Raw genomic sequence first — 144,179 nt, 5'->3', positions numbered from 1 at the left:
AAGCTGCATTCAACAGCTTTGCACCCAGCAGAGAATGTGAGGGGTGTGTGTGTGTGTGTGTGTGTGTGTGTGTGTGTGTGTGTGTGTGTGTGTGTGTGTGTGTGTGTGTGTGTGTGTTTAAATTGTCTTTCTTCCCTGAACTCCCAGCTCCTGCTTGTCAAATTCAGGCAAGTCTCCATCTTTAAGTCATAGTCTATTATTATTATTATTATTAATAATAATAATCAGTTAAGGTATCTCAGTCAGTCAAGTCAACTCAGTTTTCTTCCCCAGCATCCCCTCAAAAAAGAAAAAGTGGGGTGTGGACTGAGGCACAGGAAAGGCTGAGGTTGCTTGTCGCTAGAGTCTACATTTTGTATTTCTCTGACAGCCCAGAGCGGCTGCCTAGCCCAGCGCACAGCCAATGGGCAGCCGTGATTTATGAAGCTGACTAAGACGGCTGAAAGCGGCCTGTCAGAGCACAGTGAATGGCTTCCCTTCCCTGCACAAGCCCAGGCTTTGTGTTGCTAAGCGATTAGAGCAGATGTAATGAGATTTTTTTTTTTTTTGCCCAATCCCCGTTTTGCCCTTTCCTCGCTTCAGCAAAATTGTGTGTGTGTGTGTGTGTGTGTGTGTGTGTGTGTGTGTGTGTGAAATTTTTTCCAAGTTTGCTTTTGTGTTTTTGGCAAACAACGTCTAACTTTGCGCGGGGTTTAACCAGAGTAGTTATTTCACATTCTGAATACTGGTTTTCACAGAAAAAAAAAAGAAAATAAAAATTCCCTTTGTAGGGAGCTGAAATATTATCCTTATATTTATGGCCCTCAATGACTTGCTACACTATCTTTGGGTACCTTATCCGAAAAGTTGCAACGCAGTTAAATGGGAAAATAAATAAATAAATAAGAAGTTGTGGGGTAGGGTGGGGTGGGCTAAATAAGATTTAAAAAATAAAATAAAAACAGGCATCACAAAAGCATTACTTCCCTTGAGTAAGCTCTAAATCGGACTTTTCTGCTGGCAGAAAAGTCCGATTATTTATGGCGATGAGGAATTGACTGCTTTTCCCCCCTCTTAATGACGCTCATCTCTTTGAAAAGGACCGAAGCTTCAATGTGCATTCTATAGAAGGTCATTTAGTAAAAATGACATCAGACACTGTGGCGTGCTCTGCGCATCGCGGCTTAAAAAAAAAAAAAAAAAAAAAGATTATTCGGTGCCACTAAAAAGTATAGCTGTACCAACACAGACTAGATTTTTTTTTAACTCTGGAAAATGTGCTGGCTCCCAGCTCTTTGTTGGGTTTTGTAAGATGCATTTTGCGCTAAGCTTTCCGCTTGGCTGGAGACACGCAAACGGAATCTGCAAGTAATGCAGGCGGCAAGGAGCCCCGGGAGAGGGCCGGCCGAGTAGGATTCTAATCACGTCCTTGCTAACTGACAAGAAACAAGCCAGCCAAAAACCCACCAATTTCTTTTTGAATCTTGGTAATTGGGGACTTTTACACGCAGCTCACGCTATTCGGCTAGAGTCACAGGCTTAGATAGGCTAGTGGCTCAAAGCAACCACACATTTCTAACAAGTTTATTTATTTAAAAATTCAACTCCCTTCTACAAGGAACTCATCTCAAACGTGCCTATTACTTAAAACCGGCATTGAAAGAGTATGTTGTGTGTGTGTGGGGGGGGGGTAGATAATGTGTGCATGAAAGAGAGAGAAGAGAAACACATCCAATTTGGAGCCAGGAAAAGCTCCAACCTTGAACCCCATCATCCATCCACCCATGTAGTCCATCCAGCCCTTTCATCCTTCCACAGTGAGAAACTTGAGGATAGTTAAGTTAGGGAGATGATCTCCTTCCAGATCCTTTTTGTCTTTGAGACTTAAATGCCTAGTTTATCAGAGGATGATGTATTCACAAATTGGCATCCATTTTCTTTTTTTTTTGGGGGGGGGAAGGAGCTTGTTTACATTTGCAGAAAGAAGAATAAAATGTAATATTTTAATATTAAAGATAGAGCATCTTCCCCCCCCCCATTACCCCTTTATATCCATTACAAAGTTATCGCCAAGGAAGGACTGACTAGAGCATTTAGATGTGTCATTTCTGTCAAAATATGTATATATTTTCGACCACCTTCTTGGACCCCCCCCATCCCTTCTCTTTGGTATTTTGATAACTTGGTCTGGGTCATGAAGTCAAAAAAGGCTTAGAGGCAACTAATTATTGTCATTTATAAAAAAAAGGAAAAAAGTTTTATTACGAAACTAGTTTGTATAAAACATGGTTATACATTTTTTTTGTAAGTTTGTAATAAAACAGTAAGAAAAAAGGCAGTGGTAGAAATTTCCAAAAGGCAACCTAAGAAAACTGCCTGGCTGCCACTTTGCGTTTGGACAGTAGCTGCATAAACTTTGTTCTTCTTGAACAGTATTTAATAACATCATTAATACATTAACAACGTTTCTATAAAGTAAGACACATTGGTGCTGAAGTACATCTGGTGGCATTTAGATCTCACCTATGAGGAGAGATCTTTACATAGGGGAAATGGCAGTTGTAAGATGAACCACACATCTAAAATATGCAGAGGTAATAGCATTACATGTTAAAGTATCAAGATATACACATTTTAAACCATTTGTACAAAACTTCTATAAACTTTTTCTCTCTCTTATGTACAAAAATATCTTAATATATCCCCAAACTGGTCAGGATAGATACAAATAGATCTTTCTTATAATAAAAAAAATTCACAAAAGATTGGAAGCATTCTATGAGGAAAACAGTGGAAAGGATGATGGGAGGGAGATTATGGGGGGGGGCATGGGGGAGAGACATCCCCCGTAGAAAAGGGGCAGGGTTTCTAAGGGCTACGATTAGCATAGTTTAACTGCAGGTGTCCACTGCTTCTTGGACTGGGGGGGGGGGTTACTAAGACACCAACCCATTTCTAGAGGACTAAGAACTGCTTTGAGAGGGCAGGGAGGCAAAGGCACCTAACAAGTGCATTCAGTTCAGACTGTGGGAGGTGGATAGGAGTTGCTATTCATCCTGCTCCTTGCCCCAACCTCCCCCCCCCCCAGCCTACTGCAAAGCAGTGCTTAGATTTGGGTTTGTGTGGCTCTTCCTATCTCCGACAGTGATTGGAGTGCAAAGAAACTGTTCTGACAGCATCTCAGTGTTTTGAAGCTTTTTCTCTCAGGCATAGGTCGCTTAGTGGACCTTGGGTCTGGCTGACTTCTTCTTCTTCTTCTTCTTCTTCTTCTTCTTCTTCTTCTTCTTCTTCTTCTTCTTCTTCTTCTTCTTCTTCTTCTTCTTCTTCTTCTTCTTCTTCTTCTTCTTCTTCTTCCTCCTCCTCCTCCCCCTCCTCCTCCTCCTCCCCCTCCTCCCCTCCCCCCCAAAGTCACTGAAGAGAAATACTGAAGATGCAGGTTGTTGTGTGGTCACCCTATAAAATAAACAGAAGAACGGGAGAGTTTGTAGTTAGTGGGAATACGATGGGAGTTTCTGTGGCCAGTCAGTCTGTCAAGCCTCTGTGTCCCTCTGCGTCTCACCACGCCCCCTGCACACTTTCGGAGACCTGGGTAAAAAGCTACATTCAAGTGATCACTACAGAAACGAGCTAGGCTTTTAAATAGCCAGGCTTCCCAAATTCTTGAAATTAACAAAAAAAAAAGTCAATCTCCATGGAGACAGCCTCCACCTCCCCGCCCCCCCTGTCCCCCCACCTCCCACAGACGCTCCAAGGGAGTTTGAAAAAGGGGGTCCGGGTGGGCAGGTGGGGGGAGGGGGACAAGAAAGATGACCCATTCCCCGCGACCTACCTGCTTCCAAAGTCTCCGGGGGCACCGGGGCCAGACCACGGGCCGCTTCCATCAGAACCAGTTGGTGAAGTCCAGCAGCTCCTGCTCCTCGGGGCTGAGCGGGTCGTAAGAGCCCTCGTCGGAGGAATAGGATGACACCGGAGAGCCGGCCATGGAGTTCATGTCGTTGGAGTAGTTGGGGGAGATGGTGGGCGACAGAACCCCGGCCTGGAAGGCGGCGCTCACCGCGTCGTGCTCGTCCAGCAGCTGCTGCAGCGCGCGGATGTACTCGACGGCCGAGCGCAGCGTCTCCACCTTGCTCATCTTCTTGTTGGCCGCGCCGTTGGGGACGTGCTCGCGGAGGGTGGCGAAGCCCAGGTTCACCAGCTTGACCCGGTTGCGCTCCCGCTCGTTGCGGCGCGCCACGGCGGCCGGCTGCTGCTGCGGCAGGCTGTAGCCGAACCCACTGAAGTTGAGGCGGCGTTTGCAGCGCATCAGTTCGGGCGACGACGAGCGCTGGCGCTTGACTTGCTTGGGCGCCGCTGACTTGTGACCGCCCCCTGAGGGCTGGCCGTCGGCCGCCGCCGCCGCGGGGCTCAGCTGAGCCGCCTGCTGCTGCTGCTGCTGCTGCTGCTGCTGCTGCTGCTGCTGCGCCGCGGCGGCGGCGGCGGTGGCAAAGAAACAGGCTGCGGGGGGCAGGAAGGGCGGCTGGGGCTGCGGCTGGGGCTGCTGGGCGGCGTGACTACTCTCCATCTTGGCAGAGAGCGTTCCCTGCACCCCGCGGTGGCCAAGGATCTGGGGGTGGGGAGGGTGGGAGGTGGGAGGAGAGGGTGGGTAGGTGGGGGATCCGGAGCGGGGTGCAAGGAAGGAGGCGAGGTGTCAGGACGGACGGCACGCGCGCCCGCGCACGCGCGCGCGATGGAGAGGAGGTGTGTGGGGGGGGACAGACACCACCAGACAGAATTTGGACAAGTAAACAACAAACAAAAAAACGGGAGAGGAAATGAAGAGGGATTCCCCCCTCCTTCCCCCCCTCCCCAAAGAAGTTAAAGATTAAAAATGTAAATAAAAGCACAATCCCCCCCAACACTTCTTAGCTTGGGGAGCCAAGAGGGTGGCCAAGGGAAGGTCTGTATCTAGCTTTTTCCCCCTTCCTCCTCCTCCCTCCCCTCCTCCCTTCGCGGGTTGGCTTCGGCGAGCCTCGCGTGGCGCTCGCGTGTAAGGCTGCTGCGGGCGCCCTTCTTGTTCTCTTCAAAGAACAGCCCAAGAGGAGGGGAAGAAAGCGAAAAGCAGCCGCTCCGCAGACGCTGGCGTGTGGGCTCCGTCGAAGGCCGGCTGTCGGCGGGGTGGGCTGCTGGGCTGGGCTGGGGTGCCGCGCAGCCTCGGCGGCGGCGGCGGTGTGGGCGAAGCCGCCCTCCCTGGCTGTCCGGGGATTGCCTTCGCTCTCTCGGTTTTCCCCCCCTTCTCGCCCTCCCCGAGCGATCGATCGTCGTCGGCCGGCTCCCGGGTCGTCGTCGTCGGCGTCGCCGTGCCTTCCACGTTCCCTGGCCACCAGTGAGCGAGCGAGTGCTGGGCCGGCCCCGAGTGCGGCCGCCTTTTCAATGGGACACCCAGCCCCACGCGCAGCGCTGGCCCCGCCTCGCCCCCCGCTCCCCGCGGCTGCAGCGAGCGCCGGCGGCCCCCCACTCCGCCTCCGCTTACCTCCTCCTCCCACCCACCCACTCCCTAAACTTCCCCCCTCCCGTCCGTCCCCTTCCCCACCCCTCCCCCCTGCGCTCCCGTCCCCGGCTCTCTCCCCCGTTCCTTGCAAAACTCTCCATTCAGCCTGGGTTTGTTGTTGCAGTGCGTGCGCCTGGCGCGTGCCGGGCTCCCGGCTGAATAAACAGGCGGCGCGCGCGCTCCGGGCCCCGGTGGCCGAGCCCCGGGGTGGGGGTGGAGTGGGGTGGGGTGCGAAGGGGGGGTGCAGCGTCTCGGAAAGCATCCACGGATCTGAGCATTGGTGTGAATGAGTGGAAAGGATTGTTTTTTTTTTGGAGGGGAGGGAAGCCCTTATGAAGAGTCTTTGGAGAACTTGGAACAAGAGGATCTGGGCAGGGAAAAGTAACCGGGAGCAGTGTGGAGGTTTGGGGAAGACGGGGGGTCTGGCTCCCCCCCCCCATGTTCTTCTCCCCCTGGTGTTTTTATTTTTAAGGCGGGGGGGGGTGTTCTTGGCTGACCATCAGAGCCCAAGCAAATATGCAATTGAGATTTAGGAAGCTGGGAGGAGGCCGGCCCCGGGGAAGAAGACGCGACCCGGGGTCTCCTGCCGGCTCTCAGCAGCGCTGGGATTTTTGGTGAACCGTACTTTGGGAGCAGACGGGAGGGCGATGGAGGACTGGAGGAGCTTGCTTTCCTCCGTGCTTGTTCACAGAGCTGCCTGCTGGCGCTTCCGCAGCCTTGGCGCAACCTCCATCCCGCCCCGGGCGTGTGCCTGGCGGGCCGGTGGCAGGCGACTGGGAGCTGAGCCCGCTGGGACCTTGTGCTGGCGCCACGAGGGAGGGAGGGAGGGAGAGGGAGGGAGGAGGAGGAGGCGCCCCAGCCATCGCTTGGTCACTGGGACAGCGTCTGCCTGGGCGCCCTTAGAGGGCCCTGGGCCTGGCACAGCAGCCAATGTGTGGCGAAGCTGCGCTCCCGGCAAAGCAGACCAAGCCTGAATGAATGAATGAATGAATGTTCTGGTAAGGGAGATCGTTTGGGGCGCACCTCAGGAAGTGTATACAGGGGCAAAAAATCAAGTAGAGAGCTAGCATCCCGTAGACCCGGTTGATCTGAGAGCTGAGTGCGGGAAGGATTGTGGTGAATTATCCAGCTAATCATTTCCAATGGAACACTTCTCCTTGTGGAGAGGGATCTTTCTAGAAGGTCCTGGGGATCACCCCGGGAGCCCCGTGGGAGTGGCTGGTTATGAGCTATCTCAGAGCAGGAATCGTGGTGAGCAGTTACGAGAGGTGTCCCCTCAGGTGCCTCACCTTCTCGGGCTCAGTTTCTCTTTGTAGAATGGGTAGGTTTGAGAAGCGCAGGTCCTAACTATGCTAACCATGCCACCCCCCAAAAAAGCTAGATACCCACACAGCCCCCGGACCCCACCGGAACCCGTGCCAGCTCACCGCACCTGACTGCTGATTCCAGGAAAGAGCACGAGAGGCCTCCAAAAAAAAAAAAAAATCAGAGTTGTCTTCTTTCTCCCAAATCATGCAAAGTAGAATCATGCACCCAGCCTGGGATTCTTGCCCTTTCTGCCCACCCCCCTCCAACCCCCAACCTCAGATCATTAGGGGAGGCTGGGAAAATGAGGAACTGTTCCAACACACACACACACACACACACACACACACACACACACACACACACACACACACACACACACACACAAAACGTCCACCTGCCCCCATGTACTGCTTTTGATTTTGTTTTTGTTTATTGAAAGAGTAGAGTGGAAGAGGAGAGGGCGTGGCTAATAATGAAATGCATTTTTCCTAGATGTTAAGTGAATTCCAGATGACCCTCCTGATGGACTCCATTCTTTCATATCTGACATCAGTCCAGCATCCCAGCTCTCATTCTATTGAATGTGTGTAATCTTGAACCATCTTTCTCCTACCAGCCTCAGTTTCCTGATCTCCACTGGAGGGGTTTGCACCAGCTAATTTTGACAGCTGTATACAGGAGAGCAGAACAATTGCTGATAGCCAGCACATATTGGTGATGTAAGCTCCTCACAATGCAACACAGAAAGATTAATACTAGGGACTTACATTCCCTCCCCCCCTCCCCCCACACTGCCCCCTATAAGCATCTAATGGAAGAGTCTAGTGACACTTCCCTTTGTATGGACCCTAGCCTGGAGAAACAACAGGCATTAAGAATCCTTCCAACCAAAGCCACCAAAAAGTATGTCTCCATTTTCCAGATCCAGGGCAAAATTGCTCCCAGTTCTCTTTACCTTACTATATCTTTAAGCTAGATTGTACTTAGCTAGTCTTTATCTATCTTCAGCACAAAGGTCTAACTGGGAGTGGGGGAGGCTTTCCTAGTGATCCTGAAACCTTGGTGCTCCTCCTCCAGGAAACCTAGAGGGTTTGCTCCCAGCTACTTTTCTGTACTTTCTACAGCCCTAAGTCAGAGCAGTTTAGAATTGTCTTTAGGAAGTTTGTACCTCTGTTCTTGGAGACGGTACATTACCCAACAGTTTTCCTCTGAAATAAATTCTCTGGTTGAGTTTACTTTTATTTTCTTTAGTTATGGTAACTTCCCATAGTTTTTGGCAAGAGAATGTGATTTAAATTTGAAGCAAAGGACCAAGACTTAAGAGCCAGAATTAGAATCCTGCTTCTGACCCTGTGACCTACATAATCACACACACAGACAGACACAGACAGACACACACATACACACACACACATACACACACACACTCCTGAAAGAACAGCTATTGACATCGGCACTGTGTAGCCTTGAGCACATGGCTTTCATTCTGGGAGTCTCAGTTTTCTTCCCTCTGTGCTGTGAGATAATTATAGCACCTATCTATTGGAGTGATGGTATTTCAATGTACTGCAGGTAGATCTAAATAGGAAGAAAACCATGAGGAAATCATTGTTATCCAGCCCACCCAGGAGAGGGTTTGTATGTGGAGTGATGGTTAGGTTCCTATCACTACCATGGAATACCTGAGACAGTTTATAAAGAGGAAAAGGTTGTTTAGGCTTTCAGGCCATGATCAATTGGGTCGATTTCTTTGGGCCTGTGTATAGCAGCATATCATGGCCAGAGTTCAAATGACTCACTTTTTGGCCAGGAAGCAAAACAGCAAGAGAAAGGGGCTGAGAGATCCCACAATCCCCTTCAGAGGTACACACCCAAAGACCTAAAGACCTCTCACTATGCCATCTCCTAAAGACACCACCCTGGAGATGGAGACTTGTGGAACATTGGAGATCCAAACTACAGTAGATGGAGAGACTCAGCCATTGTCTTCTTGGAACCACACTGTGATAATCACTCCAGCCAATGGAAATACAGTGCTACCATGACTCCCTCCCTGCCCAAGCACTGAGGGATGAATACTTCTTTTTCATTTTAAAGAAAGCTTGTGATCCTGGTAAATCAGTGATAGAGATGAGAACCACATTTTGTGTATGTGTGTGTATGTGTGTGTGTGTGTGTGTGTGTGTGTGTGTGTGTGTGTGTGTGTGTGTGTGTGTGTGTGTGTGTGTGTGTGTATAAGTATTGGTTCTGGTGCTTGAACTCAGGACTTGGGCACTGTCCCTTAGCTTTTTTGTTCATGGCTGAGGCTTGAATCATAGCTCCACTTCTGGCACCAAACTTTGATCCTCTGATCTCATCTTCCTGAGTAGCTAGGATTATAGGCATGAGACACCATCACCTGGCTTTAGAACCATGTGTTTTTACATGAACAGTAGCAAAGAGATGAAATACAGACAGGCTCTGTGAACTTCCCATGGAAGTGGCTGCCAGCAGAGCTAGTGGCCTACTCTTCCACAATGCTTTCCTGGCCACCAAAGAGGCTTTTGCATTTTTCTAGCTAGAAGATGCAAGCAGTGTTCTGCCTTGTGATGGGAGAGGACAAGAGATACTGACTACCTCACGCCCTTCACCCCCATACCAGGTGACTATCATGTAACATAAAGACATTTCAGAAGAATAGGGAAGTTTAACTTTCTCTTTTAATATAATAAGGGACTTAATGGCCACAGCTTTGGGCCAGATTTCGATGGAGCTAAGCCATACTTGACCGGTCTTTATATTTAGCACAGAGGTCTTACTGTGGGAGATGGTTTTCCTTGTGATTTGTAGAGATCTGCTTGCCCAGATCCTAAGATCCTAAGGTGCCTCTGGTCACCTTAATTTCCACTCACAGCTACAGGCTAGACCAGTGCCATGTTTATTCACATGCTAGCTTCATGTGCCAGAATCTAGTGACCTCTCTGTAGAGATGAGAGATGTCTATATCTTTGAAAGTCCTTCACCTGTGTTTTTCATTTTCCTTTGGGGAAGAGGTTAATGATGTTTCTATTGGATAAGAACCTGAAAAAGTTACATTCATAGTGGATGTCTTTATGTGTGTGTGTGTGTATGTGTGTGTGTGTGTGTGTGTGTGTGTGTGTGTGTGTGTGTGTGTGCGCATGTGCACGCGCGTGCACATGCACTGGTATTAGGGCTTGGTCTCAGGACCTCACCATCTTGCTTGGCTTTTTTGATCAAGGCTAGTACTCTACTATTTGAGTTATACCTCCACATCTAGCTTTTTGGTGGTTAATTGGAGATGAGTCTCTGACACTGACTTGTCTACTCAGGATAGCTTCAAACATCAATGTTCAGGTCTCAGCTAAGAATACAGACATGAGTCACTGGCACCCAGCTAATATTGCAGATCTTGAAAGGGGTCACATAATATTTAGAGCAATTCCACAATCAAGGCTGGTGGGGGGGGGGGTGGAAATGGTGTTCTGGAATACTAGGTGCTTTGAGAACAGTGGTGTGTTTGGACTTCCTTGCCTAGTTCATGGTATCTGGCAGCCATGACTCAAGGTCTTGAGCCTGGGCTAAGTCTGTGCTAGTTGTACTCTGGGAAAGTACGAAGTCCCTGATTCTATATAGTCTTGTCTCTAAGCATACCCTTCCCAAGGTAAGCTCAGGAAAAGCCTAAGCTGAGTCTATTCCAACCTTGAAGCCTGTTGTCAGCAGAATAACACAGACGTTGCATTTGGCTTGGGCTCTGCTTCTTCACAACAGCCAGGCCTGCACCTGCACTGAGGAATTCAGACTTCTAACAAATCTATTCGCTTTTATTTTTTTTCAATGTGCCTGAAAAAAAAACAAACAAAAAGAAAGAAAAAAAAGTTGAGAAAGCAAAGGAAACAACAACAAAAGCCCAAACTATATTTTATTGTGGCTTTTTGGTTTAAGGAGAAAAAGTGGGAGGAGGGAGTAATTTTCAGCCACCTTTACAAGTCCTTTTGAAGTTCTCTAAATAAGGAGAAGTAATGCTTAAGTCTTTATTATTATTTTTTTCTAAAGCCCCATTTACATTATGATTAAATACCTTCCTTGGATAAGCATAAAGAAAGTCGTTAATCTATATAGCTCTCCAAAGAATCAATACATTCTAAACTTTTGTAGGATTTGTTACACTCTATTTTGTTACAGTAGACCAGCTCTGCTCTGTCCAGGCACAAGGCTGTCCCCCCTGCCTCCCCCCACACTCCTCCAAGAATGAAAATAAAGTAAAGGTCTTTCATGATAAACAAAGCCAGCTGATTCTTCACAGAGGATCCTTGAATAGCTGGGGAAGGAAAAAAAAAACTTACAATAAAATGGTGCATTTTTTTTTTCTCCGCTGGATATAGTATTGAAGGATCAGGGCAGTATTCAAACAGAGGTCCATTTTTTGCTCAGCAAGAGAGTTTAGAAAAGAAGCGTGGAGTCCATTCAGAACTCCCCCCTCCCTTTACAATCGCAGGGCTCTGTGAAACCTATCTTCTATGCCTTGTCAGAGTGTTTCTGGGGACCAATTAGCGCTTTGTTGAACGGCTTCTTTGCTGAATCTTTGAGCAGCAAGAAAAAGCGCTCTTGAGTCTCTCCTTATTTTGACCATTTCAGTCATTACTCAGTGTAATAATTAATATGACAACTGGACGCTCGAGTTTGTATAGAAACACCTCAGCCACAGAAGTGAGCTTGCAGTGGGTGGTAATGAGCGGCCCATTGGCCCCCAAAAGCCACACACACACACACACACACACACACACACACACACACACACACACACACACACACACACACACACACACACACACACACAAAACCCCCCAGAATGAATGGCGACAGAGAAAGAGAGGGAATAAAGATAAAACTAGTTGACACAACGCAGAAGACATAAAACAGACTGGGGGGGAGGAAGGGAAGGAGGGAAAGGGGTTCAATTAGAAGGAGGAAACACCCTACCAAGGTTAACTTATTTTGAAACTCTTTTCTCAATAGACCCATAAGTACACAGTGGGCAGATTTCAGTCCATCCCATCCCCCAAACACATCCAACTTTATGGAGCCTTTTTGGAACTTGGGCACAGGATGTTTGGGGTAGGCCAAACCACAACCTGAAGATTTTCCCCCAGAGTCCTTCCACCTAACAGGCTTGCTGTATGCTTTGGGTTTCCTCTTCCCTTGTCCTCTTCCCTCAAACTTTTGTGGTCTTCCCCTTTGTTATTTTTTTTCCCTCCAACTTGATTTCTTGGGGTTGGTCCTCCACAAGCATTTATGCAAGTGACAATAGGTCAGCTGAATACTGCACTATTGCTTGGAGATGAAGTTGGCTAAAGGACTTTTCAGATCCAGGACAACTCTGCCTTGTCCAGTGGCATGGTGCGGTCTCTGGAGGGGATTGGAATGAAGCTGTCAGACAGTATGCAGCCAGGCCGGGCATTGTACCACAGCTCAGCCTGGCATGATGGACGCCAAGCATCCATCATGGTGCCCACAAGTGCATGCCCAGCTTACCGGTCCTTGGTGATGGCATAATAAATAATTAGAAGGTTTAAGCATGTTAGCCACAGCTCATGCTAATGAGCCAGATAAAGGCTCACACTAACCCAAAGTGACAGTTTCCATATAGGAAGGGAGAAAAAGAGAAGTCTTCTTCTTTTTCCCCAATTGGATGGCTCTTTCTTAAATTCATAGGTTCCCCAAGCTCTTCTTTCATTCTGTTTTCCCACTCTGCACACACCCCACCTCCTTCAGCCACAAACTCAACACAATCTTAATTGCTACTCCTTTTTGATCTTTTTTCCCCTTTGCCCTTAGTGCCGGGCCTTACTGTAAGTCACCCCTACTCTGCTGTCTATCTCTGACCTCCATGGAAATTTCTCTCCTGGGGCATCTTGGCCAGTCCCAGCCCCTAAGTAATGGTTCTTATAAAACACACCCACCAGGGCTGCAGCTCAAAATCAGTTATTCTCAGGGCTACTGTGTGTGTGTTCTCAGGTGCTGTCCCTGGTTGGTCAGCCGGGCTAGGGGGAGCCACTGGCCTGTGGAAGGAACTCGAGCTACTGGAGCTTTGAAATTCCTGAACTGTTCCTGCCACCTCCTGAAGGCAGGGGCAGCTTACCCAAGTGATGGAGGCCAGTCGTGTGTCCCCATTGTGGGGCCACGTGGCTTGTGTCCATCATCACCTTTCCAAAGTCTGGGCTCAGCCCGACTCCTAGAGGTACGGCCTGGGAATGCTTTGGGCTATGAATTAGCTGGTGCCTCTGAGCCATTTCTACTTCCTGCAGACCTGGACACGGGCTCCCAAACTACCCGTAATAAGTTAGGGAGGAGGCCTCCCAGTCAGGCATAGCAGCTGCCCTGGAAACCTTGAGCAGGCTACTTAACTCTCTCTCTTCTCCTGCCACTCAGACCTGGTATTTGCAGAACAGGCAGAAAAGGGTAACTGATTTTTAGTTCTTGGGGGGGGGGGTGGACAGGAGAAAGGTGGAGACGGGAAAGAGAGAGATGTAGGAGGGGTGGTTAGTATCGGAGAAGGATTGAACCCCAAGCCTCCCTCAGGCTAGGCAAATGCTCTTGTACTTGCGTCATACCAGCAGAGAGAGAGAGAGAGAGAGAGAGAGAGAGAGAGAGAGAGAGAGAGAGACAGACAGACAGACAGACAGACAGACAGACAGACAGACAGACAGACAGACAGACAGACAGACAGAGACAGACAGAGACAGAGAGAAGCAGGCAGGCAGACAAAGAGACAAAGAGAAAGAGATAGAGAGACAGAGACACATAGAGAAACAAAAACATAGACACACATACACAGAGAGAAACAGACAGAGACAACACTAGCAATTGAGAATGAGACATCTCATGGATGGATGGGTACTCCTTGACATGAAATCTTAAAGGTGTAACCACAAAGGCGAGACTAAATGAGTTGACATTTGTAGCGATTCTGAAAGCAGTGCCTGGCACTGGATATATGTTAAATTCCATGGCCATCCCGAAATATGGAACAGAAAGCATATGTTAGTCACCTAATGTGATAGAAACGCTGTTTAGATCTAAAATGTGGCAAGGTTGGTGCTTACTGACCCACCAGGTAACTGTGGGACACAGATAAAGAGACACAGTCATTATCCAATGTATGCATACAGCTTAGTAGATGGAAAAGGAGGTGGGCAGGAAAAGCACTTCACCGCACACAGAGGGACAGCAAAGAAGGGTCCATTCTCCATTCATCTTTGGACTCTTTACTCTCCCATCTGTCTGACTACCCCCACATAAACACAAATTCTCCCAAAAAACAATCCCTGCAGATACATTCTAATCCATTCCCTTCCCCAGATGCTTGCCTCTAAGCTCCTATATATCAGCTCAGGAGCAGACCTGAGTGAACCAAACACACACAATGTCTTTTTAACACCTGCTAGGGTCACCTGCGGTGTGAAGGTAAACATTTGCCTTCCTGGAGACCGGCTTCAGGAAGTTCTGGAAGCTGTGTGACCCCTGGCAATCTGCTCACCCCTGATTGTTTTCCATTCATAAAATATGGAAAAGAAGCAAGGTGCTCTCCCTTTTCATTTCTGGCTCTATTAGAAAATACAGGACTGGACCTCTGGGCGAATATTCACACCCCTTTGAACCTTGTTCTCTGTTCTTTTCCAGGATTGTGGCTCCTAAAGGCCAGAAGATGGCGCTGTGAAGTCAGCATATGACTTTAGCCCTGGGGACCAGGAAAAAAAGGTGAGGTGTTGGCACATCGAGTGTCATACGCCCATCACCCTGGCAGACAGCTTGGCTTGGGAAATAGAACTATCCTCTCTGGCCTTGGCCAGTTATTTCACCTGGGGATTTGGGAGCCTGGGAATCTTCACAGCCTCCTTTGAGGGATGTGTGGGTTGTTCGCCACCTAGTGGTCGCTTTAAAAAATTCTGCATATGCTGTAGCTTCAAGTGGTAGAGCGCTCGCCTTGAGCTGAAGAGCTGAGGGGCAGCGCCCAGGCCCAGAGTTCAAGTCCCACGACCGACAAAAAAAAAAAAAAGTGAGACAAAGTCTCAGACTCAAACAAAAAATTCTGCATATGCGTACACTCCCTGAGTTCAATTTCTGTGCATCCTACTCAATACAATCCAGTTTAAATGTTGAACACCGTGGGGTCTGGGTCACGAGGCCCAGGTGAGGATGATCTGGAATGCTTTGAACGTCCAGATTCGCAAGATTTACCTCAGACTCACCCAAAGAGTCAGAAGACTGGGCAGTCCTTTTGTACACTGCGGATAGGGAGCTGTCCCTCTCTTGGAGTATGCAAGAATTCATCTTTCCTGTTTATAAACAAAAGTTGTACTTGTTTCAGGGTGGGAGGATGCCCTGGTGATCTTGAAGAGAGGGGAAGGTGTGTACATTATTACAGAGATGAGTTTTCGATAGCTACTAGAGGACCCAGTGCCATCCAAACCTTTAAGAGTGGGGTTTCCACATTCAGCACTCAGCATGGTATCTGTACAAATCAAGTACTAAGGGAATGGACTTGGTAGAACTAAAGCTTTAGACATGTTATAAAATACGTGCATCGGTAACACAAAAAGTACCAAGAAAAAAAATCTTTCAATTAACTCGATGGACTTAGAAACACTGTCCTTTGAATGTCTCTAACTCATTTTCCTCTTCCCTAACATTACAGGTTAGTGTGTGTGTGTTTGTGTGTGTGTGTGTGTGTGTGTGTGTGTGCACGCATGCTGGCTGGTGCTGGGGCTTGAACTCAAGGCCTAGGTCTCCTGGTTTTTTTGCTCAAGGATGGCATTCTGCCACTTTAGCCACAGCTTCACTTCTGGCTTTTTGGTGATTAATTGAAGGTAAGAATCTCATGGACTTTCCTGCCTGGGTTGGCTTTGAACCATGATTCTCAGATCTCAGCTTCCTGAGTGGCTAGGATGACAGATGTGAGCCATTACCACACAGTCTGGTGAGCATGTATTGAATAAAGGACTGAAAGAATGAATGGATGAGAGAATAGACTATTGGGTTCAGACTAAGAAGTCCTGTGTAGATTTGGACATACATTAGTCCATTTATATCTTCATTTTTCAAATGGGAAAGTCTATAACTCACAGAACACCTGAAAACATCCTGTAAACTCAAAAGTAAAATAGAAATAGAAAATTATTTTTAGAAATGCAATACAAAAAAACCCTACTTTCTTTGTCTATAACTTAATATCCCAATGAGTTCTTGTTCCTTGGAGATCTCAATGGTAAGCCTAGAGAACTAGACTCAAATGAATTTCTCTGGTACTTCCAAAGTAGAGATGGACCCCTCTCTGTAAGTAGTATTGTCTTCATTTACTTAGCAGCCTAGGATACATATTTTGTTTGTACCTCATGTTCACCCACTATATAAATCATCTCTAGAAACTTCCTAGTTTTTCCTCAGATCTACCCATTATTTCCGCTTTTCTGCCAAAGACTCTATTGATCCATGACAAATGATACCATGAATTGCAATTATTATAGCTGTGCTCAACCTTCTTACTCCCATGCTTTCCATTCTGTAAACAGAGTGGTCTGATCATATTATGGATAGCATCAAGGCTCCCCCCTGTTCTCTGCCTCATGGACTTCCACATTCTTTCCAGCTCTGTGCTTCGTCTTGGGAATTTGGACTGGACAAAGATTCGTTCTCTTTCCTGAGTGTTTCTATTCTAGGAGAAGAAATAGAAGAATGAAAACAAGATCCCCCTAGAGAGTTTGTGAGTTTATAGGGGACATCTCCAAGGTGCCATCGAAGTCATGGAAGGGTGGCCACTTCTGCTAGGGAAAGTGAGTCAGAAAAAGCTCCCTGAAATAGGTGGTACTGGTGTGGACCAACTGAATGTTGCATCAATAACCTTTCAATGTCTGGGCCAAAACACCTGAGATCATCCATTTTAAAAGATGAGAAGTTCCTTTTGGCTTAGAGTGTGGGAAGTTGCACTCCAGGGTTGGTTGGTCTCATTGCTTCGGGCCCTGTGACTGTGCAGTGCATCATGATGAATGGTAGAGGAAGCCGCTCACCTCATGGCAGCCCGGAAGCAAAAGAAAGAAGAAGGATTAGGGCTCCAGTACCCCTTCAAAGACACTTCCTCAGGGACCTAATTCCCTTACTCTAGGCCCCGCCTCCTGAAGGTGCCACCATCTTCTTCTAGCATGGCACTATGGACCAAAGAACAAGCCTTCACACATGGTCCTGGAGAGGCCCTTCTCCTAACCATGCCAAGCCCCAAACCTGTGCCTAAGCCTTGGATTGTAGTAGCCTTCTCCCAGCTTTAACCCCAGCTCTATGTTTATTTCGCCATCTCTTCTTGGATTTGAGGTCCCAGATGCTTTCAACAGAGACCTACCCCTACCCCTAAGGGTCATACTGGTTTCAGCCCTGAAAGGGTTTTTTTCTACCATAGTTATTGAGTGTTTAGAAAACCTAGCTCTGCAAAAACAAACGGACAGCCCTCCTGTGTAGCATAAACATACGAAGGTTGGGATCAGGCTTTTTATACAATGTCATAGAATGCACAGATGGGAAAACATGTCTATTAGGTTCTATTTCTACCATGCGAAATCACTGGACATAAATCATTATTAGAGCACAGAAGATAATCAAGTATGGTGAAGTATCTGGGAAGGAATGAGCTTGGGAGCATTTGTTACCTTTATCAATATAGTTTCTTCAACCGAAAGTTTATATCATTGATTGTCAGTCATAGCAACATGTGGCAACAAGCTCACAGAAGTTCCTGGAAAACCATCAGCTCTTGAGGCTCTGTCTGAGATACCTCTAGTCTAGGACTGGTTATATTGAGCTAGTTTATATGAACTGTATTGTTGGTTGCTTATCTCTTCCATAGTCTATGCACCAATGGCTTAGGTAGAAAGAGTAGCACTTATATTTTAGAGATTTTGTGCAGATGTTCCCTTCACCAGAAAGCTTCTTCATCCATATATACTTCAATTCTCCAGTCCAAATGTTAGCTTTTTATTTTTATTTTCTTATCTTCAAGTAGTTGTATAAAGGGGGCTCAATTTAACATGCCAATGAGAATAATGAATCTTGTTCAATGTCACCCCTTCCATTATTCCCCACAGCCCCACATCTCCCAACCCCACTTGAAATGTTAGCTTTCAAATAAGTCTTCCTCCTACATCTAACTAATTTTTGTGGTTATTGGTTGTGGTGGTGGAGGTTGTGGGGCTTGAATTCAGGGCCTTAGTGCTGTCCCTGAGCTTTTTTGCTAGCACTTTACCACTTGGAGCCACAGTGCCACTTCTGGTTTTCTGGTGGTTAATTGGAGATAAGAGTCTTATAGACTTTCCTGCCTGGGATGGCTTCAAACCACTATCCTCAGATCTCAGCCTCTGAGTGGCTAGAAGCCATTGGCTCCAGGCTCCTAACTCATGTTTAACCAACCTCCTTCAGAAAGCTTCTTGTGATACTTCTTCTTATAATGTTACTACTTCTTGGTCATTATCAATCCTGGGTTTATTTTGGTTTATTTTTTTTCCTTTATGTTTTATTTTTCTTTATGTGTTTAGTGCTCCTGTCCCTCATGTGAAATTAATGAGAAGAGATTACCTTGAATGCCCCCGTTCTCCCTGTCTAAAAGGGTTCCTGGCAAATATATGTGCAACAAATCCTTGTTGTGTGAATCAATGCAGCAATGACAATGCTCAGGGATTTTTCTCTGAAGCTGCAAACAAAGAATGTTAATACAATGGCTCCAGAGGTTTCAGACCATGGATGTGTATCTTTTTTCATTTAATATACCTTTGATCAAGGGCACTGGGTTTGCTAGTTGATTTTATTACGACTAAGTTCTGCTAAGGATGCCTGGAACAGGAATTTTATTTTGATGAAAAACCCATGACTTCATGACTTAATTGCATTCAGTGTCTGTGGTTGATAGTTACCTTCAGGTTTCTGGGCTGTCTGTGAGAAAGAAGACTGAAAAGCTGGTTGCTATGGAAATGATGAGGGGGATTTGCTAAGTTCTTGCAGTGAGGCATTGCATTGTTCTTTAAATGCTGATGAGGAAACAGTTGTTCTTAGGCAGGTAAAATCCATCTTCACTGTCATTCCTTTATATCTTATTTGGTGGTGACTAGATTTGGGTTTGAGGGAGAGAAACTTCAAAATGGCTGCTTTAAAGAAGATAGTGGAGGGCTGGGCATGCCTGAGGCCCTGGGTTCGACTCCTCAGCACCATATAAGCAAAAAGAAAAAAGCCGGAAGTGGTGCTGTGGCTCAAGTGGTAGAGCGCTAGCCTTGAGCTGAAGAACTGAGGGACCATGCCCAGGCCCAGAGTTCAGACCCCACAACCAGACCCCCCCCCCAAAAAAAGAAGATAGTGGATAATTTCCCCTTTATTTTGAAGCCAGAACAGCAGTATAAAGCTCCTGCATATTGTTCCTTGGTGTGAAGAACCAGACACCTTCCATTTGGACCCTTTTCTCTTTCTGCTCTGCAAAGCATGGCTCTTACTCCTAAACCTAGTGTATAATTCAATATAGACGCTCTTGTTCCAATAGTTCTGCACTCAAGTCTGTAAGAAGGAAGAAACGGAAAGAGAACAGCACACCTCCTTCAAGGCGCTCCTTGGGTGCTGTACACAAGTTCTCCTTGTATTACTGTAGCCAATTATTAGAAAGGAAATCTAGAAACATGGATTTTATTCTAAAAAATGCTTTTAGGGACAGCTAACATTCCAAGTTGCTACTTTTATCGGAGAGGGAGAAAGAGAGAGAGAAAGAGAAAGGGAGGGAGGGACGAAGGGAAGAAGAGAGGGAGGGAAAGAGAAGGAAAGAAACAAGAATATTTAGGTCTATAGGCTGCAGCTTCCTGTCTTGTAGCTCCAGTGGCCTAGCAGTTCCTCCGTGTCAGCGCGAACACAAGGAAGACTTGCGATGCTTTCCTAAAATTGTCAGTAAGGAAACAGTGGGGACAGCGCCCAGGCCCAGAGTTCAGGCCCCACGACCGGACCGCCCCCCCCCCAAAAAAAAAGAATTGCTGAGGAAACAGTGGGGTCAAGATCAGGGTCACTAGGCAACTGACCTTTAGTGTCCAGCCCTCACCCCCTTAGTCTCAGGGGTACAGATGCAGAATGATCTAGAAGGACACTAAGCACATGGTCTCCCATCTGAAGAACCTGGAGTTCCAATCTCTTTCTTTTGTTGTTGGTTATAGGACTTGAATTCTGGGCTTGGGCGCTGTCTCTGCGCTCTTCAGCTCAAAGTGACCAATCTATTGCTTGGGCCACAGTGCCACTTCCGGTTTTCTAGTTGCTTATTGGAGTTAAGAGTCTCACAGGCTTTCTTGCCCAGGCTGGCTGTGAACTGTGATCCTCAGATCTCAGCCTACTGAGTAGCTAGGATTACAGGCATTAGCCACCGGAGCCCGGCTAATCTTAATGGCGACTTCTGCATCCTTCTTTCCAAAGACAAGTATTATGATGATGATGATGATGATGATGATGATGATGATGATTATACCATAGCTTATAAGCAAATTTTCTCTGGAAAAAGAGGAAAACTTTTTTATTATTACGGAATAATTTCAGGAGTGGATTTTTTTCTCTGTTACACTGGTCAGGAAACTGGTCTTGGATCTAGAGGAAGGGTCTACCTCTATATCTCTCTCTTCTAAGGATTCTTCCTGGGCAAGTATCTCTGAAGACGTAGTCCAAGACTTTTAGAAATGTATCCCAATGTCACTAATTTTTGAGATCCTGCATACATGCATGAAATGAGTTATAGATTTGATTTAGGGGATGATCCATTTTTTAAACATATATGTCCAATTATTTACCACTACATTAGAAGTGGTTATTTTGTTGTTTTAGATTTTGAGACTTTCTGTACAAGAGATAGAGAACCCTATTTTGTAGCTCTTCGCTCGGTTCTCACTTTAAAGACTTTGAGGATAGGCTAGAAGACTGGAACAAGAACGCAAAGGGGCAAATGTCATTAGCAAGAGGTTTGTTGGTACACTGTGCCCTTTTCTCTTTTCTTGCCATTGGAAGAGAAGTCTGAAAAGAGCCTAGCAGGGAACATGCTTATTATCTTCTGCAATCTGAGAGCTGCACAGCTGTGCCAAACTCACGTACCAAGGTGAAAACCTAGCTAGCTTGTTTGAATATCGGGCCTGGAGAGGTAGCTCCGTGACAGCCAGGTCCTTACACACACACACACACACACACACACACACACACACACACACACACACACACAACAATGGCCCAAACAATAGCATGTTATGGAATAGATCCCTCAAAGCGAGGAAATATCCCAAGGGCTCTGGAGCTGTTAAAAAGCCTTGAATAGGTCATCTTTTAAGTAGACATAAAACATCCTGTTCAAGGAACATTTCAGAATCCGACCTTTAATTATTTCAGTGTAACAGAGGACACCAGTACCATCAGATCGCTACTGCAGTTCTTCCATGAAGCCCATGCCCTATGCAGATATGTATCTGGAGGGGGAGGTGGTGGCTAGGGACAAACCTAGGCTTCTGTCCTGCCTGTTGATTTGAAAAGTAAAGGACAAGGGCATAACCTAAGGTGGGGATAGTTCACAGAAGAGTCCATCGAAATTACATTTAATGTGTGGAAACATTACTCAATGTAGCAGATAGACCTTACATAAGGCTAGAGGTGTGATAGAGAGCCTGCTTAGCAAACACAAGGCCCTGAGTTCAAACTCTAGGACTCCAGAGAGAGAGAGACAGAGACAGAGACAGAGACAGAGACAGAAAGAAAGAGACACAGAGAGAGACAGAGACACACAGAGAGACAGAAAGAGACAGAGGGAAAGAGACAGAGACAGACAGACTGACAGACAGACAGATGGACAGACAGAGTCAGACAGGGACAGAGAAAGAGAAACAAAGACATAGAGAAGAGATAAACATACAGAGAGATAGATGGAGAGATAGACAGAGACAAAGACTAAGAGACAAAGACTGAAACCAAATAGAAAAATACAGAGAGAGAGAGAGAGAGAGAGAGAGAGAGAGAGAGAGAGAGAGAGAGAGAGAGAGAGAGAGAGAGAGAGAGAGAGAGGCCAAAAGAGAGGCAGACAGAGAGAAATGCATAGAAAGACCTATGTATTGGTGAAGACTTTACATGCTTAGGATGGCCACTTGTCTATTCATCTAACAATGTCTCGATCCCACAGTGCTATATCCATTGCTTCCTTATCTTGGGTAGTTTCTGTTCATTCCCAGGTGGCTGATGGTAGGAAGTGGGAAGTTTTCTCAGGCTCCAGGACATGCTGGAGTATGTGACATGTGACTATGACAGACATGTTACATCCAATCCTAGTGTGTGGAGGTCTAGACTACAACTACTGCCTCTGTCCACCAGAGGCAGTGTGGAGCAGGGAGGTGAGTTTGCAGAAGGTCCATCATCTCCTCCCTCAGATGTTCTCTTCCCCAAGTGGGTACGCTCTGACATAGACTGTGGGATAGAAACTGGCCCTGTGTCTGACCTAGATCATGTGGACGACCTTTCAGCTGTGAGTACTGACTCAGTGGGCCTGTTTGATTACTCAGCAGATGCTTGGTGTTTTGAATCTGAGCTTTCTTATTGATGCTTGGCAGTGATGACATATGTTAACCCCTGCTGTGTCTGAACAGGAATAAGGGAAAGGGTGGCATTTGATCAGCAGGTGCTGGTAGCTCATGGCTTTACTCCTAGCTACTCAGGAGGTTGAAATCTGAGGATCATGGTTTGAGGCCAGCCGGGGCAGGGAAGTCAATAAAACTCTTATCTCCAATAAACTACTCAGAAAAGGCTGGAAGTGGTGCTATGCCTCAAAGTGATAGGGTGTTAGCTTTGAGCAAAAGAAGCTCAGGGATAGTGCCCAGACCCAGAATTCAGGCCTCAGGACCAGGCACCGCTCCCCCCCCCCCCAAATACACGAGTTGTTGAGAAAATTAGATTGGAAATTTCAAGCCTCTAGCAAAAGAAGCTCCCAGACCCTGAGTACAAAGAAAAAAGACAGAAGAAAGAGACAATCCAAGTAATGAAACTGCACCTCTGTTTAACAACTAAACATATGTGAAAAAACCCTACATAAAATATATACTAACCATATTCAGTATTATGCTAAAATTAACATATCATGAGCAAGTCAGGCTCATCCTGGATGCCAGAATAGCTTAATAACCAGAAAAAATCTATCTAAATAATTTATCAGATTAACCAACTGAAAGTTGTATAGCACATCATTTCTCAGGAGATACAGGAAAGCCATTTATCGAATTCTATAATTCATCATAAAAACAAACACACCTTGGTACACTAGAGACAATGGTTTTATAATATGATGAGGGCTATAATGTCAAAAGCCTATACTAAACATATTCACACATTAACTGCATTCATGATAAGATTGGGATCTGGCATCTATGCCTACTCTGACTGGACCCATCTCTGGACCAGTCAAGATTTCAGCTGGAGTACAGAAGAATAAGCATGCATGAATCTGTATGAAATGAAGAGTATATGTTCGATGTTCTCTCAGATTCAGAGCCTCGCTCCTCTGCCCCAGGAATCTTCCCCTCCAGGTCTGTAAGGGAGATGAGGAGGAGTCAGCTTCTTGCAGCATGAAGAACAAGAGACAATCTACCATTGGAAAATGGAGGATTTGTACCCAATCAAGCAACCAAACAGACAGACATTGTGTAGCATGGCTACATCGTAAGACTTCCATTGAAAGGAAAAAGTTAGAAGCTATGGAATCTATAATCCCTCTGTAGACTGGGATAGCGTGCGTCTTCAGTGCAAGATCACAAATCCATAAAAATAACTCCATGTGCAAACATTTGCAGGTATTTTACAATATATCTCATATCAATACCTTGGGAGTGAGGAATCAAGATAAATGAAATTGAATAAAGAAAACAAAGAAAGGGGACTTAAAGATCTTGGTTGTGTGCCATCCATCCATGGATTATGATTAACTCAACTCCCTGCACATGAAGTTAAGTAAAAAGATGCTGATAAACAAGAATGGGTTGGGAAATCTTCAACTTCCAAATCAGTGAAGGTCAGGTCTAAGGTTGTGTGGTACACAACTGTTCATCTTGCAACACGTGGGCCCGCTTCTACATAGCCATCACACTAGCCCAGGGTTCTACAGATCGACCTTGTGAATTCTTCTGGAATAGGAATTTCTCATTAATTTTCCTAGCACCCACTACTGTTCTTGTTAGTTAGAGCAGTGCATTGTATTCCATCCAGTCATCTACAAAGTTTATGTCACAACCTAACACTTAGTGAGTTTTTTTTTTTTTAAATCTTAGACCATAGATTTTTCTTGGAGATAGCACACAGGCATACTTTGCTCTCAACCCAGATCTGAGACATCTTTATGTGAAACAGGATTATGAATTTTATTTTTATCTGGGCACTGGTGGCTCATGCCTATAATCCTAGCTACTCAGGAACCTGAGATATGAGAATTGAGGTTCAAAGTCATCCCAGATAGGAAGGTTTGTGAGACTACTTATTTCCAATTAAAACCGAAAAAACTAGAAGTGGAGCTGTGGCTCAAATGGAAGAGCACCAGCAAACAAGCTAAGGGACAGTGCCCAGGCTCTGAGTGTAAGTCCCAGTACTAGCACACAATTTTTTTTTTAGCTGATACATGGAGAAAAGAGAAGACTATTATTTGGTTCTTCTAAAAAAAATCATGTTTCCTCATAGCCAAAAGAAATGATTATTTAATAGTCAAAGATTTGGAATGGAGTCAAACACTGTTTGAATTTGAGCTATTGATTGAAACTTCCTGGGTCTCTGTTGTTTTACCTCTGAGAGGCGATACATTGTTCAGAGATGATGGACAGGCAGAAATGGCTCAGTCCTGTGGTGAGATTGGCATGGTGTTATCACACAGCATGTGTGTAAATACATAGTCATTATTGTTGGCCTTCTTTAGTGTGTACCAGTTTTATTATAGGTGTTGTCTAAGCACCAAGGGCTGAAACAATAAAAATTCACATTTCTTATCCTACAGGAATACTGGAGTCAGATAAGGATAGCCACTTTCCTAAGGGTGGAAGTGAATGTTGATCTTGGCCTCTTCTGTTCAGCAACATTGAACTTCCAACTTACCATAGGGAACCTCAGTCATGACTGTTTCTGGATGGAAACGATACTGTGTTTAAACTCTTAGCAGCTTGTAGAAAACCTAGCACATTGTAGATGCTCAAGGACCGCTGAACAGCATCCCACTGTAAAAGCAGAGAAACCGAGGCACAGACTTAAGCTACGGAATTACTCAGTGGTACAAACAGGATTTAACCTACTTGAACTCCAAATTTGAGATTTTTTTTTTCTTTTTTGTTCTTTCTGGCAGATGCTTTGTTATTAGGTCGAAGAATTGTGGGAGGGGATGGGGCGGACTCCTAGCACTGTCTATTATTGGCTTATTTTCACACAGCCCATTAACCTTGCCTGGATAAATATTAAGCAGGCATTTGGGGCCCTGAGGGCCCTGATTTCACATCTTTTCAAAACCCTCACTTCCCAGGTTTCTTTTCTATTTTTTTTTCTTTTCTGGCTATTGCTGTGTCATCTTATTTTTCTCACCTGATTTCAAAAAAAAAAAAAATGGGGCTCATGACATCTTCCTGCTTACTTAAGGGTACTTTCTAATATCCACCAGCTCACTTCTGGCTCGTGACCTCAATTTACCTTCTCAGGGCATAACCTGCAATAACCTTGTTTATTTTCTCTGCCCACTGCCTTGGCAGCCTAGCAGGGAGACAGAGGTCTCTGTTTTGATCCTTACCGAATCCTCAGTGCCCAGAAACACAGGCAGATTATGCAGGTCTTCATTACTTGTCTGCTGTCACAGGAAGGTGACAATACTTTTGAACAATCTTGAACAAGGAGGCCAGAACTGTGCATTTGGTACAGTCACCGATGTGTTTAGTTTAATACACTGCCTGTCCCCTACCACCCAATCCTGGTTCCCCTTCCCCCCCCCCCCCCCCCCCACTCCTGCAGGATTGCTCTCCTCCTTCTGGCTCTCTTTTGGAACTCATCAGCAGTTACATAACTTGTTCAAGAACTCAGGGCTCTTTAGCTGCTGCACTCAGCAATTTTATCACGTATGTGTGGTTCGAAACTCACAGAACACTGAACCAGTGTGCTTAATGAAAGGACTGGGTGTATGTGTGTGTGGTGACAAACATCTAATTTAGGATCCTAGTTCTGTTTCTATGGGGGAATGGGGCAATTCTCTGAATGCTGTAGAGCCTCAGCTGTTCCAAGGATAATCCTTCCCCCGCCCCACCTCCCCAGTAGAGAATGCCCAGCCAGATGTGAAGGAGCCCCGCTCCTGGCCAGCGCACAGGTGGCCCTGCGTTCTTTGGCTTCTTCCTTCTGTCCAGGGCAGGCTGCCTAGGGCGACCTTCTGTGTCTGCCACACCCTTCTGGACCTCTCCCCTCCCCCGGGGCAGGTGACCTGGAGGTGGGAGGGTCGCTGGGGGGGGGGGCACACCGTGTTCGGACAACGCCCACTGGGGGCGTGACCAAGCGGGGGGGGGGGGGGGGGGGGGAGACACACTTTTTGGAACCTCTCCTTTATCCCCTGCAATGCCAGTTTAAAAAGCTCAACCCCACGTGTTGAGGACAGACCTGTCCCTTCCTGCTGCCCGGAGGAAAAGACTTCGTTTGCTGGGGGCCAGCATGTCAGCCGTGGTCTTGGAGAATCGAACCTTCAGCCGGAAGCTTTCTGATTTTGGACAGGTGAGGCTGGGCAGGTGAGCCCTGGACGGGCTTGAGTCCCCACTGTGACCGAGATCCAGGAATCCCGACGTTTTCTAGTTTGATTGATCAGTCCAGGACCCTTGAGTTCATCTGAAAATGCCGAGAATAGCGAGCAGCAAAGGCTCTCCTCAAGGATTGCTTCCCGACTAGAAGCACAGTTGAACTGTGTGTGGGGGGGCAGAAAGAGCACTGATTTCAGTGGTTGAGGATCTGATTTTCTGAGCTGCCTCAACCTGTGTGTTCCTGGAGACGGCCCTCTCCTCCCTTATCTTCTTTCTCTTTGGTACATTTTAAAAGGGTTGGTCTTTAATGATCTGGGGTGGAAGATGGGAACCTTCTAGAACTTTTCTGTGTTTAGACAAACCCTCAACCAGATAAGGAAATGGCAAAGAGATAAATGACGTATCATTCTTTCACTTCGGGGAGAAGATGAGGCATAAAGAGCATTTGGAAATTCAGACAGAGAGACAGAGACTGTGCGGAGAGGAAAATGAGCATGAGTTACCTATAGATGTGCTTCGGGGATGGTGCCAGAATGAAACCCCTCTCCAGGATTAGCTGGCTTTCTCTTGAGGTGAAGCCCGTTGCAGAGGTGGGCATCTGTTAGCGTGACTTGGATGCTCACCAGTCACTGCTGGATTCTGAGATTCGAGACACTGCAGGTGAACTTGGGTTCCTTGTAGGATGAGGAGAACAGTTTTCTTTCCAGATTGGGATTGATGAAAAGAGGAGGGTCTATGGCAGCTTTAGCCTAACCAGAGGGTGAAGAACCCTGGGCTGGCTTGCTTTTGATCCTAAGGGAAAGACTTCTGAACATGGAGGCAAATGCTTGAAGTTTAGAAGCACTTAATGTGGGAAGAGGTGGTAGCTGTTGAAGGGTACCAGGAGTGGCTTAATTTTCTTAGAGGTCAACAGGAAAAAACAAAGTTGCCCAGTGAACTAGAAACAGGGAAATCCTTTGTCATTTCAAGAAACCCAGGAAAGACTAATGGCTTCTTGTCTCCTGGTAAGAAAAAAAGGATTAAAAAGGGAGTCTGAAGTAACAGCCTTATGTTCACAGCTCTGGTAAGGCTTAGAAGAGAGAAGGGAGTCTGTAGTAGGCTGTGATTTATGCATAGAGTCAAAAAGGTTTGTGTTCAGATCCTAATTGCATTAACTAAACAGTTGCTTAGCCTTTCTCTGGCTTAATGCTGGCTTGGTACATAAAAACAAAGTACTGCCTAGATCACATTCAAAGTTAAATGAGACAATCCAAATCAATGGTCAGGACATCACAGGCTACATTAAATGCAACATTAAACATCCCTTTAGAAAGATAACATTGTAGTCCAAATAGGGATATATAACAGTCCTATAACAGTCTTTTAATTTATTTGGAATTCTCTGTAATCCCATTTGTTGGTCATTTTGGTACCTCTCCTATGACCTTGTTTCATGTGAGGTTCTGGGAAATTTTGAATTCTCTGAACTGAAAGAGTTTTGTCCTAAGGGTCATCAGTATTCATGCAGGATTTATTATCCTAAGTCACTGATAAGAATCTGCCCAACACAGCCCCTTCTTGTTGGGATGGTATAACACCCATTCCCATTAGTTTCATTCATTTGCTTACAAGAGAGTGATTGTTCTGACCATTTTCTTCCTCCTACTTTTAGAAACATGCTGTCTATCGGTGGACACATGTAGAATTTTATGCATTATTCTAACACTTAAGGAAGTGTTTCAGTAAAGTTTGGACTATTCTCATAAGTCTGGAGTATGTGCTCCATCTTTGGCATTCTTTGGTATTGAGTTAAAGACATCCATTTAATGTGTCCTGAGATTTTTTTTTTTGCCAAGACGGAGAGGTTGTTCATGTGTATGTATAATATTTTTCTTATCATCTTATATAGTTCTATTAATATTTGACTTAAACTCACATTTTCATTTTTCTTTTCTTTTTAAGTGGTATTATGATTTGAACTCAGGGCCTCACACTGGCTATTTATATGCCCTCCTATTTGAACCATTCCACCAGCCATTTTTGTGTTGGTTATTTTTGAAATAGGGCTCCCATTTGTGCTTCTTTTTTTCAGGTTGCTGGAATGGCAGGTTACATGCATCACACCCAGGTATGGGTTGAGATGCCATCTTTTTTCCAGATCTTCACCTCCCAGTCAACTAGGATCCTAAGCTGGAGCCTCAATGTCTGATTGTTACAGTGTTCTTTCATTTTTGTAGTCTGAATATTGTTTTACCAGGATTTATGATATGTCAAGGGTAGAGTTATATAGGGGAACATGAAAAAAAACTTATTTTTGCAGGAAGTGGAGTTTTATAGGAAATACATAAGGCTAAGTGACTTGCCAAAGTGGTAAATGGAAAAGCAAAGATTCCAAATCAAGTCTTTAGACACAAAGGCCCACAAATGTTCCTGCTTTTTGAATTTTATTATCTTTAAGTTGTTGTACAAGGGAGATGCCATTCTACAACAGTTTATAAATACAGTACATCTTGGCTAATGTCACCCTTAAACATTCTCATCCTCCCTCCCAACTCACCCTTTCACTCACGTTTATAAACTGTATTTCTCCCTATTTCTTTCTTTCCATGTTGTATTTCTTAATGTTTTTCTGGGACCTATTTTGTACCACCTTTAAGGACATCTTGGTTTGTTGTATCTACTAAACCAACATTTTACCTCCTGAAGTGGATGGGCACATGGCCTATTCAGATTTGTATCTCTGAAAGACACAATATGGATAGTACCTGGCATTTAGTAGGTGCTCATTAATAGAAGATTTATGGATCTGATTGATGACTAAATCAGTGAATAACTGAAGCTTCCTAACACTGAACACTGAGTATCATTCATCATTTCATTGCACTGGACATCATTTTCTGTTACACTACCTGATTCCATAGAGAATCTATGTAGCTCAATGTAGGCAAAGGCTTCAGGAGAGAAAAAAACAACAACATTGTGCTAACTTTTTCTTTGGAAGTTTCATAGAAATGAATGGCTCAGCTGTGGAAAGCGTTTTAACGAAGCATCTATAATCTTGTAGGAAACAAGCTATATTGAAGACAACTCCAATCAAAATGGTGCCATATCACTGATATTTTCTCTCAAAGAAGAAGTTGGTGCACTGGCCAAAGTCTTGCGCTTATTTGAAGTAAGTACTTTGTTCATCTGTGTTTTTGGATAATGGCATTAGCAAAGTTCTGTGGCATTTTCCAATTATAAATGGCAAAAAAAAAATGAACGCAGGATCTGAAATTGGAAAACTTGATTTTTCGGCTCAGATTCTTACATTAACCAACTTGTCTTCTTTAAGTTATTCCATCTCTGATAACACTTGCCTTGTGGCTTCATTCGGACTTTTGTGACGATATCACGTGTTCTGGGGATTAGGCCTGGTGAAGTTCCCTGGTAATCCCAGCTATCCCAGAGGCAGAAGCTGGAGGATTGTGGTTTGAGGCTGACTCAGAGAAAACATGAGATTTTACCTGAAAAACAAGCTAATGAAACAAGAGCACTGAGAGAGTGGCTGAAGAAGTTGCGCACTTGCTTAGTGAGCATGAGACTCTTGTGTTCAGTCTCATTTCCACCAAAGAACAAACCTAGATGTGTTTAGATATAATTATAGTTGACAATTAGACAAAATGAAATGAGTTGTGAGTTATTTCATTTACCAAATTAACATGGGTTGTCTCCCATGTCTGGGCATAAGTTAATATATGTTTAGTATTTCTTCCTTCAAACAGCTTAGCCTCAAACCGAGTTTTAGAAAGCAACCGATGTTTTTGAAGATGTTACTAGATGTCTTTATATATAAAGTGGTTCCATGATCTATGTGCTAGGAAAGCTTGAGGTTGTACCATTTCAAGTGATTTATTTTATTTATTTTTCTACTGATCCCGGGGCTTGAACTCAGGTCCTGGGCCCTGTCTCTGAGGTAGATTTTTGTTTTTGTTTTTGTTTTTTGCTCAAGGCTAGTGCTCTGCCACTTTAGCCATAATTCCACTTCCATTTTTTTTTTGTGGTTAATCAGAGATAAGGGTTTCATAGACTTTCTTGCCCAGGATGGTTTTGAACTGTGATCTTTACCTCTTTTATGACTCCTGAGTAGCTAGGAGTACATGTGTGAGCCACTGGTGCCTGATGATATCTTTCTTGTTAATAATCTTTCTTCTTAAATAGGAAATGTATGCACTGTTTTCCAGATTTATTACTGTAAGTGTTCTGAATGTTAGGAGCATTGATTAGTATCTTGGGATGGAATTTAGGGCTCATTGGGGTTTTAGTTTGGCATGGTTTCTTGACTTTTGCTGTTCTGGGAATCAAACCTAGGACCTTATGCATCTGAGGCAAGTGCTCTAGCAGTCGGCAACACCCCATGCGACTCTGAGTTCTTTAAGAAAATTAAGCCTAGTGATGAGTATATAAATAAATTGAGAATATACAGATTTCTCTTATGGAAGCATTTCAACGAATTTAGATAGACACTCTATCCTCCTACACCAAGTAATCCCCACTCCTGAAGCATGGGTTTTATAGGGAGACTTCCTTCCAAAGAGCAAGTATGGAGGGAGGAGGAAAAGAGTCACATCCCAGTGGAAAAGCTTGGTAAATATGCCTCAGTCAGGTGACCAAGATCAACATCACCCAAAAGAAACAATGGAAGGCTCACCTTCTTCTTATTAATGCCAATATTATTAAAGTCATGTTGATGGTATGTATCCTGGACATAATGTAATAAAAAATTGGCACCTCATTGGTGTTTTCTTGTGTTTCCAAACTCATAGTCCCAATCGAACCATGAAGAAACCCTCAGATGAACCCCAGTGGAAGGTCTTTGTACAAAATACCTGACAAGCAGTCCTCAAAAGCTAAGAATGCCTGAAAAATTGACACAAGCAGAAGGAAAACATTAGGAAGTCTGAATGTAATGTGATAGCTGGAGTTGAGATCTTAAAATGGTCAAAGACATTAGGTATTAAGTGAAAGAAATTTGAGCCCAGTGTTGGTGGTTCATACCTGTAACCCTAGCTACTCAGGAGGCTGAGATTTTGAATGGCCTAGCCTTTCATGTATATAATAACATATCAATATTGTTTTTTTTGTTGTATATGTGGGTCATGGGGCTTGGACTCTGGGCCTGGGCACTGTCCCTGTGCTCTTCAGCTCAAGGCTAGGTCTCTACCACTTGAGCCATAACAAGAATTCCAGTTTTCTGGTGGTTTATTGGAGATAAGAGTCTCATGGACTTTCTTGCCCAGGCTGGTTTTGTGATCCTCAGATCTCAGCCTCCTGAGTAGCTAGGATTATAGGTGTGAGCCACTGGCACCTGGCATCAATATTGGTTTTTAATGGTAACACATATTCTGAATTCAGAAGAGGTTGGTTGCTGCCAGGCTTCCATGCCTTGCACGCACTATGCAAGCACTATCTTGTCAAGCTATACCCCAATTCTCTTCTTTTAATTTTATGTACACCATAAGTTTTCGTTGTTGTTGTTGTTGTTGTTGTTTGTAGAAAACACTGAGTATTATCATTCAAAGCCAGCCCAGGCAGGAAAGTCCATGAGACCCTATCTTCAATAAATTACCCCCAAACCCCAAAACAAAACAACAACAACAACAGAACAGAATTGGCGCTGTAGCTCCAATGGTAGAGTGCTAGCCTTGAGCAAAAGAAGCTCAGGCACTGTGGCCAGGCCCTGAGTTGAAGTCCCAGGACCAGAAACAAAAGAAAGAAAGAAAATGAAGTGGTGGGGGACAGAATAAATGAATGACTGGGTGAGAACAAGTAATGTGTGGAGAAGACAGACAGGGAATTTCTGAGTGAGAAGAAGCATGTCTGAGATTTGCTCTGTATTTTACAGTTAATCAGATTTTCTTCTTGACAGATTGTCCCTAGGGCCAAAGTGGAGCTAAGAGATTAAGTAATAGTAAATAAAAAGGATGTTTACAATCTAATAGATAAGCCACAAGTAATAAATTACCAGAACTGGGTGGAGTGTTTGTGTGTGTGTGTATGTGTGTGTGTGTGTGCCTGTCTGTCTGTCTCCACACATTCTTTCAAATTGAAATTGCACTGGCTACTCATATTCCCGTTATTCAATATCGGACAGTATTCATATTTGGACATACTCTTATTGTTTTCATGCATGATCATGATACCAAAGATTATAAGTTAACATTTTTTTGCCCCTTAAGGAAAAAAAAATCAGATGATTCAAGGCAATAGTACTTTCTGATTGTCCTCTAGTCCTGGACATCTTCCCAGCCAGGACAATGTTATATGAGTTCAGTAAATTCCTTCCAGCTCTTAAAATATCATGTGTCCTGTTGTGCACATTGCCCTGCAAACTCTGAGTCAACCCCATGGAGGAGTCAGGATCAAGGACTCAGGGAAGGTAAAGCTGTGGCTCTGAGGGCCTCCTGCCTTCTCTGTGTCTCAGTCCTCATCTGTAAAGTGAGAATAATGATAACATCTGCTCCCTAGTTCTGACAATTAAATGACTCAATGCACGTGAAAGCCTCTGAACTGTATGTATGTATATATTGTAAATATGTATGGATGGGTACATATATAGGAGTATGCACATATATATATTTGTGAGTGCAAGGTTTCAGATACATATACAATATCTCCCAGTAGAACATATTAAAGCATCCTTGTTTCTCAAATAAGAAAACAGTGAGTTCTGCAATATATCAACAGACTTCTTGGCTTGGCTAGGTTTGATTCTGTGCCTGAATCCATCTTTTCCTTGAGTGGTCAGCTCTAAAGTCCCCTTCCTGTTAAAATCCTATTGCCTTTCATTAGCTTAGCCCTTTGTAATTATATCAGAATGAGATTGAAATTTCCAAAAGAGATGTGGATTACCTTGTTTGCAGGTGTTGGGTGGGGTGGGGGTTGGGATTGAAATAAATGTTCTAATGATTTAAAGTCAGATGAAGAAGAATATGCTGATGCCTCTACCTATAAAACTGAACATTCCACCACCCTCCCTAGATTGTTTTTAACTCTCGCTTCTTTGCATAGTTATTTGAACATTTTCCATAGCTCTCTACTGGCTCATGTCTCATGCCTTCTTAGGCAAACAGCCCCTGAGAGTCTTTAGGAACAAAGGCTTAGTAATGAGCTACAAAATTAGAAGCAAGTTCTAGGAGAAACTTGTAATGAACAGGCTTCCCACTCTCTTTCAACACCCTGCTAATGAGTCACCTTTCCATGTATTCTCCAGAGAAAGGAGCAAGCAAAGATGTAGATGTACAGATCTCTGAGCTCTGAGGTTATCTCAGAGGTAGCTTCATATCCTAAATTAGCATCATTTATTTATTTCGTGGAGACAGAGACCTTCAGAATAAAGCAAGCTGCCCAAAGCTAGACAGATAAAAATTGCGTCAGAATTTTTTTTTTGGTCAATTGGCCTTTTGGAAACAAAATGGAAATGGCACAGAATATATGTGTTACACCCACTTCCTGTGCCCTAACCCAGTCCAGAGAAACATTTTCTTACTGTTCCATTCTAATTTAAGTATTCACTTCTGAGTATCTCTATTATTAGATCCTCTGTAGCTGATGAGGACCCTGGAGTGAACTGGAAAATCATCCTTTGTCCTTGTAGAACTCGTGACATTAAAAAACCATTACAAAGTAATGTACAACAAACGCTCAGCTGAACTCCAGGTTCCATGATGGGTGTTCATCCAGACCTGAGGTTAAGGAGGTCAGGGGAGATTTCATGGAGACCCAAAAGGGATTAAGTAGAAATCAGGAGGAATAGAGCAGTAAATTCTATAAAGAACAGTTGATTTATGGGAGGGAGGATAAACAAGTGGTGGTCAGGTAGCACAATCCTTGAATCCTTTTCCATCTACCAACGTCAGCATTACTGGGGACAGAGGAGTCGTCCAGGCAGATACATAACAATTGCAATTGAGCTTTGGACTTTAGAGACCCACCTGTGACCCCTGGGCTTGGAGTACAGGATGAGGTGAATCACCAGGACTGATCTTGGGTACATGTTTACTCAGAACACTGTAAAAAATTGAAACAAAGTAAAGCTTTTGAGAAGTGTTCTATGTATTCCTAGCTTCTCCAAAGCTTCTATCATGAAGGGGTGTTGGGTCTTATCAGGAGCTCTTTCTGCATCTATTGAGATGATCATGTGGTTCTTGACCTTCCTTCTGTTGATGTGTTGTATTACATTTTATTGATTTGTGTATGTTGAACCAGCTTTGCCTTCCTGGGATGAATCCTGTTTGATCACAGAGTATGATCCTTATGGTTAGTGGTTGAATTTGATTGACCTGAATTTCAGTAAGAAGTTTTTCATCCATCTGCATTCAAGAGATAGGTACTATAGTTCTCTTTCTTTGATGAGTCCTAATCTGGTTTTGGGATGAGTAATTTTGGTGTCATAGAACGAGTTTGGTAGTGATTCTTTTCTATTTCATTGAAGAGTTTGAGGAGTATTGGTGTGAATTCCCCTATACTTGGAGGGGAGGTCTTTTATCGCCATTTCATTACTTGTTAAGGGTCTATATAATTGGCTTATATATTCTTCTTGGATCAGTTGGTCTCTAGAAATGTATCTATTTGTGCATGCTCTCCAATTTAATATAGTGGCTCACTTGTGTTCCCACTGTGTCTGATCTTACTTTTTTGTTTTGGTTTTCTTAATGGTCTGCTTATCACCTAAAGACTGTATATTTTATTTATTTACCACAGCTACTGTTTACCTCCTTTGTTGAGATGATAGGCTGTATGAGGCAAGGATTTTTATCTGCTCACTGTTACTCCTCACCACCTAGAAAAGCACTTGTCAATTAGAGGTACTCAATATGATACATTATTTTGTTTCTGTTTACAAATATAATGTCCTTGGGACATTCTTTATAAATGTCTTTGCTGTCTCTAGAAACCTCTGAAAGAGCCCAGGATCAAACTTAAATTTAGTCCAAGGCAAAAACACATAGTATTTCAATTATATAGGCTAGTTGTGTTTCACATTCTGCCCAGCCTTTCCTTCTCTCTTTGTAAACATACTCAAAACACCACCCAGGTGACTCTATACACTAGACATAGAATGTAACGAGAACTCCCCGAGCATATGGGAGAGTTACTTGTCCATCACTGAGATGAACCACTGAAGAGGAGGAGACGTTCACTGTGGCTCATGATGCCAGTGGTTTCCTGTTCCTGGATAGCTCACTCCATGCTGTGGACTTGGGATGAATGCAGAACACTGTGCAAGCAAGTACACAATGTGCAGCAATGTGCCTCAAAGTAACCCAGCAATTGATAAACCGATGGAGGGACCAGGGACAAGGCATAGCCTTTTAATGCTTACCCCTAGTGACCTACTTCCTCCTTCTAGGCTCCACCTCCCAAGTCTCTACCACCTGCCAATAACACATCAAATTTTGACGGGGCGGGGGGGGGGGGTGGATTCAACCATTGATGAAGTCAGAGCCCTTAAGATCCAAACACTGCCCTTCCCCCATGAAGTCCATCAGCTGACAACCAATCCTACAGGAGACATTTCAGACTCAGACCAAAACACTATCTATGAATCAAATTAAAATTGTACTAAGGGCATTCCCAGTGTTTCATTCCCATATAATAAAGTTATATTTATTTGAACACAAATTAACAAAAGTTCAAAGTGGCTGATAAGTGTATCCAGAGGTAATGAATAGCAAAATCAGGATTTGAACAAAATCAGAATTTCAAAGCCCCCACTCTTCCCTGCTCTTTCCATACCATTCTCTTTTTTGTTTCATAGAATCAAATGGAAAAGGAGGGGAGGAGACCTTAGCTGGGACCAATTCAAGATTTATTTCATAGAAGAGTAATCATGTAGCAAATATTTCAAAATGCCTAGAAGAATTTGAATGGTCTCATAATTTATTTATTTTATTTTTTCCCAGGACTGGGGCTTGAACTCAGGGCCTGGGCACTGTCTCTGAGTTGCTTTTGCTCTATCACTCTACCACTTGCGCCACAGCACCAATAAGGGCCTTTTCTGTTTATGTGGTACTGAGGAGTTGAACCTAGGGCTTCATGCATGCTAGGCGAGCACCCTACCACTAAGCCACATTCCTAGTCCTGGTCTCATAATTAAAAAAAAAACAAAAAACAAAAAATGATAAATACTTGGAGTGCTGGATCTGTTAACTTGCCTAATTTGATCATTGACAATGCAAACATGTATCAACACATCACATTGTTCTCTACAAATATATACAATCACTTGTCAATTGAAAATGACATTGAACTTAAATGATCCAGAAAGACAAGTTGGTTTTTCATCATTGTGAATTCCATAGTATTTGCTTGTTTCTGAGCTCTCTTTACAGTGTTTTCCTTGTGGGATGCCAACCCAAAGGATCTGTTCCTAGTGAAGTAGATAATTCATCTCACTTTGCCCTACAATTCCTTCTCCAAGGTCCTGATTAATAAAGGTTGCATAATGACATCTTTTGTGTTTAAATAAACTCTTGGACAAATGACAAAATTGTATTGCTCTTTTTGAGAAGTTCAAGCCTTTCTTGCTTTTTACAAACGTCTGTTTTGAGTGATAACCAGAGTTCTTCCTATTTTCCTTACCTAAGATGTGTTATGTGTGTGTTTGAGATAGCTTCTAGGCCTGCAGAGTTCTTGATTAGCAATAAACATTCTTTACTAAACCCATAACCCTTACCAGACTTGGAAATTAATTTTAAAAGCCTCTCTTAGCAATGAGAATTATTGGTTTCTAAGGATCTACACTGATTAGTCAAGAAAAAAAAAATCTAACAAGGAAATTGTATGCCAAGCTTGAGCGTTAATCATTTATTACATTCATTCAAATGCAAAAGGAATGGTTAAAAAAATCCAGCTAGATGTTCACTGCCTAACTTAACCAGAAACTTCTCTTCTAAGACTTGGAAAATAAGAAGTTTCACATGATCTCATTATTAACCCCATCTGAGTATTCTATGCTAGCCATTTTTCAGGGAGAGAGTAAAGAGTATAATTGCTTGATTTATTGTATATCCAAATCCATGATAATCATTTTCCCAGGACTTTATCATAACAGTTTTGGAAATAATGTCTTGTATATCTAAATCCATAATAATCATTTCCCCAAGATTTTATCATAACAATTTGGTAAATAATGTTTCATAGTAAAAGTAATAAACATTTTAAGAAAAATTAACCTATGATTTAAAAAAAATGAAGGAATCAAAATGACTCCCCAGCTCATTACTCCCACTTTAAGTACATCTGGGAATGTTATCTACAAGGTTTTATAAATACTGATGTTACTTGCTTTTTAAGAGTTATGCAATCTTTCACCAAATGATTATACCACAGTACACTTAATCATACTCTTTCCATAGTGGTTTACTTAACTTAGAGACTGGTGAGGAGCTTTGTGAATTCTCCCTATCAGGTAGATTTCCAGCATTAGGAAAACCGAATCATAGGGTATCGATTGTTTTCTGGTTTATCTTAGCCAAAAAATGTGTGTGTGTGTAGAAGTGACGACTTTCAAAGGTGGGGTGTGGGTGGTAAGTATCCTGATCTATGATTCGCTACTTCTGCCACCCTGTGCACACGCCTCCTTGTCCTCTTCCTCTCCTGCCTGCTGAAATCCTTGCACAAATAAGCTCACCAGAGTTGAGTCTGCTTCTGTGCTTGGCTCTACATAAGGCAGTAAGTAACTTGGCTGCCTTTTCTTTAGAAATTTCAACATAGGTAAATAGCAGGCAGAACTTTCATCGTCTCCTTTTTGTGCGAGCCAAGAATAGATGACATTGCTCTTTGGCTTGTTTAAGAAGAGACCTGTGTTCATCAGGGAGAGTTTCCAGAGCACTCACTACCTCTGTGGCCTCCTACTCTCAAGCTTCTCTGCCTTTTCTTGAGACCCTCATGTTAATTTCACTGGCCACGGATGTGTGTTCTCTGTGGTCTGAGCACTGAAATATTGGCAGCAGCTGGTATCAAAAGGGAGGGACCAGAAGAAGTGCTCATTTTGTCTCCTGTAGCCAGAGGTTTTATTTTATTTCATCAATTTACCTTTTAATTTACTTATGTTTGTTACCTTTCAGTAGTCATGCAACATGTTGATTTTTTAGTATAATGCATCATGATCAATATAATCTCTTCTGTTGTTCAAATCTAGAGTTCTGTTTTGTGTTAATAATAATGAGAAAAGATGACATTTGTGGAGGGCTGTCTGTATCCCTGTCAGGAAAGGTAGACAAAATGATCCCAGGGTTCGAAAACATGGACCTAACCTCTGCTCCTGCTGTGTGGGGTGGCATGCACCTGACATTCCAAGTGATGGAGGAAGGACAATGGTAGAGTGCTGCGGTGCATACCTGCCATCCTAGCAACAGAGAGAAGTACAGACAGGAGGATGATAGTCTAGGCTGGCGTGGGCATACACATGAAATGCTATCTACAGCATAACCAACACAAAAAACGGTTAGCAGAGTAGCTTATGTGGTACAGTACCTGCTCAGCAAGCACAAGACCCTGAGTTCAAACCCCAAAATAGCTTAAAAAATACAATTAACTATAACTTACAAGTTATTTGTACCTCACAAAGTTATTTGTAACTTACAAGTTATGATACCTATCCTGAAAGTTGATGTGAGTCATAAGTGTATATGTGTGTGTGTGTGTATATGCATATATGTATAACACATGTACACACATATATACTTGTAGGTAGGTAGGTAGATAGACAGACAGACAGACAGATAGATGGATAGATAGATAGACAGATATATAGATAGGGAAATAGATGATCTGTTCTCTTATACCCCCTATTATCTCTCTCTCTTCTAGGAGAATGATATTAACCTGACTCACATTGAATCCAGACCTTCTCGTTTAAACAAAGATGAGTATGAATTTTTCACCAATCTGGATAAACGCAGTGTGCCTGCTCTAGCCAGTATCATCAAAATCCTGAGACACGACATTGGTGCCACTGTTCATGAGCTTTCCCGAGATAAGGAGAAGGATACAGGTAAGAATCGGAGGAATCTTGTGACACGTGACTCCACCCCGCCTTTAGAAAGTATCAGCATAGGGCTGGGAAGGTGGCTCAGTGGTAGATGGCTTGCCTTGCATGCATGAGGCCCTGGGTTTGATTCCTCAGCACCACATAAGCAGAAAAAGCCAGAAGTGACGCTATGGCTCAAGTTGTAGAGCTCTAGCTTTGAGCTGAAGAGCTGAGGGACAGCGCCCAGGCCCAGAGTTCAGGCCCCACGGCCAACCAAAAAGAAAATCTCAGCATAAATGATACATAGCTGGATGACTGTGGTGGGGGCCAAGTGTGAAGATGGAGGTCAGGGATTTTGACGGAGCTTAGGATGTCGAAGACATGCAGTAGATTAATTCTTCTACGCCCCCTTCTCAAGGTATTAGTAGTCTTCCCTCTGCTGCTATGATGGTTTATATAAGAGGCTTTCCCCTCTAGGTTATCATACTGTCAATCTTCTATCTCTGGGTGAGATTTCTTATAAATGCAAATTCAACAGGAGATGTATTGTTGTCCCAGTTTAAACCAGAGGGCTGTGTCTAAGTCTTTCTCATAGCCTAGAGCCAGGCCCGTCTGTGTTCTTGATCTTACAGCTTTCACTGTTGTCATCTGTCTCTTATTTTCCCCTTCCACTAAACTGTGAGTTCCTTGATCTCAATGAGTGTTTCTTACACGTGTTTCATTCCTCAGAGTTTAGCTCAAAGATTGACAGGTCGCAAATATTTGTGAGTGAATGACAAATCTGAGAGTTGTAAAGATTTCTCTGTCCCATTATCTACTTAGTGAATGCTGTCTATTGCTGTCCCCTGGATGGGAGAAGGGTGAAATTGCAGGAGTTGGACATATGGGCTTGGGGTTAGGGAGACTTGGTTGCAAGCCCTACTTCTTCCATATACTGGCTTCTGACAAGTCCCTTGAAGTGCTCTGATCTTGAGCTTTTGTGAGGATTCAAATGGGGTCATACATAAATGTGCTTAGAATTGTGCCTTAAGTATTGTAGGATGATAGTATGGAGTCATTGTTATGGTAATGATCAGCCTGACTGATACGCTGATCCAAAGCATCTTCAGATGACTGTTTCCTTGATCAGCATCAGTTAGTTAGACAAGGGAATTTCATTGTAACTTGTCCATAGAGGCCTAATACATAACTTAATCAGACTAACTTAATCAGACTCACCTCCTCCGTCACTTTCCTTCCTCCTCCATCCTCCCTTCCCAAACCAATCCCAACCATCTCACAGTTTACAGAAAGTGCTTTGATACTCACTCTCGGAATCTTTCTCTGTCAACCTCCCCCACTACCCACTAAGACTCCATACCCCAGGTAGGACATGTGTTACTTTCTTGATATTCATAATTGAAGTGCACATTGTTTGGACCTTCATAATGGTATTCACACATTAATATACCATACTTCAATCAGACTAAAATATATATGTATATATGTATAAATATTACACACATACATACATGAGATCTTATATGTACTTACGTATATATTTATCACATAAGCTATTTTTAATAGAAACGTGTGTGTGTGTGTGTGTGTGTGTGTGTGTGTGTGTGTGTGTGTGCATGCATGCATGCACGCTCCCATCTTAGGGCTTGAACTTAGGACCTAGGAAGTCTTTGAGCTTTTGTGATCAACACTAGCACTATACTACCTGAAAACCAGCTCCACTTGTGGCATTTTTGGAAGTTAATTGGAGATGAGTCTCACAGACTTGCCTGTGTGGGATGGCTTTGAATCATGGTCCTCCAATCTCAGCCTCCTGAGTAGCTAGGATTACAAGTGTGAGCCATACTAATACCCTTCTTTTTTAAATAATACTTTATTTTAAAAAATGACAGTATTAGAGTTACAAAAAATGATGGAGAAACTTTAGAGAATTCCCATGTGTCTTCTTTCTTCCCATCCCCACTTTTCCCTATGAACAATTTAATCTTTTGGAATTGATGATCTGGTACAGGTATATTACTATTAAGAACTAACTGAAGTCCACAGTTTAGATTCAGAAGTTTTGTGTTGTACAGTTTTGTTTTATTGTTGTTGGGTTTTTTTGTGTGTGTGTGCTGGTTTTGGGGCTTGAATTCTGGGCCTGGGCACTGTCCCTGAGCTTTTCTTTGCTCAAGGCTAGTGCTCTACCACTTGAGCCACAGCTTCATTTCTGACATTTAGTTATTAATTGAAGATAAGAGTTTCCGAGACCTACCTGTCCTGGCTAGATTTGAACTGTGATCCTCAGATCTCAGTGTTCTGAACAGCTAAAATTATAGGCAGAAGCCTCTAGCACCTGACCAGTTCTGTTGGTTTTAACAAAATGCATGAGTGTCACGCAGAATAGTTTCATGGTCCTAAAATGTATCAGCTCTACCTATTCATTCCTCCTTCTTCATACCAACCCATAGTTGATTTGCTTTGTCCACAATGTCATATATTTGGAATGATGTGGTATGCGCTCTCTGAGACTAATTCCTTTACTTAGCATTACACTTTTAAGGTCTCTCCAGGACTTCTTTAGAGTAATAGCTAGATCATTTCTTTTTTATTGCAGAGTAATATTCCACTCATGAGCTTCACCACAGTTTATCTATTTATCTAAGTTAAGAACATTTTGATTACCTCTGATTTGGGGTGGTTTTGAATACAGCTATTACAAGTATTCATGTGCAAGTTTTGGCTGTGGTTTGAGTAATTAGCTCATTTGTGTCCAATTAGTAAAATAAGCTTTAATGTTTTGAATTATTTTTTTTCCTACTGTAAAATAAAAAGTTTCTTTTTCAAAAGTCTGAAGTCATCTTTAGGTCAAAGGGATTTCATGCACTACAGTTGACTTGGTCAAAAAGGTTCACGTTGTCCAGGTACTGGTGGTTTATACTTGTAATCATCCTTAGTAGGCTGAGATCTGAAAATCAAGATCTAAAGCCAGCCTGGGCAGAAAAGTCCAGGAGATTCTTACAGCAGCAAAAAGCCAGAAGGGAAGTGTGGCTCAAGTGGTAGAGTGCCAGTCTTGAGTGAAAAAGCGAAGAGAGATTGTCCAGGCTCTGAGTTCAGGCATGATGAGCACAAAAACAGAACAAAACAGGCACTAAGTTATAGTTGGATAAGAGAAAGCAAAGTCCTGATGGGTTTTTCTTTCCTTTTGAAAAAATAATAGGCTTTTAATGCACTAGAGCCAAATCAATGTATACCTTAGTTGCATTTTGCCATCCCATCTTGATAATCTATTATGCAGTAGATTTTTTTAATCTAGAAGATAAGATTTGAATGTTTTAATCACAAAAGGTAATCTGTTTGACTAAATTTACATACTAACCCAGATTAGAACTTTACCTAAATTATGCATGAATAAAAACAATACCCTGTAAACCTATGTAGCCCTTCCTTCCCTTCTTCCTTCCTTTCTTTCCTCCTCTTTCTTTCCCCTTTCCTCACCTTCTTCCTTCTCTCCTTCCCTCCCACCCCTTCCCTCCCTTTCTTCTCCCTTCTCCTCTTCCTTCTGCTTGCCTCCCTCCCTCCCTCCCTCCCTCCCTCCCTCCCTCCCTTCCTTCCTTCCTTCCTTCCTTCCTTCCTTCCTTCCTTCCTTCCTTCCTTCCTGCTTTCCTGCCTTCCTGCCTTCCTTCCTTCCTCCCTTCCTCCCTTTCTCTCTTCTTCCCTCCCTCCCTCTCTCCTTCCCTTCCTTCCTTCCTTCCTTCCTTCCTTCCTTCCTTCCTGCTTTCCTGCCTTCCTTCCTTCCTCCCTTCCTCTCTTCCTTCCTCCTCCCTTCCTCCCTTCCTCCCTTCTTCCCTCCCTCCCTCTCTCCTTCCCTTCCTTCCTTCCTTCCTTCCTTCCTTCTTTCTTTCTTTCCTTCCTTCCTTCCTTCCTTCCTTCCTTCCTTCCTTCCTTCCTTCCTCCCTTCCTCCCTTTTTCCCTCTCTCCTTCCCTTCCTTTCTTCCTTCCTTCCTTCCTTCCTTCCTTCCTTCCTTCCTTCCTTCCTTCCTTCCTTCCTTCCTTCCTCCTTCCTTCCTCCCTTCTTCCCTCCCTCCCTCTCTCCTTCCCTTTCTCCATCCCTCCTTTTCCTTCCCTCCCCTTCCCTTCCCTTCCTTTCTTTGGTACATGGGATTGAATCCAAAAAGGTCTTTATCATGTTAAGAATAGCTATAGTTCTTCTGTGTCAATTTAAAAATAAAAATAGCACTTTACCAGGCAGAAATGCCTTAAAATGAGACAAGATCCATTTTGTAAAAGAGGCCACTGAACTACTTTCTGAAAGGCAGCTTCAAGGCCTGCCTAGGAGGTCTCTCCTTTCCTTCTCCTGTAGCTAGAACTCCGACAGGGAGCCCATGTATGACTCTGTACTTGTCTAGAGTAAACAGCCATGCAGACAGGCTCCGATCTGTGGGGTGGGCTCGTGGAATGCTCCTCTCCCCAGCCCTTTCTGCCTGCTTTCCCCTTCAGCCTCCCAGCCTGTGTTTCTGATGCCTATCCTCTTCTGCTCTTTCCGGCCACCTGCTCCCAACAGGAGCTTCGGGGCCTTGGGGACAAAGGACCTGCGGGATCCTGAGGCCCAGCTCTGTCTCTGGTTTGAGCAGGTGGAGGGCAGGCCAGCTGGGGCCCTGGGGTCGGAAATCAAAGCAATTGACAGGCAGGCGGGCGCCCGTTGAGGAGCAAGGAAGATGTATGTGAACCAGCTGCGTGTGAGGAGGGCTACAGCTTGAACTGGAGGCTGTGAAGGGAGGTTCTTCACAGGGAGAGGTTAGGCATCCAGGATCCCGAAAGTAGGGTGTGTATGTGGCTTTGAGCAAGTTATTGATCCTCACAATCCCCTGTTTTCTCCTGCGGGAGTACCCAGAGTCTCTGCAGGTCACAGTGTGATTAGGGGTTTTAACAAATGTTCTCGCCTTCCTATTACCATCATTGTTATGAATAATACCATGAACTCGGGTTCTACAGAAAGCCAGTGTTTACACAACGACCTCTCCCCAACCCCAAAGATTCTGAGAACCGGAACATGATGTCAGAGGTCAGGCAGCACCATGACCTCCTTAAATTTTCATTGGAGGCCTTGATTTGCCTTAAGGCACAGGAGAGCATTCTGTGAGGATGGATGTGGAGCGCACAGCTAGCAAATGGGCCAGGACACGCAGGAAGACTCAGGAGAGGGACACAGAGATACTGTAAGGGAGATAGAGTCCATAGAATTTGCTTTCTTCTCCCTTGTCTAATGATCTGGGGTGAAAATGTAATCACAGTCAAGTTTGTCAGTGGTGATTTCCTCACCGCATTATGCAAAAAGACAAGGTGAGAAGGGGGGGGGGGGAACCAGCTAAGAGTAACCCTTTCAACACCACACGTCTTTTGTGACCCTTACTTCTCAGAAGGTTTCATTTTTCTCTTTGGAAGTAACATACACCTGCTTCCCAGAGAAAGAATACTCTTTAAGGAAGATCTTGGCAAGAATGGAGGAGCAGAGGGCTGGCTGAGGGTACAAGCTATTACCTTCTCTCTCCTGAATGAGACAGTGACCAGGAATGGTGGGTTTGGGGGCCAAGCATCTGTCTCTTTCTGCCTGAATCTCAGGATCTCAGAACCAGATGGATTAAAGGGGCCCAGCACACCAAATGAGGGGCAGACATGTTGAACAAATATAGGGAGTGAGAAATGGTTGTTCACCCCTCCCAAAACGGCTGCTCCCAACCTACCTGACCTTACCTGCTAGGAAAGCAATAGATTCTGGGGTGTCCCTTGCCCAGAGAGATGGGGTGGAATTCTGGGTCCACAAGAAGAGCTTTGGAGGGCAAAAACACCTGTCTCTTGGCAGAGTTGCTCTTTCTAGAATTCAGTTCCAATTCTCCCTTTTCTGGGTGGGAGAATGCGCAGAGGAAGGAAAGCACTGAAGTAGATCAGAACCTTTGATTCTTTCTCCGGACTCAACACCCTCTTTAATGAGAGACTCAGATTGCCTAGGCGAGTCTGACAGCAGATTCAAGTGGGAGACCTGAGCCCCCTCAAATCAATTAAGCTAAACCACTTTCTGCTCTTGGTTTTCTTTAAAAAAAAAAAAAAAAACCATTCAGAAAGCCATGTGGGTGATGGAAAATGAAAAGTTTTCCAGTTTCTTAATTGCCTGAGTTCCCCACCCAAAAAGCAGCTTGAAGGAAGGTTAATTATGGTGACATGTTAAAGAAACCCCAACTTTCTCAAATGCCTCCTGGAGAAGCTGATGAGAGTTTAATAGGATTTTTAATCCAAAGAGTCTTTTGAATACTTGAGACTATTCTGCTACCGTCTCTCCTGATGACCTCAAATCCTTCTTCAACCCAACATGAAAGAGCCTTAATATTGGCCAGCGATCAATCCACTAATCCTTTTACCTGTGCCTTTGAGTCCCTGGCATGGCATTGCATTGAGCAGGGTGGGGGATGGGCATGCCTAAGAGGAGACGGATTGCAGCCAGGGGAAGCAGACAAGACAAAGTGTGTCTTGTGTAGACAGAAGGCTAGGGGCATCTTTTGAGAAATTTATCCCTTGGGGGGATATTTTCCAGAAACAAATGGTCATTTCCTTAGATTTTTGTTTCAGGTTGCAGCAATTGGAGGTAAAGTGCATGTGGCTATTCAGAGCAACTGTATATTCTCTGCAGAAAAGAAAAGATGGCTGTCTATGTATCTATGTACCTATATTGTATGTATGTATGCATGGATACGTGGATGCATCTATCTGTCTGTCATTGTATCTGGCTGTTCACATCTATCTCTCTGTCAGACTTCATCTCTGTCTCTCTCTGTCTCTATATCTCTATATCTAGGTGTTTTTCTATGTATGCATTTGTGTTTGAGGTATGGATGGATGCATGTATAGATCCTTCTACACCTCTCTATCATTTCTCACACAACTATCTACCCCAAAAGAACTTACGGTTCAGGTGAGAACATAAAAGCAGTATTTTAACAATTCTTCCTTTCCTTCCTCTACCACCACCCTTGTGTGTTCTCTTTTATCCTTCAGTATTGCTGCCCTCAAGAGGTATGCTGAGTAAGGCTGGTGTTTCATATTAACCTGTTTTGTGGAACAGGGAGGATAGAACATTTTTTTTGGGGGGGGGTCCGGTTGTGGGGCCTGAACTCTGGGCCTGGGCGCTGTCCCTCAGCTCTTCAGCTCAAGGCTAGTGCTCTACTACTTGAGCCATAACGCCACTTCCGGCTTTTTTTTTCCCTTTGCTTATGTGGTGCTGAGAAATCGAACCCAGGGCCTCAGGCATGCAAGGCAAGCGCTCTACCACTGAGCCACCTTCCCAGCCCAGAGGATAAAACATTTTAAGGCACCCCCAGAACACTGTCCTGGGATTATGTTTGGGTATGGGTGTCTATATATATTTTTTTAAAACAGCAGAGTTTTCAAAGGAGACAAGGTACCCAAAGAGTTAAGAAAGTTTAGAGAAGGTCTCTTTGTTTCTGAGGGGAGATTCAGATAGTTAGGTCCCCCCACCTACTTGTGCCTTACCCACCCCCTGATCCTCCTACTGGTCTAGTCTAGTGCCCTCTTCTCAGTCCTAAACATGCTTCTAATTTTGCTCTGCTCTGCAAGTGCCTTTCCTAGCAGTGGCTATGAGCCTTAACTCCCTGGCCCTGTGCAGGTAGCCTTAGGAGACATGATATCTGTAGGTTTATGAAAACACATAGGGTGACACTACCTACAGTTCATGGCGAAGATCACGTGAGCATCTCTAGGCATTTGAAGGATGTTGAGTTGAATACTCTCCAGCATCCTCAGACCTCAATGGGGAGAGATGTGATCCACAACCCCAGGTCGCCACAGGCCAGTCACCACTCTACAGGGTGGACACTAGTCCAGGATGGTCATTGTGGCTGGCCTTACCAACAGTCAAGGAGACAATCGAATATGTGGGATTCTGTGAGAGTCCTGCAAGCCATCTTCTCCTATTTCCAGGCCTTTCTTTCGGTGCCTGGCATTGTCCACTTGCCTGTGCGTCCCATGGGAAATAGGCCTGCATTAAGAAATAGAAGTGATGCTGTCTCTCCCTCCATCTTCTCCTGTGGATTTTCTTCCTCCTCTGCATCTTCTTCCCTCTTTTCTCTCCTCCTTTCATCTTCTTTCCCTCCCTCCTCTTTTCTTTCCACTTCTGGCTTTTAGGTGATTAATGGGAGATAAGAGTCTCTTGGACTTTCCTGCCTGGGTTGCTTTCAAACAGATCCTCAGATCTTAGCCCCCTGAGTAGCTAAGCTGACAGGTGTGAGCCACTGACTCCTGGTGTGGTCCTTTCTTTGAAAAATCCTGTCTATTGGCAGTTGCTTCTTCCGTGTCTTTCTACTCCCAAACCAGTACTTCTCCAAACCAGTCACCGTTTCCATTTTCCATCCATCTCCCAATTCAATTCATGTATTCATTCTATTCTCAACCAGCCACATACCGTGATGTGGTAGCAGAAGACAGTTATGGCACCTAGATTGATGTGTCCTATCATTTAGGAAATCATAGCTGCCTGGCACGATATACGGCATGCCTCAGGGTTACAGTTTGAAGGTAAACTGAGCCCAGTCTTGGATTCAAGTGGTGGGAAGATAAGCAGGATCAGGTAAGTTGCTCTGAAGAGAGATGAATGGTGTGGTATGTGCAATTAGCTCCAACTCGATTCTGTGTGAGCCATTGTCTACTTTTAAGATCTCAGTGTGCTGTGAGCTTTCAGAAGACATTTGGGGGTATAATCAATCTCAGGGTGTGTTTTCTGTCAATAAATACCTTAAGAGATATGTGCCCTCTTTGAAGGAATACTGGTGGTGGGGGGGGGGGTAGTTAGTTCCAGTTTAGGTGGATGAGTAGAATCAACAGCCCTGCAGGCCAATGTTTTATTTATTCATCAATCTCCTCATACTCATTCCTCACTCCCTATATTTGTTCAACATGTCTGCCCCTCATTTGGTGTGCTGGGCCCCTTTAATCCATCTGGTTCTGAGATCCTGAGATTCAGGCAGAAAGAGACAGATGCTTGGCCCCCAAACCCACCATTCCTGGTCACTGTCTCATTCAGGAGAGAGAAGGTAATAGCTTGTACCCTCAGCCAGCCCTCTGCTCCTCCGTTCTTGCCGAGATCTTCTTTAAAGAGTATTCTTTCTCTGGGAAGCAGGTGTACGTTACTTCCAAAGAGGAAAATGAAACCTTCCAATGACTCCATCAGCAAGATGTAGGTAGCCCCTCCATCCAACTCCCCCTTGCAGTGGCTCTTGGGACCCATAAGGCATCTGCTTCTTTGGAGGTGGCTGTGGCCTCAGAGGAGACATCCAGGAGCCTGGGAGTTGGCGTGAAAACACCCTTCTGTTCTGGGCATCAGAAATGGAGGATTTATTGCTGTCCCCAGGACAGGCTGGACGCAAGCTTGGGTGCCTAGTTGCTAATCCCCTCCAGGGCTGGAGACTATCTGGTAGGGAGAAGAGGCTAGATTAGTCCTAGCCCATGCCTTGAACGGCTATAAATTTAATGGGCCAGCTCTGACCCCACTGGCCAGGAAGCAGGCTCCAGCCAGCTAGGCCTGGAGGGGGCCTCTTGCTCAGGAATACTCCTGAGTCAGCCATCTCCTGGCGTCCGGACTGAACAGTTGACCCTGACTTAATAGGATCACAACGTGGGTGTCCAGAGTCAGCTCTCCAGCAGGCTGCTTCCTTTGGAGTCAAATCAATATTTATTAATGATCTCCCCTCCTCCCCCCTCCCTCCACCCCCCACCACCCCGGTGCCTGTGGCTTCACAGAAGACCTCTGTTGCACCAGCCGGCTCAGTCATTCATTAACCCTGAGCCCAGTGGCCTGTAGAGGGGCTCACAGAGGCCAGCCCACCACTGCGGTATTTGGCAAGGTCATTAATGAGCTAATCTGATTTAACTTTTTCATAAACGAAGGCCTGTGTCACGGGTCAGTCTCTGTTCCCAGCATTGTGCGGGGGACCCTGGGTGGCAAGGCCAGATGAGCAACCTTCACTGCAAGGGAGAACAACGTAGGTGTTCAAAAGTTACTGTCCCTGAGCAGAGGCTTTGGCATAGAAGGTGTGGAAGTGTCAGGGCTTTTTAGGGTCTTGCTTTAACTTGTCCCCTCCTTTCTTTCTCCAGTTGACAGATCAGATACCAGCCCAGCCAGCAGGTGATCTGCACAGGTGTAAGATTTCTCTTCTACTTCCTCCTCCTCCTCCTCTCCTCCTCCTCCTCCTCCTTCTCTTCTCCTTCTTCTCCTTCTTCTTCTTCTTCTTCTTCTTCTTCTTCTTCTTCTTCTTCTTCTTCTTCTTCTTCTTCTTCTTCTTCTTCTTCTTCTTCTTCTTCTTTTTCTTCTTCTTCCTCTTCTTCTTCTGTAGTCCAGTAACCTTGAGCAAATCACTTCATCTTTCTGTGCCTCAGTGTACCTATCAGCAAACAGAAATAATAATGCCCATCATCTAGAGCTGTTTTGAGAATTAAGAGTCAATGAGAGTGAAGCAGTTAGCAGTGTACCTGGCACACAAGTAGCTCTCCAACAAAACAGGACAAAGGGAAAACAAAATCCTGTAACTTTAGAGGAAAAAAGGTAATCCATAATCATGTGGTGGCGCGGGGTTGGGGGCTGGTGCTGGTCTCAAGGCTTGAACTTAAGGCTTTGGTATAATCCCTTAGCATTTTTGTTGTTGTTGTTGCTCAAGGATGGTGCTCTATCACCTGAGTCTTCTGGCTTTTTGGAGATGAGAGCTTCATGGACTCTCATGCCCAGGCTGGCTTTGAACTGTTACCCACAGATCTCAGCCTCCTGAGTAGCTAGGATTACAGGTGTGAACCACCAGCACCTAGCAGTAGCGATCACCTTTGAACTGAAAAGGTGCAAATGGTGCATGTGGTAGAGGTTGAGGATAAAAACCAATGGGCTCTGCCACCAGGGGCTGGGTGACTCTCTTTATTTAGCCAGACAGGCATCTCTGGGCTTTCTTGGGAGATTCCAGTCGAGGGACTGATGGTGTACATCTACCTGCTATAGCTCAGTTGCTGTAGCAGCCAGAAGGGTTTGTCTGTCCTGCCCCTTTCACAGATTGAAAAGCCAGGCTGGACACAAGCAATCTGCTCCAACTCATGGCTTGTATAGGAGAGAGAGAGAAAAAAAAAACTTGGGTTCATGATTCTTGACCAGGATGCAATAGACTACCAGTGTAGCCGGTGTATCCGCACAATGGAGGTGCTTGGTGCTGAGTTGGTTGGGGGATCCTCTCTGTGGTGCTGACCTTCAGCTCCCAGTATCCCCAGACTGCTGGCCCTCCATGCTGTGTAGCTAGGGGCTGAGCAGCCTCACGACCTTGACTGTTGCACTCCCTAGCACCTAGAGGGCGCCTCCACTAGTCTCTTTCTTAAGCCGGTCTCTGTCTCTCCAAGGGAGGAGATAGGGGATGGATTAAAGGTTGGACAGGACTAAGTGGGCCTATATTCATCACTTGGTGTATAATGGTAATGATGGCTATGAAATTAGTGATACTACTAAATCCTAACAAAGCCTTTGCTGTGTTGAAAACCCTGTTCTGAGGCCATTCATGTATTCATGCAAACTTTTCTGTTTGAAGCCACCTCAGCCCTCTCAGGGACACACAATCATAGTCCTTCTGCAAACAAGGAACTAGGGAGCTAAGAGGTTAACTGATCCGCTCAAAGCTATGAAGAAGCAGAGCAATGCTTGGAGCTAGAATTTATGTCCTGAGTCCCCCCAAGCTTTGTCAGCTTCTTCAGTCTGGCTGTAATGGGGATACTTTCTGGATGATCATGGGTCCCAGAAGCCACCAGAATCCCCTAGACTTCACAGGGATTCCTCTATGACTTTGCTGTCCAGAAGGAAGTCTCTTCACAGGTTCAGTGGAAAAGGTCCTGTGTTCAAAGACCAGGGCTGGGTGGACTGTGGAGCTGGTGATCCTCTGTGCTGCTCTCCTGTTCTCTAGAAGTTTCGGTTAGTGTTGTGGTGGTTGGTTTGTTTCGTCCATTCATATGTACGTTCCTTTGTAAGTCTGAGCTTTTAGGCCTCTTAGCCCAGGCCCTGCTTTCCCCTCCCAGAGCTGGAAACATGCTGGCTCTGCTGCCCTCTGCTGTTCACTTGGGAGATGGACGGTGTGGATTGCTCTGTCCAGCGCAGACAAACCAGCTTGGGTCTGCAATAGAATATGTAGTTTCTTTGGTGAGAGGAGAAAGAGAAACCCCGAGGGATGCAGTGGGATGACTGTACTTCCAGGAAATAAACGAGGCTGCCACAGTGACCTCAGTGACAGCATCTCTTTACGTGTCCTCTGGCCAGTTCTTCACAGGACTCCGCAGATCTCAGAGTCAGAGCTCAGGAGGGCTGGCAGGCCTGCGGGAACAGGTGGATCAAACACACACGGGTTAGAGGGGGAAAGCAGAAGAAACTCAGAAGGATAGAGAACCAGCTTCTGCTTTTCAGTCTCTGTTCCTCTTCCTCCTCCTCCTCCTCTTCCTCCTCCTCCTCCTCCTTCTCCTCCTCCTCCTCCTCCTCCTCCTGCGTGTCATGCTCAAGGTGAACACTAAGAGTTACTGTCTAAAATGTGTCACATTTTCTTAGAGTTTAGTTCATCCAATAATACGTGTAGGTTATTTTAATCAATTTTTATGGATTATCAAAAATCAACTAAGGCTCTGAGAGATGAAGTAACAGTGGCAATGACAAATCAGTGTCATACTACCTAGCTCTCTGTAAAGCTTGTGTGTGTGTGTGTGTGTGTGTGTGTGTGTGTGTGTGCTGGTACTGGGGCTTGAACTCAGGGCTGTCCCTGAGATTCTTTTTCTCGAGGCTACTGCTTTACCACTGGAGGCACAGCACCACAGCGCCAGCTCTGTTGTTGCTGTTTTTGTTTTTGGAGTAATTTATTGGAGATAAAAATCTCACGGACTTTCCTGCCTAGGATGGCTTTGAACCACAATCCTCAGATCTCAGCCTCCTGAGTAGCTAGGATTACAGGTATGAGCCACCAGCACCCAGCTCTGAAAGGCTTTTTTAACTCAACTTTTCATATGATGAGTTCAGGATAGAACAAGAAATAGGTGAATATATGTAACGATCTGTTAAAATACACAGTTAGACATCATCTAAGGATGTTTGGGTCTACGGTGAACCATATCTGTATTGAGGCGATAGCATTCTAGCACTTGATGGCGTGGTAGCCATCTTTGTTCACATAGGCACATCTGGGCTATTTGCACAAGGGTGAAATTGCTTACAGATGTGATTCTCAGAATGTATTTATTGTTAGCTGATGTCTGGCTGTGTATACATTAGCATTAAAGCTGAACCATTATTATTGTATTTGCTACATGGAATTATTGTGGGTTTTTTTTTAACAAAGATCTGTTCTGAAAAAGTGGTGTTTTGTAGTGCTATTCTTATCACCGTTCTATAGCTAAGAAGAACAGAGATATAGGCCCTCCTGCCTCTGTTGCTCAACAGACTCTCCCTGAGACAAACAGGAAAGCAATTCTGGACTTAAGCCCCATGACTGACAACAAACAAACAAAAACAAACAAAATAAGAAAATAATAATATTCTTGTCAATGCCATCTCCTTAGTTCCTCTTCAAGAACTTCCCAGCCTTAGTGATCATTTGAGTCCCTGTATTGTTCTCTTGTGCCTCCTCCAGTAGAACCATGTACCCCAGGCTGGAGCTAAACACAGTCACCCTTCAGTACCCAGCACCTGGAATATGGCAGGTGCTCAGTACAGGCTTGTAGACTCTGCTTCATGAGTCAGGGTGTCCTCAGGTCAGAAGGCAGTGCATCAGGATGGGCCGGCTGGTGCCCTGGTGGCAGGTGTTAGTGCCCGAGTTATGGACAAGTCTCAGGTGAGGGAGAGATGATCGATGAGCAGTGGAAATAGGAAGGTAAGGTCACATGAAGGCAGGGATGGATAGGGACCGTCCCTTGGAGCCTCTGGGGGCAACCTCTGTAAAGACAAGAAGGGTCTCTCAGGAGACCTGAAGTCTGAATGGCTACAAGCGCATGCTCTTTGCCAAGCCATTCTGGACGTGATTGGAAACAGACACCATCTCCAGGGCTGATGACTGCAGTTCATTGTGCAAGGCAAATACTGAGCTCAGGAAGAAAGGGGAGCTTGCAGGGAAGGTTAGACGATGAAGTGGGAAGCCAGGCCCCTTGCCAAGGGGGAACAGGGTGGTGCTGAGTTGTCGAGACCTCGGTTCTCCACAGGTGGGAGCAAGGAGGTCTATTATCTCTCCTGTTCCTCAGTTTCTTCCTGTGTAAAGCGGGTGTCCTACCCCCTCTTACCTCCCAGCGCCTCCATGCGGATAAGGAGGTCCATGAAGTGTCATAATCAAAGAGCGCTGGTCAGATGCTCCCCAGAAACAAACACACACCCTGGCATCAGTTCCTCAGCCACCGGTGGTAAGGCTAGGTAGCAGTTGGAAAATTAAAGAGCCCAGGATTCGTTATCATGGAAATTTGGGGAAGGAGGCAAATGTCATTTGGATAGATCCTGCCTGGGCCTTGGATGAGAGGATCTAATCTCTCTTCTTTTCCTTTCACTCCTATAACTAAATTTGGGACATCTTAGAGGTCCTTCCTTCTTGGCTACCTATCCTCTCTTTACCTCAGTAGTTTCCTTGTTTGCAGTGTGGCCACAGACAAGAGTCCTCAAATAAGTAGTGTTTAGAGCAGCACCCAGGGCTAGTTTGTATTGTTAACACAGGCAGTTAAAGAGCTTAAGTGTCTCTATCTATCGAAATGAGGCCCTGAGGTGTCTTTATGGTTTAAGTTCTTGACTGGTTTTGAGGGAAACAATTGATCCATGAATGACATTCCCTTGACTGGCCACTAGATGGCATACATGTTCTTTCCTGATGCACATTGGGTTGTACTTCCTGCACAGTTCCTCATTTGCTTCTGGAGACACTGTCTTAGATTGAAGGAGGCAAAACTTTCCAAAACATTTGCCGTCCTTCCTACAGTGACAGAGCAGAGATAGGCTGAGAGAAGACAGCAGGCAGATGCACCTGGATGGTAACCAGGCCTGGAGCTGGTGGCAAGCTCAGCATTGTTCCTGAGAGCCTCTTTTCAAGGGAGGCCGAAGCTGCCCTGGGCTCGCTACAAATTCCTTCATCATATCTATGTTTGCTCTATGCTGTCTACATTTTCTTATTTCACATTCATTTAGACCTTTTGATTTTCAGAGACTAGATTTCTTAACTGTACAATAGAGGGTGTAAGCCTCTCCTTTTCTCTTTTCTTTTCCTTCCTTCCTTCCTTTCTTTTTTCTTTCCTTTTTTCTTTCTTCTTATGACAATACTGGAGCTCAAACTCAGGGCCTAAGCACTGTCCTTTAGCTTTTCCTCTCAAGGCTGGTGCTCTATCACTTTTACTTCTGGCTTTTTGCTGGTTAATTGGAGATAAGAGTTTTACAAATTTTCCTATTCAGGCTCATCGAAACTATGATCCTCAGCTCTTAACCTCTTGAGTTGCTAGCATTACAGGCATGAGCCACAGGTCCCCAGCTCCTCCTTATTTTGGAGATAGATAGCAGCAGCAGTAGAACAGAATAGACATCACTGTTGGTAATCCTTACATGGTAATATAACTAGAGTTACCCCTTTCATTATTTCTTCCCTCCATCTCTCCCTTCTTTTCTCCTTTCTACCTTCCCTCCCTCCTCATCTCCTTGATTCTCTTTCTTCCTTCCCTATGAACCTACCCAGCACTCATGGCTGCTGCCTAGGGAGTTTACAGTTCTAACTTCCTTAGTCTCTCTTCATTTCTGGGACATCATACTCAAAAGCATCATCTTTCCTTTTGGACAGTTTTCCCCATTCTTCTCCCTGGGCTCCTTTGCTGTACAGGACCCTCTCATCATAGACTATAGGCCTCGGGTATCATCCGTTTCCTGACTGTGCATCATCAAAAGCAAGTCCAGAAATGTGTTAGGTATCATAGGTATTGGCCAAACCCAAACTCCCTGACTCCATTCACTCCACTTAACACGGCTCTGTACCTGGCTTTGGGACTAGGATATGTGCGTATCTGGCAGTATCACAGCAAAACACCTTTCTATAATTTCACATCTGCTAATTACAAAGAAAGGCCCTGTGTAGGACCTATTTGTTTTTGAGACCTGCCTGTGTATTAACTTAAACTGACAATGCACTAAATAAACGGTGGTCTGAGCTGGGCACCAGCGGCTCACGCCTGCATCCTAGCTACTCGGGAGACTGAGATCTGAGGATTGTGGTTCAAAGCCAGCTGGAGCAGGAAAGTCTGCGAGACTCTTATCTCCAATGAACTACCAGAAAACCAGGAGTGGAGCTGTGGCTCAAAGTGGCGGAGCTCTAGCCCAGAGCAAAAGAGCTCAAGGACAGTGGCCAGGTCCTGAGTACATTCCCTAGGGGGAAATAAAAAGGATTGTCTGGGAAAGATATAAGTGGGTAGGTCCACCTGTCTATTGGTGGGACCAATAGGGCTTGTGGTGCAAAGACGAAAGGGACCTCAAAGTCAGACTTCAGGGGCCAGCCAGTTCAAGGCTTTGTTTCGAATCTCTTGAGTGGTGGTGGTGGGGATCGCTTTGGTTGTCTGTGAGCTTTTGCAAGAAGACACAGAGGTAGGGAGGTGGGCAGCTATGGCTTCTCCCCGTCATCTATATTCAAGGTCTACAGGTCATATTTTGCTGCTGAAGAAAGTCATTGAAGACTTCTACTGTGGAGGGGAGATGAATGAAATCATTCAGAAAAATGGCCAGAAAAGAGACTATGTTTGGAAAATCGGTTGTTTCCAAAGACCACGGAATAGGAGTGAAAGGGTGATGTGGGGTGACCCTCGCTGTCCACTTGGCTAATTTGGGCTCCGGCTTGTCTTCACCATGGTCTTGTGAGGTGTTCTGCCACATCGCAGTCACACTCAGGATCGGTGTCTTGTGTGTTTCAGTGCCCTGGTTTCCAAGGACCATTCAAGACCTCGACAGATTCGCCAATCAGATCCTCAGCTATGGAGCTGAACTGGACGCAGACCACCCTGTGAGTGTGTAGCCATTACAATGAGGTTCTTTCCTCTGGTCTCCTATCTTCTCTCCTCCCCCTCCTCCTCCTCATTTCTTCTTCTATCATCTCCTCCTGCTTTCCCCTTCATCCTCTATCTCCTTCTTCAGCTTCTTCTCCCTTCTTCATCTTCTCTTTATTCTTCCCGTCCTTCCCCTTTATCTTCTTCTCCACCTTTTTCTTTTCTTCCTTTGTCTCCTCCTTTATCTTCTCTTTCTCCTCCTCCTTCTTTTCCTTTTCCTTCTCTTCCTCCTTCCGCCTTCTTCTTCTCCCCTCTCCCCCTTCTTTTGAGGGGAAAGGAATCAAGAGAAGGACCCCAGGGCTTTGCTGTTTGTGGGCAGGCTGGCTTTTTAAAAATATGGACAATTCATGCTTATTTTTAAATCAAACATCAAGTTTCTGACAGTAGTCTTGAAATGCAGAAAAGGCACAAGGAAGAAAGTGTAGGGTCCTCTCATTGCCCCTTTTTCCTGAACATGTTTCAGCTTGCTGGTATTTATTTTGTTAAATGGTTCGTTAGTCGTTTGAGGGAGTTACACCATTGGACTCCTCCCCAATTTGTTTGTGTGTACATGCATATAACCCTGCATGTGTTTTCATGTATGTTTGTATTGTAGATCTAACTTCTACATATGAGAGACAGCACGTGATGTTTGTCTCTGAGCCTGATGTATGGCACTTAACATAAGTTCTTATGGGTTGTGTATTCTATGTATGTATGTATGTATGATCTTTAAGTAGTTGTACAAAGTAGTTCCCATTTAAAAAGCAGTCTATGAATACAGTGCAACCACTTTCATCATTCTCATTCATCCCTCTCCTACCCACCCCTTCCTTAATTCTGTAGGATATGTGTTGAATTCTTTTTTTTTTATTGTGAAAATACCTTATAGAGGGGTTACAATTACATGGGCAAGATAATGAGTACATTTCTTATCAAGCATTGTTGTTTCCGCCTTTGTTTCCTCTTCCCATCCCTTCCCATCGCTTCCCATCTCCCAACCTCCCACCCCCATCCCCCGTAGCCCCACCTCCCCCTGGCCAAGGTTGTAAACTATATTGCCTAACTGACTAGGCAGGCCCTCCCCCACAAAAAAAATCTGTAGGAGGCTTCCAGTCTTCACCAAGGCCATAAGCCTGAGGTGAAGGCTCTGCCGATTCATCTTCTCAGGAACTTCTGATGGCTTCTTTGTCCTTGACTGCTGCTTGAAAGTGGTTCAAGCTATCCTAAACTATGGACAGAAAATTATATGTAAGCCTTCTGAAGTGTATTACTGATATACTGTGTCTTGTTGTGCAAGGTGGCTTATGTTTATAATCTCAATACTTGGGAGGTGGAAGCAAGAGGATTATTAGCTTGAGGCAGCCATACCTATGAAATTAACTCTCTAAAAACAACAAACAATACTCCCCACCCCCAAAAAATCCCCAAACCCCAATCAAATATAATGCTGGAGGATTTTGACTCCTTTTCCTGTCTTCCTGCATGTAATTCAGCTAACTCCAGTGGATTCTGGGAAGGGCAAAGGCCCCCATGATGCAGCTTGGATGTGTGCTCTGACAGGTCTTTCTACCTGATCCTATAAGCAAAGCATCTCCAGATATCTGTTTTTCTCAAGAAGACTGTCTGTCTGCCCTTGACCCCATCTCTGGGGTCTGCTCATCCAAATCTCTCTTCCGTAACCAACATCCATCTTCTTGCCTTGACCCTCTGTTCTTCCCCTTGGCCCTATTCCTTGCTCATTTGGGTCAGTGGGAAAAGAAGCCAGTCCAGAGGGAAGGACATTTCCTTCTCTTTGTTCTCCTGCTCTCCTGGAGGGAAACAGGCTGGCCTTCCAACTCTGGAATTCATTTCTCTTTGCCAACCCTGGCCACATCTTTGGCTCTTTTGCCTCTCAGTGTCATGAATTTTATCATAAAAATACAACTTATCAGGTACACAGTCCCCTGGAGAAGAGGCGCCAGGCTCTCTCTGTTCCTTGGGTTTCTCATCAGATCCTGGCAGCCGGGGCCAAGCACAGAGCAAACCCTCTAGAGTGCTTCTCTGCAGCTCTCCAGGCCCCGAAGGCCTGGCCTCACCGTGGGAACTGCAAGCAGACACCAGCCCCGGATCGAAGGGGCTGTTCTTCTCCACGGGACCCTCTGTTCTGCTCTGTCTCCTTGCAGTCAGAATGATCCTTCCTCCCCTGACCCTCTGCCCTGGGTGGAATGCACTGATGTTCGACATCGGTTTACTGCCATGTTGAGAAATGAAGAAAAGGAAGGATTGTTGCCGAAAGAAGAAGGCAAAGGCTCTATAGTCACCGGGGTTTAAACTAAGTGGGAAAATAAAATGTCCCTCCTGCTTTTCTCCTTTTGTTCCCAGTCTCTTCTCTTTGCCTCCTTCCCTTCTTTATTTCTTCCTCCATTAATGCTTATTAGGCTAATAATAGTAATAGCCACCATTTCTTGAGCACAGGCTGTGTGCCAGGCACTATGTTAAACACTTGGCACACACTTTGAATTTCAATGTGCATAAGCAGCCTAAGAAGGTGCTGTTTTTGGTGTTCCAGGGAGAAATCAATGGTCCAAACAGGTAAAGCGAGAAGAGTTAGGATGATAGATAAGGCATGATCCTTTCTATCCAGAGCCCTCCAGATACTGGAGCACAAGAAGAAGGAGTGTCAAATTATGTCAGAATGATGCCATAAGGACCTGGGACAAACTTGGCAGGCAGAATTTCCATGGTAGTGTTTAGTTATCAGTCCCCCAAACTGGCCAGGTGATGCACTTTACCTGCAGTCATCTTCCTTATCATACCGTCAATCCTTTCTCCACTGGAACACCTTTACTCATCTTCTTAGGCCATCTCTTGTATCTCACCTTCCCATGGACATCTTCTATCTTGTCCCTAGGTTTAAGCCTTTACACTGTTACTGTAGGAAGTCACACTGTATGTCTTAGGGATTATAACTATCTGTATCTCTTGTACTTTGAGGACAGAGCCTCTGATCAAAATGATCAGAGGAGTTTCATAAGAAGACATACACATATACATGAAAGAGCTTATGCAGACTTCTCAAACTGTATTCTATGGGAAAAAAATCACAGGAGCAAAGAGAGCTATGCTATTTCTGTAACCCCCCCAACACTACGTCAATGAGAAAATGAAACCCATTCAACTTAATGTTTCCTCATATCCCAAAGAACCCTCCTTCTGTGAAGTACTTGGTAATAATGTCTTGAGTTGTAGTGGTTCATAGAACACAGATTAGGTAATAGTTTCATAATAACTAAAAAGAAACAGCATTAAGTTTAAGGAGTCAGAGAGCAATAGTTATAAGTTAGAAGCCATAGTAGTCTGGAAACCTCAGGAAAAACTTCTGGAAGGAAGGAGGCATCTAAATAGAAAGCTCTAGCCACTGGGGTAGACCAGTTATCCAACAATCATAAGACTTCTATAATTTAATTTGCTTGTAGTGGAGCTTGGCAAGGAAACAACTCCATGAGTTTCTTCAGAGATAAAAGTCTCATCTCCTCATGACTACACCTTCTTCCAACTCTGTAGTGTCCTGTATGTTCTGGGAACACCTGGAATAAAGGGGAGAATTGCTCCTGGGAGGTGATCATGGGCTTTTTCTGGAGAAGATTCACCTTCTTCTACTTACCAGGTAGAATTATCATATGGTCACTACCGGCTGCAAAGGGGACTTGGGGAGTACCTCTTCAGTCTAGAGAAATCCTCAGTAGGCTTTTCCATCTTGTCACTCTCTCTCCAGAACCTCCTCCACAAAAGTACCAATCCTCAGAATGATAAAACTGAGATTAAGCCGAGGGACTGCAAACAGATTCTGGTGAAGTTATAATTTTGTGTCGTGTAGAACTCTCCTTACTTTTCCGTACGCATGTCCTCCCTCCCTGCCTCTTCTCACCATTTCTTCATGGACAATATATTTTCCTGTCAAAACATACTTGGTTACACGCAGTGCAACCAAAATTACTGCTATTAGCTTAATTGAGACAGAGTGATTATAAATAAATTACATGCAGTGCTACTGAAATTGCTGCTATTAGTCTAAATTGAGACAGGGTGATCAGTCATTGCCAACTGCAGCTTAATTCAGAATACATTTCATGTGGATGATCATAGAAACCCCATGGTCACCTGGCAACCCAAATGGCCAACTCCCTGAGAGTCTGGGCTTTAAAGACACAAGTCTCTCTGAACACCAGTAGCTGAGAGAGCTGAAGTTCCTCCAATCTGGCTGGTAGGAGCTTATTGAAAGCTGACAATGAAATTCTTAGAAACGTGCAGCTGGAAAGGGCCATAGTATGTTTATTATATGTGTGTTCACATATTCCAACTTTGGAATCTTCCATCATGTCCCCCAAATGATTTGAGATGGATTTTAATCTTATTTTGCATTTGGCCCCTCAAGTAATAAAAGAAATCCATATGCATGATACGCCTCAGCACCCCATAAGCAGAAAAAGCCAGAAGTGGCGCAGTGGCTCAAGTGGTAGAGCACTAGCCTTGAGCTGAAGAGCTGAGGGACAGCGCCCAGGCCCAGAGTTCAGGCCCCACAACTGACAAAAAAATAAAAGAAAAAAAAAACCCTAAAAGAATAAATTGTATAGAAGAATGAAACAAGTACAGTTACCCATTTCCACTACCTATCAGTAACATTTGTTAGAGTTTGGTGTATTTCTTCCATCATTTCATTTCTATATTCATCTATAAATAGGCTAGGTTGATGCCTAGCAGCTATGTAGCTTTTATATTGTTTTGTTTTCACAGCTGGAAGAAACTTGAATCACCTAGACACATTAAGCAAGGCACATTAAAGATGGAGAATAAAGTCATTTTTACAGTAGCATGAAGTAGATAGAGAAAGGAAGAGTGCCATTGGCTAAAGGAATTTTTCACTCATATCCTTGGCTTCCTGCTTCAGCTCTTAAATCTCAACTTGCTAACCTGGGTATGATCAGAAAACTTTAATAAAAGTTGTTTCTGTAGTTAAGAGCCCTTCAGCAAATGGCCCAATGGGCTCCTAGATCAAAAGATAGAAATAACCTGGCACTGGTGGCTCACATCTGTAATCCTAGTTACTCAGGAGGCTGAGATATGAGGATCATGGGTGGAAATCAACCTGGGTAGGAAAGTCTGTGAGACTCTTATCTCTAATTAACAACCAGAGAACCAGAAGTGGTGCTATGGCTCAAAGTGGTGGAGTGCTAGCCTTGAGCAAAAAAGGTCAAGGGCAGTTCAAGCCCCACAATTTACAAAAAAAAAATCCAAATCTAGAAATAGAGATTTTCCAAGATGCCTAGGTGCAAAATCACTTATCTTATAATTAGGGGGCAGATAAAGTCATTCCCTGATGTCTGCTAAGAATAACAGATAAAGATGATAAATATTAAGCTTACATTTAAATTCACAGTTTGAGTCCTAACTATGAAAAGGTGGATAAATAAGTGTTGTTCATTTAGTTGGGTTGACAGTTCACTAAGGACTAAGGAGGTATGCGATGCTGCTTAGAAATCAAATCACAGAACTCAGTTTGATTTTTTTTTAACTGCATCATCTGAAATCTACTTGTCTTCACCCAGCATGAGGTGAACTGGATAGTAGTTCCAAATCCTTAAGTTTTGAAGGCTGGTGTGGTAGCACATGCCTGAGATCCAGGCATTCAGGAGGTGGAGGCAGGAAGATGACAAGTTCAAGTTCAAGGTTAGTTTGGATTACAAAACCAAACCAACCCATTCCCGCCCCTCCCACCAATAAAACTCCTTTAAACATTATGTTCCATGATATATGTCTTGGTTTTTGACTCATGGTCTGAAGGATGCTAAGGCAGAAACTTTGAACTGAAGTGCTAGGTGGATGGATGGACTTGTTGGGATGGGCTTAGAAGAAAGCAGGCAGAGTGCTGTGGTGATATACCCGTCTTCTGTCTCACCCCAAATCAGTTTACCATGAGCTCTTTTGGGCCAATAGCCTTTACATCAATTGCATGTGCCCTACCTACTCTGTCCCAAACACTCAAAGATGCGCTTGACCTCTTTTTACTTGGAAATGTACTGCTTGAATTATTAGTGAGAGACCGCCTGCCAGTCAGACTCAGAGGAGAAACAATGATCATCCTTTTATGTCCTGGGATACATTTCTCAGTTGGTTGAGCTCATGCCATCTTGTAAAGGTTGACAGTTACTAAAGTGTAGTAAAAAAAAAAAATAGAGAACTGGGTGATCCAACTTCTGGCTTCTCTGTCACTTTGACCCTGTTTCCCTGAGCCACTGCTTATTCTAGAAAAAAAAAAAGAAGGGAGTTATACTGGTCTATCTGACTAGTCTGTTGTGTGACTTACAAATAAAATCGTTTTCTAGCACATACAGACTGGGACATTACAGGTATCTGGTGGCCGTGTGGCTTAGGCAGGGCATCACCAAACCAATAAAGGTCATCCTTGGCTATTACATAGTGAGTTTGTTTTTGTTTTCTTGCCAGTCCTGGCAAGAACTCAGGGCCTGGGCTCTGTCCCTGAGCTGCTTTTGCTCAAGACTAGCACTCTACTACTTGAGCCACCACACCACTTCCAGCTTTTTCTGTGTATGTGGTACTGAGGAATCGAACCCAGGGCTTCATGCATGCTAGGCAAGCACTCTACCACAAAGTAACATTCCCAACCCCATAGTGAGTTTGGAGTCCACTTTGTTCTACCTTTATCTGGTCTGACCCAGAAACATAGCAGGCATCTAAATAACAAGACAAAACAAAAATCATCATGGCAGCAGGCATGAACTCATGAGTATATGAGGTGGCAATGCTAGACACATGCTATTGGCCAGGGATTAAGTGGAGATTGTTAAGTCTCCATCGTAGACACCTGACCTACTAACTGTGTCCAATTCAGGAGGTTTGGAACACATGCCACAGCAAAGATTTGTTTAAGACCAGAACATACCTGTAAGTAGTGGCATCCATTTGACTGACTTGAAGGTGTTGCTAACAGTGTATTTCAATGCTTGATGACAGCGCATCCCGAGTTTAACTGAAACTTTATATCATTGGGGTCAGCGGGGTGGTGGGGTAGGACATGCACACTGTCACTGCTTGAGGGCTCCTAGCCTCTGTCCCAAAGCCTTGAGTTACCGAGTGCCTCCTCTCTCCTAGGGGTTTAAAGATCCGGTGTACCGCGCGAGAAGGAAGCAGTTTGCTGACATTGCCTATACTTACCGCCAGTAAGTTTCACCTTCTGAAAAAAGTAAATGAAAAGAAAGGCAAGCATACCCCTAGCTTCTATCTATCTTGCTTTAAGTGGGAAAATGACACAATATCTGTGTGTGTGTGTGTGTGTGTGTGTGTGTGTGTTTAAGAGAGTTTAAGTCCTCCCTTTAATAACACATTAAAAAAAACTGTCATTACACAAAACATAATTACCCACTACGCTGGGGCTCAGCTCTCTCTTGAGCTTTGTTGTTGCCTAATAATCCACTGTCTGACATAATTACCAAAAGCTCCCATCCTGAATGAAACAGCCTCTGGTCCTTGCCACATTAGACCAGAAATAAGGAAGAAAAGAGGATCGTTTACATTCAAGACAGAGCTGTCTGCTTTACTGCAATAACGAATCACTGGAGGTTTCAGGCCAGACAAGTTTCAATAGGGTCTAAGGTGGTTTTGTTTGGTTTTGTTTTTGGATGGGGGGGTGCAGTTGTTCAGATTTCTAGACTCTTCTTTTTCTCTTAGTCAAAAGAAAATGCAAACATGAAATACATTTTTTTTTTTTTTTTTGCGGGGAAACAGAATGGTGTTTCTCAAGAAGAACATCAGTTGCCTACAGGAAATTTGCTGTTTTGGAGAACAGCACTGTTCCTGGGTTAAGGAAATAAGGAAAGAGAAGAAATGCAAAAAGTGTTGAAACAGAGCCAAGAGCACTCAGAGCGTGATAGAAAACCTGAGCAAGGCAGAGGGGCTGCTGGGGTCATGTATACCGAAAACAGTCACCTGCAAGAGGGAGAGGACCACCCCACCCCATGCATCGAAACTGCAAGAAAAGTGTTTCTCTGGATGACTCCTGGTGGTGGAAGGATCCAGGACTGTAAATGTCTATCCAATCAAGATCCATGTGGGTTTGGGTTTCACCTAAAACCCTAGAACATGGCAACTTCTCTCTGACCTCATCTTTAAGCATTATATCAGAGACAGGCAAGAGAGTCAGTAAGAACATCTCATTTGCCATTGCCGTGTCTCTGGAGCTTTGCCAAATGCTGTGTGTATGTTATTTGTTTAGTCTTAATAGTGACTCCTCATTTTACCCTTCAATAGGGAAAGGAAACCCGCCCAAGTCATATAAGGATAGGCATTGTAAGCCGGCTTTAAATTTTATCTTTGAAGTTAACCACTGACATGTTTATGTGGTAACTTGGGATCCAAGTAGGCTCAGGACTCAGTTTCTCATTCTTTCTCTAACTGGATGTAATATCCTTTACATTGAAACTTCTGTATTCAGCCATTGGCCTTATCTGTCTTGGAGATGGACCCCAGAACTTTGCCTGGAGCTGACATTCCAATTCAATGAGAGATTCTGTGTCTTTCCCACGGAGTCTCTGACTGGGATGGACACAGGCCTATTTCTCAGCCAATCACAACGAGCAGGGAAATGTGGCCCTTTCATTGGTGATTGGCCAGCCCTGGTCACATGCCCTTTCCTAAACTAGGGATGGAGTCTCCTTTGACCCAGTCTTAAGAGACTGAGGAGGGAGGTACATGCTTTACTTGACAAATGGAGGAACAAATATTGGGTCCTTGGAACAACAAATGTCAACCTAAGAGATCTTGGTGTTCAGAATGTTAAACTATTTCTTGTCACAGACATATCAATATCTTTCTTTGCAAATGAAGACTGGGGACAATGTTAACGATCTGTTATGCAATGCTTATCAGTCCCAAAGTTAGGTACTTTATACTTAGTACTCCATTTAATCTCAAATAGTGACTCATTACTAGTCCATGTATCATCTGGGAGAGGTTTACTAAATTGCTTGAGACCACACAGCTACAAATAGGAGGACCAAATGTTGGCCAGTCTCTGTCCATTTCCAGAGACTTCTCTTCCATGAACACTTAATCCTAAAATAATGGTGGATTTTTAGGCAGGGCTCACATGGCGTTATTTGACAATTTCTACTGGCCACTACAAGAGCACCACTTTCAAGCATGTCTTACTTTTAATTCTTAGACAAAAACCTGTTTTTCACTCTGAATCCTTGCCCACCTTTCTGTAAAAAAAAAAAAAAAAATCTGTGACTTTGCTTTAATATCCTTGGATGAGCTACAACTTTGAAGGAACAGGAGGAACCTAGTTTGGAATCTGACCCATCATTCTGAGGTAAACAGACTCACTGTGTCCCAGACTCTGTGCTCCTGGTGAGAACAGGCCTTCAGCCCATGGAAGAGGCCCCGGTCTTTGAGGTTGGGTTTTATTTGGTGTTCACTTGTTTTCACTGTTCAGAGCACAGCTCAAGACCTTTCAAAGTAACAAGACTGTAAGTTATAGTTTCCATCAGTCACCTGGAAGGCATATTAGAATCCAGATGTCCAGGCCTTCCTCTCCCCTTCCAAAATACATTTCAAGATACATGGGGACAGAGTCCTATGTGTGTTCTTAGGCATGCCTGGTGTAGGTAAGTGCATGTTAAACTTTAATACATATACTTCTTCATCCCATCTCAATATTTATTTATGTATTTTTACCTTTGATCTGCAATTTTTAATACACAGGTAAACATATACTTATGGTGTATAATGTGCTCTCTCCCTCTATACACACACATGTAACACACATAGATGTATACATATACAAACATGCATATTGCACAATATAATTTTTGCTGAATTTAGAAGCCCTTGTTAGAAAGGGGATGTCCAATCCCTCAGTCTTTTTTCCTGTTTTTCTTTTTTTGTTTGTTTATATTGTTTGTGGGGTTTGAACTCAGGGCCTGGGCACTGTCCCTGAGCTTTTGTGCTCAAGGCTAGTGCTCTACCCCATTGAGACACATTGCTACTTCTGGTTTTCTGGTGGTAAATTCGAGATAGAAGTCTCACAGACTTTCCTGCCCGGGCTGGCTTTGAACTGCGATCCTCAGATCTCAGCTTCCTGAGTAGCTAGGATTATAGGCATGTGCTATCAGAGCTTGGCACCTTCATTCTTCCTAATTCCCCTATCTGCTACTTTACACCATGTGCCACTTGCCTATAGGACACAGCTGAAGATTAGCACGTTTCCTCCCTGAGCAAATGATTGGAGTATCAGAAACAAAACAAAATAGAATGACCATGTGAGGTCCCAGACTGGAGCAAACCCTTAGTGAAGCTGTACATTTGAATCACCAAATGTACAAATAACCCAATGGGAGCCAAACCATACGTTTCCTGTATGAAACGTAGAGCTCTCCTCTTTCAAATCTGTGTGAAGTCTGTTCTAGTCCACCCACCTCGCTGCACTGTGTATGTGGTTTTGCCTCCCTGGACACCTTTTCCATCCTGTGTTCCAGTGGACAGCCCATCCCCCGGGTGGAATACACAGAGGAAGAGAAGAAGACTTGGGGGACGGTGTTCAGGACCCTGAAGTCCTTGTATAAGACCCACGCTTGCTACGAACACAATCACATTTTTCCACTTCTGGAAAAGTACTGTGGCTTCCGTGAAGATAACATTCCCCAGCTGGAAGATGTTTCTCAATTCCTGCAAAGTAAGTCCACATCTGGGTCAGGGCCCTTGCAGGGCGTGGGGAGAGCTGTGGGAGAGCAGAGGGAAGGAGAGGAAAAGTCCAGAAGGCGAGCGTCAGTCAGTGTTTGTGGTAACCAGGCTGAGTAGTCTCCTAGGAAGATTGGACTGCACGGTACCTCCCCTCTCTCCTCCACTGTCAGTCTACATTAACCCCAGCAAGCGCATTAGTCATTGGCCCATCTACCTGTGCCTAAAGGGTTTTATCATTTTTGTTTCTTTTGGTGTTGGTCCTGGGGCTTAGACTCAGGACCTGGGTGTTGTCCCTGAGTTCTTTTGCTCAAGGCTAACACTCTATCACGTGAACTCCAGCTCCACTTCAGCTTTTTTTTGGAGGGGAGGTGGTTAATCGGAGATAAGATTCTCACAGACTCCTTTCCTTGGGTTGGCCTCAAACTGTAGTCCTCAGATCTCAGCCTCCTGAGTAGCTAGAATAATAGATGTGAGCCTCCTGGATTGAAGAGTATTATCTATTCTACTCAAAGCCGAATGTAGCCAGGTGAAGGTTCTCCCCACAGCTCCTGCAGATGGCTGCATAAATGCACTCTTCATGGGGCAGTGCCAGGAGCCCCAATCTCATGACTTTATGCATCTGGTAGGATTCTGACTTTGACTATCACTGATGAGGCAAACTTCTTTCAGAGTTGCCATCCGTCAAATGGAGAGTGTCCCTTTGAGTCCTTTGGTTTCTGTGAGGGAAAATGTTGCATGTGAGATCACTGAGCAGCTGATGTGCTTCTGACTTTGACTATCACTGATGAGGCAAACTTCTTTCAGAGTTGCCATCCGTCAAATGGAGAGTGTCCCTTTGAGCCCTTTGGTTTCTGTGAGGGAAAATGTTGCATGTGAGATCACTGAGCAGCTGATGTGCTTTCTAGTCAGTGCTCAGTGAACTAGGGCTGAATTTGCAACCTGAGGAGCTCAGTGCAAAAATACATTATTTAAAAAATACATTATTTAGGTGGTATGCTTTGCTATATTACTTATAGGAGAGGTAAGTGTTTTCCTTTCTGTCAAGAGGGTGTTAGTTCAGCCAAAGCAAAACCAAGCCTTCAATGAACATATATTAAACATCTATGATGTGCCAGGTATAGCAAAGAAAAAGTAGAAAGACAGTCCATATTTTTACAGAAATGGAGAATTTTCTATGCACCAGAGCTTTGCAGAGATGGATTTTATGACTAGGAGCCTGAAAACCAAATGGCAAGATGGGGAGATATAGCTAAGATGACCTTTGGGCTTCCTCTCCTTTAGTGAATCCTTATTTGTAAGTTAAATTAAGGAGCCAGAGTTCGAGCAGAGTAAATTCTGTCTGATGATGCAGAGAACATGAGGGAAGAGAAAGAAGGCATCCTACAGACATTGTTGTAATCATCTATGGTGCTATACCAATAATAACAATCATAAAATAGCTGGGTGCTGGTGGCTTACCCAGTAATCCTAGATACCAAGGAGGCTGAGACCTGAGGATCTTGGTTCAAAGTCAGTTGAGGCAGAAAAGCCTGTGAGATTCTTACTCCAATTAGTCACTAGAAAATGAGAAATGGAGCTGTGGCTCAAAGTGGTAGAATGCTAGCCTTAAGCAAAAAGCTCAGGGACAGTGACCAAGCCCTGAGTTCAAGCCCCAGGATCATCATCATCAACAACAACAAAGAATAATAAAATAGTAATTCTAGAAGCTGTGGAATTATATAATTGTTGAGACAAAAACCAAACTGCCTGGATTGTGATGCTGGGATTTGCCTTTACCTCTGTGTGTGTCTCAGCTTTCCCATCTATGTGGTGCAGAGAATAAGAACAGAGTTCTTGCCGGGATTAGGTAGTGCATGCGATGTGTTTAAAACAATACCTGACATATGGCATGCAATGTACATTATTTTCACTACCACTGTCATTCTTCTCTTTCCAAGTTTGGAATCAATGGAGAGACAGAGGAACCAAAGAGATGGTGATCAAAATTTTAGCTTGAAGGAAAAGCTACGTAGAGAATATGGTGTAGACACAGGGTCAAAATGGATTACTCAGTGTCTTCACCCTTGATTCGGGAAACGTACCTGCCAATTCAGTGTGTAGTCCCATTACACAAGCCAAGTGTACCAGAATGGGAAGATTCAAGAAAAAATGAAACTGAGAATATCTTTTCCTCCTCCCCAATTCTCCTGTCAAACAGGCCACACTGTTCCTTATGGGTTAGACGGTATGTGGTAAATGGAGAAGCTCTTTCCACACTCTTCCTTCTAGGAAGTGCAGTGAAATTCCCTCCCCTACCCTGAGAACATGAGAAGTAGCAAATAAGCATTGATACAAAGCAACAAGGAGGAAATGTACTGGGTATTTTTAATGAACTAAGTTCTGAGCTAAGTACTTTAAAGTCACTTCTCCTCGGATATTTAGAATATTTCTAAGCAAGCTCTATCTACACTTTGCAGATGAGAGAAATGAGGCTCAGGACTATGAATTTACTTGATCCAGATCAATCAACTAGAAGGCCAGGGGCAGAGATCTGAATCCAAGTCAGTTTAGTATCAAAGCCCCTACTCCTAGGCCTTTGTTTGTACTTCTTCTCTACCTAAACGTCCTTAGGCCCCTCTGGCTGTGACATGATAGGCTTTGAGTTTGTATTCTTCATTTTCCAGCTTGTACTGGTTTCCGCCTTCGACCTGTGGCTGGCCTTCTGTCCTCGCGAGATTTCTTAGGTGGCCTGGCCTTCCGAGTCTTCCACTGCACACAATACATCAGACATGGCTCCAAACCCATGTACACGCCTGAACCGTGAGTATTGTCCTCTGGGTACTAGTTGCCAATCATAGAGGGTGCCATTGCTTCCTGCTTCAGGAACAAATGAGGTTGAGTTCAGTGCAGACGTGTCCACAGGATTCATTTCCTGGATTATTTGCTGGTAATATTAAGGGAAAAGCTTGTCTATTCTGGAGTTTTTTTTCTGTCCAATAGACCACATTTGGACACACAGATTCAGATGTTCTGAGGACCAAGGATTCAAATCTCCCTGAGAAGTAGGAACAAGAGATCCCATTCAAGTTCCAAAGTCAGAGATATCCAGTTCCAAATGGGACAGGAACAAGTGGTAGCCAAGAAATCTCAACACCTTATAAATACAGATCCAGATGATTCCAGTTGTTCTTTGCCTAGATTATGTCTTGGCTAGAGACACAAGAGGACTGGCCACTACCTTTACTACTTGAGTGTTTAGCTATTTCCTTAGTCCAAAATTTTAGGATGCTTCAAATCTTTTCTTTTTCCACATCATATTTATCACTACTAATCAGGAAAAAAACCTGTTCCTGATGGATTTGGCCCATTAAGTTTCAAGTAAATGTAGCTTTTCTTTCCCGACTACTGTTCCCCCTTAAACTAAGGGTCTGGGCATTGTCTCTTAGTTTTTGTTGTTTTATGCCCAATGATGATGTCTTACCAGTTGAACCATAGTTCTGCTTCTGGCTTTTTGGTGATTGATTCAAGCTAAAAGTCTCATGGGCTTTCCTTCCCAGACTGGCTTTGAACCTCAATCCTCAGATTTCAGACTTCTGATTATAGCTAGGGTCATAGACATGAGGCATTAGCATCTGGCACCATTCTATTTTTTAAGCTCCCATTGAGAATAACTGAACATACTATATTTCCATGGGTAAGTCAATAGCAAGAAGATTTGAGATGGGAGGTATTTGTGACCCACAACTGATTCAGGTGAGTGAGTGGATATGCAGTGGAGAACAATTCTGTGCTGCACCAACTGGACGTGTTCTGGGAGGCAGGGCATCTGGATCCAGTGTTCTGCTTGCCTTTTGCTTTTCTTTCTTACTCTTCCTTTATTTGTTTCATTTTGTACATTATCTCAGTCAGTCCCATGCTCTGCATATCACTTATTTACAAGGACATTTACAAGCCAAAATGAGTGTCTACCTTTGTTCTTGCTCATTCCTTGTATAGAAAGGGTGGATGTAGCCTCCTCTCCAAGCTCCATGCCTTTTGTCTTTCAGTGACATTTGCCATGAACTCTTGGGACATGTGCCCTTGTTTTCGGATCGCAGCTTTGCCCAATTTTCCCAGGTAAGGGATAGAATTTCAAAGCCTTAGTTATAGATGCTGGAATTGGATAACTCAAATAAGTCAAGCTCATGAAGAAGGCCCTCCTCTTATTCTCTATAAGAATAACAGCCACGTAAAACTCTATGATTCCACCTGGGATAAACAGCACTGAGAAATGTGCATGGGTCTGGGTAATGGGCTAACTAGTCACCCTTTCTAGGGGCAGAGCCTGGGAGCAGTGACTCACTTGTTCTCTGAGTCAAGTGTAGTTAAATTGAGGAATCACCCTTAGTCTACCAGGTATGCTTTCAGAGACTTTTCACTCATGAAAATGTCTCTGATCCTCATGTAGAATCACCTTCTTCCAAAGTCTTCTAGTTTTTTCCATTCCTTGCTTTTCTTTAGAGACTTACACTTACTATCTTGTCAGTCATTGGTGTAGATACTCAAATTAGGTAGGATGATATTTGCCAAGAGTACAGTGACAATGGTCTGACTTGTAGTTAACTAAATATGTCAATAAACAAAGAAAGAGCCAGATGTCTCATCACCATTGTCTAAGCAATACTAGACTCTTGGTTATCTTTTGCAGTTGCAAACAAGCTCTAAAAAGTGCTTGTGGATAAACTTAATTTTTTTTTCTAGCTCTCAGGCACTGAGAAACAGCCTCACATACAATTGGGTAATTGGAGTCATGGGAGATTTGATGATGGTGTGGATGCGCAGTAGGCTCCTGCCCTGTTGCAGTTAGGTTGTGTGGCTTTGGGCAAGTAGCCTGGCCACCCTGGGGCTCAGTTTACTCATATGTCAATCAGTAAGATGTATTTCCTACTAGTTTTCTTTCTAACAGTGAGAAACGAAGAACAAGTGAAACGATCCATGAGTAAAATGGTGGGCTAAGTATGAATTCAACTAGTGGCACTGTTGGTGAATCTCATGAACAATTTTCATCAGTTGAAAGGAATCAGTATTTCCATTGCTGAGTGAAGAGGCTGCCCAGTTAATATTTAAGACAAACAAAACAAACCTATAGCTAAACCTGCTGCTTTTCTTTAGGAGATGCAAGGTGTCTAAATAAAGAAAACACTTCCTTATGAGGTTTTAGAAGTTAAGAAGTTATGAGAGTGTTGGCTTCTTGAGTGGGAGTATTTAGGGAGCGGTTGAATTATATGGCAGTGTCACCAGTGAGGGTGTACTTACAGGTGTCAAGATGGTTTCCATGTTACAACGGTTTAAAATAAAGATTTGGTTCTATGCTTGGATTTTTTCTCATAGAATAGGAGGAACTTAAATTTTGCTATCTGAAGCTATTCTGATGGTAAAACTGGCAAAGGGGCAATAAAAAATTTTCATTTGGGGGAGTCACACAGAGGACTGGACAACTAAAGTCAACAGCCAGGAACTATGGAACCATGAATAGGGGACCCTGAGTGTGACTAGGGCCACCTTCTCAACGATGCTTATGTTGGGACCCTATTGCATATCAGTCTCTCCTCTTAATTCCCCCTGGATTCTCTAGAATTCCCAGGACCATTGTTTATTCCCCCCCAGAAAGCCTATCATCTCATATATTTGATATTCATATTATAGTCTGTCTCAACTCTCAGTCTATATCGACTCTGAGATAGTCTGTCTCCACTGTACAGCCCTCAGGCAATACACCATTTTGAACATTAAAAGAAAATCTAAAGCCACTACACAATAGCCCCTTCACAGCTTGAGCTTTCAGATTGGAGGCATCCTGGACACTTTTTTTCTTTACCAATGTCCTTGATTCCTACAGTCTGTTCTTGTACAGTAGACAGAGCCTCAGCTGATAAAAATGAAGTTATGTCCACTTCTGTGGTCAAAGTTCTATACATTTGTTATTTATTGTCTGTCTTTACTACAGAGTACAAGGTGCATATATTACCTGGCACATAGGAGGCATTCAATACAGTAAATAGTTTGGGGATGAATGAATGTAGTTGGAAAGATACACACAACACACGCATACACACACACACACACACACACACACATACATACACACACGATGAGGTAGAATAAATACTGTGAAAGAAAAAGAGATCACAGGAGGCATTCTGTAGTTGGTCTGGTGAGAAGTGATTTATGATGTTCTAAGAAGATGTTAATCAGTTCTTCTCTATGTTTTCCTATGGGATTTTCATGGTGCATAATTTCAGACTTACCCCGAGTTCAGGAATGTTTGAGTTTCATGGTTGAATAACTGCTAGCCTGGAGTTAAGAGATGGTTCTGTAGTTGCTAATATAGATCATGTAGGATCATGAAAAGATCACCTTCCTTGTCAGCCTCCACTCTTCAATTATGAGGTGTTCAAAGAAATGGAGGTAGAGATCTAGAATTCTGTGATGAGGGAAAACTTGTCAGGAACACGTAAAGCATAGATGGGCCCTGTTGAATGAATCCGGCTACCCATCGCCTTGCTATGGGTAAAAAGGGAGGGTTGGGCTGTGCCAGTGATGCTGTTTGTCTGTGTGCAGGAAATTGGCCTGGCTTCTCTAGGAGCACCTGATGAGTACATTGAGAAACTCGCTACGGTAAGTAAGTCTCTTCTGTCATGGAGAGACAGGAAAGAGGATGTGGGCTGATGGCCCTTGGTTCTTGTCTGGAAGTCAGGCCATTTGGCACCAAACACTCGGAATGTAGCAAGTTACATTTGTCCAAGTGAAACTTCTCACGTTGAGTTTTCCTTCATGGTTTGATTTCTAAGTCAGCAGCATGAAGATATCTTGCACATAGTTTTAAATAGAGAGTGTTCTCAGAAGCACCAACAGGCTATCGTAATAGCCCTGGAAATTCATTGGAATGGAGTGTATTAGGAAGTGGGCTGGATACATAACTTTCAGAGGGGAATATTTATGCCTCCAACCTCTGCACTGGAGCCAACGTTAGAATCTTTCCCTTCTCAGACAGGAAGTAGAAATGAGACTGGGCCTTTCATTCTTGCCAAACACTTTCTTCCCCATGTAACTCTGAGGACACTCATCTGTCAAAGCTAGGGCGGCAGCAAATCTGTACAGCAGGTGATTTCCTTCATCATGCTCCTCTCCAATTTCAGCACATCCTTCTCATCCATCCTTCAGCACATCTCTTCTAAGGAGGAAAGATATATATATATATATATATATATATATATATATATATATATATATATATATATAAATTATGGACCACAGGTGAATGCAAGTCTCTCATTAAGATGGTTCAGTTGATAAGTTTATGAATTCAAAAATTTTTAGACAGTGATTTTTTTATTGCACTTAGGTAGTTGTATAAAGGGGTTTCAGTTTAATGTGAATTCAATTCAGTTTGTGAAGACCATGCATCTTGACCAATGTCTTCCCTTTCATTATTTTCCCCATCTCACCCAATCCCCTAATCCCCAGATTCCATTTTCACATGTATCCATTGAACACTATGATTGCATTTGCTCGCCCTTCCTCTCTCCGTTCATCTGCCCCTTCTCTTCTTGATCTCATCTCCTCTTTCCCGCACTATATCCCCTGCCTTGCCGACACATGTTCCAGCTTCTTGGTATTCATTTTGTTCAAAGTTAGTTGTTCAAAGGAGTTACACCAGTTCATCAGAAAGGTTAAAAACTGCCAGATGTTGTTCTTCACTGGCCATCTGCTCTGAGACTCTGGACACATAGCTTTGGTTCCTTCATCTCTAAAAATGGATACTGTAGTTTATATCCTACCCATCTCAAAAGTATGTCATGTGAGTCTAAAGAATTAAATTTGTATCAACATTAGTTTTAAAATGCTAGTTGAATGAAAAGTTACAAGAAGCAGCTTTCAGTGAGGCTAGAAAGCTGGATAGAACCTCTTACTTACAAGGACATTAAGCTAGGTGCCAATGGCTCATACCTGTAATCCTAGCTACTCAGGAGGCTGAGATTTGAAGATCAAGGTTTGAAACCAGCCCTGATAGGAAAGTCCAAGAAACTTTAGCTTTAGTTAACCATCAAAGAAGCTGAAATTGGAGCTCTGTTTCAAGTGGTAGAGTTCTAGCCTTGAGCAAATAAAGCTTGGTGACAGCACTTAGGCCCTGAGTTCAAACCTCAGAACTGGCACACACACAGACAGACAGACAGACACACACAGACACACACAGACACACACACACACACACACAACACAACTTTAACTTGGAAGGTCATTTATATTATTAATCGTCACATGATCTATTTTTAAATTCTCAAAAATAACATTACTGACACATTGGGTTGGGAACATTGCCTTTCATTTGCTATAGCATTACAAGAACATTGCCTTACCTGCCTGGAATGAAGTCTGGGCATGTATAGGTGAGGAGGTCAGGTCAGTTCAGTTCCAATAGCCTTCTCAGATTTGGCATTCCTTAGTCCCCAAACCAGATTGAACCATTAACCCACTCTATTTCTATAAGACTCTCTTTAGCAGCTTGCTGAATCCTGAATTCCTCTGGGCCCCAGAACCCCAGAAGTCCATTCTGCCAGTCAGGTATTTAGGATATGCTGAACTGGGAACTATTGAAAGAAAAGGCCTAGCTAGGCACCACTGGCTCACACCTGTAATCCTAGCTTCTCACGAGGCTGAGATCTGAGGATTGCCATTACAAGCCAGTCTAGAAAGTCTATGAGACTCTTATCTCCAATCATCTACTAAAAAGTTTGAAGTAGAGCTATGACTCAAGTGGTAGAGTGCTTGTGCCAAAAAAAAGCTAAGGGACCAAGCCTTGAGTTCAATTCCCACCCCTCCTTCTCCTTCTCCTTCTCCCTCTCCCTCTCTCTGTCTCCCTCTCTCTCTTTTTATCTCTCTCTTTCACACACACATACACAAAGAGAAAAAAAGAAAAAGACAAGGACTTAGAAACTGAATGCTGGTGGCTCATGCCTATAATCCTAGCTACTCAGGAGGCTGAGATCTGAGGATCATGGTTCAAAGCCAGGTCAGGCAGCAAAGTCTGTGAGATTCTTAGATCTCCAGTTAATCACCAAAAAGCCAGAAATGGAGCTGTAGTTCAAATATTCAAGTGGTTAAGTGCCAGCCTTGAAGAAAAAAAAAACCTCAGGATAGTGTGTAGGCCCTGAGTTCAAATCTCAGGACCCCCCCACACACACGCACACATACACGCACGCACACACATACACACACACACACACACACACACACACACACACACACACAATGCAGTGGGTAGTTTCAACTCGCAAGTCTGAGCATGGAGGATGGAGAGGCCTCTTACTGGTTCAATGACTATGCAGCTTCCTGTCTTCCGCTGCTGGGATTGATAGACATTTCTGCTAGGCCCTACTAATTTTTAAAGAACACCTTAGGAACAGAGTATAGAGAAAAATGTAAAAGGAATGGAGGCACTCCCATCATAGACAAAGGAATTGGTTGGGGGAGGGAGACATCCTTATATCCTTATGTGCTTTCCATCGTATGTGAGATTCCATTATTCTTTTTTTTTTCAGTCATGGGGCTTCAAGTCAGGGCCTGGGCGCTGTCCTTGAGCCTGTTTGTGCTAGCATGTTACCCCATGAGCCACAATACCACTTGTAGCTTTTTTTCTGAGTAGTTTATTGGAGATAAGAGCCTCACCAGCTTTTCTGCCTGGTCTGGCTTCAAACTGCAATCCTTAGATCTCAGCCTCCTGAGTAGCTAGGATTACAGGCGTGAGCCATTGGTACCTGGCTCCACCATTCTTGATTCAACAGATGACTGAGTAGTGCAAGACAGAGAAATGCCCCACGGTTGCATAGATTGAGATAACAGACTCCCACCCAAGCAGTACTGCTGTTGGGCCTTGAGTATCTTCTGCCTTGTCCTTTCTTGAGGTGCATCCTCAGCTTGTCTTTCCATTCTAGATTTACTGGTTTACTGTGGAGTTTGGGCTCTGCAAGCAAGGAGACTCCATAAAAGCATATGGTGCTGGACTCCTGTCATCTTTTGGTGAATTACAGGTATGACTCTTAACAGAAATCAAGGATTGATTATCAAGTGATAGCTATAGGGTACTATTGTCTTGATACTGTGGAATCCCTATTTTCCTATATATTGAGAGATGCAAACTGGGGAACATCCCACCAGTAAGTGGTACCATAGCAGCTATGATTGGATCGTGGTTGTGGTGTGGTGTTAGGAGTAGCAATTCAGGTGCTAGTATCCAGAGTTATAGGGGTAGAGCCTTCCAATCCTAAGGTAGACCTGTGCGTACAACTTTGTATGTGTGCAAACACATGCCAACATATTTGGCTGGTTTCCACAGAATCTACTGATCGCCCTCCTCCCCCAAAAGTAGTTGGAATGCATACTTTGTACCTGGGCTGCAGACCATAGCTGAGCTGTGAAGAGTTGAGTCGAGTACATGTAAAATAGTTTATAGCATTGGGGCTGAACTGTGGAAGGAATCAGGGTGAAATGAGCGATGCTGGTCTATGGGATGCAGCAGGGAGCATGGATTTGTGATTTGACTGAAGACTTCTTACTGCATAACTGTAGTACTGCTTGTCGGACAAACCAAAGCTCCTCCCCTTGGAGCTGGAGAAGACGGCCATCCAAGAGTACACCATCACAGAGTTCCAACCCATCTACTATGTGGCTGAAAGCTTCAACGATGCCAAGGAGAAAGTGAGGTGAGGTGGCACTGAGGAGGGATGTTGGCTCTGTGGATCTCCTGAGACGGGCTGGTGATGCTGACCTGGGGCTGGTTGACCAGGCCACTGAATTCCAATGCTTACACAGCAACTTTGTGTAACAGATAGACTTTCTCCCTCGACCTTCTCCACCCTCATACTTGCCCATTGTCTGTTAGGAGACTGGAGATGTTGACCCCTCCACAATTTTGCCATCTGGTTCAAAGTAGCTCAACGTAGACACTAAGTCCAGTCACTAAATTCTTCTATGTGCAGGGTATCCCCTCACATACAAAACCCGAGGAATCTCCCAAAGTTGTGAAGTATTTTCCCCCTCTTAATTCTCTCAGACACCTACCTAACCTGCCTTATCACCTCCTTCAAGTCTTTACTCAAATTTAATCTTCCCTATGTTTCTCTCTAACTTTTATAGTCATGCATCGCTTAGCAAGGGATATGCCCAGGACATGTGTCGTTAGGTGATTTCAGTGCTGTGTTGAGTATCGTACATATACAAATCTAGATGATGGAGCCTCAGTAGACTCTTAGACTCTACAATGTATACATGGTAGAGCCTCTGATTTCTCCTAGGGCCATAATAAACAACAAAGTACATGATTCAATCAGATGTAAAGAATAGTCATGCAGTCAAGGGACCCTAAAGCCACGATACAAGATACGGTAAATCAATTCACTGTAGTAATGTAGTAATGTAGTTAGATGTAGTAATGTAGTCAGATGTAATCCTTGTCAAGTAGTGTGTGCTGTATAGTGTTGCATGTGCCATACTTGGAAAGCTGCAATACTGCTTTTGCCAAAGTTGAGAGGTATTACTTCCTTCCTGGTAATTGTCTTCTTAGTATTACAGTGTGTCAGTGTGTGTGTGTGTGTGTGTGTGTGTGTGTGTGTGTGTGTGTGTGTGTGTGTTTAATTGGAGATAAAAATCTCACAGACTTTTCTGCCTGGACTGGTAGCAAACTGTGACTTGCAGATCTCAGCCTCCTGAGTAGCTAGGGTTACAGGTGTGAGTTGTTGCCCTCTGGCTTACAAGCATCTTCTTTTACTAGGGGCTATTTTAGAAATAATATTTGTGATGTTTTGGAATATTTTGTAATATTTCTTTGTGTCCTCTGTGAAGACCCTCATGAGGGGATTCCCCCGAGAGCCAGGAATAATGCATGGGGCGGGGGGGAGTGAGAAAGTGAAGCACACAGTCTAGAACCACACTGTGGACTTCCTTTCCAGCTTTGAAACTGACTGACAGCAGTGGTCTTTGCAGTACTGAGTCCAGCTACCTTGCAAATCAGATGAACAGTAGTACTTAGTTCCTAAGTAGTAAGTTATGCCAGGGATGATAATTATAAGGGGTTTAGAGTAGTAAGGCTGAACATAGGAGGCACTCAATCCATGTTAAATGTTACAACCAGTGTTTTATTCAGCTCCTAGAAGCTGGTTACCTCTTGGCATTGTGTGTTAAGAATCGCAAGGTATTTTTTTCCTATAGCATTTTTGGCTAGATTCCTTTTAATCATGTTTAATGGTAAGGATTTGTGCCTTTAATGTATTCTGGGCTTTTGTTAGAAGCTACTTCTACCTGTTCGAAGCTTCCAGGGTGACCTCATTACAATTCTATTCTATTTTTCTTTTTTTCTTGAACTCAGAGTCTGGGCCTGTTCCTGAGCTCTTTTTTTCTCAAGGCTAACACTCTACCACTTTGAGCTACAGCTCAGGTGAAATACCTATGTGTTTCTGACCATATAAAATAATATTTATCAAAAGAAACCTCCAGGAAATGGAAGCAAGAAGTTTCTTTCTTTGTTGCTATTTTTCTTTTCTTTTTGTCTTGCTTGTTTATCTGTCTTCAAGAGGAGGCACAAAAATGGTGGGACCAAGGGTGAACAAATGCAGCAGTGGTACTCACTAGACACTATGCTGAAAATGAACTACTTATGGGTGGGGATGGGAGGGAAAACCTGGGAGAGAATGATGGAAGGGCTGACATTGTCCATAAAGACATGTGCACTTTATCTGGCTTATGTAACTATAACCCCTCTGTATATCACCTTTACAATAACAATAAATAAAACAATTTAAAAAACACCCCCATTCCATCTCTCAGCCCTGGTTGCAGAAGTCCCTATAGGTGAATAGTGAAGGAAAATGCTGAATTTGTTTTTGTTCCAAATGTGCCCTCAACCCAAACCTTTGGTCTTGCTTTCAGGAACTTTGCTGCAACAATTCCTAGACCCTTCTCCGTTCACTATGACCCATATACCCAAAGAGTTGAGGTACTGGACAACACTCAGCAGCTGAAGATTTTGGCTGATTCTATCAACAGTAAGTAGAGATAATCTTCCCCCACAAAGCCAGGTTTACTGAGACACACAGAGCATTTTCTTACCTTTGCTCTAAGAACAAGAAGAATATTCATTAAATAGTAAGCCAACGGAACACATTTCCATTTAAGCCAGAGAAGTTCACTGGGGGAGTACTGGGAATAAAAGGTCAGAGTTACCTTGAGTATTCTTTCTGAAATCTCAGATCCTACTACTATCCCCTTTTCAACCTGGCCCTGCCACTCTCAGATAGCTCACCAAATCTTTTCCTTTAGTGTCCAGTTGACACCAGTCTGCCTAAAATCTCCTTCTCCTAAAAGCTAGACTTTTATTTAGCTTATCTATCTCCTTCCTACTCTTCCTGGATAATGTATATTATAATAACTACCTTTAAAAAGTCACCAGGTTATCTTGTTCCTTACCAAACTTTCTCTAGCCTTTAAAGTTACTCTCTGGTGATACTGGTCAACCTGGTGTTTTCAAGTCTGCTCTCCTGGCCTTTCTCTATATAGTCCTTCCTATTTAAAACACTCTCTCTCCCATTTAGAGACATCCAAGAGAAAATCGCTCCTGAAGTCTTGCATAGACATCTCTTGTTATAAGGAGACTGGCTTGGATATCTTTCCCATGTTTTTACATTCTAACAGATTCTTTTCACAGAGGATTCATTATTGTATTATTTTTATAATTGCTTACTTGTCTGTCTCCCCAACTAGACCAGATCAGAGACCCATGTCAGATTAGCTGTCAAATCCTCAGCACCTATCCCTATTCCCAAGAATTCTATCAAGGATTCAAGTACTATTAGATAAATGGATGAATCAACCAATGTGGGGAGTGCATACAGGAAGACAATCTTCGCCAGAGAGGAGTTTCTAGCTTACGCAATGCCAGAGTCCAAACAGAGAGCCTGTGATCTCTAATATTGCCTCTGACACATACAACTGTCTGGCCTTGGTTATTATGACTATTCCACATTAGACATAGCCTTTTGAAAAATCCCAAAGCTAAGTCACCCCCCCCCCCCCCGCACCCCATAGACCTGCAATAGACGTGTTTTCTCCCTGAAGGATTCAACCAAGTGATCCAAGTGGCTATTTGGCAGTTGTGGGGCTTGAACTCAGGGCCTGGGCACTGTCCCTGACCTTTTCTGCTCAAGGCTAGCACTCTACGACTTTGAGCCACAGCCCCACTTCTAATTTTCTAGTGGTTAATTGGAGGTAAAAGTCTTGCAGACTTTCCTGCCTGGGATGGCTTCAAGCCATAATCCTCAGCTCTCTTCCTCCTGAATAGCTAGGATTAATTAAAGGCATGAGCCACTAGTGCTTGACAGTAGCATATATATATTTCTTAAGATCACAGAATAACAAATTTAGGAATTGAAGTGTCCTTAAGGCTATGTGACTTAAGTCATGTCTCCTCACTGTTCCATATTTGTTTTCTCATCAATCTCCAAGGCCTCTTCTCTTTCTATAAAGAATCTATATCCTGGGGCTCTTTGTTGTGTGACTAGATGCCACCATAGTTCATGGGTCTGACAATCTACTAGATTGAGTTACCCGCTGAGATCATGTATTCTCAAACTAATGTATTCTCAAACAGAACCACTTGGAAAATTGGGGGAAAAAGCAACAATCTGGAGTTATAACCCTAGACTAAATGTATAACATTGGTACAAAAGCTTGGGGATTGGTATTCGTAATAAGATTTCAGGTGATTCCCACACAAAAGATTCAAATATGTCACACTTTTAGGTTTCGCAGCTGAGCTACTTAAAACTTCTGTGAGTGTTCTATAAAAAAAAAAAAAGAAACAGAGTAGTTGGGATTTGCCTGCAAAATAGAGTGCTCAGAGAAAGCCGTGAAGTCCTACTAGAAACAGCCTATAGAAAGAGGAAGTCAATACACTAATAACTCCAGCATTTCCTGGAAAATACTACAACTACTCCAATCCTAGTCTATGTCTTGAAGCGAAGGAGACAAATGGCTGAGGTATGCACATCACTGATGCCCTAGAACTCTATACTTGAAGGGTGTTTCTTCATTATATTAATGTCCTGTTTAAATGATGTTCTTTGTTGCAGGTGAAGTTGGAATCCTTTGCAACGCTCTCCAGAAAATAAAGTAAATTCAGCAACAGAGCTTGATCTGACAACTGAGAATCTGCAGCTAGAAATCCAACTCCTTCTTGTATCTGGAAAAACTTTGATAGAAAAATCTTATATTGAAATAGCAGCTTTAAGTCCTTTTTGAAACAAAATGGAAGGTCACCAAATGAATCAAAATAATCCGAAGTGACAGTCTATTAATATTTAACCAAAGCATAATGATGGGTATTTTAGAGTCAGTCTTGATTTAGATATGGTAATCTTACTCTCAATGTAGCTATAATTACAATCTCTCACATTTCACATTTCAGGTTAATTAAAATTTGTGAAGCCTTATATATGCTCTTATTATCTTCCATAAAAAATTCCTAATAGAACATGTATGATTAAGTGTAAAACACTTGACACTTATTGGACTTGAACTTTTTGGTTTACTCAAACTCTACAAAGTTCAGTTTCTATTTGCATTGACATGATTCCAATTACTCCTTTGCTATTGTGCCTATGTAAATCTCATTTAATTTGAGAGCACATTAAAATAGTTGCAAACAATAAAGTTTTATAACATCATAAAATACATTTAATTTATTAGATTGTAATCATAAATACTGCTCTGTGAGACATTAGAACTTCCCACCTGGTCCTCACAACTTCCAATGCCATTTTGCAATTATTTGTCAAGTCTGGGGAACATTTTGAAGACATTTATGATTTCAGCAGATGTTAACTAATGACATAATTGGAAGATATTCAGTACATATTCATTGAATAAATAAGTGAATGCATAATTAAACAGCAAATCCAGTCCAAAGCGAGACTTTTATTTATGTTGGAATTCTATTTATGGTTATAAAATTGTACAGTTTCAAATGCTTCTTGAGATTAAATATTCCTCTCATCACCATAGAAATATATGAGCTGGATAATTTTGTGGCCTGAAAGAGTAATCAAAGGCTCAAATGTCCATCCCATTGTACGGGTTTATTGAGATAATCAGTCCATACATATAACTATGTATGGACTGATTTTCACTTTTATTGATTGTGAAATTCATGGGAACACAGGGATATCTGAGATACAGTGGTGAGAATACCAGTCTTTAATGTTATGATTTATTCTAATTTACATCTTTTGGAAATAGTTATTAATAGTTAAAGGATTTGCATAGTGCTTCTTCAAGTGTAGCTCTGAGATCACCTGCAGCATCAACCTGGGCTTTGGCCCAGCTCCCCACCAACTAGAATCTTGTGGATGGGCTCCAAGGACCTGTATTTTTATGTATGCCTGGTTCTTTTATAGACTACTCAAAAGTGAATTTGTTAGGCCCACTGAGTTTGAGAATATCTGATGTCCAGTGGTTGGTCTGCTACTTTTTGAAGAGGTCACCTGGGAAATGGCACTTTCTGTAGATTTCAGTATTTTCTGTAATTTGAGAGAATTATATGATGTAAGTCATGGTCTTTTTCAGCTTTGACATACAATTCAAATGATCTCATATCTTTTTTTTTTTTTTTTTGAGTCCGGTTGTGGTGCTTCAACTCTGGGCCTGGGTGCTGTCCCTCAGCTCTTCAGCTCAAGGCGAGCGCTCTACCACTTGAGCCACGGTGCCACTTCTGGCTTTTTTCTTTTTGCTTATGTGGTGCTGAGGAATTGAACCCAGGGCCTAATGCATGCAAGGCAAGCGCTCTACCACTGAGCCACCTTCCCAGCCCCTCTCATATCTTTAGATAGCTGATTCACTAATATTTTGAAAGAAAGCCTGCTTGAAGATGTCATCTGAGTGGAAAGAGTGATTTTTTTCTGAATGACTCTGAGGTTCCTTGCTCTGGAGTTTGGATTTTCATGTCTTATTTCTGTTTCAGCCTTTTCGAACCCAATCATTTAAAAAGTAGAAATGGGCCTGGTATTCCTCCCCACACCCAAAATTCTGCCAAGGGACTACCTTTATATTCCCTTATTTCACAGTTAAAGCAATTGTCACTGGAATCTAAATAGTATTGAGTACTTTAGGTAGAGATTTTTGAATAGTGATGTTAGTCTTATTAAAGACATCTTAATATGTTTGAGTTTAAATTTTAGGGTTTTTATTTTCATTGAAAGGAATCATTTACTGAATCACTTGGGAGATAGAGACCAAAGGAGAGTTCAGTCTATCAAGGCTAGCTTGAATGACATTGCAAGATATCTCCAAAAAGAGATGAAATACTGAGCGAAAGGTAAAATTGGAAGGTGTAACATAACAGTATGCTGCTTAGTTCGTGGATACTTTTTTTTAGCCCTAGGTCTGAATATATTTTCAATGTGCTAATATTACTATTTGATTTTAACTAATGAGCCATTTTCTGGAAACAGTCATTATACTTCACTGATAGATGATCCTGCTAAGTACAAACAAAAGAAGTAAATAAACCGACATTGCAGTTGTGGGGCATTAGTATTCAGTATGTCTTTGAAAGGAAGGAATCTAAATTTTAATTCTAGGTTTTTAAGTTCTATAATTTAGCTGGGTTCTAACAAATCTACCCATAAAACATTAGTTTTATGAAAACAGGGACCTTTAGTTTTTATCTCTGCAACTCTTAGCACTGAGCACATAGTAGGTGCTCAACAATGTACAACCATTCTGATTGGGCATACTGGCATGAAATATAGTGAAGGTTGTCTTATAAACTATTTTATAAGGAAAAGTTAAAAAAAAACTGTAATTTTCAATGCTTCTGAAAGCATTGAAAAATTGTACACTAGAGGGCTGGGAAGGTGGCTCAATGGTAGAGCGCTTGCCTTGCATGCCTGAGGCCCTGGGTTCGATTCCTCAGCACCACATAAACAAAAAGAAAAAAGCTGGAAGTGGCACTGTGGCTCAAGTGGTAGAGTGCTAGCCTTGAGCTGAGGCGCTGAGGGACAGAGCCCAGGCCCAGAGTTCAGGTCCCACGACCGGACCCCAAAAAAAAAAAGAAAAAAGAAAAATTGTACACTAGAATATGTCTAGTTAGTTTGCATTTAACTATAGTGCTTGTAAATGTTTGCTTAACAAAGGGAAATATTGCACCTATGAAATTTCCCAGTTGTCCACCATGAGGCTGAAATATTCTAAAAGCAGCCTTTCCTATCAGTAGTATGAAGATCACAGAAGTGACAAAATTAGAAAGCCTAAAAAGCTTTGCAAGGAAAGAGAGAAAAAACATGTAAGTTTTCCAGTAGAGGTTGAACTCCCTAGAAATAGATGCATGGTCTAGCCAATGTATTTCCTATGATGTTTCAAAACCTGTAACCCATAGGAGGTTTGATATGTGCTGGTAAGAACTCTAATTCTGTTAAGACACAGATTATCTTCTCATTTGTAGCAAGCACAATTGCCATAAAAAAAAATAAGGTCAGAGTGATAAGTAATTGCAGAGAAGGATTCTAGTTCTATAGCCTAAACATGACCTTTCCATAAAATGTTATTTGTAATTGTTTGGTTATTCTTTAACAATATTTGCTTTGGACGCTTCTTACACATTGCTTCTCTTATGACAATAATAAATACTAGAAAAATCCATCAAAAATTTAGAAAATGATAAGGGGTGACATTAGTAGGTAGTGGAGTTGGATACAGATTCCACCACGCATGCACGCACGCATGCGCACGCACACACACACACACACACTCTCTCACAATACCCCAAATAGTTACCTATGGTGATGGGTATAGAAAGGATGATGGGCCCACTAAGGACTGGTAGTAATGCACTGATAAGAAACATGGATGATGAGCACACAGTGAATATTTCTTTGTATTTCTGGCATTGAGCTAAATGGAGCTGGCTTGGAAGAGAGAAAGATACAGAGAGCTATTGACGACAGTCATGTAGTGACCATGGTTTCCAGGGGCCAGATCTAGCATCAGCTCAGGGGACCCCACTGCCTGGGATTCCTTTGTACCTCCAGACCTGATAAACCTCAGACCCAGGCTCCATGGCCCTTGCACAGGTGCCACGTACTGATAACCACTACCAGTGTAAGTGTGCTCACAGGTGAGTGCCAAAAGGCATCTTCTTGGCCACAGAATTCCTAGCGGGTGAAAAAGTCAGGATGTTGCCGGAGATGAAACCACTCAATAGATCTCAACAGCTCTCATTATCCATTGTTGCTCTGGTAAGTATCCTTGCAGCCTTCATCAATGTTGACAGAGCCCCATGGAGACTATCCTGCCGCACTCTCCCTGAAGCCAGAGGTGTTGCTCCCTGGTCAGCCAGCACCTTTACTTCATGCTCACCCATGGGGGTGAGCATCAAACCAGTCTAAACTCTGAAAGGAAGGATGAATTCACCAAACACGTATATAGCAGCAGAAGACAATAAGAAACATGAAATAACACTACAACAAAAGAACACAGGCCCAGTGTGGTGGCTCACACCTATAATCCCAACTACTCAAGAGGTAGCATTGGAACGATTGTGGCTCGAGGACATCCCTGACAAAAATTAATTAGTACCCATTTCAACAAACAACTGCTAATGTGGTAGGGTATAGGTAAAAAGTTTGAAGTCTGCGGCCAACCATGGGTAAAAAGTATTAGACCCTATCTAAAAAATAACTAGGTATATGGATCAAGTGGTAGAGCACCTGCCTTGTAAGCATAAGGTCTTGACTTAAAAACTGAGTACCACAAAAATTAGAGCACAATGATTTTCCAGTAACCAGCTCCAAAGAAATGGAAATCTATGAATTGCCTGACAAAGAAATAAAAAAAAATAATTGCTTGAAGAAAGCCAAAGGAGTGTAAAGGAAACAAGCTAATACTGAATAAAATCAGAGAAATTCAGATTCATTTCAGAGTCATTTATTGTTTCAGAGTCCAAAACAATAAAAAGAAACCAAGGGGCTGGGAAGGTGGCTCAGTGGTAGAGCGCTTGCCTTGCATGCATGAGGCCCTGGGTTAAATTCCTCAGCACCACATAAGCAAAAAGAAAAAAGCCGGAAGTGGCGCTGTGGCTCAAGTGGTAGAGCGCTAGCCTTGAGCTGAAGAGCTGAGGGACAGCACCCAGGCCCAGAGTTCAGGCCCCACGACCAGACCCCCTCCCCCCCCAAAAAAAGAAACCAAAATTTCTTGAGTTAAAAATACAATGAGTAAAAGGGCAAAGGGAGTTGAAAATACTGAGAGGAGAACTGACCAGTGAAAGAATCTGTGAACTTGAGACAAGATATTTGAAAATACACAGAGGGGAAAGAAGAAAAAATAAAAGGCAATGAAGAGTTTATGGAACAGCATCAAGAATGCTAAAATGCACATTATAAAGATTCACAAAGTAGAGAGAGGGAGAGGGAGGGAGAAAAGGGTAGACTAGGAATGGGCTAGAAATGTGGTTTAAGTGATAGATTACTTGCCTTACAAGTGCAAGGCTCTGAGTTTAATCTCTAGTACTAGCAACAACAATAACAAAAAAGCCAAGCAGAACAAAACATTTAGTACCTGAATGGCTGAAAAGTAAAACCCCTCTGTCACATATTTGCAGGCTAGAGTTTTTCTAGTCTACCCACATAGAAATTGCAGGCAAGCCAGAAAAAGTTCTTTCAGTTATTCTGGGCCTTTCATAGGTGTATAGGCAGCAACAGGTGGCTGTTTCCTTTTTTAAAAAAAGACATTATGAAGTCGTACAAGAGGGTTACAATTCCATTAAGTCTAGTTATGTATGCAATGCTTCTTGGTCATTGTCACCTGCTACCTTCATTCTCCTCCATTCTATCTCCTATCACTTGTGAGCAGACCAAGTCTGAAGCCTCACTGTTATGTCTCAGGCTGCCAGAACAGAGGCCACAGAGAACCCATTTCCCCACTAATCCTGACCAACTGCTGGCAGTTTTACTCTCGGCTGTGTGCTCCATCAACTCCTCCTGCCAGTTTTGTCCCAAGGAAAATTTAATTACCCTGTCACTTCTTTCAAGGTGGCCTTGATTGGGTCACTGATTCAAGTTCTCCTTCTGGTTGGCCCTAGTGGGCCCCTGTGGTTCCCACCAATCAAGCAAGCCCAGTCAGCTGTGGTGCCCCTAATGCCATTGCTGCTGGTGGCGCTACTTCAGGAACCATGTGCTGGCCCTGCTGCCTCTCGTCTTAAAAGGGATGAGCTCATGTGACCGAGGTAACTCCTGCCTGTTTTCACTGTTGGCTTTCTTCACTGTTGTCCACTCTACTGTGGGGTCAGGGCACCCCTCAGCCCCCCACTGTCCCTCCTACTGCTACTGTCATCTCTCTCTACTGCTTCTCTTCTTTTTTTTCCTCATGTTTTCGGCTGGTCTATGGATGATAAGAATCAAAAGAAGGCAAGGAAGAGCCCTCAAGAGATTTTATGGGGCCTGAGGTTTCAGTGTCAGAAAGCAGCCCGGGAAGGTGTCTCCCAATTGCTCACAAAATAAGCTGCTGAGTAGCCTGCTTGTATAACCAGAGGGTTGTGAGAAGGGCATCTGCACCAATTACACAGTCTCCTCATGCAAATGAAGGATTGTGTTTGTCCTATTACAGAGCCCCCCCTATTACCAGTCTTGCCAGTCATTTATGCAAATGAAGGACTATGTTTGTACCGGTAACAAGCTTGCTGAGAGGCTACCAGGGAAAGAAGCGTTCCCCTCTGGCCTGGGTGGAAGTGGTTACTTTGATGCAAAAAGTCTGGTGTTAAGTTGCTTGCTCAGGAATCAAAGTTATTCTTTGGATTCAGAGGCCAGTGCCAGCATGAAGGCAACCAAGCTACCTGGTTCTGTGTGTGTGTGTGTGTGTGTGTGTGTGTGTGTGTGTGTGTGTGTGTGTGTGTGTGTGTGTGTGTGTGTATGTGTGTGTGTGTGTGTGTGAATGTGTGTGTTGGTCCTAGGGCTTGAACTCAGAGCCAGGGCTCTATCTCTGAGCTTTTGTGCTCAAAGCTAGTGTTCTACCACTTGAACCACAACTCCACCTCTGTTTTTTTTTGTGTTTAATTGAAGAGTCTCGTAGACTTTCCTGCCAGGGCTGGCTTTGGACTGTGATCCTTAAGATCTCAGCTTCTTGACTAGCTAGGATCACAAGTCTGAGCCACTTAAACCTGGTTTCCTGGCTGCTAATCCTTTGCTCAAGGCAGCAGAATGCCTAGGATGTCCTAGCAATTATCAATGAGGGAATTAAGTCTTCCCAGCTTCCAACCTCTCTGGCGCATTAAAAATAAAAACATACTTTCAAATAGGTGCTTACAAGAAAGGCTTATCAGTAACAGTGCTTTGATAGTATTCAATAGTGCTCTAACAATGCTTAATTTCTGTCCCAGAAATCTAGGAGAGGTGTGTCCCTATCATTTGTTTTACAACTCTGAACTCCCATAGGCTCTCAGCCCCTACAAATAAAGGAAAAATGGTGAGAAAAACCAATGAGTAGTGTAAACACTCTTTTCTGTTTTGCTCTATCAGTAAATAAAGTCCATATGAATGATGGGTTAAAAAAGACTATTGCAACAACGAGATGTACAAACGACCTTTAAAGTTCAGTCTTTAAGTTTGAAAAATGAACTTTACAACTTTGGTGGGGGGAGGAGGAGATGGGAAGGGATGGGAAGGGGAAACAAAGAAGGAGGCAACAATGCTTGATAAGAAATGTACTCATTACCTTGCCCATGTAATTGTAACCCCTCTGTACAGTATTTTCACAATACAAAAAAGACTACCTAGCTAATTAATAGATGCATTTCAAGTTAAACTTCATTTTACATTTAATAAAAATTTATAAATTCCAGGAGATGGAAATAAGAATTTTTTCTCTGCTGTTTTTGCTTTGTTTTCATGTTGTCTTATTTGTTTATCTGTCTTTGGGAAGGTAAAGGGATACAGAAGTAGAGGGTCAAAGAGTGAACAAATCAGCAGTGGTACTCACTAGATACTGTGTTGATAATGAACTATAAAATTTGTGGGTGGGAATGGGAGAGAAAAATTGGAAGAGAGCATGGGAAGGGGTAATATTGGCTAACAAGGAATGTACTCTTTACCTGACTTATGTAATTGTAACCACTCTGTACATCACCTTTACAATAAAAAATTTTAATTAAAAAGTTTGTGAATTGTGTAACAAGAATATTTTCAAATATTACTTGAACCATAAGGAATATTTTAACTCTTAGAATCTTATAAGCCACAGCACACTTGAAAGATAGATTTACTTTCATTTGTATTCATATTATGCTGCTGCAAAGATCAGCAAAATGCTTTGAGGAATAAATACAATGAATTGTAATAAACTTCTTGGTGTTACTTATATGTAATGGAAATGGAATTTGAGAAAAAGGGAGGATGTAAAATATCTACACATTTTAAAAATGCCACTCACAATTTTGACTAGATTCTTGTAAAATATAAAATTGCAAAAAATTTAGATTTTAGTGCATACTTGCAGTAAAATAATGTAAGCCTGAGGGTGAAGTTCAGTGGTAGAAGGTTGCCTAGCACACCCAAGGCCTTGGGTTCAATCCTGAGCAACACACACACACACACACACACACACACACACACACACACACAGACTGCTGGGCTTCACTGCAAGATTTTGCACAGATCTCTAGCTTCCTTGTAAAGTGTCTTTTCTTATCCTTTATGAGGAACACTAGAGTCCCTTGTCTGAGATGCAATCAAGCCAGAAAAATCTGCATTGGTTTAATATATCTGCCAGTTACTGAAGACAACAATAATACAGATATGTGTCTGGACAGAAAACAACACCCAAATTAGCTGCTAAGTTTGGAAGGTAGATGGTACAAAGATATTTTAGATAAAACTCTAAATTTAATAAAGGCAATAATTAGAGATCATTAGAGTTATACTTTTATTAGTCAACAGTCTTAAGAAATATTGCTAAGACCATTCCATTGTCAGCTATTTTCCAGTCCCAAAAAGTGAAGATTCATGGAATTGTGTTCTTGTTTCCTACCATGTCAATAGATACATAAAATGAAATCTCAAAAACCACACAATCTAGATCCTTACTAGAACACACAAGGTGGTCTAAGAGGCAAAATTCCTCTTAAAGGAGAAGACAGCGGAAGTGGCGCTGTGGCTCAAGTGGTAGAGCACTTGCCTTGAGCTGAAGAGCTGAGGGACAGTGCCCAGGCCCAGAGTTCAAGCCCCACAACTGCCAAAAAAAAAAAAAAAAGAAGACAGCACAGAATTATGAACTATTTGGGATGATAATTTGAGTACTAATTGAATTCTTCATATGTATATATATATACATATTATATATATTAGATGAATGTATATATGTATATATAGACATATAATTTTTCCTTGCATAGTTAGTACTAGGGTTTGAACTCAGAGCTTTGAGTTTGTTAGGCTGGTGTTCAACCATTTGAGTCATACTTCCAACCCTGCTTTTTGCTACTTATTTGGAGATAGGTTATTGTTTCCCACTCAGGCATGCACCTGAGTCTCAATCTGCCTACTTTCAGCTTCCTGCCTTTGCTGGAATTACAAGTGTGCTCCATCACATCTAGCTTCTCTTTGTGAAAATGGAGTCTACTGGACTTTCTTGTCTGAACTGAATTACAGCTGAGAGATTTCCATTCTCAGAAGAATTGATTATAGGCATGAGCCACTGATATCCAGCTCCTCATCCTATCCAAAGTGGTTTAAACTGTCCAAGTAGCTATAGACACTTTGGGTTTAGTTTCGTAGTTAACTGGATTTAAACTTTTAGAAGGATTTGAATGATGGCTACAATCTGTTTTGTCTCATAATAATTAAAGTTCAGGTTATTTACAGGAATTATACATGAAAAAAGTTTGAAAAAACTGTTTTTTTTGATTCACTATGTTGAGAGGGAACAGAAAGTTACATTTTCAGAGAGAGAGAGAGAGAGAAAGAGAGAGAGAGAGAGAGAGAGAGAGAGAGAGAGAGAGAGAGAGAGAGAAGAGAGAGAGAGAGAGAGAGAGAGAGAGAGAGAGAGAGAGAGAGAGAGAGAGAGAGAGAGAGAGAGAGAGAGAGAGAGAGAGTGGCTGGCACTGGGACTTGAACTCAGAGCCCAGGTGCCATCCCTCAGCTTTTTTGCTTAAAGCTAATGCTCTACCTCTTGAGCCACAGCTCCATACTGGTTTTTTGATGGTTAATTTGAGATAAGAGTCAAACAGACTTTCCTACCAAGGCTGACTTAGAACCATAATCCTCCGATCTCAGTCTCCTGAGTAGCTGGGATAACAGACATGTGCTATGGGCATCTGGCTTTCCATTCTTATTTAGATATTGTATCATATATTATGTCCAATTTCCTTATTTTAATCCTTTTTCTAAGACACATTAGAAGTGTTTTGTAGTTTCAGTAAAACAGAACCAGTAGGAAAATCAAAATGACCAGAACATCATACATTTTAAGCTTTTTGGTTTAATACAAGAGAAGGGTAAAAGTCCATATTGCTTGAAATATATGATCACTTTTTAGGTTATCACTTAAATATGTGAGGGGCATCTGTTTAGAAACATTCTCTTAGGGAGTATTTGAGATGAAAGTAGACCTTGTGTAGACTTCAGGCTGAGCTATATTTAGGGGCCCCAGGAGGAGTCTCTCTTCATTCATTTTCCAGGTTCGCGTAAGGACAAGTTGGAGGCATAAGGAGCTCTCACTTGCTTTAATGGCTCCACAAATGATTAGAAAAGACCCTAATGGAAAGATCACTGGGAGGAAATCAGCCCAGAATATGAGTCCTGACTCTTCTTTTAACTAGATCTGGCTCTTGGGATATCTGCCAGTTTCTCTATTTAAAGTGTGTGTGTGTGTGTGTGTGTGTGTGTGTGTGTGTGTGTGTGTGTGTGTGTGTGTGTGTGTGTGTGTGTGTATGTGTGTGATGGAATACAGCAATAAAGAACACAGTCTGGGATTTTAGTTCAAATGTCAGTCAGCCTTGTCACTTACCATCTAGGTGACTTGACATGTATTTTCGATATTGCGACCTTTCCCTGCCACTTAATATTCATCAGAATGGGAAGATGGGGGTGGTGCTTGCTATGGTCATCAGCCACATCAACGTTTGTAATTAAGGTGCTTTGAGCATAGTGCCTGGTACGATTACTTGTTTCTTTAGTAGTCAATGACATGACCATTGGAAAAAAAACCAGATGAGACAATGCAAAGGAAATGCTTTAAATCCTGTGGGTACTACACAAATAAATGCTAATAAAACTGCAGAGACGGTGGTTCTTTAAGTAGCAAATCACAAAACTTACCAACAAACAAGCCAAAACAAAGAAGAACAAAAATAGGCTTAACCCATAGGAGATTTATATCCAAGACCACCCCTGGGTATGACAGGTAGGACTGTATGCCACTATTCTGGGCTCTGCTGTACAATGTGTTGTTTATTTTGGCTACAACACCTCTGTTTTTGCTCATGAGATAGCTGCTGGCAAAAACTGAGGTCAAGTGCTTCCTTAGTCCCTTCCATCTAATTGACTGATGAAAGTCATGTGTTCACTTTGATATCGTTTTTTTGTTGTTATTGGTACTAGAATTTTGAATTCAGGCAAGTGTTCTACCACTTGAGTTGTATTTCTAGCCCTTCATGTTTTTTTTAAAAAAATATATTAATTACACAGGAAGGGATAGATAGATTGATAACTAGATAAGAGTCTTTTGTGTTATCCCCCAGGAGCAGTCTTGGCCTGTGATTTTTCCTATGTCCCCTGCAGAGCTGGAATTACAGCTATATACTACAACCCGTCTTATTGACTAAGATGAGATTTCTTTAACTTTTTCCCAGGCTGGCCTCAAGCCATGATCCTCCTGCTCTTTACCTCTGGACTAGTTGGGATTACAGACACCTGGATTACCGCACCTGGTCAAAAAATATTTTTTCATGGAGTACTATGCCTTGATTCCCTGAATCTGATGAGTCTGAACTGATGAGTGATGCATGGGACACTGTGACTAGGTTAAACCTATCAGCATGTAGCCTCTGAAACTAGAGATGTGATTCATACAATGTTTTAGTCAGGGTCCCAACAGAAAGCAGATGCCATATTAATGTAATGAGGAATACGTTGTATAAGTGACTATTGATGAAGCATGAACCAAGATCAGGGAGGCAGACCAGAGATGGTGCAGCACCTGCAGGCTGCCAACGATAGAAAGCCAACATTGCCCTGAGCTTGAAGAGTAAGAAGCTGTTAACAGAGCATCTGCATAGACATTTGGATAGAGAAAGCTTCCCAGAAGTACCCTTGTCCATTCGTGGAGGAGAACTGTCTACTCACAGCTACCTGGCAAAGGACCACATTGAAAGGTAGTCAAGCTCACTCTGCAAGCCATAGGGGGCCACTAATACCACCAAGGGCATAGCTGTCACCAAAATGAGACAGAGTTGAGAAGGACGAAAGGGACAGATGAAATGCTGAGCACCAGTGGGCAAGGGGGTCTACGTGGTGGGAACAGTAGAAATGGGGGAGTGACCTACCCCCCACCCCCCGCCCCACCAAACTGCATCTCAGTAAAGAGAAAGGGAGGAAAGGCTGGTATCCTTGGTCAAAACAAAATTGTTGTTCCCTTTTCAGATATAAACTGTCTAACATTGTAGACATCCTTAATTGGTAAAGTAAAAAATTCATCCTCCAGGGATCAAGGCAAAGAGATAGCAAAGGGCTGAGCCTCCAGTGCTTGATGAGGGATTCAGGGAAAGGCAGATGTCCTGACCTTTTCAGGGAAAAGTGAAGAAATCTGTTCCCAGGAGGGACTGTGAGGGAAGTGGCTGTTCCTTCTGGAAGGCCAGAGAAGGCAAGCTTAATGAGGTCTAAGCCAGTTAGTTACATGGTGTCATTTACTGAGTGTTGTTGGCTGCCTTGAAATGTTTCAAAGCTTTTTTTTTCTTTTTTAACACCACATGATTAGTAGGAAAAGGAGATTTGGATGTTACGATCTTTCCAAAGGAAGTTTGACTACAGTTAGTAACAGAGAAAAATACTCTTCATGGAAAGTCTCATGTTTCTGTGCAAAGTGGTGCATCCCAAGTCAGAATTTACACAATGTGTTATTGTCTAGCATAGGAGGATCATCAAATTAGTTCAGAACTACATGCCAAGATAAGAAAACCTGGTCCCTAAGGAACTCCAAAAGGCCCCATGATCGAAGGCCATCACCAAGGGCGAGGGGAGTCTGCCTGTGGTTTCCACCATGTTAGAAATGTTGAGAATTTTTTAAAAAAGCAGAAAACAACAAACCACTGAGCTATGCATTAGTGGCTCACACCTGTAATCCTGGCTACTCAGGAGGCTGAGATCTGAGGATCGTGATTCAAAACCAGCCCAGGCAGGGAAGCCCATGAGACTATCATCTCCAATGACCCACCCAAAAGCCAGCAAGGGCCCAGACTCATCTACCTCACAGCAATTAAAATCAGGATCTTTCTCAGTGAGGTCCAGGTAGCTTTTAAAAAGGAGCCCAAGTGATACTTGTATGTTGCCATATGGGAAGAGCAGCTGGCAGAGACAGTATTGCAATAGGCTCCTTGCCACAGGGAACTGTTTGGATTTTATATTGTCTGTTTTAGATAAGATCTACTATACCGCCAGGATTGACCTCAAACTTAACAGTCTTCTGGCTCACTTTCTGAGTGCTAGGATTACAGGTATATGTTACCACACCTGCATCTTTTAGCCAAATTTTGAATCCATATAATAGAAGGGTTAAGGATAGAGGTTAAGGATAGAGATAAGGATGGTTGGGATGAATTCTGAGTCAACTCATGGCCTACCTGACTTTGGGAAAGCAGATTAAAAACATTATTTATTTATTTATGTATTTAACTGATCCTGGGTTATGGATTCTGTCACTAAACTTCTTTTGCTCAAGGCTAGAGCTTATTTTTTTTTCTGGGTAATGGAAGAGAAGAATCTCATACTTTCCTGTTCAGGCTGGCTTCAAACAGTGATCCCCAAGGTATCATACTTCTGAGTAGCTAGTAGTATGGGGATGAGCTACCAACTACTGGCTTGATTAATGCTTTGGGGGCTTATTTTCAACATGAGTAAATGGAAGCAACAATAGGGATTAGCACATGGGTTATTTTGAGCATTAATTTAGGAAATCTTTATGAACACCCTAATGGTCCACAAACCAAATGCACATTGTTAGCTGTCTAGACTTAAACCAACTGGAAGTACCACCAGGGTTCTTAAGTTTCTCTCAACTGGCTTTGTAAGTGTCCTCTGTCATGGGAATGAGGGAGGGAGATGTTTTGTGGGATGTTTTGGTCCCTTCTAACTCAGCATTCATGGCTGATTTCTTTGCAAGGCATTAACAATGAAAATGGCTTCCATTTATATAATCAATAGATTCTATGGATTGGTGCATCTTAATAGGTACTTTACATTTTCTCTAACTCTGAGAGGATTTCCATAGAAATAGGATGCATTCCTTTAATGGAAAGAGGAATGTTGAGCAAATACACTCATTACACTAAGTGTACATATGAAAAAACCAGTTAAGGAAAGTGGGGGAGATGAAGGGGATGGGACAGATGTGGGGAGAGAATGATGGAAAGGCTGACTGATAATGTATGTACACATCAATGGACATGTTCAATTGAAGCCCCTTTGCACATCTACTTGAAGGTAACAGTAAAAAAGGGGTGAAGAAACATAATACCTCCCCCACTTTACTAATGAAAATTCTTTGGCACAGAGAAGGTTACCACTTTCCTAAGTTTATCCAGTCAGATGATTGACTAAGAATTCAAACCAAGATGTTCCTGGCTTTAAAGCTCCAGTTTTGCCAATCAGGCCATGCATTTGTTGGTTTGTTTGTTTTTGTCTCTGATGACATCCCTTAACTTTAAGCTTGTTCTAACTACTTCTCTGGGGGGGGAAATAACATCTTACTCTAAGCAAATGAAACCATGTCATAGGGGTGAAGCCTTTGTAGAAAGTGTATTTATTCCTAGCCAGGCATGGGTGGCTCATGCCTATAATCCTAGCTAATCAGGAGGCTGAGATCTGAGGATCAGGGCTCAAAGCCAGTCCTGGGCAGGAAAAGTCCGTGAGATACTTACCGTCAATAAACTACTCAGAAAAAGCCAGAAGTAGCGCTGTGGCTCTAGAGGTAGAACACTAGCATTGGTTAGCTGACTTCGCTTGGGGAACTAACTGTCCAGCACCTGTGAGTCTTGGTGCTAGTTGAGACCTTTGTAAATGTCATGAGCGTATCCTCCTTCCTTCATGAAGGCTGACACTTTCCAGAAAACAAGTTTCCCAGACAGATCACCTGGAACTTTATGTAGTTTGGCAGCAGTTCCTTGAGCAACCCCTTCAAGAGCCTTTTCTTTTTGGAAAACAACCAGCTATTCATTTATTCTGCAAATGTTTATCAATCACCTACTGCATTCCCATCTGGGCAGTGTTCTAAGCAGAGAATACGGAAATGAACAATGATTGTATTTTCACACAAGAGCTTAGAGAGACTTACTATCCCTTTGCCTGAAGACACCTATCTTTATACTTGATGTTTGATTGAGGAGCGCTTCTTAAATTATGTACAGCTATTCCTCACTTACAAATATGTTTGCTTCAGTTTCTTGGCACTGTATCTGTGGGAAGAGAGAGTTGGGCTTCTAGGTTTCTGGTTGAGGCCTTTCTATTCACCAGGGGGCAGCACTCACTTGCACAGAAAAGTACCTAGAAGGGATGGCTTTGCTTTCTGAGCTCTTAGCTTTCAAACATAAAAGCCTTTGGAGTAGCCTTTTTCCAAACTATTGGCCCAGAAGTGTACTGCCTCTATTCCACCTAAACTAGTATACATGTACCAGTCTTTGAAAATGATTTTCTCAAGGAAAAGATCCTGTCAGTGTTGTAGGAAAAAAAGGAAGAATTAAAACTGATTTAAAGGAAGAGAAAATAAACTTGAACAATGGGACTAAAGATGAGACATGAAATATGTACTTTGAGGTAGAATTTTAATTTATATTCATGGGTCATTTTTTAAGGTATCAGTCCAGAAATGGTGGTACATGCTTGGAATCCTGGCTGCTTAGGAAGCACAGGCAGGAAGATTGTAAATTTGTAGTTTTATCTGGTAGCTACAAATAAAACAAATATACTTGATATAAACTGCCCAACTAAAATGATGTTCATTGTATGAAATCGTTTTTTTTTGTAATTATCTATATGTAAGCTTGAGTTGACATTAGCTTATGTAACTTTTTAAGGATCAATTTAGCATTTTAAAAACCTCACCTGTTTTAAATAAGTAAAATATGTATTAATATGCTATAAGGTCCACTTTGTCAAGCAGCATTTCACTCTGTAATTATTTTTTCTTAAGAAATTATATTGGAGACAATTTTCTGTTTAAGGGAGCTAGATTTTTTTTATTTTAAGGGAGCTAGATTTTAAAAGTGAGTTTTACTCTAAGAGAGTACTTTTCTGATACTAGAAAATGCTATTGTCTCTAAGAAAAAATACCATTGTTTTGAACAGGACATAAATATCAAGGTGGCCTAATGGTTTTTAGTCTGATTGGTAGACAAAGGTAAAATGAAGTCAGAACTAAGCCAGAAGTTAATAAGTACTGCTACACTACTGAAGAGACCTCTGTGTGGAGAATTTTATGCCAATCAACAGACAGATTAGACAGATTAAACATGGTGAAGCCCCCATCCAAAGCATGAGCTGTGATATCACATATACATCACATAATATGGCATAACCAAACAAATGCTTTTTCCATTATTTTCTCAATTTCCACCTTGGGCAGAAAGAACAAATTTGCTGGGAGACTTAAATTCCAACTATTTATTTTCTTTATTGCAACTTAGTAATAAAATACAAATTGCAAAGGCAGCTGGAGTTCATCTATTTGATAAATATTTATTGCAATATTGACTTGGAATATTACTTGGCAATGTCCCTGCAGCTGTACTAAGACAGACACAATTTCTGATGTGATGGAACACAGATTCTGTTCATTACAAAGCTTCATCAGGGAGACGGAAGCCTTGGGAGAGCAGCACCCAGATACACAATTCCAGAGCCTAATGTTCACAGTACTCCTGGGACCCACCTTGTTCTAACGCCTGTGTGGGAGGAAACTAACCCACAAAATGAGACTTTACAAAATGTTTCTCTTTATGCTTCTCCCGCTCCTGCCCCACCCTTCTATTCCAAGCAATAATCTTTGGCAAGAATAGAGAATACAACCCAGAAAACTTCCATGGAGTGCACCTGCCCTGTTCATTTATTCATTCACTCTTCCATTCATCATTCGTTCATACATACAGACTGGCTTTAGACTGTGTAGAAAGAGTTTTTCTGAAATCATCATGAATGTCTTCTTTGCATAACTTGTTGCTGAGAGCTCTTTCACGAATGCTTGAGGAATTCATTGCTTTGTATTTCAATCCCTTTGGCACTATTCAGGAAGGGAGGTTAAGTCTTGGATCTAACCCAAATGTTATTATCTATCACAAATAGATATAATCTTAAGTATTTAAATAGAGAGAATTTGCATATCTCCAATTTTTCAGCCAGTTACATACATTGGAAATATGATATGTCGACAGATAATAAGAACTAAGGCTGGAAGCTACCTTGAATTTTTCTCATTATAGATAATAAGGAACAATCCCAGAGCCAGGGAAATAATATGAATCAAATATTATGAAATGGATTTTGTACAAAACCCCAGTGGCTATACCACTGACATTCTCATTCTCAATTTTCCTAGATTGACTACTAACACTACTGGCAAACAAAATTAGAGTGGTTTCATTTAGTAGCAAAATTAAAGATACACACACACACACACACACACACACACACACACACACACACACACACACACACACACACACACACACAATCCAGAGGTTGTACAGAAATGTTTGAGATATAGAAACAAAAAAATGTCTTGGGGAAGTGGTGCTGTGGCTCAAGCGGTAGAGCGCTCGCCTTGAGCTGAAAAGTGCAGGGACAGCGCCCAAGCCCAGAATTCAAGCCCCATGACCGACCAAAAAAAATGTCTTGGCTTTAAAATATAAAAGTAAAATAACAATATTAAAATTAATATTTATATGCCTACAAAAAGTAACACCTTACCTAACCAACTGCAATGGGTTATCCTTTCTTTTGTAGTTTGTTATGTTTAGTTTACAATGTGGAATATGGACGATTTTAACACTCAAAGGATTTGTAGATCCCACAAGAAAAGGAGTGCCTAGCAGACTGAACAAAATGGCAGCACCAAAGCTTTCTGACAGCCATGGTGAGTGAGCAAAGTGCCAACTTGCCTGCCTGGGCTGATGTGCTCATTGTCTACAGAAGACAGTCACAGCTGGGTGCTGGTGGCTCAAGCCTGTAATCCCAGCTACTCAGGAGGCTGAGATGTGAGGATCATGAAACCATCCTAGACAGAAAAGTCCATGAGACTCTTAGCTCCAAGTAACCACCAAAATGCCAGAAGGAGAATGATGACCTGAGGGTCAGAGCACCAACCTTGAGTGCAAAAGGGATAGCAGCCAGGCTCTGAATTCAAGTCCCAATATCAGCACGTGTTCTCTCTCTCTCTCTCTCTCTCTCTCTCTCTCTCTCTCTCTCTCTCTCTCTCTCTCTCTCTCTCTCTCTCTCTCTCTCTCTCGTTCTCTCTCTCGCTCACTCGCTCTCTCTCTCTCTTTCTCTCTCGCTCTCTCGCTTGCTCTCTCTCGCTCTCTCTCTCACTCTCTTGCTCTCCCGCTCTTGCTCTCTCTGTCACACACACACACACACACACACACACACACACACACACACACACACACACACACACACACACACACACACACACCATCATGTCCAAGGAGATCAAGTGAATAGCATGAGCTCTTGCAGCTACACAGAAGCGTAGCCTTGACAAAAATCTTCATCGCTTTGCTTCAGCCTGAGGGTTTTGGCAGAGATGCCAGATCTGGGTCATTTGTATCTCCTTCCTTACTATGCTTGTTAAATACAGATTCATAGGCCATTTTGCAACTCTACTGCATCAGAACTGGGTTTCAAACCTGGGCATCTGTATTTTGCCTCAACCATGTTGTCGGTTAGTTTACCTCTTTCCAGTGTCATATTTAGCTCCATAGCTAGTCAACTCTAGCCCATCCAGCTAGCCAATTTGTTTCCAGGCAGTGAAGAATTATATTCAATTGACCTGTTGGCAAAGTGTGGAGATGATAAATCCAATAGTAATTTCTTTAAAAATAAAAAGGCCCTGAAATGAAAAAAAAAACCCAAAACAATAGGGCTTAGATTCTTTCCTCAGCAATAAAATTGGATCAAACAGTCCTAAGCTCTCTTGGAAGAAGGGCTGTGGGTCTGTTGGTTGATGCCAAGAGACAACTATGACAGAGGGGGAACTAAGGACAGAGAGGGGAAAGCTCACTTGGTAGAAGCTCAGGAAAAAAATCCACTGCAGCCACCACATTGTTATTCTCTCTGCTCCTTTGGCTTTTTATTTTTTAAACCTCAACACATTGTTCAAAAGAGTGGATATACGAATCTCTCTAATGTAAATGTGTACGTACCTAGCATTTTTCTAGGTACTGAGCATAAAACTTTCTCCTCACTTCAAGTGTATTTATGGTGTAGGTTAGAGCATGGCAAATCTGCTCTAATTCCTACTCTGCCACTCATAAACTGATGACCTTGGATTTCTAGGTTTCTGTTTTCATACTTGAATCCCTAGGCTCAGCTCAGCCTGTGGAATGATCATTTACATAGATATTTCATGGGTGCTCATGTCTCCGTCTTTCTACCAGTCAGTTTTTATTTATTTGGAGGTAGGCCAAGGCAAAGGCTGTCGTTCACCTTGTCTCCCCCCAGGGACTTCTGCACCCAATGACATCCACAGTCATTGAAATTTTCTCTCCAAATGACTTGCCATGTGCTCTGGCTATGGGAGAGGACCATATCACCACATCATGGCTCCAGGAAAGTCCGTGTAGCTTCCGCTTCCTCCAGGGACTAGCTGAGGAATGGCATGAGGATTCTCGCTCTCTAAACTGCTTTGGGCACATTAAGAAAAAAAAATCATTCCAGAGTCCACAGAATCCCTTTCCAAGCAGCTCCAGGGCTGAGATGAATGGTAATGAAGAACTGGAGAAAAGAAAGAGATAAAATGAGACCCCTAGAGGATGGGAGAAAGAGACCCCCGGGCAGGGATCTCTGTGTTTTGTTGTGCGTCTTTCTTTTGTTTTGTGTGTGTGTGTGTGTGTGTGTGTGTGTGTGTGTGTGTGTGTGTGTGTGTGTGACAGGATTTTGATATGTTTTCCAGCCTGGCCTAGATTTTATTTTGCTATATAACCTTAGCCAGCCTTGAATTCAAGAACTTCTTGCCTCAGTTTCCACAAGTGATGGGATTATGACTGCAAGGTGCCACACCTAGCTCATCGTGGTGGTTACTGAGGGAAAAGATGAATTCTTCCCTTCACAAACTCAATCGAAGTTTGACAAATTTGAATGAGGACATTTAAAAAAAATGAACGTGTAGATTTTATTTGGGTTTTCCCAAATGCTAAACTAATTCAGAACACCTACTATGATCACTATGATCATTAATTTAGCTAGTAATATTTTGAGTACTTGTACATTTAGCATCAGTGTGAGTCTTGAAGCTACCACATTGAACTAGCTAGTGAAGACAGGACATAAAACAGATGGCTATGACATAATTTCTGGTAATAACTGCTGTAAAGGAAAGGTAAGTAGGAAAGAAGATTGTAAAATAAAAAAAAGAGATAGTCTCCTAAAAAATGTGAGCAGGGATGACATCTTGTGTAAAAATTTGTGTGAAAGGAGAGGAGCCAACCTTGAGGTAAAGAACATTCTCCAGGAAAGAAGGACCACGCATGTTATAAAACATTTGCTGAATTAGTTCATTCTTTTTGTTTTACTGACATTTGAGAAAACTGAGGTGCAGAAGGTTTAAGTGGTATGTCCAGAACTACCCAGCAAGGAAATGGCACAGCTAGAAGGTGACTTTATCTCTATGCTTTATATTTTTACTCCAGATTATTCCAATTGCCACGCATTTTTAGGAGGGAGTCGGCACTCCTACAATTCACTTGAATCTGATTCTCTGCTACCCCCGGCCTGCTTCTCCTAAACTTCACAGCAGCTCTGAGTTCTATAATTTGATACAAATCCTTTGAGACAGAGCTTGAGATGAATGGCCCTCCGTCCATTAACGAAAAATAGCCTAGATACAAAATCCCTATGAAAAACAACTAAAAGTGGGTGCCCTAAGGTTTCTGGGTTTAGAAGTACCTGGGAACTGGTAGAACCGCTACTATATGTGTCATGGGTAAGGGTGGTGTATTCCAGATACTCAAGATGTTGCCTCCATGGCCTGACCCTCTTTCCATCCTGGGGTGAGTGGATGTGGAAGTGAGGCGGGGGGTGTCTGTGATCTCTGCCATGATAAAGGAAATATGGAGACTCAAAAGACAGCTTTTACCCAGAACTGGCCATCACCTCCTTAGCAACAATAGCCCTGTACACATTCACACACAAACATTGCACCAAAACAAGCAAAGGTCACTCTCTGTGGGCAATTCCAAGAATGATCTCAATTTTTCATAAAACAATGTTTATAAATTAGAAGGAACCCCAGAGCAGTCCGGGAATAGAAATAACCATTTTATGAGGCTTCCTGCCATTACATTATTGCTTGTTTGCTTGGAATGAACAAAATATAGTGTGCGGCTGACCTCTTTCAGAGCCAAGTGAAGATCTCCTTACAAAGCCCCCCAGGCAAGCGAGCCTGAGTTGGGAGGTGTATTTGGTTCCACGAGGGACTTCCGTCCCAGGCCTTTTAACAGGAAGCATCTTGGAGATCAAAATTGTGCCCTGTCTGCCCTTTCATCCAGCACCTAGCACTGTTACTGGCCTTGAACAAGCACTAAGGAAATGACTTTAATGGGTAGGTGAGTGAAGGCCTGGCTGAATCAATGAATAAAAGATCTGATCCTCAAGGATGGTATTAAGGAAAGAAAGATACTCAATAAGAGCTGCATACATACTAGGCTGTTACATATTAGGCTCTGTTTAGAGCTCCCATGTGATGATAGGAAAGACGATACACCTCCCTGGTGCTTCTCACCTGCTACCTGCTCTCGCTGACTTTCCTTGAAACACCCTAAGGCTCTTTATGCTTCTTCCCATAGACCCTAACAAAGGCGACTCTTCAAAGCTCCCTCAAGAATTTCCTTTCCCTGCAAAATGTCCCACTGTCTCAGTCCCCTGCATGCAACTGGCTAGCATGAAGGAAAGCATGTGAGAAGCTGAGATTGACGTCCCTCAAAAGCAAAGCATGAGAGAAAAATCTAAGTGTAGGGTGGGGTGTGTGTGGTGGGGGTGGGGAGAGACCCGGAAAGAATGACAGTGGATAAAGAGTCAGAACTTATGGCAATCACCACTGTGGGCAGCCTGATCCTAGTCTCATGTGAAAACCAAACAGATTGTGTGGAAAATCTGCCACCTACTCTGAATTCTCCTACGCAGATGCAAAGGAGCTGGGGTATTTATACACCATCTTGCCGGTCAGTGGTTGAGGGCTGTCAGTTCTCTGGCACTGTCCAGTTTTGTTGTACACGGGCTGACTGGCTGGGGGATAATTATCAGGCAAAGAGATGTGGACACCTATGTTTGGAAATTAATGGCAGTGCACAGACACCTCTAGGCTTTGAAGAATGCAATGGTTGATTGCATCTGCCACAAAAATGACTTCTCAGACGGATCTGATCATCTAAAGAGTTTCAGTGGGACAACACCCAAATGGAAATAAATCCTTCTCTTAGAAGAGGAGAGAGGAAACACGTCTGTTTTTGTTTTTGTTTTGTCTTAATGGGCAGGTGGGTCTACACTTAAATAATGCCATAGATATGAACGTTTCTTGAAACTCTGGCTGAAGAGAGTGTCACTTTCACAAAAGAGATCAATAGAAATCTCCTAGATAGTGAATAACCTCCATCAAATCTATGCCTGGCAGAATCATCCGGTACCCAGGTACCTTTCAACTACCAGAGAAATTCTGTACCTTTAACTAATAGGATCATAATTCTTAATTATTATGTTATGGTTTGCAAAGCATTTTTTGTTGTACAGAAAGTAAAAATGCTGTTAGAATCTTGGTGTAACTGGTTGCCACAGAATGCTGACTCAGCAATCACAGCTATCTTCACTACAGCAAGAGTCTTACACAAAAACCTAACAATCCTTACAATTTTGTTGAGGCTGAGTCCCCAAGTTTGGTGGATTACCAAGAAGGACTAAAGGGAGGGAAGTGGACTGTCACAGGAACTATTCTTTGGGTCTTTAGGTGGGTGGGTGTCCTGGGGTTTGTATCACAGCTACCTTTTTTAAGAGCTACCAAATCCATGATTAGTCCAACCAATACTGAACATTTCTGGTTTTGCAGGTTATTCATCTTCTCCTTCATCATCTGACTTACTCTCCCTCTTTCCACCTTTCCCACTTTCTTCCTCATCTTCATACTCATCTTCATCTTCTTCATCTTCATCAACTTCTCCATCATGTCCAAATTCTTCCACTGCTGACTTCATCTTCTTTCACTTCTGTATCTCTGTCTTCATCTTCATCCTCTTCTTCATCAAAGTCTTGCTCCTCACCATCTTCATCCTCCTCATCTTTCTCATCTCCTAAATTCTTAAAAGGAAATCTTGCCTACTCTCTCTGCCTTCCTTACTCACAAGCCTATGAGAGAGAGAGAGAGCTTACAATTTTATGAATTTTTACTGATCTTAAAACTAGAGGAAGAGGGGTCACCATCTCCAACTCTGTCATACAGACAGAGCAAACACCAAGGCCCAGGATAGAAAACTCTCTGGCCTAATATCACACCAATCACACAAATTTGTTTTGTTTTAAAGTTTAGTCAATTAACTACAATCATACAAGAGTCAGTCAAATTGGGATTGCAAAAGCCATAAAAGCTTTTGAAATCCTCCAACAGTTGCAAAACAGTTATCTAAATGAGGTTGAGGCAGGTAAGTTTCAGGAGATCATTTCAGGAAAATTCCTATATGTATGATATGATGTGCTATTCCTTTGAGAAGAAAAGGAAAACTCTGATCTATTTTCTACCTTTCATATCTTATGCTAGCACACCTCACTGGCAGACTGTAAATCATATTTATACTGAATTATGTTAAGACAGTCTTGGAGGGAAAGGATTTTAAGACATTTAGTTCCCTGGAGCATAGCCCTCAAGAGCCAAGGAAGAGGATAAAATGAATAGAAATGAGTGTTGATGGCTCAAAACACAAACAAATGGCATTGTGATGAGCCTGGTTGTAGGTACAGGTGTGAACCTGGAATTCCCAAATAACATGTTGGGAAGGAGAAGAGGGAAGAGGGCCAACTCAGGAGAGAAATCTGTGCCTGGTCCCACTCTAGGAAGCCATTGTTAAGACTCGATATATAAGAGGATTTCTAACATCATTATGCTGTCTGTCTTTGGTATTTCTGTTCTCCTCAACTATCAGTCTATAGTATTAAACCCTGGCTACATGGACACATCTCAGAGACAAACTAGAGCCCAGAGGGGCACAAGTAACTATCAGTGGAGCAATTGCATGTGGCCATCCAGAAACCCTTTGTTAGTGAAGCTACCGGATGTTTGTGAGGAACTCCTCTTGGTGCGTCATGGTTGCATGGTCATTTGCAGTGACATGGCTTGCTAATTGCCATAGATTTGGAGATAACTTGGCTGGGTGTAGACTGATTGGGTGTATGATCATGGGTGAGTTATTTCAGTGTCTTCACCTCTAGGGTAAATGCTATTGGGCCACATGATCTACATTTATGTTTTATATTCTAGTATCTTGTCACTAAATATCTTACTCTAATTATTGCTCAGAATCCCAAAGTATGGCAAGGTTTTATTAAGACTTTCTGCCCTAGTGGGAAAGATAGGATTTGTACAATTCCTTCTCCATCACTTGTCCCTAATCCAGGGTCAGGATTCTTTGAAGCCAATGGGGTTAGGTTCACAAACAAACACGCAAACTATAGTCTATACTGCAAATAAGTCACTCCAAGTCCCTTCTGTCAAAACAATCCTCATGCCAAACTGAAAATGACTCCTTTCAGGGATCCAGTGCCTACTTGTTGTGTTCCACTTCAAACTCTTCCAGCTTAAAGACAACTCATATTACTTATTCACTGTTCTTTCTGATCAGAGGAAATTAACACCACTCCTTCCTAAGATGTTCCCTCTGCTCCAAGATGAGCATGGCATTGGTCAGAGGATAAAATCCCTGCTAACTTATTAATAAGCTAATTTAATTAGTTTAATTTAAATGAATCTGTAAAATATTTGAGTCAATTTAAAGCAAGTTCATGGTGGGTTTATTAGAAGGGCTGCTACTATGATTATTATACAGGTAATAATAAGAATCATGCCTAATTATTGGTTACCTTGATATGAGTACTTTACTTTTGCAGAGAGTTGGTGGTCTTTAATTAAAGGGACTGTTGTTTGACTTTCTAAAAAGGAAAGGAAATCTCAAGTTACTTAAGAGATTTGTCTCAGACTATCCATCCTTTTGAGATGGTAAGAAAACTCTTACCTACAGAAATCTGACTGCATGTGCCCTGGGTCCTGCCTGAGGAAGCACATTGCAATCACCATCTTTGTGTTGGTTAGATACTGCATAAGGTGTATGGGTACCATTTGCATGGTAGGTACTGGCGACTTCTATACTTGTTAAAATTCACAGAAGATGCGATGTCTCCTTCTAACACAATCAATGTACTATGAAAATTCTGTGAGAGATCCAAATGAGGGGATTCCAGGGATGGGAGGGAGTTCTTTTTCTACTCCCTTAAAAGCCAGACAAATGAGTGTCATGAACACAATCTAGGGTCCAGATAGACAGAAGATATGGAAGAGAATTGTGGCTTTCCTTTGTTTACTCCCTAGCCCTCCCCGCTCCACCCTGATGATATTGGAATTTGAACTCAGGGTCCTATACTTGCTAGGCAGGTGCTCTAACTACTTGAGCTATATTCCCAACCCTGTTTACTTATTCATTCAAACACTGATTTTTTAACATCGATTTTCAATGCATTATACATTCATTTGAAAACTAGACTGCAAATTAATCTGTGGTAAATATATTCTCAAAGACTGAGATACTTAAGGCCAAATATTTGCTCTTAAGAGTCCAGTCTTATGGGAGAACCAGACAAACAGATAGAATATCTTCTATGAATAGGTTTCATGGGAATCCGGAGGCCAGAAATGAAATCCAGTCTTGTGTGGGAACAGATAGCCTGGATGGAGGATGCCCTCTAAGCTGAAGATGTAGCATGTACAAAACTAGGAGTAATAAACTATGTTCTCTGCACTTGCATTAGCTCATTAGTCCTCCATGAGGACTCAGTCAGACAAGCCCTATCATCCTTCCCATTGATCCCAGGAAGAAACAAAGGCAGAGAGGTCAGGCAACTTGTTCAAGGTCAGACAGCCACTAAAGAGCAAATCAAAGTGTCTGAAACTGCAGACTACAGCTCACACCACTCACTTCTACCTTGGGAGCACAGGTGGCTGAGTAGTCCATTTTGGCTGGTGCTCACTGTGGGGCTGAGGGAATGAGAGGTTGTAAGTTACAGCTCTGTGCTGGGAGGAGGAGGCTGACACAGACATGGTTCTACAAACAAGAGTTTTGACTCTCCTTTAGCTCCAGCCAGTGACACTACTTGTCCTTCTGGCTGCTTCCAAGAACCCACTGCCCCCTTATTTACCCTCTTTCCCCCCACATAGGGACATGTACCCAAAAAACTATGGGGATCCCAGGAAATTCCTCATTTTCCTCATTCCACATTTATACTGGTTCCAGAGACATTTCCCCAAATGTTGCTTTATTAAATTTTGAACTTAATTTCTACCCATTTTTTTCCTGGAAACTTTGGTTGTTATGAATCTCTTTCCCTTAAATAAGGGTGACCCAAAAACTGAGCTTTAGTTATTTGAGGGCTCTGGTTTAGGTTGATTCCCGTTCCCTGTGAGTTCCCTGCATTGTGTTATTGTATCACTGAAGATCCAAAACAATCTTGGAGAAATGCACGCATTTTAAAAAAGATATGTCACTCACCCTCTTGGAACTCATGATCTATTTGGTCAGAGTCAAAATTTGCTCTTGAGAAATTATTAGGAAAAAATTAAATTAAAACTTAGCTGAAAAATAACTTCTTGTGGGCATAAGTATAAATAGCTCAGTAAGGCCACTCTGACATTCACGACAGTGTCCAGAAAGTTCATCCAGTGAACAGAAAGCTTATCTGTTGTTCTTGGCTTTCCTCTAGATTGATGATCAGATACAAATACTCAACCATCCAAATACTGGCTCATTGCACACAGGCTACAAAAGGCTTGAGCAGACACTAGTGTATCTCTGTGAAATACATAGCAAAAATACCTTTGTTTTGAATTTGATTTTTATCTTTTGGCAGTTGTACAAAGGAGCTGCCCCTCAACAAAGTAGAATATGAGAAAAATGTATCTTGAACTATACCACCCCATTCATTATTTTCCCCTGGCCCGCCCAACTCACCCCTTCCTTCCATTTTCTTAATTTTGTAAAATATGCATATGGCAAAAACATCTTAATAAAAATGTCCCACCTGAAGATCATCTTGCTTTTGTCACTTTGGTTCATTTGCTGTATGGATGAACTTCTTTATTTGGGAGGCAACTTTCTATGGTGCAAGTGATACTGGCTCAGTAGTTAGAGAGATACAATTCTAGGCCTAAAGTTCTACTATGAACTAATTCTGGATAAATCACTTTACTTCAAGGAACCTGAATTTCTCATCTATACTGAAACCAACTTTATGTCCTCTGAACACATGTGTGTCCAATTCTACGAATTGGCACACTGACACCGAAAAAACAAGCTTCAATTAACTTGAAATTTTATTGAGCTTGGGGCCTATTGACTTTTTAATAACAGATCAGATAGTAAATACTTTAGACTCTATTAACCATTTTTTTCAGGGTCACAACTATTCAACTTTGCCTTGCAGGGTGAAAGCAACCCTAGGTATTAGGTAAATGAGTAAGCATGTGTCAATGTTTCTTTATTTAAAAAAAAACACTAAGAAGGCAATGGACAGAATTTAGTCAGCAAGCTCCAGTTTATTAGCCCCAGATTTAAATGATGGCTCTAATATAGTTATGTGGTAGAATGTAGGCAAGCTGTTGGCCCATCTCAGGGAGCTGGTAGTGTTGGGGAATCCACACAAACCTTGTAAACTGTACTCAGCCCTTCCACTTCTCCCATAGGAGTTTATCTTGCTTACACATAGAAGAGCTAAGAAGGTCTTTTGAAGGACACTATTTAGAATGGGGAGTTTACTTAGACATACAACTAATACTCATATGCTGTCTTCAATTAAAGCATGTCAGTTCTGCCTTGAGTGGACATGTTTCCTGAATGTATCTTGTCCTTCGGGCCCTTGCTCCTGCCTTGTCTCTTCCCTTCTTTCCTTCTTCAAGTTTCTTTTTCCTTAAAATTGTTTTTATAAAGGTGGTGTGCAGAGCAGTTTCCATTTAGTAAGTCAGATAATGAGTACCCCTTCCTTCCCTCTCTCCCAGTATTTCCCTGCATCTCAGGCCACAAATTGTATAGTTCATGTTCAATATAATGTCTAGTGAATACCACTGCTGCATTTGGTCATCTTTTGTCCCTCCATTTCTGTGTGGCCCTTATCCCATCAAAGGCAGATAAATGAAAAAAGAAGACAAAAAAAATCCTGCTTTTTTCCATTTTGTACAGTTCATTTCAATAAATATTATTTGATATGATCAGAGGCTCAGAGGGAGTGAGCTATTGTGTTCTTCCCCTAAAAGGAGCATCCTTTGGTCTCACTGTGTGTGAATGCCTGGAGTCCTGTATAATTTATCATATACCAGTGTATTTTAGACACAGCTTCCACATATGAGAGAAATACTGCCCTGTCTGTCTCTCTGAGCTTGGCTTATCTCACTTAACATGTTTTGTTCTAGGTCCACCCATTTCCCTGAAAATGACATAGTATTATTCTTTCTAATAGCTATGAGAAAATTCCATTGTATAGAAGTACCACATTTTTTGATCCACCTTTCTATTGTAGGGCATCCAAGCTATTTATTTCCATACCTTGGCTATCGTGAATAGTGCAGCAATGAACATAGATGATCAAATGTCTTTGTGGTATCTTGTCTTGTGATGTTCTGGGTAGATGTTCAATTTCTAGTTTCTTGTATAATTATCAATATAGATTGCCTTCAGCAAGTAGAACAGGATGATTTCATCAATATGGAAAAATTAAACATCCACTTTCTTGCTGAGCTGGGATCCCAAACTCTAGTGTTTTAAATGAACACTAGAATCTCTCACCCAGAGCCTGGTACAACACAGAGGGTGGGGTTAACAAGCTGTTGAAAGTTGGAGCAACACATGTATTGAATGTCGGGTGACAAAACCCAACAATTTCTTCTTTCAGGTTAATGCAGACAAAGGAGAGAAGGAGGTGGATTGTTGGTGTGAATTCAATCTCTACCCCCCCTCTCCATTAGCGCAAAGAGCAATAAGTAGACCTTAGCTAACTAAATATCTTTTCTTTTCATCTTCATTTTTTGGCTAACTAATAAAAACAATAGAGAGAAAGGGAGCTGCTGCTGTTGGGGCTTGGTAAGCAATGTTTAAGGTCATCTACCTGTGCTGTTTCAGTGATCCTGTCTGCAAGACCAATGATTATTTTTTGTAAACTCACTCATTGTTCACAAGGAAAACATGGTTAGTTGAGTTTCTAACATCATTTGAGAGTAACAAACACAGACTTAGATACTAGATACACTGCAACTTACTTTTCTTATTACTTCCATTTCTATTAAAAATGCCAGACAAGAAGTAGTTAAATAAAATATACTGTTACATTTGTTATAATCAAGATGTTGCTCCAATTCAGATATAGGCAATCTTCTTGATCTAAACTTGAAGCAAATCTTCGGTACTTTTCACGTAAAATTGAGTCATCTTATTCAAACTCCTGCTAGTCATAAATTCAGCCTTCTTTAAAAGAACTGCCTGTTGCAGGACCTACTCCAGAAAATTTTGGGCAAAAGCTGCATGGTTATCATCGAGTCTCAATATTCCAAAATTCATTTCGGTGCTTTGTAACTTTAGCCTTCGTAATAACAGCACTGCCAAAGAGTGTCTAATTCGTTTGAGAATCTTAGTTTGCTGCTTCTTTCTGATGATCATGCTTTTGTTTGAGATGGGAACTCGAAGGAGAAACTCAATGCATGGTACGCTTGGTGATGAATTGGATTTTATACATATCCATTGGAGGAGCTTCTTTGCCTGGTGTCAGAGGCTGACTTCGTTTTCAGGCAGCATTTTTACCAATGGCTTTGGAAGACGGAATATATAACACATGCATATAAATCAATTAACTGTCTGATACTTAAACTGGATTCTCCCTTTTTGTTTCTTGGTTATATGCTTGGGAAAGGGCAGTCTGTGAGGACTTATTTTAAGCCAAGATACTTCCTGCATTCTAAAAATACCTAAGATTTTGGCTGTCTGTAGGAAATGGAGATTTCCTTTCAAGACCATCAAACTTGGGATGGAGAAAAACTCTCTTGCCAACTGCCTAATCTTAGCAAGTTGAAAGTACTCATTCCGTCAAATGGATACGGTATTCTTTCTGCAGTGTGCCCAGACCAACGTGTATTTCAATACAGAGGGTATTCTTATTACCCAGTTCCTTTTATAAATACTAGAACCATCCTATAAATAGTTTTTTGGATGTCAACTGTATACCAGCACCAATTGTACACTAAGGTTTCTTCGACTTTTTGCTCTTAGAATCCTTAGAATCCCATTACCTTCTTAGAAGTTACTCCAAAAAAGAGCATTCTGTGTTTTATTATTCACATGAAGAAACACCAACTTACAAGTTAAAACTAAGAAATGAAGAGTATTTATGGAACTAAAATATTAATAAGTCTATCACGCATCTAGAAATGTTATTGAATACCTTAATTTTTCAAAACAAAAATTAATGAAAAGAGTGATATCACTCTATAGTTTGGGAAATTATTTAGTATCTGGCTTTTTCAGAGAGTAGCCCATCCTACCAAATTCTCAATAAAAAGGTGGTTGATACATGAGTTAAAGTATATACAGAAATTCTGGCCTTACATAGGACAATCAAAGAGGAAATATTTTAATATCTTTTTTGGATAACTGCATAATATTCTTTGATGTAAAAATTCAGTCGACAGTAACTTCTTAAAAGCTAGATTCTAAATGTAAAACAATTATCAATTAACATTTTTCCCCAGCTGGGCTACTTACACTTCTTACCATAGCTGGGATGACAAGCAAGTGTCACTGACCAGCTATTGATTGAGATGGAATCTCACTCATTTTTTGCCCAGGTAAGTCTAGAATTGTCATCCTTCCAATCTCAGTCTCCAACCTAGCTAGGATTACAGGCATGAGCCACCAGCAGTTGGTGAGAACCACAATTTTAAATATATATATAGATATATAGATATAGATATATGATGAAGTATAAAAAGGATATTCTCTAGTATGTCTTTTGATTGGTGTAAGTTAATCAAACAGAGGCATTTAGTGTGATATTACTATCCATACAATAAGGAAAGCACCTTGAACACTGCTAGTAGGACTGCAAATCAGTGCTGCCTCTGTGGAAACCAGTATGGAGATTCTTCCTGAAAAAAAAAACCACTAAAAATAAAATTATCCTATGAAGTTGCAGTAGCTAATTTCATGAGATTCTGTGAAGCTGGGATGGCCCTTTAAAGATGTTCTGCATTCAAGCATGGTGATGAAGATTACCTTTTCGTTGGGACTTCAGTACATATGGGCTATTCTGGAGAGGGGACTTGAGCTTCGGCAAGATGTCTCCCTTTGGAAGAGAAAAATTCCTGGGAAAAGATCTCAGCTGGGGGAAGAGGAGCCTTCGTCCAAAGGAAAACCAAGGTAACACATCACAGCATTTTCTCACATTCTTAATGTCCTTATTTAGAAACTAAAGGTAAAAAATCACAGCATGTACAACAAAATCAGAATGGTTGAGTGATAATGTATAAGAAAGGATTTGGGGGGCCTTATGTGGTGGTTTATTTCTGTAATCCAGCTATCCAGTGGAGATGGGAGAAAAATGGTCTGGAAACAGCATTACCTCACTTTACTAAACTTTTGAATATACTTTTGATTACACATCCATAACACAAGAGTAAGTAGATAGGTGGGTGAACTTAATGACAAGGTTATCTTTAAGGTACATTGACATACCATTCAATTTTAACAAAAACTTCTAAAAATTGGCTTTGCAACATTATAGTCAGTAAGGGGAAAATACTGTGCCTTCTTGAATTGCCTAATACTTTGACTCATTCTTAAAGATCCTGATATGTACTGCATACTTTGCCTCACTCACATATATATTTGAAGCAAAGCATATATATATATATATATATATATATATATATATATATATATATATACTCACATGTATATAAGAAAGTGATCTCTTGGCAATATCTGTTTAATAGATACACGTATATGCACACATATACATATACATCTATACACATACATACATGTATATGTTAAACATATATATATATATATATATATATATCAGCTTATTAAAAGCTCCAAGAGGTCTTGTTATAAGCTGGTTAAACAGATATTGCCCATTATTTAATCTAAAATCTTTCTTCCTCCTTCCAAGAAATTTCTTACCTAGCTATTTTAAACTTATTGGTAAGAAAACATGAATGTCAAAAATGCCACTCATCTGAAAAATAAACGAAAGCAAAAGACCTGGGGATGTGGCTCAAGTGGTAGAGAGCTTGTCTAACAAGTACAAGGCCATGAGCTAAAACCACACTACCACACCAATAAAAGGACTTTATTGGCACAGTTATACAGATGCTGTTGATATTGCAGAGAATTGACACAAATGCTTCTGGTATAAATCCATTCTGATATTAAAACCTATTTAGAACAAATGCGGTGGCAATTTACCTTCAGAGTACTTGAGCTTTCTAGAATCACATTACATTTGTGAATTAGCAGGTGAGCTACTCTGGCATAATTTTTGAAGGTCAAAATATACATATTATAGTTCACTTTTTCCACAGATATCCTTACAAAGGAGCCTTTCCCCATAGCTAACCACATAGCTAACATCTTATTTTCTCCACTAGGGACTATTTCGTGAAATCATTGGATTGTGTTTAATGCTTGCAGATAGGGAATTTGTCCTGTTCTGTTCTTCACTCATGTTGTCTTACCAATAAGTTTAAAATAGCTACACGAGGAATTTCTTGGAAGGAAGAAGAAGGATTTTAGATCAAATAATGGTCAATATCTGTTTAACCAGCTTATAACAAGACCTCTTGGAGCTTTAATAAGCCGATATATATGTGTGTATATTTTTAACATATACACATATTTGTATATAGATGCATATAGATATGTGTGCACACATATGTATATATTAAACAGATATTGTGAGCTCATTCTCTCTCTATAGAAAAGCTCTTTCATACACACACAAACACACACACACACACACACACACAAATACACACATACATAGTATGTGGTGTAAATCATGATCTCTAAGACTGAGGCAAAGTATTAGGCAATTCAAAAGGGCACAGTATTTTTCCCCTTACTAACTATAATACTGCAAAGCCAATTAGAGAAGTTTTGGTTAAAACTGAATGAAGTGATTATAGAGTGTCAATGTATCTTAAAGATTACCCTGTCATTGAGTTCATCCACCTATCTGCTTACTCTCATGTTATAAATGTGCAATCAAAGGCATATCCAAGACTTCAGTACAGTGAGGTAATTCTGTTTCCAGGAAATAATTTCTGTAGAAACATATCTTATGTCCTAAAGCAGGCACCTTCCAGAATCCAGCCACATCACACCATTGAAGCCGTCATCACCTCTCCGTCCAGGCAAATCACATTCCCCTGTGGTTCTTCGGCTATATGGGAAGGACAACAATATCAATACCAATTGATTTAAAAAAAAAAAGGTTTGGCTTCTCTCAATTCACCAAGCAGAAGTTTAAATTATGTTTCAAGATGTGGATTGTATAAACAAATTTTATTCCAATCAAGGCCTAATCAATTCTAGTTTCTTAACAAAAGTCTTGGCTGTGCACAACCCAGAACAGACTGAGAAGAATCAGACTGTGTGAACAGGCCTGGCATTCCTACCTCCTGGCTGAGTGATGGTTGAAGGCAGGAAGTGGAGTTGGAGGGAAAGTGGAGCAAATGTGAAAGAGAGGCAGGCACCACTGGATTTTAGGCTACACAAGAAACAAGTACAGAGGTCTAGGCTATCAGTCCTTACTTCTCTTTTGCTCACTGTATTATCGGACTTCCTTCTTGTGGAGCATTAGATGCTTTCATAAACTGATATGTTGAATTGAAATGTCTTTGTATCACTACTCGAAGATTAGTAAATGAATATTAGTAAATGAATATTAGCAAAATATTAGTAAATGAGTAAAATAAACAACGTTTGGCAACAGGCAGTGTGCACCACACACAGTTTATTCACATGTTTAAGGAGATAAGAAAACATATGTAAGATTATTTTTGGTTTCTGCATTACAACATTAGTCATTGATGGTGGTCCTTTTTAAATAATATATATTTTTATTGTAAAGATACTGTACAGAGGGGTTACAGTTACATGAGCAAGGTAATGAGCACATTTCCTATCAAGCATTGTTATTCCCTCCTTTGTTTTCCCCTTACCATCTGTTTCCATCCTACCTCCTCAACTCCTCCCTCCCTCTCCCTCCCCCAAAGTTGTAAAGTTCGTTTTCAACATACTGTCTTGCACATCTCATTGTTACAATGGGTCAGTCTGTATCCTTATTTCAGCATTTCGTTATTTCCCTTCCCCTCCCCAAATTAGAAACATGTATATACAAGATGCAGGACACCAGAATCAAATAAAGTGACAATAGGGGTTGTACCATGGGGCAAGAACATACAAAGAAACAAAAAAAATCACACAGTACATGAAAAGTACATTAAAAAGAGCAACAAGAAAGATAAAATCTCCTGTGTCCCTATCAGAAAACTCGGAAAAAATTAAGTGGTGGTCCTTTTTTGAAGTTGCTGTGGTGACAAGACTACAGAGTAGGAGTCGCCAAGTTCATTTAAAATCCTGCCTTTGTTGTGAATTGACATAGCTTCTTGGTCAAGTCAAGCCTTAGGTCAAGACTTAGGTTTTCTCCTCATAGCAGGTGAAGGTTGAACTGGATTCGGTGCTTTCTAGTTCTGACAGTGTAGCTTTTTTTGTTTGTTTGTTTTGTTTTGTTTTGACAGTCATGGGGCTTCAACTCAGGGCCTGGGCACTGTCCCTGAGCCTCTTTGTACTCAAGGATAGCACTCTACTACTTGAGCTACAATGTCACTTCCATTTTTTTTCTGAGTAGTTTCTTGGAGATAAGAATCTCACAGACTTTTCTGCCTGGTCTGGCTTCTGGCTGAGATCTTCAAATTTCAGCTCCTGAGTATCAGGATTATAGGTATGAGCCACCAGCACCTAGCTCATTCTCATCATTTAAACTAGTGACCCACCCTTAACACCTCTTACAAAACCGAGACCAATGTTCTTCAAGGATTACTTCAACCTCTAGTTCATAGTTCCATCCTTTCTGTGGAGCACATGGCCAGCCAAGATGGCTCTGGGAGAGGGTTGAGTGGGCAGACCCCAATTGATCTTCTGATCAGTACCTAACCAGCCCGTGAAGGCTCAGGTGAATGATAGGGTGTGACCTTGACAGTGATTGGTTCCTCTTCCTCCCTTACCATACCACCCACCCTCTTTGTCTTTAAAAAGGGGCTGCTCTGTGTTAATAAAAGAGTTTTTCTACCTGCTGGATTTGGCTCCCCGCTGTGTCTGATTGTCTCCTGGGCTGAGGGAGGCTAGGGAACGGGCGAGCGCCGCACTTACCTTTCCTCGGACCCCGTCCGTCTTTTGTGGGACGGACGAAGACCCAACATCTGGCGCCCAACGTGGGGCACGAAAGGAAAAGATACCGGCCGAGGCTAAGCGGTCTCTCGGGGTAAGTGAAACCCTAAATATGGGTAATGCTATATCACAGAAGGAGGAGGAAGAGGCAACATCAGGCCTAGAAGGGGTACAGGAGGATGTGGGAAGTGAGAAGGAAAAGGAAAGGGTCAAATCCAATCGAGAACGCACTGAGACGTGCACGGTAGAAGTCAAAACGAGGGTAAAAATTACCCCCTCTGACCCAGCTGATATTACCCCCTCTGACCCAGCTGATACTGACGGTCCTAGGCCCCCTCCCTATTCTCCTGATTGGAGGGGAGGTACGGCGCCCTACGAGACCTACGAGAGGAACTTGCAAGACCCAGACCCCTACCAGCCTTCTATGGAGGGGCCGAGGGCCGGGGAAGTAACCTCCTCGGAGACCTCCTCTGGAAAGGAAGGGCCACCAAAGAGCCCTGGAAAGGAAGGGCCACCCAAGAGCCCAGACTCTCGGCCACAGGATTCGCTTCCCCAAGCGTATCCGGTCATTGTGGCATCTGGGGCTAACAGGCCCCTGGAATGGTATCCATGGGAAGCTAAGGATCTTAAAGAGCTCCGCAAGGCGGTGGCGGAGGATGGCCCAAACTCTCCCTGGGCCCAGACCCTATTACAAGACATTGCCTATCACCCGTGTGTCCCTAAGGACTGGATGGATGTGGCCAAAGCCATTCTTACTAGTTCTCAGTTTATTAAATGGTGTGCTTTCTTTAAGGAGGAATGCAGAGTGTGGGCAGAGAGTAACCGGCAGGCTCAACCAATGATACCTATTACTAAGCTGCTGGTCTGGGAAGGGATGAATGCAGACCACCGCATAGCCTGCGCGGGATTGAGAGAGAGTTCCCTGAGCAGATGGGTGGTGACCTCACAGGATGTGGGAACGCAACAGCACCAGTCCCAATCACTAGCTTTAGCTTTACAGGCTCTGGCGTTTACAATGACTGAGGCTATTACTCAGGTGCTGGCAGCCCAGGGCCAAGAAACCCCAAGACTATTGGAAAGAGGGACTTGTTTTAAATGCAGGCAGGAGGGGCGCTTTAAGAGGGACTGTTTACAACAATCCCCCACCAACTGGCCTGAGGGCAAACCGCCCCCTACATCCTGCCCCAGGGGCATGGAGGGATACAAGTTTGATTTAGAGGGGAAGTCTTTAAACTTGGGGAGGGGCATCCTCCAGCCCCTTTAACTCAAGGAGGAACCCCCTCTGCTGTGAGGCCCAGGCAGCCTCATGGCAGGGCAGCCCAGGTCCATTGGACCATCCCCCTGGTGGACGGGCTCCGCCCTAAAATGAGTATTCTCATAGGCGGAAAGAGGTATTCTATCAGTGAGCCCATTTCCCTTTGGTTGTTTGCAGGGGTTACATTAATATCTGCAGTTTTAACTCAAAATGGGGAGTCATTAGAGTGGGTTCACACTCCCCTGGGGGGCACGCCTTGGGTGTACTCTCAAGCAGACCAACTTGCAGATGCTATTGTGAAGGGAAGGACGCAAGCCCAAAGGCATTATGGCCTCGACCCTCACTCCATTGTTTTTCCTTTTCGGATGGCAGACGTTGAGTGGCTCACTCGAGCCAATGCTCGTCTTGCTCTCTCCTTGGAGGGGTTTCTAGGCCAAACTTACTGCCATTATGGGCCGTCCAAATGGACTGTCATGTTATGGTGACTTCCCCTCAAAATGCCATCTCTATTTTCTCCTATGCCTATTCCTGGCGCCCTTCATGTTTTTACTGACGGAGGTAAAGCGGGCTCTGCATATGCAGCCTTTGAGGAGCAACAAAAGACCCCGAGCCAACAAAGATTTCAACCTTGTCAAGGGTCAGCACAATATAAGGAAATGCTGGCCGTAATTATGGCTCTTCAGGACATTCAAAAACCCTTCAATTTGTATTCTGATAGCCTGTATATGATTAACTTGCTCCCTCATATTCCCCAGGCACATCTTAAGCTGGATGAAAACCCTATTTCCCCCCCTTATGGTTACCCTTAAGGGCCTATTAGAAGGGCGGGGAGCCCCTATTCATATTCAGCATTTGAGAGGGCATTCAAAACTTCCTGGGTTTTTTTCCCTAGGCAATAAGTGGGCGGACCAGTTAGCTACTGGCCCACAAGCATTAACATTACAAGAGGCTACCTGTTTGCATGATTTAACCCATATTAATTGGAGAGGTCTTCAACATAGATTTCCTCAGATTCCTGTGAAGGACCTTAAAAGGATAGTACATACCTGTAAAACATGCCAGCCTTTCTTAAAAGTACCCCCGTTACAACCGTTACAACCCCCGGGAGTAAATCCCAGAGGCCTTAAACCTAACGTCCTCTGGCAAATGGATGTCACTCATTTCCTAGCCTTTGGTAAGTTTAAATATATCTTTGTCTCTATAAATACCTACTCAGGAGCATGCTGGGCCACAACACATACAGGAGAAAGAACTAAACATTCACAAGCACATTTTCTTCAATGCTTTGCTACCTTGGGTCTACCAGCACAAGTTAAAACCGATAATGGGCCCTGTTTTGTTAGCAAAGCAATGTCAGAGTTTTTTGACAAATTGCATATTAATCATACTACAGGAATTCCCTATAATCCCCAAGGCCAAGCAATTATAGAAAGAAATCATCAATGTCTTAAAGAGCAATTATTAAAACAAAAAATGGGAGTTAGCCCCCATGTACAGTTACAGATAGCTTTGTTTACCATTAACATCTTAAATTTTTCAAAAGGGGCAACCGAATCCAGATTTCAGAAGCACTGGGGACAACTAAACCCTAAGCCCCAAGTGGAAGTCAGGTGGAAGGACCCCCTGACACAACAATGGAGAGGACCTGACCCCCTAGTTACTATGGGCAGGGGATTTGGATGCGTTTTCCCCATAGGGGAACCTTAAGTTTTTACCCATTTCCTCTATACAGGAGGATGCCCAAGAATAAGCTAAAGACAAAAGCCAGAAAGACAATTATTAACCATCCCCAAGGGCAACCAGCCCTTGAGAAGCTCTCTTGTGTTCTCTAACAATTGCAGATGGCGATACTCCAGATGTTGGCTGTCCTGACTCTCCCGATCCTGTGAATGGCCCTATGGAATCTACATCAACCTCAGCGAGTGACCTGGGCAGTGATCAACCCTGGCAATGCAGAAATCGTCAGGAGCACCACAAGAGAAGCTGTCCCTTCGACCTGATTGCCTGACCTTCATTTTTGATCACCACCCTATGGACTATTTAATTTTTTTTTAGGAGTTAATTATTTTAATGTTACCTGCTTTAATTGTTCTTGTACTAATTGCTTGTATAACAGCATTGAATTCATACTTAATTGTTAAACAACCACCTTTTGTTATGCTTCCAGCTTAGATTTTGTCCAACCCCACAGGCAAATAGCTAGATTGGAACAATCCCCACCTCTGGACTCTGAAGTGGCAAAGACTGCTATCCCATCCTTCACTAAGGTTAAAGGACTAGTAGTGACATTTCCTGGCCTGGGAATGCTTTTGCTGATGGTTTTTCTATGCCTTCCTTGGGTTATACGTGCACTGCAAAACTCTTATGAGCTTAGCCAGCCAGTTATCAAGCTCCAAATGAATGAATTTCCACCCCCCCCCCCCCGAGAGGAATCGCAGCCAGAGACGGGTAAGAGGGGGTGTCAGTCTGACCAACCTAAGACAGGGCCTTCAGCTTCGCTCTGAAGAAGTTCCCGATGACGGGTAAGGCAGACAAGGCGATCCACCCAACCTAAGACAGGCGGGTTCGCTTCTTTAAGCAAAGATGGGGGGAGATGATGTTGGGAGCAATTGGGAGCTGACAGTAAAGCTCAAAGGTCATCTTGACTACTGTGCTAGCTTAAAGGCACGTACAAGGAACTGGCTTACTTAAGACACCAGGTGCCCAGGAATTAATTGAACTGCTTCGGATATTTCTAACTGTGGTGGGACTGATGTTTATTACTGTGCTAGGTGGGTCTGTCATTAAAACAAAAAAAAAGGGGGAATCTGTGGAGCACATGGCCAGCCAAGATGGCTCTGGGAGAGGGTTGAGTGGGCAGACCCCAATTGATCTTCTGATCAGTACCTAACCAGCCCGTGAAGGCTCAGGTGAATGATAGGGTGTGACCTTGACAGTGATTGGTTCCTCTTCCTCCCTTACCATACCACCCACCCTCTTTGTCTTTAAAAAGGGGCTGCTCTGTGTTAATAAAAGAGTTTTTCTACCTGCTGGATTTGGCTCCCCGCTGTGTCTGATTGTCTCCTGGGCTGAGGGAGGCTAGGGAACGGGCGAGCGCCGCACTTACCTTTCCTCGGACCCCGTCCGTCTTTTGTGGGACGGACGAAGACCCAACACCTTTCCTTTCGGCCCCACCATTTAGTAAGAGTTCTGCTTTCTTGCTTCCTGTTCTGGTCTAATGCACATGTAAAGCTAACCACAAATAATTTCTCTCCCAGAGCCTTCCCTGACTGCCGTTTCCAGCAAAGATTTTTACACCTCTAATACTGATGCCCATTGATTCGTCTTAGCTTCTGTCCAGTTCCTTAGTTTTTCACTCCCTGTAAATATTCAGTTTCACAAAGATGCTAATTTCCTAGTATAATTGATGAAGACCTTTTCTTTGTTTCCACTTCTTTTGTTTAATCCAGTATGTAGTGATACAGAGAAAACAATGTAAGTTCATTCATTAAATGTCTTTTGATTGAGCCATGATTTGAAGATTTCCAATTTTTTTTCTAGCCAGTGATGAGTTCATTCATGCATTTTAACTTGGTCCCATGTGTCAACAGTGGAATAATTTATTAAATCAATCTTCCAGATTTAAGAATGCAGTTTGTTGTCATGGGATAGAGACAGTCATTCTGTTCCCATGGACCTGCATAAACCTTTACTCTCTACAGTTGTGCTACAATCTCCTTATTGTAAGTGCCCTGTATATATCAATGCTTCATTGATGTATTCACTCCTTACAATCACTCTCTGCTGTAGGAGGGGTCCTGGAGGGGTCAGGAACATTACATAATAAGGAAGATTTTACAAGGTGTATTTTATATTCAGTATGTTACAGAAAGTCTAGTTAGAATGCTCTAATTTGTAGAATTTCTTGTCAGTAGCTAAAAAGACTGGGATAAAGAAAAACTCCTTATCTTCTTTTTCTACTCAGGATATAGAATAAAAAAAATAGAAAAGTATGGCTCCCTCCTTTGAAAGTGCTGATAGAAATTATAGTGAAAATGCCTATAATTTCAGGCTGTGGAAGTTGTACTGGAATAGGTAGAGGCTAGAGGTGAGAATTAAACTTGAAAATTCTTGATTTCACAGAGACATAACAGTGTTGTGAGTATTATTTATAATGATGGCCTGTGGTCAGTAAATCAGGCCAAAGAAGCAGCAGTGACCTCTAATATAACTTTGGGTGAGTGATTTAATCTCTCTCTAAGCCTTATTCCCTTCTTCTGTGAAATGAATAGAGAAGGATATGCTCCCTAGGTTTGTTGAGAAGATTAAATGATGTAATTCACTTACTGAACACATAGTTCCCGAATGCTTATTTTATGTCAAATACTTTTGATCTGGGGTTTAATAGGGAAAAATATCAGCAAGGATCCATGCTCTCAAGGTTTAATCGGAAGAAACAACACATAGGAATAATATAAAGAAGAACCTTGTTTATGGCACATTTTGAATAGTGACAAATACTAGAGAAAAATTAGTCAGTTAGGAGGGTTTAGGAATAGTTTTGCTAAGATCACAGTGAAACAAGTCAACAGGATATAAAGCATCAAGTCATGTACTTAGGCAAAGGAAAGGTAAGGCTAGATTCTTTTTTTTTTTTTTTTTTGCCAGTCATGGGGCCTGAACTCTGGGCTTGGGCACTGTCCCTCAGCTCTTCAGCTCAAGGCTAGTGCTCTACCACTGGAGCCACAGCGGCACTTCTGGCTTTTTCTGTTTATGTGGTGCTGAGGAATCGAACTCAGGGCTTCATGCTTGCAAGGCAAGCGCTCTACCACTGAGCTACGTTCCCAGCCCAAGGCTAGATTCTTGAGGCAGGAACGGATCTGAGGAAGAGCTAGGAGGCAGAGATCTGAGGATTGCATTTTGAAGCCAGTGTGGGCACCACAGTCCACGAAACTCTTTTTTTCAATTCACCAGCAGAAAGCTAGAAGTAGAAGTGTTACACAAGCGGTAGAACATTAGCCCTTTAGTGAAAAATAAAAAGCCAAGAGAGAGCACAAGGCCTCGAGTGAAAGCCTTAGTGACAACTTACACACACATACACACACCACACACACACACACCACACACACACACACCACACACACACCACACACACACATACACACACACACCACACACACACATACATACACACACATACACACACACACCACACACACACACCACACATACACACACACACCACACACACACACACACACACACATATGGGAAAAAAATAAAGGAGATGAAGGTGGTTGGAATCAGTAAAGCCTTGTAAGTTATCATGAGAAGTTTGCTTTTCAATTTTCTGTGCATGAGGTGGCCTTTGAAAGGTTCTGAACAGAGCAGTGACATCATCTGACTTATGATTGGATATATTGAGGGGCTAATAATCCTAGCCAGTCATAGCAGTGACTTAGACCAGGCCACTAATTTTTCAACTCCAATAACAGAATGGATCAGGATTGTAATTATAATACTATGGATGTATTTCAAAGATGCAACTGACTATACTTGATGACAGACATTTGGATGTAATAGAAAAAAAGAAAATCAAAGATGGCGCCAAGGTTTTAGGATTGCTTGAGTTGACAGAGAGAGTTGCCATTAACTGAGATGGAAAAAACAGTTCTGTGGACATATTTTAGAGGACTTGAGAGTTTTATTATTGCTCTTGTGAAATCTGGGGCGTCCATTAGATATCCAAGCAGAAGATATCAAATAGACAGTTGGATATACTAATCTGGAGTTCATGAAAAAATCTGGGCTGAAAAATAAATTGAGAGTCATTTATAGTCCAGGAGTAATTAAAACCATCATCCCGGTTCATATAATTGAGAGAGAGAGAGAGAGAGAGAGAGAGAGAGAGAGAGAGAGAGAGAGAGAGAGAGAGAGAGAGAGAGAGAGAGAGACAGACAGACAGACAGACAGACAGACAGACAGACAGACAGACAGACAGAAAGAGAGAGAGTGTGAGAGACAGACAGAGAGACAGAGAGAGAGACAGAAAGAGACAGACAGAGACAGAGAGACAGGGAAAGAGGGAGAGAGAGAGGGAAGGAGAGGGAGGGGACAATCCAACATCTGAATATCAGGGTCCTCCTGCTTTTCAGCAGCTCTAGAAGGAGCAGTTATGAGGTGGGAAGGAAGTCAAGAGAGTGTAGAGTCCTGGAAAATGAACAGTATTTTCAAAAAGAAAGGATTGATAATGGACTCATGAACTGCTGCTATGTCAAATACGATGAGAAATAGGTCCTGAACACTGGATTGGTAGTGTGGAAATTAATGGAAATTTCAGTACTGCAGTTTGATGGGATGTTAGGGATAATATTCTTACTGGAGTGCATTCAGTAAGGGAAGAGAAAAGCAGGAAACAGAGAATACAGACAATTCTTTTGAGCAAAGTTGAATCAGGAAAATGGATGGTAGTTGTTGGGCAAACTAGGAATCAAGGGCTGCACTTCATCCCTTCTTGCCTCCCTCCCTCTTTCTTTCCTCCTCCCTGCCTTCTACTTCTTTCCCTCCCTGGCCTTCTTCTTTCCTCCCTCCCTCTCTGTTTGTTTTTTCTTTCTCTCTCTGTGTCTATCTTTCTTTAGGTGCTAGAAATAGAGTACCACTTGCTTGGTGAATGCTCTACCACTGACCCATATCCTAAACCCCCTTTTTTTCCTAAGTGAACTAGTAAACAACAACAAGAAGAAAGAAAGAAAGAAAGAAAGGAAAGAAAGAAAGAAAGAAAGAAAGAAACAAAGAAACAAAGAAACAAAGAAACAAAGAAACAAAGAAACAAAGAAAGAAAAAGAAAGAAAGAAAAGCCCATCAACCAAAAGCAAGAAAGGGAGAGGAGATATTAAAGATTTGAATAGGGGTAAATGGGTTAGGGAAATGTTAGTGGCAGATAATATTAAAGGCAGAATTGAAATTATTAGTGTTCTCTTTGAAGTTATTACATATATGCTAGTATATGTTAAATCAACTCTACTTATCATGTTGTCTTTGCAGATGGTCTGGAGACTACTAAGCTCTAACAGCGTTATTGCAAGCAGCTCTCCTTCAAGCTTTGAGTACACCTGGACTTTATTCTTCTTAATAGTAGATTGTGCTTAAGTCTGAGCCATGTGGATGTTCCACACAGAAGGAGCAGCAAATATTTGCAAGAGAAGATCTTTTTTAATTATAAAATTTTAAATAATCTTTACATAGGGGCTTCAAGTCAACATATCAATTTATGAGGACAATGTATCTTAATCATTGGCCACCCCTTCCATTGTTCTCATAAGGGAAGTTCTTTTCAAGGAAATAACCAGTGAAACAGAGCAAGTGGTACAGGACTAGATAGCTTAGCCCAGAACTGGCACATTGTCACTTGTGCCAACATTCTTTTCTCCAAAGCAGATACTGTGGCCAACCTCTCTATAAATGAGTCAGGGATATCTGCCGACTCATGTGAACTCACCTGGCAATGGGTACCTATGAACAATCTTAATACAGAGCAGGCCTGAGAATGACAGCAAACCTACCCTACCACAGATTATAACCAGCATGAATGATCCCTTTTCCCAGCTTTACTCAGTGTGTGAGTAGAGTTGAGCAGTAAATGAGAAGATTGCAGAGTAAATCACCTCACCCTGTGTCTGGCCATTAAAATATGTTCTCGTTCAATATTGTCGTTCAACAACAGTAATACTCTCAATACTATTGTGCAACAGGGGAAGAAGAGCAACACAGGCCCGAGAGTTTGCCTTTCCTGAGCACTTTCAATGGTAGGCATTGTTGTTAAGTATTTTACAGCAGAAAAAAGGCTTGCTATTTCTTATCACCTATATAAATTTGGATGAGACAAATGTAAGGGCCCTGGAGAGGGACTGAAGAGAATGCTTATATAATGCATTGGAATCGTGCTAAAACCTGATGTTTGACTCACACACCCAAAGGGTTAAGACTGAGGTACAGCCAAGCAATTTGTTTATAACTAATACTCTACAAAAAATGTCCCTTGGTGCCAATGCCAGAGGCTAAGCAGGGACTCACAAACCATGACTCTGAGCCCCGCGAGAGTTTGTTCAAAGAGACACCATGCATACAGCCACATATTACAAGGCACGTAGGAGGAGTATCACAGCCACACATTTCAAGGCACGGAGTAGGAGTGTCACAGCCACGATTTACAAGGCACATAGTAGGAGTGTCACAGCTGCAAACTCCCATGTGCCTTTCAGACATGGTTTCCAGATTTTCAATATTGGTTTTTAATCCTCCCCTCAAAGAGCCTGTTGTTTTGAAATATTTTCATCGCCAAACCACATGGATTAGGTAATAATTAATTTGTTTCAAATGTGTCCCACTACTTTTCTATTTCACCCCATAATGAGGGTGACCACAATGATAAAAAACAATAGCTAACACTGATTGCTCAACCGTCTCCACGTAGCTTGCGCCACTCTTGGTGGGTGCCTAGTGACCATTCTGTCTGTCACTTAACTCTCACAAGGAGCCCATCGAGCAGGTGCTACTTTCTGATGGGAAAATTGAGGCACAGAAAGTAGTAACTTTCTAAAAGTGATATGGGTAGTTAGTATGGCTAGATGAAAGAGTCTGGAGAACGCTTTTTAAATATTCACCATAGTACAGAGATTCACATGAGTGTCTTCAGAGTCTCAGAGATGGAAACAAAGGCACAGAGAAGTTCACAGATACTGCCAAGCTCACACAGCTGGTTAGAAGGAAGTCAAGCCTTGACTCAACTTTAAGGTTCTTTGCGACCTCACCTCAATGCCTACGGTGCAGTTTCTGTTTCCATAGCTAACCTGAAAGCTTCATTTCTTTCTTTTTTTTTTTTTTTTTGGTCGGTTATGGGGCTTGAACTCTGGGCCTGGGTGCTGTCCCTCAGCTCTTCAGCTCAAGGCAAGTGCTCTATCGCTTGAGCCACAGCACCACTTCCGTTTTTCTAGTGATTTATTGGAGATAAGAGTCTCATGGACTTTCCTGCCTGGGCTGGCTTTGAACTGAGATCCTCAGATCTCAGCCTCCTGAGTAGCTAAGATTACAGGCATGAGCCACCGGCACCTGGCTCTGAAAGCTTCATTTCTCACATAAACTTGGTTCCCTTTCCTAAAGTCATCTTGACATGTCTAGCAAACATGACTTGCACTCTTACAATTAAAAGTCTGTGTGCTGTAAACAAATACTGCTTTTAGTTCTTTATAAAGTAGAATAAACGATACATAGAGAAGGCTGTGGTTTAGAAGACAAATGACAGATACATATATTATAGAAAAGACTAAAATTCCTTAATAATTTTTCTTTACAGTTATTTTCTCCTTTAGGTAGAAATTCTATTGCAATAGACATGACCATCTCATCGCAGAAGAATCCTGCTATTGGGATCAGGGGCATCATCACAAACTAATGACACACTGAGCATCATGACTCCTGTGAAGATGCATGTGCCATCCAAACCAGTGTTCTACTAGAGTAGAAGTCCAGACTTAGAACCAAGAAGCACCTGGCTTGGAATTCTTGTCTTCTAATCCCCCTCTTGCTCCTACTTGCACTACTATTTGTATTTTTCTTTCTTCTTATTCCTTTGTGTTTCCTTCTAAGCCTGTCCATAGCACTGCTGAAGAGAAAGCAGCTTTGGAGACAGCACAATCAAGCTTGAGCCCTACCTCTAACCTTCATAGGAAAGTGATCCAGCAAGTTGCTTGACTTTTGTCGCCTTAGTTCCTCATGTATAAAATAGGATGTGGATATGTGCCACTAGAGGTTATTGTAAAGGTTTGTAATAACAGAAGGGAGGTATTGAACACCAGGGGGCAAAAAGGGACCTTTGACCTATGCTATGGTGGTGTCAAGCACTTTGAAATGAGAAGGGGAGGTAGGTTGTCAGCTCTCCAGGGGCAGACTCTCTGCTCTCTAGGATACCATCACCTAGTGTGGCACTTGTGAAAACCCTTATAAAAATGCATTACATGAATGATTTAATGAGGAGAAAGAAATGCAATCTAGGTAGAAATAGTATTTGAGGAGGCTATCATCTTTGTGATGAACTGGCTGAACAGTAACAACCTCAGTGGACAGAAGAATGAAATCAGGGACCCGTAGAGGTTGGAATAAAGACGCTTAGGATGGCAGAGGAAGATTAAATCCACTCATAAGGTCAGAAAAAGGCTTCCAACAGGAAATGACATTCTGTTCACCATCCATTCCCCATCAATTCAGATACTGGATAGAAGAGGAGAGGGAAGATGGAGTCCCCAGTGAAAACAAAAAAAAGTGCAAGAGAACATAACATCACCGATGCTAAGCAACTAAGTTCTTCAGGAAGGAAGAGGAGTTTAACAAAGCTAATTACCACTGAAAGCCAGGAAGAAGAAGAAAAAAGACCCAGAAGTGACAGTGGGATATAGTAATATTGAGGCAAATGCAATTCAGTGGTAGGGTAGAGACAGAAGCCAGACACAAATAGACCAGAAAACAAATGTGTGTTGAAGATGCCAAACTACTGGCTTCAGACAAGTTTCCCATGAAATGTTTCTGAGCACGTTCAGAAATAAAAAAAAAAAGGAGCGTCCTCTAGATCATTTTCTTTCTGTTCCACTGAGTGATTGCTAAATAAGTACCAAGAAATGGGTACTTGCAAGGCTGGAGTTAAGGGAAGATGGTAGACAAATGAAGGTGGAAAAGGGGAAGAGGGCAGTCAAGAACTCATTGTATATACCATAAAATTAAGAAAAGTAAAGGCGAGGGTGGGGTGGGTCAAGGGGGGTGGGCAGCAAAAATGTTGAAGGAATGATACAGGTCAAGAGGCATTGCATACAAAACTGCTTTGGAAAAGGGAAAAATTCAACACATATTATTAAAATATATAACATTAAGAAAAGTGAAAAAAGAGGTGTCTGGGGGCAGTGGGTGAGATCATTGAAAGGGATGACATCAGGATGCACTGTAGTCATAAAATGCTTTGTTGAATACTCCTTGGTACAGCTCCTTAAAGATAATAAAAAATATTTTTAAAAAAGAAGGCGCTAGGGGAAGGTTGAGGCAAAAGGAGAGCATTTTTATGGACAAAGGAGAGGAAACGCCCTCTTACCAGCTATTTTACTCCCACCCATTTACTCCCACTTTATTGTGGGACCATCTTCTGAAGGCAATCTAATGTTCCTGGGCACACAGTTGAAGTCAGATATGAAATCTCAAAAGGCAGACCTCCCAGGGGTCTGAAGAAAGTTCTCCATGCCAGAGTCATTGTGAAGCCATGTGGATGGTTGCAAAGGCATCCATGAGAGGTAAGGAAATGTTCACTTCCCTGAGTTGAATGACCTTATGCAAATGAATGAATGATGGGCTCAAGCAACCAAGCAGACCACATTGCAGATCACATCAAACTTTCCCATTCTCGGAGGGCTGTAGGGTGGCTTGGCAACTGCAACATAGCTCACCCTGGGAAGTCTCAGCATGTTCTTTCTCTGGAGAGCCTGGCTACTGGACCAGAAGAGAAGAATGCATGTACTACAGTTTCCATGGCCATGATTTCTCCCTAGTTAACATGGATTTGGCGCCGCCACTCTTTAGAAGCTGGTGGAAAAAGTTTTCAAATAAAATTAGTCTTCAGACTGTCTCAGATTGCCTTCAACAGGCTTTGGTAGATGGCTTCTTGCACACAGACTCAGACTGACCAAGTCATTCCGTGCTTTTAGCTGGCCATACCTTGAGTGAGGTCTTCGACATGGCAGCTAGATAGTTGGCTTTGCCAGCTCAGACAGAGAGCCAGGAGCGCTTATCCCATGTTCCTGTGCAAAAGCACTTCATTTAAGGATTTAGTGAGCAATGAAGTCTGCCTCAGGTTATCCCAGACCTAGCAACCCACAACCACGCAAACACACACAGGCTCTCTCTGGGGCTTTGCAGCGGCTCCACAGCCAAGTGCCTTCTTGGCATCTAGAAACACAGCCTTCTTCTGGAAAAGTTTGCTTGCTACCCACCCTGTAAGAGCTGGAAGACAGGGCCAACGCTCCAGAAAGCCTGCACCTACTGAAAAGTAGTCATCTTCACTCTCTCCCAACTAGGAGAATACCCGGAGCTAAAGTTCATAGGGCATAGCCACCATGCTAACTTTCCTTTGGATGCCACCAGTTTTTTTTTCTCACCTTTTTGAAATCATCCCCATGTTGATGGTCCCTCGGTAGCCTCTGGAATGAAGACTGTAGCCCCATGTTGTCTTAATAATGATTGAGTAGTTGCACAAAGAGGTTTCAATTTTATACGTCAGGTTATGAGTCCAACATATCTTGACAATGTCACCCCTTTCCATTGCTCTCTCCTATTTTTAGATTAGCAACCCTTAAAGGGAGAGTAGCTGAATTTGTTTCTAATTCCATGAATGTGTGTTACAGCTGTCCAGTGGTTAGAGAGGAGTGGTATTACTGTGCTGTTCATCTAGTTGAAAGAAGAGACTGGTAACTATACTGGTAACTGCTTTTGGAGTAGAAGAATGCATCTAGGAAGCATTCATTTCTTTCCCACTAAGGAATCATGCTATAATGAACGACTGCAGGTAAGTTCATCTTTAGAAGTAAACATTGTGCTGTTGTGCAAAGCTTGTGTGCCTGGCTTCTGATCCTGTTCCCCAGCTCCTGAGCTCTTTAGGAGTTTCAAGACAGCTTCATCTTCACTTCTGTGTAAGTTTCACCTTTGTGAGGAGATGTAGCTGTGTTTTCCATTCTTCAAATCAAAACCCTCAGCAGAAGACTTTCTTTTTTCTAAGATAGCTATTACACTCTAGCTTAGTTAATGCAGACACTCTAGGAAGCAGCCTTGAGAGCAGATGTGCACATCTGTCCAAACCTTTCTATTCTGAGCCCACCATCTTAGAATAGACATAGGTGTGTTTTGCTGTCAGACAGACCTGAGTTGGCATCTTTTCTTTTCTATTTACTATCCAGGTTATCTTGATTGCTGGTATTCCTTTAAAGAAATAATCCTCTAATCTCTGTAACTTAAGAATAGCACTATCTACTATGAACTAACTGTAAAATGTTTTTGCATATATCAAGTGTTTGGTACAAGGAGCAAATAAATAGTACACCTTATTATAACTTTCAGATCCAAGTGATCTTTAAAGATCACATATAAAAATAAACAAATGTCTCTATGGTACAGTAGTTTAGGAAGTCAAAAGTAATTGCAAAGGTATTTGAGTATTATATAGGCCATATTAAATGATATGAGTCTTTAGAGAATTAATAGCGAAGCAACATGGATTTAATCATAGTTACATGCCTGACACAAGATAACTGATGGATTAATAGTAATCTAGAACTTGGTTTCTAAGTCTGTGGATAAGTCAATGATTTATATGAGACTAGAGGACATTTAAAAAAATATCTCTAGATGGCCAAAGGCTAGGAGAGAATGAATACTTTATGTAACAGATTGAAAATCAATATACATTTTTATAGATAAAATAGATAGGCTCAGCTGAAATTGAATTAGGAAGAACTGTTCTACTTGAGCTACATTCAAAAAAGATTAAAGATGGAGGAGAATGATATAACACTTGTATGGGTAAAAATGGCTTATGATGTAAAGGGCCAGTGAACTCTTTAGAAATACATCGTTTTACTGCCAAGAAAGCTAATGTAAACACAGATTAATAAAAATCAGAACACACATAATGATATTTGAATCTTGCTCCCAAGATTCAATAAGCATACAGACTTATAGGAGGCAAATAACCAGAAAAGTAAATTAATTTTACACAGTGTTACATAATTAAATATTTGGGGGAGCAATACTGGGCATCATTGGTTTATGACTATAATCCTAACTATTCAGGAGGCTGAGATGTGAAGACTGTGTTTCTAATCCAGCCTGGGCAGGAAAGTTTGTGAGACTCTTATCTCCAACTAATCACCAAAAAGCCATAAATGGAGCTGTGGCTAAAGTGGTAGAGCACTAACCTTGAGCAAAAAAACTCAGGGACAACCCAGAACTTGAACACACACGTGCGTGCATGTACACACACATTGTCCTTGAAAATGAAGAATGGCTGTTGCTTTCAAATGCTATATATGGAGCATGGGCAGTGCTTCCCAAATTGGTGAGAGACACCAGGGCAAACACAGATATGTGGTTAATAATACATTCATAGAAATAATACACAACTACATATTATATAAATAATGTACAATTGTAGACTTTGTGTTGATGCTTTGATCAACCACAGAGAACATATAGATCAGTGGTTCCCATCAATTAAAATAGAACTGAAAAATACCTATTGCCTACTGGAATGACAGTTATTATAATGTGATACAGCATATTACCCCCGTGTTTGTGGAGATGCTAGTGTGAACAAGCCTAAATAAATATTATAGCCATGGAGTTGTGATCAGCATGTAATACTTATAAGGATAATAAACAACTTGTTGATTTATTTTTTTTTTCGATTGGATTGAATACATATATCTCCATCTCTGTTTCTTTCTTTTTTTTAATTTAAATTTTATTTTATTTTATTTGAGAACATACTGTACAGAGGGGTTACAATTACATTGGCAGGATAATGCATACATTTCTTACCAAGCATTGCAGCCTCCTCCTTTGTTTACCCTTCACCTCCCTTCCCAGCCTCCCCCCTCCCCCCTACCCAATCATACCCCCCTCCCCCCCCACACCGACATTGTAAAGCTTGCTTTGACATGACATTTTGTAATTCTCCTTACAACTTGTTGATTTATGTATTTACTATAGATATATTTTTGTTGGTTGTGGGACCTGAACTCTGGGCCCGGGCACTGTCCCTCAGCTCTTCAGCTCAAGGTTAGTGCTCTACCACTTAAGCCACAACACAATTTCTGTTTATGTGGTACTGAGGAATTGAACCCAGGGCCTCATGCCTAAGGATTCTACCACTGAGCCACCTTCCCAGCCCCTATTATATGTTTTTATATAATATACATGTTGTGTTGTTACTTTAAAGTGCATTAATTCTACTCATAAAGAACAAAAATGGTTGGGCACTAGTGATTCATGCCTATAATCCTAGCTACTCAGGAGGCCTGAGATCTGAGGATCATGATTCGAAGCCAGCATGACAGGAAAATCTGTGAGGCTCTTTATCTCCAATTAACCACCAGAAAACTGGAAGTGGCACTGTGACTCAAAGTGGTAGAGTGCTAGCCTTGAGCAAAGGGTTCAGGGACAGCACCCACCCAGGTCCTGAGTTCAAGCCCCATGACAGACAAAAGAGAAAAAGAAAAGGGAGCTATAAAGTAGCCTCAGGTGGTCCTTCCAGGTGGTTTTAAGCAAAAGGTATTGTTGTCCTAGGAGATGCCTAAAGACCTTCCTTCCAGTAGACAAGATGTGCATTTGGGAGACAAGGACACTGGTGAGCTTTAACCCTGTTGGCGGCGTAGGCCAAGGTGCGTGTTTGTGTTTATATTTTAGCAAAAATTTGTAAAATCTAAAAGAAAATAATGGAAAAGTAGGAGATACTACTGGCGAATGAATCCAGGAACTTGAAAACATATTTAAAAATGTTAAACATGTAAAAAATTATAGAATAAATATATAAAAAAGATTTTTTGTATGGGGGGAGTGAATGGGTTTGTGCTTGAAGTTTATTAGTATAAAAGAATAAAATAATTCACAAAATTTCAAGTTTGTAAAGCAAAAGAGTGACTGTAAGCTAAGGTTAATTTACTATTGAAGAAAGAAAGGGTGTTGAAATCATTAGGTAGTCCAAGTGTACGATGTCCTATGCAGTGATGTTTTTAGGCTTTTATATTAGCCTACCGGTCACTTACTGACTCACCCACATAACTTTCAGTTCTGCAATGAAATGTACCATTACAAATTTTTATACTATATTTTTATGGTATCTTTCCTATGGTTAAACTTTTAGCTATACAAATAATTACTCCTGTGTTATACTTGTCTGCAATATTTAGTGCAGTCATAATTATACAGGTTTGTGCCCTGGGAGTGTCACAAGTCAATTAGGCTTGTAAAGGTCCACTCTATCTATCTATATAAGCACTTAGTGATGCACATCTCAGCATGTAATCCCAACATTAAGAGGCACATGACTTACATATACTTAATAATGCACTAATGACAATGTGAAACATAAAACATAAAACCATGTCACAGGTACTGTTGCTTAGTTGGAGATTAAAATAAGTACCATCCAAGTGAGTTGAATAGAAAGTCATGAACTGCAGAAAAGCCATTGATTTTGGGGGTTAATTTTATAACCTGCTACTTTGCCAAAGTTTTGAATCTGTTTTCACTATATTTGATGTCAGTATAACTTGTGGAGGAGATGGGGAAAAACCAGTTGTTTAAGGATACAGGTGGACCTGTTGCAACAATGAGAAGTACAAGTTGTCATGTCCAAAACGAGCTTTACAACGTCGGTGCGGGGGGGGGGGGAAGGGGGGGAAGGAGAAGGATTGGGATTGGGGGGGAGGGGGGAGGCTGGGAAGGGATGTGAAGGGTAAACAAAGGAGGAGGCTGCAATGCTTGGTAAGAAATGTACGCATTATCCTGCCCATGTAATTGTAACTCCTCTGTACAGTATGTTTACAAATAAAATTAAAAAAATTAAAAAAAAAAGAAAGTCATGAACTACATTTCCAGTAATATGATATGGCAAAAACCTTCTGTGTAGGTAGGATAGCAAGTCAGATTTCCTAATGATCTCACAGGGATGAAATTAAAACCAATGAAAAGAAGCTACTTAGAGCAGGTTTTATCTCAACATATACTAGACTTCCCTCACCTAAGTAGACTTGCCCCCCCCCCAAAAAAAAATCATATCCCAAAGACAAAATGGGCCACTTCCTGAAGCATGAACAAATCCTTCAACCTAGGGTGGTTGAACACAGGCAAAAAGCCTCATGGTAGGTACAGAACAGAGAACAATTCACCAAGTAAACGGTTGGATTCTTGGTCCTCAGGCCTTCTGGCTGCTATGTATGCCTTTGCTCAGTGCCAAAGTTCACTCTGCAGGTGACTGAGTTTGGCTGTTGGGGAAATATGTTTGTGTCACTTTCTTTAGAAAATGTGGTGAGGGAAGCAAGGACGCCTTATCAGAGATTTCTTGGGCTCGCTTCAATAAAGGTTGGTAAAGGGCAGCACATAGTGTTTCCTCTTAGCTAGAAGCCACTGTCCCCATCTCCAGCTGGAACACATCAGGTAAAGCTCATCACTTTTAACTTAGTCTGGAAAAGAAGACCATGTGCCCCAGAGAAAGAAAAAAATCTCCCCCCCCCCAAAGGAGTAAGAAAATAAGGGAAGTGGGTCCTCTAGCCACTGGTTCCTTTACTCCGCACTTATAAGGTTTAAATCCCCTCCCAAAGTACCTACTATCTCTGAATTTCATTTTCCTCATCTCTGAAGTGTGAGAAATGACACGGAACACCACATCTTCTAAAAGGACAAAGACAAGAAATGTTATTACCATACCAGAAGCTCATTGTTTACAGGTATTTTATAGACCCATTACTTTTCATTGGGGTTATTATTTATGGCTCTAAAGGAATTGTAGTACATGGTACTATGGTACATCTTAGTCATATTTTCATACATTATTTCACTTAGCAGAGATTTTTTTTTAGGTGTGTAGGAAGCCAGTCACAATGATATTCCAGGATTGGAGGTAGAGCTTAAAGGCAGCACTGTTGGTGGCTTTTTAACTTATGATAATGCTCTGAATTTACCTAGCCCTTCCCAACATAAAATAGACTCACATAACATTATAGCATCTCATGTGTTTTCTAAGGACCTAGCAAGTTCTAGCAAGGCCATGCCTGTGTTATTTATTACTATGTTCCTTTTTAACATAGAGCCCAGTGTATAACTGGAACTCCTCTATAAGGCATCAGTTGAATGAATAAAGAAATGGACAAATCAATGAAATCTGCTGAATACATAGTTACTGGGAGCATCATTTTATAAGTAGAAAAATAAAATACCAATGCCAATGACATTGGTACTGATCAGTCACAGAGAAATAGAGACATTTCACTAAGTAAACTATTTGGTTATACTAATCAGAGCCACAGGAGAACAAAGTAAGAACGTAGAGTAGTATTAATAGTAACTGCAACAAGAGACGCCAATGGTTGTAGTGTTACCATAAGCCAGGATATGTGGCTGTAACTTCATGAAACCATGGCATTGACCATAGGCTCATGTCTTTTACAACACTGTCACCTGATAAAATGAATGATTACTTTGATGCAAGCCCACTTTGTCCCTTCTGCAGTCTTCCTCCATGGTAGAGAATTTGAACTCCTTGAAGGTAGGATCTGTGATGGTTTTTTTTTTAGGTCTATATTTCTAGACTGTGTTGTACCTATGTAGGTGTTCAGCATGCTTTTGATGGATAAATGTGAGAGCTATTTAAAAAGAAGTCCAGAAAAGAAAATGATCAACAAGGCCAAGAGTCGTGAGAGAGCTGAAAAAGAAGCCTCAGGTAGAGATTTGATAGAGAAAAGGAGAGGGTCAGTAGGATGCACTAGGTGAACCTTAAGAAGGTTGAGCCTTCTGCTTGAATGCCCTGATGGGATGTGAGGTGGGGAGTTGCTGTGTGACTTCTCAGCTTTTTGTAGGCTCTACCAGTCTTCAGTATAATCCATCAGGCATGTGGCTTCAGTCATTGTCCTGGTGCTGTGTCTCTTTGGGTCTTGGACAGCTATATTGTTTACTATAGAGCTGGGTGTCTGTGAGCAAAGAGGAGCCATCAAAGTGTACACATGGATCGAGCCTTCTTCTAGCATATAGAAAGCTTAGATTTTCTTCGATTGGATCTGCACTTAACATTTTCTTCTGCTAGCAGTGGCTAGGCAGTGATAGTTGCTCAGGGCTGTAAAGATTGACTGGGAACTAGGTGTAGGGAATGGATATTTGCCCAGGGACTTACTCTGTAAGACTTTGGTGATCTGTCAGGGGGCCTAAGATCATGGCTTCCTATCTTGACTTACAGTGAAGTCTTCTCCATAACTACAGGATATCTTTACAGAGCATCAGATCCCATCAGAGGGCAGCATTGTAGGTTGGTTGGTTTGCTTTCTTGGTTCTAAGGTCTGAATTCAGTGCCTCATACTCTCATTTCTCTTGCATACTTGAAGCTAGTTGCTCTACCACTTGAGTCATGTGTCCTGCCCAACTTATTGCTGCTTGTTTTGGAGATGAAATTTCACAGATTTTTTTTTCCTTCCTGGGCTGGCTTTGAACTTCATTCCTCCCAAAGAACGAGGATTACGGGTGTGAACCACAAGCCCCCAGCTCATCTTAGATATTTTTTCTTTTCTGAAGATTTTTATTATCTTTAAGTAGTTGTTCAAAGGAGTTGCCAATTATTGAAGCAGTGGCATCTTAAGAAATTATAAGGATCTCCTTTGCTATTTCAGAAAGTGCTTAAGTATGTATTAATTCACAGAACTTCTGCCTTCTTCCTGAATGCTCTCCCATCCCCAAACCTACCTGTTCTCTACACTAGAGGGTGGTGTTGAGCCTGTTTCAGATTTTTCCCACACTAGAGTCTGACAAAAAGTATGATGAAATTGCCCTTCCTTTTTACATAAATCAGAGGGGATAAGTCCAGAGCAGATGTCCTTACTGTAAAAAAACAATTGCAGTGGGCAGGATTTTGTGAACAATCCTTAAATTCAGAAGTTCTTACAAACCACAGGTCAATTTCTCCTCAGAAATGCCTGTGTGTTTCCATGCCTTGGGGACCATGACGACCTCATGGTGGCTCTCTAGGGGGCTGTGAGTGGGTGAGAAGGAATGACAAAGTAGAGAGAGAGAGAGAGAGAGAGAGAGAGAGAGAGAGAGAGAGAGAGAGAGAGAGAGAGAGAGAGAGAGAGAGAGAGAGAGAGAGAGGAATGACATTTGCTTGTTTTGTTCTATCTGGGGTATTGCAGTGGTTGGAATGGAGTACAAACATCTGACAGACTTCATCCCAAAGACATTTCTGCATAAACTCTTCAGATTTGTTCAGTCTTCCCCAGCTCCAGCCTTCCTATCTTCTACTCAATCTGCAAGACAGAGTTCAGACTCCACTGGAGTAATCTTGTGTCTTGGCTTGACCTAGACAGGCCTGCTTTGTAGCTTATTCTGGCATATTCCTTAAGTGTCTCCTCCTTACACTCTGATAATTGTCCCAGCTTGGCTTATAAATTCTATGATATTCAGGCTCTGGAATCAGACAGTTGGGGATTGGATCCTGACTTTGCCATGCACCAAACTGTGTAATCTTGGGGGAAGGGAGGTGGTTACTTGCTTTCTTTGAGCTTCAATTTCTTTCGGTAGAAATTGGGGATAATAACCCACCTAACAAATAGAGTTGTGGTAGAAGATTAAAGTTAATACAGGATTCCACTAAATGACTGGCACATAAAAAACCCTCAAAAAAGTAGTTATCTCTGCTAAGGAGGCAGAAATGGGAGGGCTAAGGTTTGAGGCCAGCTCAGGCAAAAAGTAAGATATTATCTCAAAAATATGGTAGACTGTGGTAGAATGTGGCTGTGGTCCTAGCCACTTTGGCAGCTGAGATAGGAGGATCTTCATGCATGGCAACCCACACATAAAATGTCAACACCCTTGATTCAGATAACCTCACTTTTAACAGAAAGCATAGGGTGAGGAAAGCATAGGGAAATAAAAACAAAAACAAAACAGAAGTGAGATTTTGTGGTGAGAAGAGGTAATGCATTATTACTGATGAAAAAAGAGCAAGGTACTTTTATGTTTAATGATCATTTTGTGTCCCTTGAGTAAGTGTTAAAGCAAGTACTGCATAAATAGTGTCAAAAGACCCTAATGCCATTCTTCAATATAAAGACCATCCTGCTAACCTTGGTGGTCATACCTGTAATCCCTGCTACTCTACGGAAATAGAGTTAGGGATCATAGTTTCTGATTATCCTGGACAAAAAGTTGAAAATCTCTCAACAAGTAATCTTAGTACGGTGATATAGTTCTACAATCCCAGCAGTGGAGGAGGGGGACATAGGTAAGTGGATTATGGCAAAACTGGGAAGCCCTATCTGGGAAAAAAAAAAACTTAAAGGATTATAAAATGATCAGGGTGTGACTTAAGTGGTAGGGCACTCCTGATGTAAGTATGAGGCCCTGAAAGTGAACAAACAAACATTATCCATTCCAAAGACAAAAGATTCCTCTCTCTTTCTGACTTCCCGTCTCCTTTCCTCACGGTTTTGTTTTGTTTTTTGTCAGTTGTGGGGCTTGACCTAGGGCCTGGGCACTGTCCCTGCACCCTTTTGCTCAAGGCTAGCACTCTACTACTTTGAACTATAAGTCCACTTATGGCTTTTGAGTGGTTAATTGGAGATAGGTGTCTCAAGGGGACATTTCTGTCCAGGCTGGCTTTGAACTGCAATCCTCAGATCTCAGTCTCCTGAGTAGCTAGGATTACAGGCCTGAGCCACCAGTGCCCAGCTCTCTGTTTGTTTCTGTTTACACTTGTGGATCTTTTTCTTCCTCCTTCCCTACTGTATTTCTTTGTTTCTCTGGCTCATCCTTTCTCCCTCTGTATCCCTTTCTCTGTCTCTTTCTCTCCCCAATACAGAATTCACAAACCACACAAATAGTTGTTATCTATATATGTACTCCAGAGAAAAAACATCCATCACCATGCCATGAAAATCTGGGGAATGAAAGTGAACTCATGAAAAATGTTTCCAAAGTAATAAGTCCTTGTCAGATTCCAACCAGCCTCAGCAGAAGGAGCATTTTTCTCTGGCTCCAAAGGCATGTGTGATGTCCCCCAGAGTTTCCCCCCTACCCGCGGTGCCTTTTCCTTTGACCTTTGCTGTCAAATCAGTTTTTTCATGTCGTTTTAGCACTAGGCTTGGCTCAGTTCTCTTGTGTAGTAAAACCTAATGAACCGTATGGCTTTTGGCAGGATTGGGCAATATACATGCTCCATTTGGACTGAAGGAAGTCCTTGGAGTCCCTAGCTGTGTGAGCGACCTCAGGCTGTTCATGGGTCTGTAAATAACATATTTGTGGGCACTGTGCAGAATTATTAATATTCCAGAGGCCTGCTTTGACCCTACCCCCTACAGAGCAGACTCTGGTAACACACAGCTTTGCATTGGACCCCATCCAATTGGAATTTATGACTGGAAGTGGCAGAAGGCCAACATTATGGCGATGTCTCACCTTCAGCTAGCTCCACAGCCCAGACCCTAAGGACATCACAGCACTTGGTCCATTCCAAATCCATTTACTGGTGTCCTCACATGTGCTGCGTAATGGGTTTAGCTTCTAGAGCTAGAGAGACGACAGAAACTCAAATCCCTTCTCCAGTGAATGCAATATTTTGTACCGAGAGTTGGGACATAGAAATAAAGTATGCTAATAAGTTTCAGGACAGCCCTTGGCAGATTTTAGAGAAAGAACATACATTCTTTCATCCTTCCACCCCCAACGCACCTCACCCCAAATTCTTGCTACTTACAGTGTAGTCCCCAGATCCTTAGCAGCACCTTGGGGCTTATTAGCAAGGCAAAAGCTCAGCCCTCACCCCAGATTACATCAGATTCAAGTCTAGGATGCCTGCAGTCTCAGACCTGAGTAAGTTCAAAACTCACCTGGCACTTCCATTTCTTTTATTTTAATCATTATTTTATTTATGTGCCAGGAGAATTTTCTTGAAGCACTCATTCTTGGACTTCATTACCCTTAGAAAGTTTGACAATTAGGTCAGATAAAAGGACTGGAGATCTTTTCATAAAACCCTGCAGGTACTTCTGACACAACCCCCTATCAGCTTGCTGTCTTTGGGAACTAGCCTCTAAGCCTTTGGTTTTCAAACATGGCTGAATAATGGAATCACCTAAGGAGCTTTCAAAACTCTCCATCCCCAGCCTATATATACTGAACGACTAAATCAGAATCCAGGGAGTAGAGGAAGGCATCAGTAACTTCAAGGCCCCTCCAAGTGGCCCTTTCTCAAAAACAGCCTCAGTAATATTCTAGTTGTCTAAGAACCTCTGGGCTTATCTCCCAGGCCTCACCTCTGGAGACTCTAGTTCTGTAGCTCTATGTGAGTGGCGAAGTTCTAAGCCATTCCACAAGGTTGACAGAAATCCACAAAACTCTGGCAGAAACCTGGTATCAGAAAAGGAGGTAGAGGGAGGATTGAAAACCAACTTTCCTGGTCATATGCTGGATTTTTTTGCCTCTCAAAAATGAGTCAGGCAGCAGAGTCTGGACTGCAGTGGGGCAACCTGAATTCTGAGAATAGAGAAATTGACATGCAGACTGTGAGTTCAAGAGTCTCAGTTTTTGTGTTTTACCTTGGACTCAACTTGTAATGAGCTGGAATTCTTTTCCTTGTTTATCACCTGGAGCTCAAAACATATTGACTTTGGTTTGTTTTCTCTACTACATCTTTTTTGTTCTACCTCAGGGCCTTTGTACAAGCTGTTCACAATGCTTGGTATGTTTCTCTGTCTCTCTGTCTCTCTCTGCCTCTTTCTCTCCTTCTCTCCCTCCAAGTATTTCTTCAGAAAAGTTCCTCCAAATCAGCTCCGATTCCCCTGTAAGGTGCTTGTATTGTTTCTTGTTCCTTTCCTTCCTCTCATCACCCCAATCATAGTTTTATACTATGGATGTGTACATCTCTACAGGGCTGATCTAAACAGTAATTAAGTCTTCAGTCTTCAGACACTAGTAAGCAGAAAATATTGTTATCAGTGTTTCTTAAAATACCTTATCCTCATGCCTAACATGGAAATAATAACATGGAGAAAAATACACGACATCACCCAGATGGTTTTTTTTTTAACATCAGCAATAACTTCAAAAACCGCAAAGTAAGTAGGACCCAGAGAAACATAAGTTGTATTTTTTCCTTCCTTTGTGGTAGCTAGGATGTGTCTATAAATCTTCAAGTAAACACACTGGGTGGTTAGCAAAGGGTTACGAATGAATAATTGGCTCTATGGAGAATGCAAATAGTATAACACCAAGTCAAAGCCTAACAATAAGTAGCAGGAAATCAGTACTTTCAAGAGGAGAGGATGGGGCCACAGGGAGAGGGGTAGAAGAATGAAAGGGGAAGGGAGGAGAATGCAGGCAAGACTTCATTGTATATATCACAGAATTGAGAAATATAGGGGAAGAGGTGGGTGGAAGTGGGGTGAAGATGTAGAACTGGTGACAGATCTAGCTGCATTGTACACATACACTGCTTTGTTAAATGGCAG

General features: G+C 42.5%; 2 protein-coding genes across 2 annotated transcripts; one reads left to right on the top strand and one right to left on the bottom strand.

Annotated features, from left to right (window-relative positions):
* Positions 1 to 3,380: 3,380 nt before the first annotated feature.
* On the bottom strand, positions 3,381 to 4,813 carry Ascl1 (achaete-scute family bHLH transcription factor 1). The gene is made up of 2 exons (XM_070037167.1): positions 3,809 to 4,813; positions 3,381 to 3,432 (listed from the first exon to the last, which is right to left on the bottom strand). Exon 1 carries the CDS (start codon positions 4,538 to 4,540, stop codon positions 3,860 to 3,862), a length of 681 nt encoding a protein of 226 aa, XP_069893268.1. The 5' UTR covers positions 4,541 to 4,813; the 3' UTR covers positions 3,381 to 3,432; positions 3,809 to 3,859.
* Positions 4,814 to 26,459: 21,646 nt separating this feature from the next.
* Positions 26,460 to 83,402, top strand: Pah (phenylalanine hydroxylase). The gene is made up of 13 exons (XM_069991509.1): positions 26,460 to 26,608; positions 29,675 to 29,782; positions 39,466 to 39,649; positions 56,588 to 56,676; positions 63,851 to 63,918; positions 67,234 to 67,430; positions 70,102 to 70,237; positions 71,464 to 71,533; positions 74,018 to 74,074; positions 77,392 to 77,487; positions 78,026 to 78,159; positions 80,381 to 80,496; positions 82,579 to 83,402. The coding sequence occupies exons 1-13, from the start codon at positions 26,549 to 26,551 to the stop codon at positions 82,620 to 82,622; spliced, it is 1,359 nt and encodes a 452-aa protein (XP_069847610.1). The 5' UTR covers positions 26,460 to 26,548; the 3' UTR covers positions 82,623 to 83,402.
* The last annotated feature ends 60,777 nt before the right edge of the window (positions 83,403 to 144,179 follow it).

Source organism: Dipodomys merriami, unplaced genomic scaffold (genome assembly GCF_024711535.1).
Source record: "Dipodomys merriami isolate MVZ:Mamm:240054 unplaced genomic scaffold, mDipMer1.0.p SCAF_10, whole genome shotgun sequence".
NCBI lineage: Eukaryota > Metazoa > Chordata > Mammalia > Rodentia > Heteromyidae > Dipodomys > Dipodomys merriami.
The sequence above is the reverse complement of the archived record's forward strand: the minus strand, read 5'-3'. Positions and strand labels throughout refer to the sequence as shown.

Bases quoted from the DNA above. Each gene is read 5' to 3' on its own strand.
- Ascl1 (XM_070037167.1), bottom strand. From the start codon at position 4,540: ATGGAGAGTAGTCACGCCGCCCAGCAGCCCCAGCCGCAGCCCCAGCCG.
- Pah (XM_069991509.1), top strand. From the start codon at position 26,549: ATGTCAGCCGTGGTCTTGGAGAATCGAACCTTCAGCCGGAAGCTTTCT. The intron at 39,650-56,587 runs GTAAGAATCGGA...TGTGTGTTTCAG, and splicing joins AGATAAGGAGAAGGATACAG to TGCCCTGGTTTCCAAGGACC. The intron at 74,075-77,391 runs GTAAGTAAGTCT...TTTCCATTCTAG, and splicing joins ACATTGAGAAACTCGCTACG to ATTTACTGGTTTACTGTGGA.